Source organism: Sceloporus occidentalis, unplaced genomic scaffold (assembly GCF_023333645.1).
Source record: "Sceloporus occidentalis isolate IW3139 unplaced genomic scaffold, rSceOcc1.0.p SCAF_82, whole genome shotgun sequence".
Lineage (NCBI taxonomy): Eukaryota > Metazoa > Chordata > Lepidosauria > Squamata > Phrynosomatidae > Sceloporus > Sceloporus occidentalis.
This window is the reverse complement of record NW_028317062.1, coordinates 1,536,589-1,680,767: the sequence shown is the minus strand read 5'-3', so window position 1 is coordinate 1,680,767 and position 144,179 is coordinate 1,536,589. Positions and strand designations below refer to the sequence as shown.

The 144,179-nt window shown below is 39.2% G+C and overlaps 2 protein-coding genes and 1 pseudogene across 2 annotated transcripts; 2 read left to right on the top strand and 1 right to left on the bottom strand.

Moving 5' to 3' along the window:
• Positions 1-488: 488 nt before the first annotated feature.
• LOC149285234 (uncharacterized) lies at positions 489-1,769 on the top strand (annotated as a pseudogene).
• A 9,914-nt stretch (positions 1,770-11,683) lies between these two features.
• LOC149285233 (25-hydroxyvitamin D-1 alpha hydroxylase, mitochondrial-like) lies at positions 11,684-17,543 on the top strand. The gene is made up of 9 exons (XM_089495646.1): positions 11,684-11,887; positions 13,809-13,999; positions 14,294-14,490; positions 14,616-14,816; positions 15,535-15,698; positions 15,836-16,002; positions 16,249-16,330; positions 16,638-16,835; positions 17,430-17,543. The coding sequence occupies exons 1-9, from the start codon at positions 11,684-11,686 to the stop codon at positions 17,541-17,543; spliced, it is 1,518 nt and encodes a 505-aa protein (XP_089351772.1).
• A 35,719-nt stretch (positions 17,544-53,262) lies between these two features.
• LOC149285232 (E3 ubiquitin-protein ligase MARCHF9-like) lies at positions 53,263-136,498 on the bottom strand. The gene is made up of 4 exons (XM_089495647.1): positions 136,175-136,498; positions 73,582-73,737; positions 68,672-68,864; positions 53,263-53,591 (listed from the first exon to the last, which is right to left on the bottom strand). Exons 1-4 carry the CDS (start codon positions 136,496-136,498, stop codon positions 53,263-53,265), a joined length of 1,002 nt encoding a protein of 333 aa, XP_089351773.1.
• Between the last annotated feature and the right edge of the window lie 7,681 nt (positions 136,499-144,179).

Sequence of the window (144,179 nt, the reverse complement as noted above, 5' to 3'; positions counted from 1 at the left end):
GGCAGTGTACAAAGAGTAGGCAGAAGTAGGCAAAACCTGAGCAGAATAGGTGTATTCGAGCACTGCTCCCTTTCCTGCTGATTAATGTTACTAACCTGGAGCCTCTGGAGACTCCAGGTACAGTGCCTTAAAAAAAGTATCCCCCCAGGTATTTTTTTCTATTTTGTTGTATTACAACCTGGAATTAAAATAGATTTTTATTTGGATTCCATGTAATGGACATACACAAAATAGTCCAAATTGGTGAAGTAAAATGAAGAAAACAACATCTTAAAAAAATTCAAAAAAATAGTGTGTGTTCACCCCCTTTGCTGTAAAACCCCTAAATTAGATCAGGTGCAACCCATTACCTTCAGAAGTCACATAATTAAAGTCCACCTGTGTGCAATCTAAGTCAAAAGTGATCTGTCACATGATCTCATTATATATACACCTGTTCAGAGTCAGCAAGACCACTGAGCAAGAGGCACCACCAAGCAAGCGGCACCATGAAGAAGAAGAAGAAGGAGCCCACCAAACAGGTCTGGGACAAAGTTGTGGAGAAGTATAGATCAGGGTTGGGTTATAAAAAAAAATATCCTAAACATTGAACATCCCACGGCGCATTATTAAATCCATTATTAAGAAATGGAAAGAATATGGCACCACAACAAACCTGCCAAGAGGGCTGCCCACCAAAACTCACAGACCAGGTAAGGAGGGCTGCAAAGCTCCACATCGGAGATTGGGGTATCTGTCCATAAGACCACTCCACAGAGTGGCCAGAAAAAGCCATTGCGTAAAGAAAAAATAAGCAAACATGTTTGCTCTTTGCCAAAAGGCACGTGGGAGACTCCCCAAACATATGGAAGACGGTACTTTGGTCAGGTGAGACTAAAACTGAGCTTTTTGGCCATCAAAGAAAATGCTACGTCTGGTGCAAAACCATCACCTCATCACCCCGAGAACACCATGATGTGGGGATGTTTTTCATTGGTTTTTCAGATGCACCTGAGGAAGCCGATTGGTGAAACGCGTTGTGCTGAATACGCCCATTGAGGAAGTGGACACAAAAGAATCTTGTGAGAACCAAGCTGTCACTGCTACAGCACGTCACTATTCCAGTCCTCTCCACGGGAGCCTTAAAGTATTTTTATATGTAAGATACTACTTTTTTATTTCTATTAAAGTTACTACTTTTTTTTTAAACTATCTCTCCTCCGGTCTTCTTCTGTTATACCGGTACAAAGAAGAAACTCCATTCCCCAGAAGGGGCTCTATGGGCTTTCCAACAGAGGAACCTATTGAGTCCACTTTAAGTATATTTCCGCACATATTGTGGTGTGCACTTTATTTCTTTGTTTTGTGTATTATCTTTTGTGGTCAGTGTGTTGGTTCTGCAGCACCAAGGTATTATACCTGTTTAAGTTGTGTTACTACACTATCTGGCATTTTTATTTTAAGCGCTGAATATCACTCTCTTTCTTTTCCACTTTTTCATTGGCAGGGACTGGGAGAATGGTTGGATTGAAGGGATGATTGATAGTGCTAAAAATAAAAGGAAATTCTTAAGGACAACCTGTTTTAGTCTCAATTCAATTGAGAATCTGTGGTATGACTTAAAGATTGCTGTACATCAGCAGAACCCACCCAACTTGAAGGAGCTGGAGGAGTTTTGCCTTGAAGAATGGGCAACAATTGTAGTGCCAAGATGTGCCAAGTTTATAGAGATACACACCAAGAGACTTGCAGCTGTAATTGCTGCAAAAGGTGGCTCTACAAAGTATTGACTTTTGGGGGGGGGGTGAATAGTTATGCACGCTCGTGTTTCTTGTTTGTTTCCATCTTCAAAGTAGTAAGCGTGTTGTGTAAATCAAATGATGCAGACCCCCAACAAATCCATTTTATTTCCAGGCTGTAATGCAACAAAATAGGAAAAAGGCAAAGGGGGTGAATACTTTTGCAAGTTTACAGGTATCACAGTAAATGACTTCAACCGGCACTTCCTTGTGGTATCAGCAATGTGCGGATTCTTCACTGAATGTCCTCACCAAAAGGGCTCCTGTCTTACATGTCTGTACATTAATGTCTGCTACCATAATTATAGTTTAAATGTTCTAAATGAGCAGACCCCAAGATTTTTATATTTCGACTTTAATAATACATCCCTTACGAAAAAATTACTGCAGTTTTTCTGAAGTAATACTGCAGTTTTTTGGACATTAAAAAACTGCAATACTGCACTTTTACTGCAGTATTACTGCACATTTACTGCAGTTTTACTGCATTTGTACTTCACTGTACTGCAGTTTTACTGCAGTTATTTTTGTAAGGAAGTACAAAAGCAATAAAGCTGCAGTGCATTGAAGTACAACTGTAGGTTTGCAATATAAAAAATAAGTGCAGTAAATGTGCAGTAAAACTGCAGTACAGTGAAGTACAAATGCAGTAAATGTGCAGTAATACTGCAGTAAAAGTGCAGTATTGCAGTTTTTTCATGTCCAAAAAACTGCAGTATTACTTCAGTATTTTTTCGTAAGGGATATGCCAATAGTTCTGCTGTAATGACGTGCTGAACAACTAAAGGATTTTTGGAAATGCTTAGTCTCATTGCAAAAAATGTATTTGCCCATTGCAGATTTCAACTGATAAGCCCTACATAATTCATACACATCTTTCTTTACAAGTGGGATCAGTTAATGCATCGTGTATATACACACCACTCCCTTCTTCTAATGTGTACTGGAAATCTTATGTAATCCCAGTGTGCTTGTTGTATTGTTTATTCATAGTTATGATTTTCAGTTACTGTACTTGCCCAGTACAATGCAGATATATGCTGAAAACATAGGCTTTCTATTGCACTCTTCATTTGAAATCCTTTGTTTGTAACATTAGATGTAGTGCTATGTAGCCCTGAGTTATAGCTATTATGATTTTATTGTCTGAATGTTGTACTTACAAAGGATCTCGTTTTCTATATAAGCCTCACCTTCTGCTATGTGTGAGAATCTCTAAACCAGCAAATGTATACTTGCTTTGCTCATGAAGGTTAATGTCGTTTCTTTTTTTCAGTTCATGCTTGGACCTGTTGAAACAAAAATAAGAATAAATTTGATGTAGCATTATTTATAAACTACTGGCTTTAATCTGTATGGTGGTGGGCTTTGGTTACTTTTTAGTCCAAAAGCATACTGTATCTGTGCTTGCATGCATAGGTCCGAGATGTCTTTGCGCTGATGAAATCAAATCCCCCACACTTTATTATCAACACAAGTAGTCATATTATTGCAAACCTCCAATATTTAAGGTGTGCTCCACCTTTGATAGGCACGGACATGGTGGACATTTTGAAAGATACTGTAATGAATGAAGGAAACTATCATTTTTTTAAAATTTAAAATAATACTACATTGTTCCCCTAGGTTACAATGTGCTAGAATTTATCATTTGATACCCTTTACAAAGGGCCCAAAACAAACACATGTCCTTTTACACGCCTGCCCATACACACACACATACATATTCATGCCTTCTTTACACAAAAACATCCTAGCATACACTTGCCCTTGCAGACAAACGATTACTTGTCCTTATACAGACACACTTGCTCTAACATACAAATTTCCTTCACACAAATAATTTCAAAACACACACATTCTCCCCTCTCTTTCTTTATCTATATTCCCTTTATTCCTCTCTCTCAGCCCAGAGAACTGCTACTTTTGTTCTTTAGAATCTTTTCGGTTGTTAGGGATCATGGACTGTATTCTGCCACCATGGGCACACAAATTACTATACAATTATGAAACTATTACTATTCACTACTAGTGAATAGATTTCACAATAGTGTAGTGAAAGTGTTTGACTGAAAGGCTAAATAGGTAAAAGGTTAGAAACCACTAGACTGGCAGATCTTATCACTTGTCAGGCTACAAGATCAATGCTTTATCATCCTCAGTGTGATCTTTAGCCTAGTTATTCGGGAATACTCCTGTAAAATTTACAGTGTGAAATCAGGCCTTATAGTAAACATGTACAGTATATTCACAATCAGTGATCAATGAGTAAAAAACAATTATATAAATAATTTTTTTAGTAGCAGGGTTAATGAGATGCTTTTGGTAGAATACCAAGTGTAAAACAATAAAAATGTATCAGAAATAAAAAAATTTTGTATCTAATAACTAAGAAATGTCCCTTTCAACATTTCTTTCCTGATGCTTTTATCATGGGTAAGAAAAGCTTCAATACTGTGAAATAATATGCACAGATAATGTCATGGCCGGGCTCAGTCCCCAAGGATAATATATTGGGAGATCATGAATATGCACGAGGGAACACGCTCTTATAAAGATGATAAGACTCTTAACTTGAGGAACAATTCCTTTCATGTATCTCAGCTTTACAAAATTGACCATTAATTGTCTTCTCCATAAAAAATGTGGGTCTTTTTTTGTCTGATTTATCAAAATGTTTACAAGGAATTTATGAATTTGTTATGGTAATACAGGAGGCACTTCATCAAAAAATACTTTGTATTTAGGAGAGCCCCTAAATGTTGATTACGATGGGAATAGGTTTGGTTGAATATTTCAGTATGCTGTCAGTGCTAAGTTGTTTTATGAGTTGCTTAGTTTTGTCACTTCATCATCAGTAGTGATGCAATGATCTCAGAGATGTCCCACAGGTTCATGGTACCTAACACAAAACTTCCCAAAAACATTTTTGTTTGGTAAAAACAGGGCTTGTTAAAGTGTTGTCTACACGTTGGAACTTAAGCATCTGTCTAGTGTTGCCTAAGGCAGGGTGGCAGCCCAAGTGCAAATTCACTTATTTCCCAGCTGATGATCTGTTCCAATAAATGTAACAAACTGTCATGAAAATGGACAAAGCCAGTTGCTTCCTTGGCATAGCCAGACATTCTGTGGCTGTAACAGAGTGAGGTTTAGGCTGGGCTGGGTGAGTTCACAATGCATTTGGGTATGTGACACCTATATCTGGAAATATGCTGGTGAAGAGGAGGTTGCAAAAGATTAACTTTGGATAAAATCAACTAATGATATGCATGCTGGGTAAAAGCAAAGTTATTTTCATCGTTTATTGATTTATAGATCACTATCATGTTCTGCAGCATTGTATAATAGACAAACAGGACAAGTAGTGGACAGCCTGGACCCCCCTGCTGACTGGTCGTGTGTAACGGAGCTCTGCATGAATGCTGGTACACTGTTACATAAAGAATGCCTGATCGTGCATTCCCTTAAGGTGTCACTGCTGAGAGACTCCTTCTAGACCATGTTGGGCTCTTCGATTTTTCCCTGCTGGCTAATCACTCGGTATTAAGATCAGTAATGCAAGCCTATGGTGCCCTGACTGCTGATCACAGTGCCGACAAGACATGGGAGAAAACTAAAAGAAAAAAAGTGTTATGTTTTAATGAAATATAAACAATACAGTGAGCTCAATGAAGTAATCATGACAACACTCCCTAATGGGATCTCTATACATATTGCACTGAAAACAGTGAAAAACAAAAATAATAATAAAAAATAATTAAATAAATAAAAAATGATTTAAAAAAACAAAAACAAAACTTGATATCTCATTGCCCTAGCACTACATGTAAATTAAAAATAGTACCATATAGTGTACTAAGTAAAAGATGGATGTAGGACCGGGGTTTACCCAGCCGCGGCTATGGAACTCTGGCCCGGCTACCGCGCGGATTATTCCTGGGAATGTTTCCGACGCTGCCATTGGTACCCTGGGATTGACGCCGCTCTTTCGGGATAACCCTGAAATAGTGAATCTTTGTCGGGTGGGCATTGCTGGCCATATAACTGTATGGCGGCACTGGGCTGTCTGGTGGTTGATGGGATTATACCTTTAATCCTATGATGTTTGCTGTATGTATGTGTGTATATATACTATATATATATATATATATATATATATATATATATATATATATATATATATGCAATCTGTGCTGTCTGCAATAAAGAGAGTTCCCCAAGATAGTGCTTGGGGAATATGAAAGGTTAATCCCATGAGCAATTAAGCTTTCAGTGGCATGATTATCATGAAATGCCCTTCTTTTATTTATAATGTCTTTATCCCCAGTTAGTTAGCTAATATTTTCACATCTTCATATTTGTATTAGTTGTCCACAACAAAATAACATGAACGCAGTGCTGAATATCGAGATTAAACGGTTCATTTACAGTAAAAACATGTACACAAACAATGCATCAGGCTCAGTACTGAAAGCAATGGAGAGAGTCTTGCATCAGCACCTGGGTCCATGACTGACCTGCACCAGATCGAATAACTCGCTTGGGTGGGTGTAGCGAACAGGGGTCAAGTTTTAAATTTCATAAATTTGATTGAGCTTCAACAAATGTCGCGCCCTTCTGACCCAATGGTTTTTTGCTGTTTTCGTTGTTGTTACAATATTATTTGTAAGTGGGTTTGTTTCCGGGGAATTTTTTTTTGTTTCTTCCTTTTCTTCTCTTTCCAGTGTTGTCACAGCAGATGTTCTTTGCCTCACCAGCCTGGTCCAAGCAGTTCAGTAAAAGAAGGTCTAATAGACTATGTGATGGTTTAGTGAAGCTGGGTACATATACCTGCCCACGGCACAAGCCGTTAACGTTATGTTGTGGTTATATTGGTGCTGGCAAGTTGTTAACTCTATTAAAACGGTGGCCTCTACTAAGTTGTGTTACTTATTGGGGCAGTTGCGTGGTTATCAAGGAGTTAAAAATTTGTTACGTTACCACACTTGGGGCTATGCCAGTCAAGTAGAAATAAGGCTCCATAATCTGTAAAAAAAAAGAAATTGAGCAAGAAAAGGGATTTTGAAGACATAAAGAGCCATGCAGAATACTTTTAAATAGCTTAGCCCAACCATGTGGTCCATATTGCTATTTCTATAGACATTATTGAGTCTTTTAGGGCTGTAGGACATTGTGATACACTCATACCCTGCAAACACCCTGTGCCCGTAGACAACAGAGACCTCACGGCAGCAAAGTGACAGGGGATTTGTGTCTTAAAGAGGGGCTTTCTCTACTGAACGGGGGTATTAGGGAGATATACAGTTTGCTCCAAATTTGCTGTTTATACAAAGTCCCCAATGTTTGTGGCAGACGACCTTTGTCAAATCTGATTTTGCAAACATCAGCAGACTGAAAGATGGTTTACTATTAATATTTAATGGAATGAGAACATTATACAATACAAGGATTATGCTGAGCTTCTTGGGAGAATATCGTTCTCCTTACATATCACTGGGACTATGTGGCCACTATCCATGGACAAAAAAGTTATCAGGTGCCTCATCTTTAACATGAATAATAAGTATGCATTTATTAAGGAATTCAATATTTACGATCATGATGGGACACCTAAGCAGTGATGTATTTAGGTTTTATTCAGTCTTAGGCCTGATTACGATCGTGTGCTCCTATCCACATTTGCTTATCCCTTCCTCCTCAGACATTATGAAGGACCCCCTGCTTACTCCTTAATATAGAAGCAGTTGTGTATCTATGGGGGGCAAGTGGTGAGGCTCTCCTGGGCACACATGCAGGGGGGCGCGGTAGGCCAACGTGAGTGAGTGTCTTCTTTGCTGACCAGCGTTCATGGTGCAGTGCCCGATCAGCAGGGAGCGCAAATTCTTAATCCTCTCTTACAACATGCATTGCTTACTATTTGCAAGTACTAGAATATTATGTTATGTACCAGAACTCAGTATCCATGGCCAACATGAAGTGTGAGTCGCCACATAGATTTCTGCGCAAACGAAAGGACTTCAGCACGGCAAAATACTGCTTCCCCTAAATGGGTGCTTAATCTGCTTACATGGCAGCACCACTTGTGCACAAACTCTTACTAGTCAAACAGGCCATTGCTGACAATCATTCCTTCCCTACATTAGTCAATTATAATAAAATAATAAGGGAAATGGGGCTAAGAACAGTATTTAAAAATAAAGGAAAAAGAAGATTTACTTGGAACATGGTAAGAAATTGCAATTTTCACGCCGTGATACAAGTAAAAATATATTTAAATAAAATGAAGCAATAAGATCCCAGCGTTCTCAGATACGGGGCTGGCACTATGGGTTTCTAGTGGCCTAAGAGATCTGTGTGTTTGGTGCCCCCATTCTACATGCACTTAAATGCCCCCAACCAGCCTAACACCCTAAGCAGCAGCCTTTGTTGCCTACTGTATATGGTAGGGCTGACCCTGCACAGATACCTTGGTTTGGTCCCGGAAAATGTTTATTCATCAACCAGATCCAAGACTTACAGACCTAAAGCAACATCATTACAATATTATTCATACTACCGGTTATTAGCTTATTTTTATTAAGCGCATATTTTAACAAAATCTTTGTTCTCCATCTATAATCTTAAAGCGCTGACCTTGATTAACCACTTAATACCTCATCTCAGGGATTATAAATGTCAACCTGACTACTGTGTTGGCAGCTGACTTTTTTTATCAAGTGCTTGTATCGTTCTGTTGACAGATACAATTAATAATATGTTTATTTGAGTCAACTATATCTCATAATAGTGTGAAAACAGATATCTTGATGTTCAAGTATACATATCAGCTAATCAAGCTAAAGGATGGAGTCATGTCTAGACTACGTGACCCTGAGAATCTACCCTGACGTAAACCCTGAATGTCTGTCATGTAAATGTTGCCTGCTCATACCTGTTAAATGTTACATTTCTTCATCATCTTCCTGCACGTAGATTTGTCTCCATGGACCTCCATTTTAAACACTTTCATAAACCAACAAGGCGTGTTACCAGAAAATGAGAGGAAAAATTTCTTCTGAAGACACAGGGGTTAAAGGTTCCCATCTTTTACTTACGCTTTTTAATAGGTAATCTGGATTCATTGGAGCATTATTGTGAATTGTGTAGAATATAAGCATACATTGAATGCAATTCTTCACAGAAAAAAACTTGACTTGATGCTAATACACATTGAACACATAATACTAATTAAATCTTATTTATCAATATACAGAAGATATATATTGCGTTAACGTTTAGGGGATCTCCAAGTGCATACATTTGTCTGATCCTTATGTGCAGTGAAATATGATTTGTGAGATCAGTCACCTATATTGTATATAGCAGTCACCTATACTTTGAATCATCTTATAATATGATGTAACAAGTGGGTTTATTTTGTGCTATATCCGTAAACTTTTAAAACTAACAAAGTCTTCCTCTCATATAAAAGCCCGGCAAACAGATAAGATGTAAGAGTTCTGTACAATGATGTCACAGAATCTTACACATAGACAGTCAGCTATATAAGCAAAATGGCTGTTTACAGACACTTCACGGTTTCTGATCTTTTCAAGAACATTACAAATGCACGATGTAAACAAAATGTGACAGGGAATAATATGTAATTTATTATTATTACTGCCAATTTCTTATTGATTTTGGATCTGGTTTAGGAATATGTCATATTCCCGCACAAACAAAAAGTCATTTTGTATATGAACTATCGATTACATTAGCACAGAGCGTTTAAATGGTCAGCTTCTGTAAATGCCATATATAATGTTAAGGAGACATATAAAGATGTTTTATTTGTTCAGACCCATATTTTATTTGTAATTAAACATAGATATCCCACAGCATTATCTGGGATGAGGTGTTTATGCAGCGTCTTTGTGCTCCCTCTACAGGTTTTCTTTGTAGCGCAATTCATTTTCAATTGAGCTTTCTGGTCCAGTCTGTGAGCCCGTTACGTTTTGTGATCACCATACATATTGAACATTGTGCTGTTCCTTGGCAAGTATTCTGCGGGACTGATTCTACTTAAGCCATGCCAAGCCGCTGCTATGGCAGAAGGAGGTGTCTTTGACTGAACAGATCTTCTGTATCCCAAATAGCTGGGGGATGGGGAAAAAGCAACCACATATTCTGCAGAATCCCTCCATGAATTTGCAGTGCGGACCACCTGAAAATTTAAAGGGACCTTTCTGCTATTAAACGCATTAAAATCCATATGATGGCTGGAGTGCCCTTTAAGAGTATTGATTAGACTGGGCTGGGGTAGAGCCTTAAATAAAAAAATGGTTTAAAAAATGGTTTAAATAACAACATAAATGTAATAAAATTTTTACCTTAAATTTGTCTACCTCAACAGTAGCGACATTAACCCCTGCCCAGTTTTAAATTGTATAAAGCTGGATTTAATAAAAAATATTTTTAATCGCAAAAAACATAACTTCAAAACATTAGTTAAAGCGACATAAAGTTCTGGATGTTCTAACACCAATCCCACTCCTGTAAGCCATGCGGCTCAGGTTCAGGTGAATAGGCACTGTACAGGGCTGCTATAAAATGATCGATGCCCTGTGTGATGCAACTTTTTATGTGTGGCTGATGAAAGGGACAGGTTTTTTTCTCAAGAGTCAGTAAATCAAAGCTTCATTTTCAGTGAAATTAGAACAAAGTTTCATTTAGAAACACTGTCTTTTCACTTATCTCTGCTATGTGAATATGCCACGCATATTCAGCCGACGGCCACACTTATGTCATAAATCGGCCACTGGCCTTAAAGTGCCAGGGTAGCCCCATTACCATCAGTCCAGTCTTGCCTATATATATATATATATATATATATATATATATATATAGTGGAAATAATAAAATAATAACATGGCAAGACTATATGTTATTAATACTTTGCCTAAACTCCATATAAAAGAAGTGGTCATGCATTTGTAACCTGGACACAGTTATGTGTTTAAACATCATTCTCTACACTCCTTCCAATTTAATCCAATATTAAGTTTTCCAAAGCCTCCACCATTCAGATAATACAAAGAGCTTCAACGCTGCCATCTAATTATTGACTTGGAACTTTTGGTGTAAATGCTTTAAAATCCTATTATTTTCCATACATTTTTTCAATTGATTTTTATGTGAGGATATAATGGTGAAAACAATCAAGGAGGACATAGAAGAAGGATGGGAAGAAAAAGCACTAACTCTAGCCCTACAATCAGGCAGATAGGAATCCATGTCTGCACATATAAAGTGTCTTTAGAGAAGTACAGAATCTCCATAAAGTTGTTTTTTTGTTCTCTCAGTTGGAAGGTAAAGCTAAGTATTGTCCAGCCAACGTGTATAGTATGAAATAATAGGAAGGCTGGTCATTTGGTCACCCTACTTTATTAGTGGTTAAGCCTAAAAATCAAATACTGGTCATTAACCCCAAATCATTACCGAGCAAATCAATGTTTTAGGGACATATTAACCCAGCAGTGTGTCCCATCCCCCTCCCCTCCCAACACACACACTTTCTCTAATGCCTGTGTCATCAGGTGCCCATGTGCATGGCAGGCTCCTGGCATCAGCCCAAACACACATCCAACGCCTACGGCCACGCCCCCTTTCCTCTCATTGGATAAGCGCTCACTCTCCTGCATTATAGTCACTCCCCTCTCCATTAATAAATGACTACAGGAAAAAAAAGAATAATATTTAGCTTGGAGGATGATGAAACGGGTTGGGGGCGTGGCTTGTTTTACAAATCCATTATTTCTGGCGCTGGGGTCTCACCGTGTGTTTAAGTATAAATAGAGTTGGCACAACCGAAAGATGCCACAGAGAAAGGTGCCCCCTGGTCGTTGCCCGTCTATCCGAAAGGGACAATGGCACAGTCACTCAAATTGGCCGGCAGATCTGCGCCCATCTTGAGAATGTTTCCAGAGTTATGGGCTGAGTGCGTCTTTAACAAGTCAGAGAAAATCATTAAGAGGCACAAGTCATTGGCAGACATACCGGGACCGTCTGCAGTCAGCTTCGCCGCTGATCTGTTCGTAAAGGGAGGACTGTCCCGTCTGCATGAGCTACAGGTAAGGATGTCTAGATACAAAGAATGTTCATATAAATCGGATTGGATCACTGAATGGACTCTATTGAATGAATTCCTTGAATTAATTCCTAAATTCTATCTATCTATCTATCATCTATCTATAATCTGTATATCATCTATCCATATCTGTCTATCGATCATTTATCTATCTATCTATCTATCTATCTATCTATCTCTATTTTTCACTTCATTCTTTCATACTTTCATGTTCTATTTAAGACATTTAATTGTAATGATCACACTTATTTGTACTTTGTACAGTAATGATCTGTTACATACATATACAATATTCTTTTTAGCATTACATTGCTTGTAGATGTTTATGCAATTAAGCACTTATACTACTATAGTTGTAGTCCATAGCAATTGACATGTAAGGATATTTTACTATATTATATGTTTTTATTAATGATCCATACATGTAAAAGGGGTTTGTGGAAACTGACTCAGATTAGTCCAGTAATAATAATGCTTGTCCATGGTTAAACTGGAAAGATTGCAACAGAAGTACAGTAATAACCTGTTGGGTGCTCCTATCCCCTGGCTAGACCACAGATTACAGATCTGAATCATATCTGTTTCCTTTATTACTAATATCCTTTTTAATGACCTAAGTATGTGAAAACCTCTGGGAAACGCACCCCTGACGTGTAGCAATTCTTTTCAGCACCATTACCTGTGGACAAGGTCTTTGCTGGAGTTATCTGCTCCAACAGTGGCAGTGTAATAGAAACAGATCTAACCCTTTGAGCACCAGAACAGCCAAGTTAAATTAGACTTTTCAAAATAGACCCTTTGCATTTTTCATGTTGTCAGATCTATGTATTCTACATTCGGCTAACATGGCATCTTGGTACTGCTTGTACTACAATGTCTAGTTGGCAATGCAGAACCCAGCACAGGTTAGGCTGGCAGATCACCAGTCTTGGCTGAGCTTCATGAGAGTCATATTCCACACAGGTTGAGGAGCCAGAGGTTGTCAATCAAGCAATCAGAAGAGAGACATGTGTTACATACCATGGCCAGTGATCAGTTACTGTACACAGAATGAGCCTCTCTGCCTTCACTCTGCTTTCTGATGCAAGAAATCAGCTGTTGGAAAAAGTCTTTTATGATGATCATTGACGTTGATTTATTTAATTTACTGGGCGCGAGAAACTGAAATAGTGGCGGTTAAAATTGGCTATAATTTACATTGTGGAAAGGTGGTAGTTTTAATTATGCCTGACAGTAATTAAACACAAACCTGTACAATATCCTGTGATTTATATTTTAGGTTATATTTTTAGTTTTATCATTGCATGGTCTGTATTATGGACAGTTTTCTTATTTTTGATCAGTTTTCATCAGAATTTCATTTCTGTGAACTTCATTTTTATTTTTTAAATATTATTTTTATTTTAATAATTATTTATTTTTAAGTCACCTATTATTTTCTGTTTATTGGAGTCCAAAATAATTAATATTCTATAAGGTACAAACCTAATAGCTAAAATAAAAAAAAAATCACCCTTTGCCCTGGTGTACATTTAGACGAGCATCCCTTCCATTATACGGGTGGCAATTATACCTCCGTATAAAAGAAGTGATCATGCATTTGTAACCTGGACACATTTATGTCTGTTTAAACATCATGAATTCTCTACATTCCATCCAATTTAATCCAATATTAAGTATTTAAATGCCTCCAACATTCAGCTAATACAAAGAGCTTCAATGCTGCCATCTAATTATTGGCCTTGGAACTTTTGGTGTAAATGCTTTAATATCCTATTCATTTCCATACATTTTTTTCAATTGACTTTTATGTGAGGATATAATGGTGAAAACAACCAAGAAGGACAAAGAAGAAGGATGGGAAATGCACAGTAACGCTAGAATGGTTTTTTTTGTTCTCTCAGCTGGAAGGTAAAGCCAAGTATGGCCCAGTCTGGAAGGCAAGCTTTGGCCCCATTCTGACAGTTCACGTGGCAGATCCAGCTTTAATCGAGCAAGTCTTAAGACAAGAAGGAAAGCACCCAATCCGGTCAGATCTTTCTTCATGGAAAGACTACAGACAGTGCAGAGGACACTCATATGGACTACTTACAGCGTAAGTATCTTAATAAATGCCATTTATATTCCATAACAACATTCCACTTCCAATGAAGAATGTTTGCAGAACATATTGATTGTTACACATTAGAGGATTTAGAACATATCCCACTGTAGACCATGTAGGTGGGTATCGTGGCAATGCACACAATTGTATACAGAACTGTGTTTTGTCATTTAAAATATTTGTACTTTGAATTGTATGGGAGTATCGCACTTTTTCTGAATGACAAGTAGTGTGACATTTTGTATAGATTACCAGTTGTTTATGGGTTTTTTTTGTCTATTGCAGAGAGGGGGAGGAATGGCAGCATCTTCGCAGCACTTTGGGGAAACACATGTTAAAGCCCAAGGAAGTGGAATCTTACAGTGGTGTATTGAACGATGTTGTTGGTGACCTCATCAAGAAGATTAACTACCATCGTGATCAAAGCCCAAACTGCACTGTCAAGGATATCTCCAATCTGTTCTACATGTTTGGGTTAGAAGGTATATATTCACAAAGAAACTAGTTTATCTTATGTTAAGCAATATGGTCTGTCTATTGGTCTTTAAGTGGAATGTAGCCAGATTTCTTAGTGGTAAGCCACATCTTTTCATATCTCCCTCTGTAGGTATATCTTCTGTTCTGTTTGATTCACGGATTGGTTGTTTAGAGAACACCGTACCCAAGGAAACAGAAAAGTTCATACAGTCCATCAACACCATGTTTGTGATGACCCTATTAACAATGGCCATGCCTAAGTTCCTGCACAGAATCTTCCGTAAACCATGGCAAAAGTTCTGTGAATCCTGGGACTACATGTTTGCATTTGGTGAGGACTTTTTTTATATTAAAAATATTTAAAATTATTAAAAATTACCAAAACGTTTACAAATCTTTGACGAGCTAATAAAAATCATCTAAAGTAAATCAATAAAAAGGTGCATTATTAAAAGAATACTTTGTTATAAAAGTTTTCCTAGGTAATTAAAATACGAATTCTTGCAAGAACATGTGTTTTCTGAATAAATTGTGATCTTCAAAGCCATACATTGCTGCCATTGACATGATGTAAAATAAATTCAGCAGGAACTTCTGCTATATAATGTGTTACTCAGTTAAGCAGCTGTAAGCCCCGTGGTGTTTCCATTTTCACGTACACTATCAGCTAAAACTCCAAGGTCTATTGATGATTTCCTCTTTGTGAAGGACACAGCTTCAGTTTTCATCAGCTTTTTTTGGATCTTGACTCGTCATGCTCTATTGAACTTTATCAGGCAAACAGTAGGGCAAGGTGATGATGAAAGCAAATATTGATAAGACCAAATACAGTATAGGTTTAACTTCATGGGAGCTCAGCACTTCCGATAGTGGCTTTGTGTGGCTTAGAGATATAAGTTGCATGGACATACTATTAATAATTATGTATATTATCTTCCGAGCCGGCTTGCTCATGTGCTGCCAAGAAGCTCATTGATAGTGTTGCATCATTATACACATGCCTATTTGGTACATTGTTATAGTTTTAATGTAATTTTTTTGTCTTACAGCCAAAGGTCATATTGACCAAAGAATGGCCGAAGTTGCAAAGAAACTGGAACAAGGTGAAAAGGTGGAGGGGAAATACCTTACCTATTATTTGGCACAGGAGAAAATTCCCATGAAATGCGTTTATGGCAATGTCACAGAACTACTGTTAGCCGGCGTAGATACAGTAAGACCTATTCTCTTTATATGAATATTACCACCTTAGGTTAAAGACTTGAGTGATCTAAACATACCATTTCTATGAGCTTTAGTTCACTTCTCTTAATTTGATGATTGAACTCCCTTTTTACCTTTTTATTGTAGATTTCAAGCACACTCTCCTGGAGTCTGTATGAACTAGCAAGGCATCCAGATATCCAGACTGCTTTGTACATGGAAATCAAGGATGTGTTACAAGGAGAGCTAATCCCGTCAGCCTCCCACGTTGGCAAGATGCCTTTAATGAAAGCTGTTGTCAAAGAGGTGTTAAGGTAAGAAGTAAATCTAGATTATATAACAGTTTAAATGAAGTTTGTCTATCATAAAGTTGCCTTATATATTGAGTAGGGTACCCTTTCCAGAATCTTGCTATGGTCATGCTTACAGTATACAAAATGAATGTGTTAGGAGATAAATGACATGTTAATTCTCATAAGCCTCTCAACTAATGTACTTTGAATACAAAAGTAATGCAAAATATCAGAGAAAGCTGATTGCTTATTATGCTTCCCTTTCAGGCTCTACCCTGTTATTCCTGGTAATGCCCGTGTTGTAGCAGACAGAGATATTCAAGTGGGAGAATATACTATACCAAAGAAGGTAAGTGAGCATTTATTATTCATTTATTGGCTTTAATGGTATTCTTCATGTCACACGCACATATATACATTATATATGTATTTATATATATATAAATTCAGAAACATAGAATTTGATGGAAAAGAACCAGTCGATCCCCCTAGTCTGCCCATTTATCTTTATTGTTGGTTGCCACAAATAGAAACAGAGACTAACAGGGTTTTTGTTTTATATCAGGGGTTTTATTTTTATTTAGTGCAGTTACTTTACCATACGAGGAAAAAGGTTTGATTGTACAGGCGATTAAGAGCATTTTTAACTTTTGTAGACTCTCATCACCTTGTGTCACTACGCCACATCCAGAGATGAGAAAGTCTTCAAAGATCCTGATGCATTCCACCCAGAACGCTGGCTGAAAAAAAACGAGTCCCATCACCCATACGCATCCCTCCCATTTGGTTTCGGCAAGAGGAGCTGCATTGGAAGACGCATAGCTGAACTGGAGGTTTATCTGGCATTAACAAGGGTGAGTGGCATCACAGATGTCCAATCCGTTTTACTGATTGTTGAGTGGGGGAAATGGGCTCAGCATGTTTCAAAATGAAGGTTATTAGATCACTAGTGATGTCACTTTAGGATGTCTGAGTTTGCAATCAGTCACTTCCTGTGTTAGAATAAGTGCAACACCTAACACTCACTCACATAGACATATCCTGCACATTTTTGAGTGTGTTTTGCATTCATCATAGTTCATCTATAAAACTTTTTTTTTCCTGTTGTCATCCAGCACAGAGTATTCCATTTGCCTATATACACTATGTATGAAACAAAATAAAGGACTATATTATTCAGATTACATTAAAACAATACAATCCATATCATAGAACATATGAAAACCAAAGAATTTAGAGATGAGAATAAAACCATTGGGTCCACAGTGCTATATTTTGCTTATTAGCTATGTATGAAGTCTTTAGTCAGAAGTGATGCCTTTCATTGGGCCAAGAAAGAAGAAGATGTAGAGTCAGATAAGCTTTCAAGGACCTCAGAGATAACTATCTTCATTTTGTATAACATCTGTGGCATATACACTGGTTAATGACCATCATTTCTATTGCAGATTCTCACTCACTTTGAGGTGAAACTCGAACATCCTGGTAGTTTCGTGAAACCTATGACAAGAACGCTCCTAGTACCAGAGAAGGAAATCAACTTGCAGTTTCTGGAACGATAGATTTTGCCATTGTCTTATTTAACTGGCAAAGATGGCGTACATCAGTAATTCCATGACATTAGGAAGAGTCTTTGTCCCATGTGCCTTAAACTATTTCAGAAACCTTTACAGAGAAAGATGTTAACAACATCCATACAATCCTTTGGAACTGTATGTTAACAGGTCCATCACAAGTTATGGAAACCACAACATGATCCATTTTTTGTTTACAAAGAGGGCAAAACTCAGCCAGAAATTACAAACAAAATCTTATCGGTGCTCATAATATTAAATTGATTTTATTTTGTCCTGAAATTAAGAACTTCGGAAGTTCTTCGGTGTTAGGAAATGCAGAACCCTGATATGTGGAATATCTAGTACACCTCTCCCATTTTGTTGTCCATCACAATTGGTGGCTTCAGCTTTCTGTTGGTAGACTGGGACATCAAGATATGATCTTTAGGTAGCAAAAGACAATTGCTATCCCTGATGCTCAGTTTCACATATTAACCAATTTCAAGAAAACAAGTGGCATTAGTATACATTGAAATGCTTCCTCTGGATGAAACGCTACGTATTATATTTTGTTTTTATGGATTTTATCAGAATGTCATTACCACCATCAATTCAGTTAGGGCTGTACATATGAATACATTATTTTCATAATTCATGGCTTTTTATATATGTATATACAATTATTTAAATATTATTTATTTTCTTGTACATACATGGTCATTGCAAGAAATATTGCATATTTTAATGGCAATATGCATGTTTAAATTATGTTTTAATGCATATTTGTTTATTATGTTTTTTTGTAAAGTAAACATTTTATATTTGAATATATTTATTTTATTAATAAATATTTGACTTAAAACTGTATGACCTGTCTTTTATATGTAAGGATATATAAAATTACATTTTATGGTTTAAATCAGTAGTTGGGAGGAAACGGTTCATATATAATGTTAGTGGTATGTTGTGCAGAAAACTAATGCGTATATATCATTTGATACAACAGAATAGCTAATATTTTCTGAAAAAGGGGAAATGGGTTTAGGTGAGTACCAACTGGACCCAAAGCCTCACAACAGGAACAAGTACAAGTATCTTATGTATATCAGCCCTATAATGGACTGATGAACATTCTAGTAGAACATAATGGCAGTTAGATATTTCATTGAATAATTTTGTTTTTTCATGAAAGAACAACTGTACCATAAAGTTTGGCAAAGGCTAATTGGTAGAAGTAGTGCATGGAAAGGGTTTGATGGGGTAAATTGCATTGGCTGGCTTCAAAGATACCCAAAATAGCACATGAGGCAGAATGACCAGATTTCGGGAAAAAATGGTTTTGAAATAGCAAAACACTACTTGTAATTATTGCCCCATAACATGCAGAAAAAGCACACAAAAAAACATTGTGTATTTCTAAACTCAGGACAAAGAGAATCTATTTAGCAGTTTCTTTCATTAGTTTTTGCAGATGAGTAAAAGATTTTTCAAATAAAAGCGAGAAAAAGTCCTTTTTGTAACAAAAAAATCACCATATTTTATCATTTTTGATAGTAAATTTAGTAAATTAGATGATATGATAAAAATAATGGTATCTAAAGAAAGCCCTGCTTGTCCTGAAGAAAACCCCCATTATAATATTTGTTTGGGTGCACAAAATGAAAAAGAAGAAAATTACAGCTAAACAGCAAGACTGAAAAATGTTAAAAGTGCCTTTGTCCCAATGTGTACTACGAAAAAGAAACCGTCTTGTCATTAAGGGGTTAAAGGGCAAATGGGCGGGGAGAGGGGCTTTGACCCGGAGAAGCAATGCTTCACCCGGAGATCTCCGAGTCAAACCCGGAGAGTTCCCAGGTATGGTGGGCAGTCACGCCAGCATTGCGGGACACACGTTTTTTTTAATGGGGAAGCGGGCAGGAAACCATGCTGTAGCGGAGACCCGGAGTTTTCCCTTAGTGACCTGAAAACATGGAGAAGTGACACCTCACTCGCAGCCTCCTGGCAAAACCTGGAGAGTTCCCAGGCATGATGACTGGATACGTGCAGCAGCACATTATGTTTTTTGCAGCAGCATGAGGCCCCGCATAATGTGGGTCTACACTTCACCAATACCAACAATATGAATTGTCCATACTGCTATCCCCAAATTGTTTACAACAGCTGTGAATAACCCACAGGTTCTTTCTACATTTGCCCCGAGGGCAATGGCGATGGCTAAATGGCTAGGTGCCAATAGCCACTTTTCATTGAGACCCTGCACTAGGCTCTAGTGGGGCGATAATGGTTACTGAAGTGGTCCTCATAGTAACACAAAATATTGGAGAAGATTTTACTATAGTAATCTACAGAATGGATCATTATTAAAAATCAGACCCTAATAATTTTAATTGTGCCAAATCCAAGCCTTGTAAAATCCCGATCCATGATGCCACATAACAAAAGAAAAATGTAACAAAAAAACCATACAGACATACATGTCTCGACGGATCCCAGTTACGTAGTAACAGAATCAATATGCCCTAAACTTGTCTTAAAGTGCCTTTAATAAAATCACAATTTGCAGTATTTGCAAATGTATCATCATTTTTCAACACTCCTCAGGCAAGTTGTACAGTATTAAATCATTAAATCATGTCAGAATGTTAATTTATAGCTTGCAATTTGCTTCTTTTTTATCCAAATCACCTAGTGTTCCAGAAAAGAGGCATTTGTAAGTCAAATTGGATTTGAGTTTTGTACCTTACATCTACATGGCATCCATATTTGTTGTTTTGTTTTCTTCTCCTTGGAGCTTTCCTGGTCAGGCTTCCAGGCCTCTTTATCCAAAAGATCATATTTTCTTGACATTCATGTATATTTATTCAACTAAATTTTACCTTTTTCTAATTAAGTATACCCACAAATATTATACATTGTTTTTTTCCATAGCAAGTAGGGCTATCTTTTTGATATTAGATATTGTATATGAGCAGTCATTTAATCTGAGTACAAAAATACAAAATGTTAGAAATGTACAAAATTAAATTTAATCATTTCCACACTAACTAAGGCAGCTGAAACAATTATCACAAAATATGATTAAATATTGTGTGTGCACATCACCCTGGTGTGCTAGCACATTAGTGCCAATAGTGCTCACAGAAACCAAAATGGCCAGGGATGAGTTAGAACACAAATGAAGCTAAGTGCTCTCCGCCCAGCCCCTGATAACATCACTCCCCCCCCTGAACTAGCGTACATCTACATACACACTCTAACACACTTACACTCACACAGTAGTGCACATAAATTCACTTTTTTCAGAGCTGCTTGCGTGCAGCCTTCAATTCAGACAGACCCCTCTGAAGCATCCCCAATTTCACCGACTAATCTATGCACACACTAAGCCCACTCATCAAATCATTATAAAACTAACATTAAAACTCATTTCTGTTGTGTTTTTTTATCCCTATTTAACAGTAAAATCTGTAGCCAACCCTCATTTCCATCTACTTAACTCTTCATATATAAAATAGGAGCGAGCCTACTGTAAGACAGAAAGAGAATCAGACTTAGTGACGAAGCCAATGGTTGTAAATGTGTAAAACCAGAAATTTAGGATTTGACCAGAGATAACTTGTCTTAGATTCAGGATAGCTTGATACCTATCCCATGTATGGTTAAATCACCTTACTGTATTAGTCTCAACCACCCTTTCAGTAAAGTAAAACTTCCTGACATTACATCTAAGCCTCTGACCATCTAGTGATAGAATTTGACCTCTAGCTCTAACATTTCTCCTACTTTGAAAAAACTTCCCTTCACAACTCCTCTTTCCATTTTTTCCCCCGAACTATGTATAATAAGCTCCTTTAGTCTTTCACAATGATTTTTATCCTGCAAAGTATACAGCTCCAGAAAGGGGACCAGAAAGGGGACTGACATGGAAAACAGTTAGTTATAACAGTTGAATGTCCGTATAGAACCAAGTATTTGTCATACAAAGCAGTAGAAACAAAACGAGTTTGCTATGTCATCCTCAATGAAGCAGAGACAATTCACTGAGGCTTCTTATGCTGCTAAAGATAGACACATGAAAACAGTGCATATAGATACACATGTACACAGATATGCAGCCACATAAGGGGCACGGCCAAATGAATGACGTCCCTATCCTAAACACATACACACATCCATGCACATTGACTACCATGCACATGGATCCCAGTTCCTACGTCTACAGGGTATCTCTGCTCCTGTAACTATAGGATGCTGGATGGAGGAATCTTGACACATTAACTCTGACCCTTGCTTTTTTTTTTTACACGTAGGCTCCACTCCTACCGAGTACAACATGTCTTTCCGACTGGTACTGTCACATGACATGACGTGAGAAGTTCCCCCTGACATCACTGTTTGTACTATGTATGTCTTTGCAAAAAACATTGCTGTGGGAGAGAGACGCCATGCGCCCATTGGGCCCTCATTTCAACCAATCTCTTGTAGCCAAGGAGCTGGGGTGAAGGCAATGGAAAACATGAATTTAAAGGTGACACTCAACACATACATTAAAGTGTGTGACGGAAGCCTCCATCACTGGGACCACTGGAGAAGCCTGACTGCCAGCCTCCTCCCTATTGACTATGGGCCCTGGGTTTGTAAAGGCTTCTGTGGCTAACCCCAGCAGTATCATCTCATCACTGGCTGAGGGGATTATCTCCGGCAGACAGCCAGGATCTGCCACCAGGGAGTGACCACCATTCTTTCAGTTTAATGTTGTATAAATCAGTCTCCCCCCTATTGTATTGTTAATCCCGTTACTGCCCCTGTTGTCTCTGGGAGGCAGATTAAGGGGGCAGTTTGTGTCCCAATATCTTGTTTTATGTTAATATGTGTTTTGCTGGATATATCCAGTCCTGTGTGTGAGAAATAAATCAGTCTTCGTTTGGTTTTACCCTACACTGAGTCTCGGCTAGTGACTGGGGAACCGGGGAAAGTGTCTTGTCCCAGGCTAAGGGAGTACAAGACAGTGGAGGTAGTCGGTCGGAATAGCCAGATCCATTACAAAGTGCATAGTAATAACTGATCGTTTAAGTCCATGGATGTTTAAATGCCTTATTTATATTACGCAATTCAGCAGGTGATAAATATAGTATTGTAAGGAAAATTAAACTTATCCATTATATTTTAATAAGAAATAGATTTGGTATAAACAAAACTAATAAATAAATTTAACCACATTGTGTATCACCAATGTTATTTTAAATGGAGGTTTTCACTACCTTACAGTAAGTGAGTTTTGACACTCATTTCCTTTCCTATTGTAGAACTTTTTACTATGCAGCCCACCCCTCCTACCTTTCACAGTCATGAATAAGGAGTGAAGTCAGAACATGATGACGCACTAAAACAAAGTCCACGCCATATACATCCTGAAGAATATGTGTTAGTGGGAACCACACCCTCCCACCTCATTCCTTATACCTTTGTAGTTCTTTTGACCTCAGGCTAGAAGTTATATTAAATTATAGAAAAGGATAGTAAAAATGTAGAATCTGTTGAGGATCAAAAACTCTTTGAGGTTTTAATCAACAGTTTGTGAGTTAAATTATATTACTCATGGGTCATGTAATATAGTTAAATAGTCATTTTATTATGATCTGACTGTCCATTTATTCAAAATGTATAGGGTCTCTCGGAAGTCTCAATGTGCACGTGAACATAAGAACTGGACCACAGAACAATGGAAGAAAGTGGCCTGGTCTAAGAAATTACGTTTTCTTTTATATCCTGTGGATGGCCGGGTGCGTCGCTTACCTGGAGAACACATGGCACCAGGATGTATCCATGGAGGCCCCATCTCTCAACTTAACAGGACTTACAGGATCTGATGTCTAACATCTTGGTGCCAGATACCACAGCACACCTTCAGAGGTCTAGTGGAGTTCATGCCTCCATGGGTCAGAGCTGTTTGGTGGCAAATGGGGGACCTATACAATATAAGGCAGTTGGTCATAATGTTACGACTGATCGGTGTATTTATAAATACATTAAATGTAGAATTTGACTGCACTCCATGAAACCATAAGAAACTAATAATTGGTTTGTATCAATAGTTATTAATTAACCATCCCTTAAATCAAATAAAACTGCAATGAAAGGAGCAGCATTTGTCCCTTCACACTATGCCAGCTGCTGAGCACATAGGCTGTGAATTATTAGTCCAAGGACCAATTGATGTCTAGGTCAGTGTTAACCTCTTAATACACTTATGACAATCCATACCATTATAAGGTCTAAAATGACACCATGAAACTGTATCTGTAAAATAGCTGTGGGTCAGTGTCATGTTTTCAGCTTGGCTGACTCTATGGTTTTTAGTGGACTAGACACATATAAAATAATTCATGATGACACCACCCCACCCAACCAGCTCAAAGCATTATTTTTCCAATATGGCAGGGTTGGTCCTTGTAATTCCTTTGATGACTACAGATCACATACATTCGCCCATTGTCTTGGAATGGTTAAGTAAAAGTTAGTAGATGCACAAATCATTTTGCTTAGCCCCCTAAAAAACCTTGAGGCTCTCCACTTACAAGATGAATATCAGTTGCATGCTAGGATACAGGAAAGACAGGAAAAGTAGATGCTTAAAAAAAAATACAACACACTGACAGCTTTTCTGCTCTGTTGATTAATGTCAAGTTTGTTTTTGGTTAGAGAACCCTTTACAGAATAAAAGATATGTCAAAAGAAAGAGTATAAGTGTATCAGATTGTATCACTGTCATTGTATGTATGAATATTCACACCCTCTCCAAGTTGGGAAATACACCTAAAATACTCTGTGACATCACCTCTTTTTCAGTCCAATTCTTTCTGCCAATCCCTGACACAGTGTTTTTCTGTTAGGCTCTGCTTCTCTACAATTATATTTTTGGTTGCGTGCACAAGACGAAAGATTATTAAGACTATTAAGGTATATTAGTTACATGCCTAGAATTCAGACTTTTGCTGACAGTTTAACTCCCAGAGAACATTTCCAAAAAATGATTGCTAACATTTTGAATGCACACATTTAGTTTATCTCACAATTACAACACAGCATGTGTTGATTCCAAGTCTGAACTGTAATGTGCTTCATAATATGAAACGAAAACTTTGCACAAATCATTGCCACAAAAGAAGCTCATTACGACCAATGTGTTATTATTGGTACTGTCTGGACATATAACTTTGCTGGTATTTGTTTTGATGTCTCTTTACCCCTGTGTTAAATTAATATATTATATAATGCTAAAAAAGAATTACATTTATGTGTGAAATATTGGAATGAAAATCTGTTATATGAGAAGTGAGGCCTCTGTAAATAGCTGTACTTCTGTAGAACTGTGTCTTTGCTTTTACATTAGGGTCCAAATCCTGACATGGGAAGTGTTCAATTATCATTATCAAGAGTGTAGACTTTCTTCAGACTTGTCTTGTGGATTGTACACCAAGTTTTTATGGTCTGAAATGTACATGTAAAGATATGTCCATTAAAGTTGCCCTAGTGGAACAGCCCAATGAATTGCTTGGCAGCAATTGTTTTCTATTGATTACAATGTATATTTTTAAACAATCATGTTCTAGACTCAGGGACTGCAATAAAGGATTTAGTCAGTATGTTGAACTGTTTTCAACCAACCACAACATCAATTGAGGTTCAAATGTATAATTTAATCAAATCCCTTCGATCAAGAAGCACAAATTAAGGGAGTGGGATATATAATCAGTAGATAACTATTTTGTATTTTTATTTTTGGATAAATAATATAAAATGTGAGGAAGGACACAGCACACAGAGTTAACAACACACAGGTATGCGTGCCAAGTATAAAATCATCTTTACTTTGCAACTAAACTGTTGACAGGAAACTATCTCTTCTTAAATATTAACCCTGGAGTTGGTTAAGAAGAGATCAGCACGTTACTTGATCCATTAACCTGCGCTGGCACACTTAGGATTTCGGAGATACTCTTGAGCAGTTCCAACTTACTTCCTGTTATCAGCATTTGGGATTTTTTTCAGCACCTTCTGAAAGTTGTTTTTGTATGAAGCTGATCTATGGAAAGGCTCTATTGATTCTGTGATAAGGGTCTGTTAATGGCAGACAGTATAAAGTACATTTCCATACTATGATTTATTTTTGAATCCCTTACAATGTTCTTACAAATATATGATTTTGAAAACTAGTACTTTAGTTTAAGCCGATGGCACGGTCCCTCTTTTGGCCTAAATCCTGCTGTCCATCTTTCCTCTGCTGATCGTCCTGTATTTGAGCTCAGAAAGTTTGGTTTATCACAGTGTCGTATCCTACTTAATTTAAAATATGGACAGAGGAAAATAAAATGACAGTTCCCAGCTGCTATAAAATGGAACATCAACTCTAAAAGTCACCACATCCTGTAATGTGTACATATATCTTTATAGCGGAACAGTTACTTCTAAATTCACATTTTTTCAAGAATTTATACAGTATAGACATCTATTCCTTTGCTGGGTAGGCTGATGGGCCAGTTCATAGAGGAAGTATGCATGTGTGCGTATGCTGTTATGTGTATTACTGTATGGCATTAGCACGAGTGTTTATGGGGTTAGCATGCCTGTGCATAGGTGTATGGTGTTAGCAGTATGATGAGTTACTGTAAGATGTTAATGTTTGTGAGCATATGATGTAAGCATGTCTGTATGCTTGTTAGTATTTGGGGTATGTATGTGGTGTCAGCTCATGATGTTATTGTGAGTTTGTGTGTCAGCATATGGTGTTGAAGTGTCAGGTATGAATCTAGGGGGGCCTGGGAAGGGGAGAGGAGGAGAACGAGGAAGAATGTGTGTGTATTTAAGTGTATGGTGACAGAGTGAGTGGGTGTTACAGAGAGTTTGCGTGTTAGTATGTATGTGTGTTAGTTATAGGTGGTCCTAGAAGAAATACTGCATCCAGACGCCACTAACCCTAGGCTTTGCTCCTGTTCTCATAAGGTGTGCTTAGGGGAGGATTTTAAGGCGAATTGATGGGTGGGACAGGGGATTGACATAGGGCTGACTGATGGGAGGCTGTCAAGGTCATCTACTAGGATTAGGAAAATCCTAGGTTGTCTACTAGGATTAGGAAAACAGAAGTTTCACCATAAAAACAATAATATATTTTTTAATAAGTTCAGTGGCATGGTATGGTAACCCCATTTTGCCTAGTAGAATTGAGGCATTTGCAGAAGTTCACATAATGCATGCAGTCAATGGGTGGGCTGTAAGTGTCCCCATGATGTTACATGTGTAGGCTTAAACTTGTGGACTTTCATGACATGGCAGCAGTGCTGCATTTAAACATCCTGACCGGATTATTTAAAAATTGTTTATATTATTTATTATTAACAAACACCCACACAATGCTAATCATTAAATACTAAATTCAAGAGAACATGTTTTGTTTTTTTTAAGAAAACTGTAGAACTGTTTAAGACAATGGAAAAAAACACTGGTGAATGTATAATCATAAATTCCCAAACCAATTCATTATGTTTTTACATTTTACTTTGTTATTTTTTAAACAGAACATGTTGTCCATCTTATCAGCAAACAATTTTACTTTTTGTTTTTTATGGGTGGATGGATACTTTGATAAAACATTGACATTATTGTTCTTGGTGAACCTGAAGTATAAATTACAGATACCCCATCACATATAGGAATAAAATAGAATAATAGAAAAATATCACTTCTCATAAGTAAAGTTTAGCCTAAGAGCATGCGAAAATAGGATTTTTATAAAATTTGATTTTATAGATAATTTACAGGAGATGAATTTGGCTTACAGAGCTGGTAAATGTGGTTCAACAACATGTCTTAAAACTAGAAAAAAGTTTAAGGTTTTGGGGTACAAAATACCCTCAGTAATGAAGGCGTTAATACCTATTCTCACAAGGAGGATCCATAAAGGAATAAGGGCCCTTAGAAGCTGCTTAAGCTATCTGTATTGTAGCGCCACCTATGGGCCTAACATATTAATTACAATTATAACCAAGTAGCCAATAAATATTCTTCGGTCAGAGGCAACTCCACTGTATCATACAAACAAAATTTTCTTCAGGTGAAATAAAATTAGTGTATCTTTAAAAGATACAGTTTTTGAAGGTAATTTGGTCTATTAGTTTGCATTTTCCTAGCTAAGTGTTTACAAAAAAATTGGATAATGAGATGAAATGCAGGCCATTAAAAAATTAGAACTGAATCAATTGGCTAGTTAAGCATCAAAACAGAGCTAGACATCAGTGCATATTCAGTGAACATGATTCAAATAACACCTAAGAATATTGGGGATTCTGTCACACTACATGGCCATGTATTGCTTAGCCAACCACTACAACAGCTCCCGGTGCAGGGAAAGTTATCCATTGGCAGGCTGGATCACTGTGAACAACGGTTTCCGGTGCAGGGGACTGCCTTGCACCTAAACTATGGAGCATATCGTTCTCAATGAACACTATGCTCCATTCATGTAGTGAATGCTGCTGATTGGTCAGAGGAGCCTCAGAAAAGTAAAAAAAAAAGTAAAATAAAAGTTAAAAAGTGTGCCAACACATTGCCAGCTGTTCTATAAAATAAACCACAAAACACAAATAATAATCTCTCCAAAAAAAATTTACTTTTGTGGAGATACGCACAATAAAGAAAATAACATTTGAAAATTTCGAGCTTTGAAAAGGTTCTTCCGCGTTTTGTGCCATGTAACTTCTAAAACTCATAAAAAACCCTATGCATGTTGAATTTTATATATTTTTATATTTTATGGTATTTTGGTCAATTGACCTGGTTTGGGGATTATTTTTAAACGTTTTCATTGTTTTAATGTATTATTCATACTAAATTTTTTGACTCTACATCTAAAAATGGTATCAAAAAAAGCTTTATCTGTCCTTGAAAAAAAGATATATAATTTCTGTGGATTCACAAAAATGTAAAAACGGAGAATCATGGTTGAGTAAACATAGTGTAGAAATGCTGAAAAGGCTCAGGTTTTGGGGCACAAAACACCTTCAGTAACACACCTGTGCTGCAGGTGAGACTCTTCAATCCTAAGGTTTGCTCAGAACCTGCAAATATGGGCAAAAATAATTTTTTTTAAAGTAAGGCATCAATCCAGCTGGCCGTCACGCAGAGTAAGACTCTATGGGTCATTGATCTCTTCTATCTTTAACGTATAACCAGTTTCTCCACCAAGTAGTCAGCTGGCAGGTTCTTCATGCAGAAATCCTCTAACAAGTGGCATGGGCTTCTAGTAGTTTTCTATTGCAGATGCTTCACCCTTCACCTCTTAAGTGGCAGAATTAACCTGGCAAGATTCCGTGCAGTGTTTCTCAGACTAGCCCACACTGATAGGATCTACCCAGGCATGAAATGCTATCACAAGATGTTTTGAGCACAAAAATTAGACTCTGCAGTATTTTCCTTTGCGTTCTGTCCTTTGTACAAAGCTTGACACGCCCCCCCCCCCTCCAGGAAACATTAGCATGGTTAGCGCTGGGAAAAAAAGGTGGAAGTGTATAAAATATAATGCCAATTTGCCCAAATCCCACATTTTACATTTTCTAATAAAGAAGCACGGGTAATGTTGTTTAAAACGCAATATATCATACCTCCTCACATATGGACTCTTTTGCTTTTGAGGATGTGGGGACAGGACTTTACCTAGATTTTTTGTGACCTGTTGTGACCTTTATGTGATCTTTAAATTAATTTAAGCTATTATTTAGTAAAAGCACCTGAAAGAAAAAAAACTTTATTTTATTTACACACTTTAATTTGTAAAGCTAATTTTTGCTGTTAGTATATGTTAATTTGCCATTGAGGACTATAGAACACTCTGATACACTCGTACCCACAAGGCTGGATAAACCAGGGGTAAGGGGAGCATTTGGTTCAGGGTCTGAGAATGGTGAGGGTCCCATTGCACATGGACGGTGGTGTCCACATTTATTGCTCAATATCTGTTTATATCACCTTTTTACAGTGCAGTTGGTGCCTGAGTCTTAGTCTTCACAGGGAGTTTTTTTTTAAGTTGGCTACTTTTGTATTGGTGAGCCGGTTGTTTTACCAGGCTATTACTGAATCCATAGGAAAGATAGGAAGCAAAACAAGAACATGGCACCAGAGGTGTTTTACCTCCCCAATGCGTAAATGGGCTACTTGGGGAGATCAGAGACTTGACTGCCCTATAGTCAGCCTAGTCCAGAATGCATTGCTGCATGGTACTGCTGCCTCCCCAGGCTGTACCCAGCAATACATCTGGCATGGTGAAGTCCCAGGTAAGTGACTACTATAGCTACTATAATGCAGCTACCACTTTTTAGGGATGACTGTCAACCGACACAATAACTCCCTTCCTCCCACATATCTCTAGCTCACCTTTCTTAGTCCCTCTCCTCCACACACTATTGTGGCTGGTTCATGGCAAAGAGCACCACTTTTACCTCTTGTGTAATATACCTTAACTACCGTACTTCTAGTTCAGAAGCTCAATCAATAAAAAAAAATCCTAATACTAATAAATACTGCAAAAACTATGTATTTATTATTGTTATTGTTAATGTCAAGCTTGCAGCAAAATCCACATAAACTATAGGAGGTGGCCATCTATGACAGATTATTTTCTTTAGGCATAATAAACTTTATTTTTTATAAAATCTAACTAATAATTCTAACATGGCATGCAATTAATGTGTGTAAAGAAAACATGTTCCTGGAAACAGAAATTTTTTAATGGAAGGCAATTGTTTTATTTGTGCGTGCAATTTATTTTTTTACTTTTATTTAGTGCCTGAGTTATAAATCTATTACAGTTTTATTACTACATTGTTAAGCAATATAATAGATGCTTTGCATGAATTAATATCTTTTTTTTCTCTTTAAGAACTTATAAATGGTTGTTATGTTGTACAGTTGGCTTTTATTTGACATCCATGAGCAACCTCCGGAGCTCTTGGTCTTATAATTTGTTTGATAAATGTTAAGCAAATGCCTTAATCATTAAATTTTTAAGTCAAGCATTAGCATGCAGTCGCTACAATATTAGAATCTTGCAATATTATGTTTAGAATTGTTTCTTTCGTCTACAAACATTGTATACCATGAGATTCTATTTAAGAGAATCTTTAAGAGAGATTTGAGATTTATATAAAAATGTGCACCATCCAATTACAAGATTGTACGCTTACCTTTTGTACTAGTATGTCTTATGTTCATACAGTGGCCATCGGTATATTTATGTCCTGCCCTTGCCTAGCATGGCACAGTTCTCCATATATCAGAGATATCCCCTGTAAACTGCCCATAGGTGACTGATTCCCAAAATAAGCAGGCCTGGTGGTCAGGAGGCCAGTCCAACTGGGACCACCCCACTCGTGGAGACGGGAGCGAAGTGGGGCCATGTAATGTGATGTTATGTGTCCCTGCAGTCAAATGCAAGCAGGGATGGAAAGGCATGATAAATTATAGATGTGATGTATGAGAGAGACGTATGAGAGAGTGAAGTGTGAAAGAGAGGAGTGAGTAGAGAGACGTGAGAGTGAAGTGTAAGAGAAGGAGGATTGAGTTGTGAGAGAATGGTGTGATTATAGTATGTTTAAGTGTGTATTTGTAAGGTGTTAGAGTGAATATATATATATATATGTGTGTTAGTTGAGTGTGTGCTAATGTGTGTATTTGTTACCTGAGAGGCAAGGGGCTGGGGCGCCACTTGACTTTAGCTTCCCCACAGGCCAGAAGGTTCCAGACCTCCCCTGCTGAATACCCTATATAGTGATCACCTGCTACCCAATGTCAAAATAAGCCACTAGCTTCGGTGGAGAGATGCAGTGCTTCCAGCTCTGTGCCTAGGTTTTTTTATTCCACCCCGGTGGGTCAGTCGCTGGATATCCACCTGGCGAGAGGATGTTAAATGCTACTCAAGTCATTATAGATTTTTACTATTCATACTTTGTTTTATCTATTGTTTTCCTAGGCTATTTTAAACTAATACCTTTTTTTTTTTTTGCTATATCTTTTACTTACCTCCCAATTTCCCATTTAGCGTCTCCCACAAAATTTATATAGGGCAGTGTTATAGGGCACTGTGTTATACCTACGCAAATTATATTTTCTATTGGTGCCATGCATACATAAAGCACAATATGTACTGGGAGTAAAATTTAAAACAAGTGAGCAGACATAAATAAATACATAAATTGTACATAAATTAAGCAAATGAAAACAAAATGCTGAAAGGATATTCATTTACAGCACTGTGCAAAAGTTTTAGGCAAGTGTGCAAAAATGATGTAAAGTAACTATGCTTTCAAAAATAGATATGTTTATTATTTATTATTTGTAGCATTCTTACTTTACAGCATTTTTTCACATCTGCCGACAGTACTTTACTCTGGAGACACCACGTACGCTTAAGATTTTTATGTATTCTTGGCATTTAAATACAAATATTAGATGGTGCATGCCACTATTTGTAAGCTGTATTTTTAGAAATTTTATGGAGTTGAAAACTAGACTTGCCCCCAACAAAACAAATAACAACAAAGTAGAAAGCTATGAATTTTGAATTCCTTTTTTTCTCTCTCTTTCTCACATACTTTCTATTGTGCTCTCTCACACACTCTCTTACATTCTCTCTCTTACCGCTTCAGTGCCTCCTCTTCTTGTTCCGCTCCTCTTCATGTTTTTCTCTGCTTTTTGGTCTTCTTGGTCCTCTTTCTGCTTCGTGTTCTTCTCCAGGCACTCCAGTTCTCTTGGCTCTCCGTTGCATTATCCTGGCCTCCTGCAAGTGGTTCCCCAACATAGCAGAGCCTCAACACACAACCACACACTCTCTCGCCCTGTTGCTGAAGTACTCAAAATGCCAGAATAATACAGGGGAGAGCCAGGAGAAGAAGAAAAAGGAGAAGAACAAGAAGAGGCACTGCAGAGAATGAGATGGAGAAGCAGAGACATGGAATCGGTTGTCGGAGAAGGTAGGGAGACAATGGGAAGGAGTGTGAGCAAGAGTAAGAGAGAATGAGAGTGTGAAAGAGCGAATGAGAGTGAGTTAGAACAAATTTTGTGTCCAAACGGAAAGCACAGGAAACTAAATTTGTTGTCAGAAAACGAATGCACCAAAAACGAAACAGAAAATGTGTCTAAATCGTTTTAGGTCCATATGCGCAAGTTTAGTGACTGCTCCTGTATCCACAAGAATGGACGGGAAAATCCTCTTGAAATTGGCATAGATTAAGGATAATGGTCATAGGAAGTTTCAACATTCAGTTATGCACACTACCCAAGACAAGCTGAAAAACACTATCTTCAGCCTGTCTGTGTAATTTATTAGAAGCCTGTCTCCTATGCAGGCGCTTTCATCCAAAAATGAAATGATCATAGTGGCATATAAATATAACAGCTTGAGACAATGTGAGGAAGGACAGCAGTGTAGGATGTGACCTCGTTGGTGTATACAAGATAAATTGTGAAATACATACAGACTATGGTGTGAGTCATTATAACCAGAAACAATAACATTTCCCCTCTCTCATCTTCCGTTTGCTAAATTAGCATAACGTATACCTGTCTTATAAACGACTAAACTCCTTGCATCATAACTAATTGCTGTACAGCATTCTTTCAACATGTTGGAAGTTTTGCTTAAGTGAAGATTCCTATAAATACATGTCTTCACAATACAATGTCTTTAAAAGCATTAGAAGTAACTGAAAAAAATCTTCCTTCCTAGCAAAAATAAAAATCTCGTTGGAAGAAGTATCTACAATTCTCAGTAAAATGAAATTTCCTTACATTACATCTAAACATCTGATCCACATGTTTTAGACTATGATTTCTTCTTCTAAGATTGCACCTATAAAATAATCTTCGCTCCTGCACTTAAATCTCTTTTAAGTATTTAAATATTTCTATCTGCCTTAAACATATTGCAACCATAGCTGAGATCCACAAGTCGATCTTTGAAAATTTGGAAAAACTTTGTGTTACCCTAAGGAGCTACTTTTAATATGTAACAGTGATATGAATATTGGTATTTATTTAGGGCTGGCCATGCTTACTCATTATCTGCTGTAAAATAAATGGACTGTGAATGTACATAATGTATCTATGCTTTAATTACTGGTATGCATTCCAATTAATGACAGGTTTCCTGTTTTATCAATATCTGTGCATGAAATTCTGCTTCTTGGAAGTCTGGTTACTGCTTACGTGCAAGTGTGTGGTTACTAAAATATGATGCTGCACTCTGCTTGCGGAGAATAATTGCAATAAAAGTCTCACAGAATTTATACCTGTAATAATTCATATTTATACAATATTATATCTGTAAAATAGAAAGTGACAGATAGCAATATTATTTCTAGGTGTCCTGGGATTAATCAGATTACTATTATCCCTATAGGAAGAGCCATTCGTGGGAAGTCTTAAAGTCACTCATATTTACATTAGATTTTACATTATTTTAAGTACCAGAATATTTTGTAGCACAATTACAATAATAGAGATTAAAAATTAAGAGCAATGTTAAAACTGATAATTACATTAGTGCACATTAAGACATACTGGTATAGGAGAAAAAAGGGGGGCCTTCTCTTACAGTCTGGCAATCTATTGGACACTTTATATTCTAAAATGATTTAATGTAGGGCTGGTCTTAGTATTGGCAGGAGGGCGCCCACTGCTGGAGGAGAAAGAGAAATGCAACAACACTAGCCTCCCAGTGAAATTGTATGTATGAAAGAACGTGAGTGAGCATGAGTGAGAGTGTGAAAGTTTATGAAACGGTGTGAGAGAGCATGAGTGAGAATGAAAGAAGCAACAAAATTCAAATGAAAATTCAGAGCTCTTTGCTTTGTTTTCATATGTTTCATTGGGATCCCTCCTTGTGTTTACGTAAGAATCCAAATGCAGAAGTCTACAAAGGGAGGAGATCATATGAAAGGGGAGAGAGAGTGTGTGTGTGTAAAAGAAGTGTGTGGCTGCAAGGGCAAGTGTAAGCAAGGATGTTTATATATAAAGGCAAGTGTGAATGTACTTGTGTGTATATGTGTGTATGGGTATGTGTGCATTTTAATTTCATTTCATGTAAACAGAGGATTTGATCACCAGTGTTGGAGATAATTGCACTGAACAGACTTAACTTTTTTAAGTGTTAACTACTCAATTTTAATTACATGAAGATACAACTGTATGCCGAATTTACCGTATTTGCTCGATTATAAGACGACCCCCCAATAAAAGCTATGATTGAGAAAAATATTTTGGTTTTATTTCCTTCTATTTTCTAACCTGCCACCCCAGTTATGCACATTTACCCCAGAAATGCCTTATACCCCCTATATGCCACTGTGCCCCATGATATGCCTTTTAACCCTATATGCCACTGTGCCCCATGATATGCCTTTTGACCCCCTATGTGCCACTCTGCCTCCAGAAATGCCTTATACCCCTATATGCCACTCTGGCATTAAGGGGGTTAAAAGGCATATTATGGGGCAGAGTGGCATATAGGGAGGTTTAAGGCATTTCAGGAGGCAGAGTGGCGTATAGAGTGTTAAAAAGGCATTTCTGGAGGCAGAGTGACATTAAGGGGGTTAAAAGGCATTTCATAGAAGACTCTGCCTCCAGAAATGCCTTATGCCCCCCATTTAACACTCCCCTGCCCCCCAACTTACCGGTGCTTCTGACTCCCCTGTCATGCAGCCGGGGCAGCGTGTAGATGTCTACACGATTCGCGTAGACAACTTACGCTGCAGCCGGAAGGAGGTGTGGCTAGCAGCGGGGGTTGTCTGCGTCCATCGCGCAGACCTTCCCCGACTGTCAGAGAGAACTCTGATCTCTGACAGCCGGGTAAGGTCTGCGCGCTGGACGCAGACAACCCCCGCTGCTAGCCACACCTCTTTCCGGCTGCAGCGTAATCTACACACTGCCCCGGCTGCACACAGGGGACTCAGAAGCACCGGTAAGTGGGGCGGGGGGGGGTTCGGAAGACAGGAGGATCCAGGTCCCCTGCAGCAGCGGGGGATCTGGATCTTAGTCGTCTCATAGTCAGACCTATTTGAGGTCTGATTATAAGATGACCCCGATTATAAGACGAGGGGTATTTTTCAGAGCATTTGCTCTGAAAAAACCTTGTCTTATAATCGAGCAAATACTGTAATTCAAATGTCCAAAAAGCAATTCTATTTCCCATGTATTATTGTTTGTTACGTTGTATTAGTCAATATTCAATATTGTGTGCCTTTACCGCCATCTGCTGGTAAGTGGAATGACGTGAGTTAAAAATTAAAACATTTCAGTGTGCTAGATTATTAAGGTTAGAAATTAATTATTTAACAATTTCTTTAGAAACTATGAGCAAAAAGAGATATAGACACACACACAACAATTTATTTCTTGGAAATCTATTATATAAGGAGTCCCAACTGCTTATCATACACTATACGGCCAAAAGTATGCGGACACCTGACCATCACACCTATATGAGCTTGTTAGACATTCCGTTTCAAAACTATGCGCATTAATATGGAATTGGTCCCCTTTTGTGGCTATAACAACCTTCACTCTTCTGTGTAGGCGTTCCACAACATTTTGCAGTGTATCTGAGGGCATTTGTGACCATTCTAACAAAAGAGATTTTGTGAGGTCAGGCCCTGATGTTGGCTCACAATTGGCATTACAATTCAAGGTCAGGGCTCTGTGCGGGCCACTCAAGTTCCTCCATACCAAACTTGTCAAACCATGTCTTTATGGACCATGTTTTGTGCATTGGGGCCTCAAAGATGAAAGCGTACAACCATCTAAATTGCCTTTGTATGCTGTAGCATTAACATCACCCTTCACTGGAACTAAGGGGCTGAGCCTATGAGTGTGCATGTTCTATGTTGCTATGCTGTTGTTACTCCTATAACCACTTCACAATAACAGCATTTATAATGGACTGGACAGATCTGAGAGGAATCACCAGAGCCATTTTTAAAGTCACTGAGCTCTTCAGTACGGCCTAGTGCTTGATTTTGTACACCTGTTAGCCATAGGTGTTGTTCATGTACTTTTGGTCAAATAGTGTATTGGTCTAGCCTGAAGAAATAATCAGGCCATACAGGGCTGAAATGACAAGACTAAAAATAAAATCGTTTTCTGTCAATAGGTCTGGATTCGCAAAATATAAGACATTAGCTGTGGTTTAACCTATGATTTTCAAGTAGCTGAACCTGGAGATTATTTGTTGGCCTTCTCCTGGCTTGTTCTCAAACATCTTTAAACATTATCCTCACCATTAAGCAAATAAACCTAAGCACACCTATCATTTTCTTCTTTCACCAAATTCACTAAATGCAGTTTCTACGGCAACAAGCATTCAGTGTTCCTGGGAAACAAAAATTACAAATGGGGAAAAATTACTTTATTATAGCATTGTTTCTAGGAAAGATCTGGCCATTTAGCACTATTATGTTAGAGGTTTCTAATTTTAGTTACCGTTAGTTACCATGTTAAATTCAGCAGAATAGGTGGAATTGCACATTTAAGAACATGAAGCCCAACGTGGAATGCACACCAAAAACTCAAAAGATAAGGGAAAACAAAGGAGCAATGTGACATTTTTTGACAAAATTTGATTAACACATTAGAGTATTCTGACCCATGACTAGGAAGGCAGTTCCGGGTGGCAAAGGCATTCTTTCAGGATGGGCAAGAGGTTCCTGCTGAAGTTCGGGTATGAGTGGGCCAGTTGCTGATTACGTGGGGGCAGGTTGGCGTCAGGGAAAGTAGTGAACTGCGGGCCTCAGCTGGAGGTGAAATTGTGATAATTCCTCTGTTGCAGATATGGGCAAAAGTGGGAGATCTGGGAGAGTAAGACCAAAATCGTGAGGACTATTGGGATTTATGTCATTATATCAGTGTCATGAAAAGAAAACATCTTAATAATGTGCAACGTGTTTTTATATAAACACAAAGATGTTATATTCTAAACAGAAGTATCTATTTTCAGATATTTACGGCTTCACTTTGTTATCTTAGTGGAGAAACTATATAATGTTTGTGTAATTACAGCCATATTTTTTTCTTCCTCCAGGAGATAGAAATCTCCGGTGTTTGGGGAAAAAAAAGAGATCTGTATGTAGATGGATGTTTTCACCCACAAACATTTCGAGAATGCGTAATGGACATGTGTGAGTAGGAGTTTGTCAGATGCATGATTTATAGTACAATATGTTATGGAAGCCAAGGTCATGCTTCCCCTTAATTTTTCATATGATTTAAAACCATGGAAATTCATCGCACATATAATTGCGTAGTAGTAGGGCCTGTTGTTTTTAATTTCATGTTCTGATTCAATGAAATCATTGGTTAATCACTGTAAGACAGTGTTAAGACTTGGGTTATTTTCCTGAAAATGACATAATGTTTAGCCAGTATTTGATATAAATAGTTCAATATATTTCACTAGTAGTTTTTAACCAACTGTGAGCCAGTGTTAAAAGTGTTAATCATCTAGGATTGGTTGTGGACCAAGTGGTTCTTTGGACTGAAGGAATAAAAGTGGATGGCAGTAGGAGGACCCAACAACTTCTCCATCATAGCATGCATTCTTTTTTGGTCTCCCTAAGCAGGGACATTTTTAATGTGGGGCAAAAGGGTCAGCTGTCCTGGCTCCAGGTTTACCGTAAGTCCCCCCCCTCCTTAACACCCACTATACAGTTCAATATATTTAACTCTGGCTTCTGATTTTCAGTGTATTTTCTCATGTAAAATATTTTCCCAAGCCCTACGGAATGTTGGTTCATTTCATTGTATTATACATAATGTATTTGGATGTTATTGTATTATATATAATGTATTTTTATGTGATTTTATTATACATAATGTATTTGCCAATATGTCAGAGGTGTTGCTTGTTCTTTGTCAATTTTATTTTTTTATTTTTCAATTTCAGTTTGGCGATGCTAGAAATAGCATGTTTTTCTTTTGCTTGTCTAAATAAAATTAGTTTACCTAAATGTCACTGAAATGAATAATGGCAAAAACATAATGGGAATAATAAACCTATTTGATAACCTGCATCACTATCTGTTTTATTCTGTTAGAGCTTCCTATATTTTATTTTATAGGACATGTCATGTTTAGTACATGTTATAAGACAGTCTAGAGCGAGATGTGATTTATCAGCGGTCACCCATGTTGATTTCACCGATTGTGACTTCATTATCTGTAATGTATGACATTTAAGACATTTAATTTGTTACAAGCACTGTATCTGTATTGATGTGTCAAGATACAAATTGTCTATAGATGACACTTCCTTATTCTAAACTGATTTAACAATATCTAGGTATCACGACTAGTGCTTTTCTCATTGGATTATCACATCTAAGACCCCTGCTTTAATGTAGGTGACTTAATTTAAACTGATTTCAAGTAACAGTTTTCTATGGACTATTATAACCATTTCGTTCTACTACAAAATAATATTTGGGATGGACCAATAAATCATTAATCCCGGGTTGGTTTATTCTGAAAGTTCTGAGAGTATGGAAATATAAACATCAGCAAAAAAAATGTATAGGTTAAGTAATAATTTATACAGAAACAAGCTCCCTGTAATGTGATGTCAAATACCAGCAGAACTCAATGGGGATCATTGAAATGTCTGCCTGTCGAGGTATCAATTAAAGTTCCAGTTCACAATCTGTTCCTGGTTATTGTTTTACAATATTACCCTTGTGCCGATTAAATAAAGTTCAATTAATATAAAAGGAGACTATACTACATTTACTCCAGTGAATTGTATAAAGGATTGTTAATGTTAATGTTACTGTAGAGAAAACCAAAAGTGCAAAAGGTACAAATGTTGTTTTCCCTGCATCCTCTTAACGAAATGGAGTTTAGAATTTATTGACATTCCCTTGAATATTATGTGAAAAATATGGCACAACAGACACTTATTTAATGGAGGCTATTTATAAGGGGGGATTCTGGTGGAAAATGTAAAAGGGGCTACTATCACCATAAGTGAAAAAAACTCCTGGACTCATAGAGACTGTGGGTGACTGTGTGTGTGTGTGCTACTTCTCTGAGTCTCCGGGTCACAGCCTGAAATTTCCCACCCCCATACAAAACTAGAGCATTTGGGGCTAGCCTCGCCCATAATGCCATCAACCTCGCCCATCAATGTCATCAACCCCACCAACCAATGTTATGTTATTGTGACAGGGAACAGGGCATTGTGGTGGATAACATGTACATTTCCCACCAAATACTGCAGTGCAATGTATTCGATAACCCCAGGGAGAATGTTTTGTTACCAGCAAAGTAATGGTAATGTTGTAGTTATGTTTGGGTCCCTGGGGTGGAGCATTTGGAGAGAAGGGAGGGCCAGTGCTCCACTCCACAGTTTACTTGCAGCAGGTGATGCAGCCAGTCCAGGAGTTCTGGTTCAGAGATTTACTCACCTGTTACCGATGAGCAGCAGGGGGCTGCTACAAAAAGGAGCCCTGTAAGTTAGTCAGGTGAAAAAACATACAAGCAGTGAGTGAGACTGCATTTTCTCCTAAACAAATCTGCTGAACGGTTCCTAAACGAAAAAGGTCTGTGCTAAATGTTTTTTTGTTGGTAGCGGGTAAGCCGTCCAACGATAGTTAGTTTTTGTTTGTCAGTAAGTGCTCAGAGAGCAAGGCTTTTCTTTTTGTTTGTTTTATTTATGTTTGTTTACAGACCTTTTAATAAAAAGGACTACAATTCTAAAAATAATTCAGCCTTATGTGGTATTTCAAACCTTAAGACTGTGTGGTTACATGATCCCAGCTCACAGTTATGTTGACATAGATACCTACTAGTGGTATGGCCCAATGAAAAGTAACAAACCATTCATTGCTATGATGATAAAATTGTTTTAAAAGTGTTAATCAGATGTGAACATCACATGTTATACATTTCACAGCGCTAGCCCACCCATAGGTTAAACATGCTTACTAGGAGGTCATAGACACAGACATGTCCTGCTAGGGAATCAAAATGCATAGCATAGTAAAACTGTTTCTTCAATGTTTCCCTCACTTCTCTGCTTTCAATACCTAGGCTGGGATGTATTTTAATGTACATATCTTCTTTTTTAATTATGCTAAAAGAAACACCACCACATTTTCTGTCATTTACATTCAGTAGTGTGTATTGCTCACAAAAAAAACTACCAGGAGGGCATTAAAATATATTAACTAATAACCTAAAATCCTGTATTGAAATTTACTAATTTTGGTGACAATGATTATAATGTACTATTGCTATAGTCATATGGAAAACGTATACATATACAGTAACATTATTATGCCACTAAGTGTTTATGTCAAAAAGCGCACCAAATATAAGTAATGTTGCCTCTTTATGACTTCTTAATGCATCATGTAATTGCAGGTTCTGTGAGAAGCTCATAGGTTAAGTTTTACTTCCAAGAAATGTCTGGATATCTATTCTTAGTGCATCGTGACTAATGCTTTGAAGGGCCCGTGCTATGTGGGGGTTGTTGTGGGTTATAGTCAGGTGGTCACTAAGTATTCGCTGTTGGGTAGAGAATATTCTCAGTGGGATCCTTACAGAGCTATTTCTAGACAAGTCCTTCAAGTATTTTCTAGGCTGAGCGAAATCTAAAAGGTAAACGCTGTATGGACGTAACATAAACACAGAAACAGAAAGCTACCTAAATCCAAACCTTACTTTAATCAAGGTCCGGCAGATTGCTGTAATTGGATTTGAGCCACATGTCTTGCTAGGATTGAGGTGAAAAATAATAAAAGGTCCATTAGCTATAATCAGACCAAACTTGAAGCCTCACTTTACCTTCCTTCAGTGGATCCTTATGGTGTCTGGATCCTCACAGGGACCTTTGCCTACTGATTTAGAATTGTTTTCACTTGCAAGCCTACACCACAAGCTGGGTCAGGATCTGGCTCACTACGTGATGGGATTTGGTGATCCTTTCTCTCATATTTACTGCATTTTTTAAAGCTTAACATAATTGCAGTACAGAATCTTTTTTTTCCCCTTCCTAATGGTATACTTCCATTATTCATGCTCCAAATTAAACATTTATCTTGGTATAGGCAGCATAAAAAGTCTATGTGCATGCGTGTGTACGGAGGATGGAGGGGATCAAGTATAAAATTATTATGGTGTACAGTTTTAAAAAATGGTCTTACCACCAGTAATGATGCAATTCGAAATTCCTCCCAAAGGCACCTAAGTGGGCAACAGGGTCTTTTGATGTTGGCACTAATAACATCTAATGAATTTTGTGATTGGGTATTATTTATTATGTGAGAAATTTACACCTGGGCTTTATTAGCACCATAATATGATATAACTGCACATAATTGACACTATGGCGAGACAAGCCTTCACATCTACAATATAATATAGCTTTCAAGAGGCCCCAGCTATTTGTATTTTGCTATAGAAACCAATGAAAGAGTTCAATCTACAGGTACATTTCTAGGGTTTGCCTTGGTGTTATGAGCGCTTTTCAAACTTTTCACCACAAACACATTTTATATATAACTTGCAAAGTATTTGAAATGTGCCTTATACTTATTACATAAAGTGTCCTACAGTCTAGAATTCTTCAAATCAACCTACAAAGGTCTGTGCCCAGTGGAAATCTAAAATTAAGAAACATTTTCTTCTGTATGAAACAGCATTTGGAAGGCTGAATATTTATTTTGGCACACTTCTGCCCTGGGGTTACTGAGATGTTAATTTGCTTCTAGGAATGTACTGTTATAGTCATAGATCTGACCTTTAATACTTTTCTTATATTAATCTTACTTATGTTATTTGAAACCTTGTGTGCTTTTCTCAGGAGCAGATCTAGGATTTTCTTTTGCTGTCATTTTTTATTAGTTTGCTGTGCATGAACCTTGGGGCTTACTCCAGGGTTCTTGGTGCCCTACAGGAACTATGAACCTAATGCCCCGATACCACCCTTTTGACCTCAGTAAAACCCTTGGCTTGTTTATTGGCAAACTTGACACAATATCACCTGCAGCAACTGACCAATAGCTGTGTTGGCCCTGAGGAAGCTGTATGCTGATTAAAAGCATGGGAGAACTGCATTTCAAAATCACTTTTCCCAATAAACACTGGATTCAAGTTTAGGTATATTAAGTGACACACCTTTAAATTTCAATCCTTTCTGTAATATCTTGAATTATGGATTGCGTTCTGTTTCAACTTTTTGGGGGGGTTTAACTTGAGAATTCAGTTCCCTAAAATATGATAGAATAAATGATATTTAAAAAATGCCAACTGTTGTTTTTTTTACTTTGGGAAATCCTTTCTTGAATATACAGTCATGTACACCCTCCTTTTTAATTCTATGGTTTTACATATCGGGACATAATGACATAATCATCTGTTCCTTAGCAGGTAAAAAATGAGATAAATACAACCTCAGATAAACACCAACATAAGACATATTACACATTATGATTTATTAAAAAAGCCAAAATGGAGAAGCCATGTGTGAAAAACAAAGTACACCCTTACTGCTTCCATCATATTCCATCAGATTAGGTGTGCTAATCATATGGTGTTGATTAATTGATCATTAGCAAGTGTGACCACCTCTATAAAATACAGAGTTTTAGCAGTTTGCTGGTCTGGAGCATTAAGGTGTGTGTCAACACGATGCCAAGGAGAAAAGACATCAGCAATGATCCAATATGGTAATGATTATAAGGCCATTTCCAAACAAGTCCATCATTCTACAGTTAGAAAGGTTATTCAAAAGTGGAAAACATTCAAGACAATTGCCAAGCCACGTGTGTCACACACTGGATAAGCAGGTTAGCGAGGAGCCTCAGTGCTGGGATAGTGTTGTCTGTTTGTACACTGTGATTCATGGTACAAGGTAGACAGAACCAGGCACAATACTGGAAGCCCACTGGCATGGCACACGGCTGTAAGCTCACTGGCAGGGCACACAACTGTAGGCTCACTGGAAGGGCACAAGGCTGGAAGCCCACAGACAGGGCACACGGCTTGGAAGGCCACAGACAGGCACATGGCTTGGAAGGCCACAGCTGGATCGTGAACGTAGACAAGGTCATACACAGGAGATCAGAATGAAGTACACAGTACGTTGACTGCAAGCAGACTAAAATTAACCAAAGCCAAAAAAAGCAAAGGCCTCTTTTGCAGGAAGCTACAGTTCTTTATACTGCAGGGCTGCAGGTAACGAGGCCAGGTGACAACAATAGGAAGAGAGCAGAAACAGAGGCAGGGTGGCCACTAGAGGCTGAACTAGAAACAGCCCAAAAACCTGAATGTATATAACAGGTGCCAGGAAACAATGGCAGGGTTTCACAACATGATTATCCATAATAGAAACATAGAACATAGAAAGTGACGGCAGATAAGAACCAGTAGGCCCATCCAGTCTGCCCAACCTCTGAGTACTTTCCTTTAGTACCTGCCCTTTATCCTATATCTAGCTTGGCCTTATGCCTATCCCATGCTTGCTTAAATGCCTTTACTGAAATTAACATCTACCACTTCTGCTGGAAGGCTATTCCATGCGTCCACTACCCTTTCCGTAAAGTAATATTTTCTGATGTTACCATTAAACCCTTGCCCCTCTAGCTTATGGCTATGTCCTCTTGTTGTGGTAGTATTTCTCCTTTTAAATAAACTCTCTTCCTTTATCTTGTTGATTCCCTTTAAGTATTTAAATGTTTCTATCATATCCTCCCTGTCCCGTCTTTCTTCCAGGCTATATAGGTTAAGATCCTTTAACCTGTCCTGGTAGGGTTTATCTTGTAATCCATAAACCATTTTAGTAGCCCTTCTCTACACTTTCTCCAACATTTCTATATCCTTCTGGAGATACGGTCTCCAATACTGTACACAATACTCCAAGTGAGGTCTCACCAGTGATCTGTACAAGGGCATGAGCTCTTCCCTCTTTCTACTGCTAATACCTCTCGCTATACAACCAAGCATTCTGCTAGCATTACCTGCTGCTCTACTGCATTGTCTGCCTACCTTTAAATCCTCAGAAATAATTACCCCTAAATCCCTTTCCTCACACGTTGAGGTTAGGACACTATCAAATATTCTATACTCTGCCCTTGGGTTTTTATGCCCCAGGTGCATTACGTCTTCAGCAAATAAACATACCTTTCCATCAAGACCATCTGCAATATCACTAATAAAGATATTAAAGAGAATGGGTCCAAGTACAGATCCCTGAGGAATCCCACTGGTAACAAGACCTTGCTCTGAATATACGCCATTGACTACAACCCTCTGTTGTCTGTCACTCAGCCACTCCCTAATCCATTCAACAAAATTGGGATCTAAACCCAGAGATTGCAGTTTATTTATAAGTCTTCTATGTGGGACAGTGTCAAAGGCCTTACTGAAATCCAGATACGCAATGTCTACTGCACCACCTTGATCAATTACTTTAGTCACCCAATCAAAAAAATCAATAAGATTTGTTTGGCATGATCTTCCTGAGGAAAACCCATGTTGTTTTTGATCTTGAAACCCATGTGACTTCAGATGTTCAACAATCCTTTCCTTTAACATTGTTTCCATTAATTTCCCCACTCCAGATGTAGATCTATCTATAAATACCTGAAATGTTTCATATGTGTTAATAGACTTGTAGCAGGTGATAAGTAAAAACTTATCAGTAAATTGGGTTAACTCGACTGACAAGATTGAACGTCAGTTGCATATCCATGCATGCAAACACTTGCAAAACAGCTTGCAAATTCACTGATCTGTGTTTGTGAGGGCTTGTATCAGCATCTTTAAATTTTGCGTGTTACAGGTGAGCTCATTCAAGGGTATGCAAGCGAACTTGCATGTCCTTAACTGTAGCTTGCAAAACTAAAATATATTTAAAAACACACAAATACATAAAAAAAACAAAATGGGGTCTTCATATTCATCCTTATGTGGGGGGTAATTAAATAAACTTGGAGGCATTTGCTCTTTCAATTGGAGTTTAAAAATATATTTAAAAAACTTTAATGGAGGTACAAAGCCCCAGCATTCCTGCTTACCATAAACCAATCCTGTTCTTAGTGGGATGAGGGGGGTTAACATAAAAAACCCTTAAAAAAATTAAATGAAAAAAATTAATTAAAAATGTAATTAAAAAAATAAAAAAATAGTCCCAATCCTCAGTATTCAGCCTATGGAAAGGGGTCACCCCCCAAAAAATCTTCGCCATATTGGCCTTCTAAAATGGCTGCTTGCTGCACAGGCGCATTATTTATATATATATATATATATATATATATATATACTATATATACATACAATGCGTACCAGTGGCTTCCAGTATTTGAATTCTGTATTTAATTCCTATTGAATTCCTATTGGATATTTTGGGGGGAATTTTATTTGTATTTTTTGCAAACTTGGAAGTGTGGCACTTCTAGTTTAGTGAATAGATTCAGAGTGTAGCGTTTTAACAAATCTCCCATTATGCAAAGCAAAATCAGGCCTTGCAGAAGAGGCATTTGCCCTTGCATAGTGATATCAGGGAGGTGAAACTCTCCTACAAACTTCCTATTTGGGGATCTGATTTTGCAAAGCTGTCTTTCATAGGCTTTTCATTAAAGGCACTGATTTTTTCCCCTCTAAAATACACAGCTATGTTTGTTTGTAAAAGTACAAAAATCTCAGTAATATACTTATACAAAGCTAGTTTAAGTAGTTTAAGTTAAATAATGTGGCTGCTCCTCAAAAACTTTTACTCCTTAAATGTTAAATTCTTAATGAATGGTCAATTTATTTCTTCGTTTAAAGTCTATATGCAGATAAGTTTAACTCTGCCAGCCAGTGGAGACAGAACAGAAGCTGTGGATTATGCAGAAACAGCCCCAGCTTTTTTTGCGTCTGATAATGCCCAAATGTCTTCCCTTCTTCTTGCATACCTATTTGTCCATCAATTGTAGAAGGCAGGCCTTACTGTACTGCATTGCGTACTATATAAAAAAAAGTGTTTTAAAAATACTGCTAAATATTTGCTAAAAAAACCCAAAAACCAAGACAAACATTTTCCATTGAAACTGTAGTGGATGTCAAGGCTAAAAATCAATATGACATTTTATGTATTACTGATGCTGTTAGGGCTGTTTTATTTCTTCTCGCTTACAAAGTTGGGAGTAATAATTACAAACCAAAAGACGAACAGATAGAATACTGATAAAAACACAGAATGTGGGTGCAAATGTGCGGTTGAATGAAAAAAATGTATACTTCCTGTAAATGTTGTTTTCTCAAATGTTGTTTTCTCTTAATCAATGTGCAACTTATTTAGGGTAGCTTCCCCTGTAGGTAGGACATATGCCATCAAATTCATTCCATTGATTAGCCCACAATCTCTAAAGGGACCTGCTTTCTGCCTCAGGCAATAATGTCATAAAGCAAAAAAGAGGAGGCACAAGAATAATGCCATGATATATGTATAGCAAAGAAATGAAAATATGGGGAAGAAATTCCCAGCTGCTGCATTAATTAAGGGGAATATAAAATTCCAGTAATTTACAGTTTTTCTTTCCATAGCATTAATGCCGCAGCCTACTATGGGATGTACCAAAACAAACAAAGCAAATGGAAGGGAAAATTGTCATTGAATTGCAGTGCACCTTCTGACCAAAGGCTGTATTTTTAGGGTTCAGTGTGGGTTGGAAAATGTATGTCAAATAAATAACTTTAACAAAAGCTAATTGGAGTCAGGAGTTAGCAAAGCTGGAGTCCAATCAATGAAATGGGATTGGAGTAGGGTGACCACACGTCCTGGATTGCCCGGGACAGTCCCGCAATGGGACTTTAAGTCCCGGGCCATGGGCAGCCTCAGTCCGGGACAATGCATTATAAATCATATTTCAATCATAGTCTTTACTTCAAAGAGATAAGTACATATTATGTAGATAACAATGCATGTCTAATGCATATATGTATATATATATATATATATATATATATATATATATATATATATATATATACATATACACCTGTGTGTCTAATCTCATATTGTGTCCTTGTGTCCCTGAATGGCAGAAATAAAATGTTGTCAGCCTACATTGGAGATGTGCTTTAGAGGTACTTTGACATAAAAAAAACCACTCAAACATTTTGAGTTTGCTATTCGTAAGAATGATCTGCTGATGTGAACCATGGCTCGTGAAAAAAATAATAATCTCAGAAGACCTAAAATCAAGAATTGCTGATTTGCATTAAACTGGAAAGGGTTACAAAGTGATATCAAAAAGTTTACATATTCATCAGCCCACAGTTAAACAAACTCTTAAAAAATGGAGATGATTTAGTACTATGGCTACCTAGAAGTGTGCTCAGTGAGGTGAAAAAGAACCCTAGTGTAACAGTTGAAGGTTTGAAGGAATCATTGGAACTGGTTGACATATCTGTTCATGCATCTACCGTATGCAAAGCTTTGGCAGGACACCACTGCTGGGCGCTTGAACTTTGACAATGAGCACCTCCGCAGTTCTGCCAAAGTTGGTTCGGCCAGTTATTAAAGGCGCAGGGTTCACTTTGATTAACCAGCACCGTGAATGTTTAATGGGTGTGTTTCAAAAGACATGAAATAGTATAATTGTTTGTGCGTTTGGTTAAGCACATTGTGTATGACTATAGTTTTGACTTATATATCACATTTTATAAACAATGAATGCAGAAAACCAGGTAATTTCAAAGGGTTCATTTACTTTTTCTTGCCATTGTATAATAGTATGCCTGGATGGTATGCCTTGTTTAGAGAGCTGAATCCATACAATATTTGAATTATTTGTTATCACCATCAGGTCCACCTGAGGGCAACCAAATTCCTGAAACAACAGGTTGAAAACTTACTGAGTCGATACGCATTCTTGTTCTATCCTTTCCGTTGCTCCTGTTCAGCTGAGATGCTGTGTAGATGGGTTTCTGCCCATCCGATAATCTGGCAACAAAACCATATGATTTTGTTCTACCTTGTTTGTTGATATAGACCACTGTATCAGCGTTGTCTGACACGATCAATAGCTAATGACCCTAAACCTGCCCTTTTCACCACCACCACCACCACTTTTTCCAACCTAATTGGAAATCTGACCATTGACCATGAATTAACTACGCACCCATAATCCTGTAGTCCTGTGTACAGTAGACAGTACATTGCCAATTGACTTTTGGCAATTGATTTTTGAAAGAAACTAACACTAACCAATTGTCCACATATGGTATTAGTCTGATGCCTCATTCTCTCAGGTGTACTACAAGGGTGACCACAATCTTTGCAAACACTGTCAGGGCCATTGTTAGACCAAAAGGGAAAGCCCAAAATTGAAAATGAATGAGATGATCTGCTGGTGACAGGGCAAATCTTAAATACTTTCTGTGCCTTTGATGAATATGGACATGAAGACATACATCTCTCAAATACTACCTTGGTCTAATCACATCAATGGTAGAAAATATCAAATCTATTTTGAAATGTGACACTGTTAGGAAAGAATTTAGTCTTGTGAGATCCAACGCTGGTCAGAAATCGCCATTTAATTTGAAATTCTTCTCCCAGTCTCATTTTTCTTCTGTTGATTATTTGCAACAAAACGTTTGATGGTTCTGTGATCCCACCCCAATATCTCCGAATTCAAGAGTGGTGCTTCCCTCTGAAATACTTTTTATAATTTTTGAGCTTTCAGAGTCAGCTAAATGTCTTTTTCTGCCCATTTTTTTGGATGACACACCTTCCATGCCTTCAACCCGGGAGCTCTTCTAACACACGTTGAGAGACCCAGGGCGTTTAATTTTAGAGCATCTTGAGCTGCATCTGTTTCATAGCACTATTGGCTTTTTGATCCATGGGATTTTTAAGTCACAAACAATCTTCAAATGGTATTGTGGTCCTTCTGGAACAACTTACCACAACCAGATCCACTTCACGAGGACAACCCAGTCCTTTATTCCATACAAGTTTTAGTAGGAACACTATTTTAACACAGTTAGAAACATAGCTTGTTTCTGAAGAAGATACTTCATTCAATCTTACATAATCAAGATCCTCTGGCTATAGTCTCACCTCTGATTTCCTGTAGTGTCTGCTTTACAATTGATTAGAATTGGAATGCCAAGTTCTTAATTTAATCATACTCTTCCTTGGCTACCTGATGTACATGGTAAAACTTGGTCTTACACTGTAGATGCAGGGGATTTTGAATCTTCTTTGCCTCATGATCAACAAAAATTTCTTCCCTTTCTTTCTTCTTTCCTAGGCACTTCCAACTGAACTACAATTCATGACTCAGTGGGCAATAATCCTTGGATCAGCAACCTTAATATAACTACACTGTGTATTTTTGAGGATTCATTTTATTATTGCAATGCTCTCCATCAGTCCAAAATGTTAAGGAACCTTATACCTGAATATTTAAGAAAGCAAAAGAAAGGTTTTGCCTTTCTTAGGAGAAAATTTATGTGTGCACAATTATTGGGCAACTATTAGTGTGCAGAATTATTATGCAACTAAATGAAAAACGATAATTTTTCCATCTTACGTGTTTATTTTCATCTATTAAAGTCATAATACTAAACAAACAACTCAAAATGTACAAATAAACTAGTTTTAAAATGTGTGACATTTCCAAAAACAATTCAGTGACCAATATAGCCACCCTTCTTTTCAATAAGTCATACGCCTTCTATTCATGGAGTCTCTCAGTTTCTAGATCTGTTGACGATCAACTTTTTGTGCAGCAGAAACCATAGCCTCCCAGACACTGTTCAGAGAGGTGTACTGTTTTACTTCAGCGTGAATCTGACCTTTAAGAAGGGCCCACAAGTTCTCAATAGGGTTTAGGTCAGGTGAGGAAGGAGGCCATGTCATTATTTTTTTATCTTTAAGGCCTTTACTGGCTAGCCATGCAGTTGAGTACTTCGATGCATGTGATGGAGCATTGGGCTGTATAAAAATCACGGTCTTCTTGAAATACTTTTTCCTGCTTGAAGAAAGGTTCTTCTAGGTTTAAGAGTAGAGGTTGAGTCCCTCTTTGACACGAAAAGGTCCAACTAGCTCATCTTTGATAATACCAGCCCATACCAGTACCCCCTCTTCTACCTTGCTGGGTCAAAGTGGAGCTCTGTGCCTGTTACTGATCTCATCAGTCCATAAAACATTTGAAAAACCTGTCTTCAGATATTTCTTGGCCCAGTCTTGACCTTTCAACCCATGTGTCTTATTCAGTGGTGGTCGGGTTTCACCTTTCTGTACCGTGGCCATGTCTCTGAGCACTGAACACCTTGTACTTCTAGACACTCTAGGTAGGTTGCAGATCTGGAATATGACAGCACTGGAGGTTAATGGGTTTCTTGTAGCTTCATGTTTGATTCTTCTCAAATCTCTGGCAGTTAATTTTTCTCTTTTAATTCTCAACAAAACGTTTGATGGTTCTGTGATCCCACCCCAATATCTCCAATTTCAAGAGTGGTGCCTCCCTCTGAAATACTTTTTATAATTTTTGAGCTTTCAGAGTCAGCTAAATGTCTTTTTCTGCCCATTTTGCCTGAGAAAACAAAGCTGCCTAATAATTATGCACACCTTGACATAGGGTGCCCATCTCCTTAGGCGACACGCTCCGTCATTACACAAATACACATCACCTACATTTTATATAGCTTGGAGCTGGAAAATATGCATAAAAATGATGATAAGGTCAAAATACTAATTTGCCTATAATTGTGCACACACAGTGTATGAGTAAGTGGATGGGAATCCAAGCAACGAAGTGCCAAAAGAAAATCTATTGCTTGCCCATCTATTGATTCTTTATTTATTCCTTCATTTGCTAGATCTTGTGTTAAATGGTAAATTCTTAACAGACAAAAAGCAGAAGGGTTTCTCAGTTTCTATGTTTTGATTTTATGAATTTAGTTATCTTCTGTCTTCAAAACATCTTCGCAGATCCGCCTCAACATCACATAATCATCACAAGTGGGTATGTTTTGTAGATAAGCAGCAATGACATAAAACATTTCATGTTCCTAACGAAAACCCGATTTCACCTGCAAAGACTTCTGAATCAGAAATACATTACTCAGGATTAATTCATTCAGATTTCTTCAAATTCCATCTCACTAATTCAGTAAAAAGCAGCTCTTTTTTGCAAGAGAGACAACTGGCCCTTAACAACGCAATGAATTTACAAGATAAAATTCCAGCTCAAACTGCAATTTAGTGTGTACACACTAAACATAACTACTGTCCGTCTGCTCTTGAAGTATTGGTACTACCCCTCCGAAACACACTTTATATATTTATATTTAGATGGCCTTTGTCTTTTTTTCTTTACCAGATTAGCTGAGATTTTTAAAAGTGTCCAACTGAAAAAGGGGCAATGGATTTAGTGGCTATTAACCAGTTGTATGAATAAGGTGAGATCAGCTAATCGTAGGTGAAATACATCAGGGGTGACGTATAATGGAGTCAGAAGCTAAAACAGTAAAATCTGACAGAATTAGCAGGTTAATGACAAGTGCATCTACCCGCTAACACTGTCAGGTTTTCTTGAGCAATTGGAAAACAATTTGGAAAAACAATTTGCACCATCTGAATCAATGGATCTTCTGTCTTACATTATTATTAGTATATAACACTGAAATGTTATTTTGATTTTTACACTCCTTTGAGTTTTGTTGGTGTATTGAAGTTCTGGGATTAGAACACTAAAAAACCCTATTATTAGGCGTGTACCCAAAGTCAGAACATTTCATACCAAATACTTACATATATATTTATATGTATATGGGCACACCTAGGTTATAATTACAAGATACATTTGATATCTGTACTTTTACATCCCAAGATGTGAGTAAGAAAAGAAGAAATAAAGAAATGTAGTTGGAGACAATTTGCATATAAATATTTTTTTCTTTATCCTCCCGCAGGGAGAAGAGAGGAAAAAAATGTACATTTACTCATGCAAAAAATGTAAAACCAGGGAAAGTACAAGCGTCTTATTGCAAAGATCCCATTTTGCCGTAAAAATTTTTTATTGCACCTATTCATCACTTAGAAACATCTGAACCATTTTATAGTCTTTTTCCTTTGTATAGTTTAACCTTTTTTTTACTTAATGCAATTCTTACAATATTTTTTTAAAAACTTTGAAAGGTACGTTTGAATTTCTCTCTTGTGATTTATTGTGTTGTTGTTTTGTCATTTAATAAACTGAGGTAAAAATGTTAAGACTTGGTTGTTTTTTTTGTTTTTAAACGCTGGCTTGTGCTTTCGATGTGCTCAAAAGGAAATGGATCAAGTGGGATTTCTTTGAAACAATAAAATTTTTCATAAGGGGACCCTATACCCTCATCTCTGCTTGAGGTTGGGTTATTCTGTAATCGATAAGACGCACAGCAAAAGTATTGTGTGACCAAAAAGATGGCCCAATTTCTACAAAATAAAAATCAGGGCATATATTAACAAGGTTGGCCAGAATGCATTGAAAGGCCTACTCATAATGGAATAGGGGCATGGAACTTTTTGTGTTCCCCAAGAAAGCAAAGCTCTATCTTCTCCCTTTTTTATACCATTTAATGGTGATGTCATTAGGAGCTAGTTTAATACAGCGGTGCCTGCATTCCTGCTGAAAATCAGGATTTTTCCTCATACGGTTGTCACTCTCATCACCACCTCTCTGTTGGAGTTTGAGCTATTTCGATGTTCATTAGGCCGCAGGTGGCTGAGGATGTGTAGGATAGTATAGCCACAGTGATGGTTTAAAATAGTCCTAACCCGCTGGCTCCGCCCGGGTCCTCTGTCATTGTGAGAGGAATGGTTCGTCCGTGAATTCCTTCCCCCAAGCTTAGTAGTCCCACTTAAAGGTTCCCCAAGGTCCTTAGTTTTATCATAGTTTAGAACTTTCCACTGTTGATTCACAGCTTGCCATCTCTTGAATATCCGATAAACCGATGAGCCCTCGTGGATAATCAGACCTGATCAAATGAAAGAACAGAAATATATTAGACTATGACCAAAGAGCACAAATAGAGACATGTCTGCCATTATTTCTAAACACTTTCTTTCTCGTTCATGACTTCTACTTAATGACCTTTCACTCAAATTTACTTAAACTTTACTCTAACTTCCAGGACTTAATACCATGTACACCCTAGCCCTCCTTCTACTATAGACAGACTTCACAAGCAAATTTTGTTCATTATGAATTCTCAGTGTCCTACTTAAACACTGCTCACATTCGTGCTTACCGATGTTACCTTAAACTACCTTTAAATATGCAAAACTCTAATTGAAGTTTGTTGATCAGATTTGTTGACCAGAGTTAACCCCCACATGAGCTACAGATATCTGCCTTTTATCCAGAGGACCTGTATGCAGTTGCGGAGGACCAGACGTCTGCCTTAACATTTGAAATGACTGAAAAACAAAAAATAAGGTACAGCACAGCTGCAGTCTTTAATTATTAAAAGGTTTTCTGTGACGTTAAAACCGGCAATATTTTAATACAATAGTTCCTTTACCACACTTACTGCAAGTATTATATAGGAACAAGAAACCTTTATTTCCAAGCAAAAAGTAAAACTTATTTTATAGAATAAGAAAAAAAAGAATTGTGATTGTGAGTAAATATTCAACTCAACTTACACATACCTTAATTTTTTTATTTAACGATTAAAATGTAATATTATGTTTTACATCTTGATGTTTTCAATAGTGAATGCACTAAAGAAATATATGGAAATAAAAAGCATATCAGAAGCCACCAAACAAAATCAAACCTTTTATGGACTATTTCAACTATTACTCTTCCTATGATATTTAATAGATTTGTTTATTAGTTTTCCACCCAAAGAAATCACTATTTGTCCACCATAGGCTTCTACAGAAAGTTGCATGAGGAAGCAACTTCTATACCCCACAAGGCCATGTAACGTGCTCTGTATCGCTGTATTACACTACATCTGATTGTTGATGAAAGCACCCTCAAGCTACCACAAGGATAAGGTAGCAAAGACTACAGCAGGACACAATGGAATTAATATATGAAGACCATTTCTGGGGGAGAATTTGGAACATTCTGTTGTTTGACATGGTGATTTCACCACTTTCACCATTTGCTTCAGAGCTCTTCTGTATTCTTGAAACACCAATGGGACAGTTTACGGGGGCAGTTGAACAATCTAGCTTAACAATTTTAGGCTACTTGTTAATTTAGTTGGGGTTTTATTTGCAGCTCCACATCTAGCCACCAGAGGGTCTCCAGTATCAAGGACTTTTGGCAACAGCCCAACAGGATGCTTTTTGTGCTGTTTTTCTGGGCAGTGATTTTAGTATAAATGTGCTTTGGACAGGACCGAACAGAGCACGTTGAGTGTGTTTTCTATCAAATGTGGCGCTTTATTACTGGGCCACACAGCTAAAATTGCCACAAATACAGCAAAAAAACTTGATGTATTAAAATAACACACAAATTATGAAGTATAAAATTTACCAAACATATGTGTATAAGACTAATAATTGTACTATGTTAAAGTATATGTTAAAGTACTCTTTCTGAAAAACAGCTGTATTACGTGTCTTCCCCTTTAATTTGCATGAGGAAAGTTTAGCTGGATTCCCCAAACATGCCTGACTGCAGAAATATCCTCCACACTCTACAAACCTACAATCAGTATCTTTCCTGCAGTTTTACTGGAAGTGAAATCACTATGCAAACATCCCAATGGCCATCTAATTAAAATTTCATGCAGTAATCAGCTACCCAGAAAATTGCTTTACTGCCATAAATTACAACTTCATTTAGGTACCAGAATCACTTGCATAATGTTTCTGACCCATCTCTTTGATATTACCTCAACAAGGGGACGTGCCGAGAACTAGACTAGTGAGGAGCACATACGGATAATGTGTTGCCTGGTAAATATCCATGCTACGTCTACCAAACGCATTTAACATTATTTTGCTTAAATGCACATATGATTTTTAATGAATGGACTGCAAGAAAGTTAGTTTTTTTTTTCTTCTTGGGTGTATTTTACTTGCAATTGCACATATAGCCAACAGGATGTCTAGTTTACCATGGGCTTTGAGCAGGGTTTACACAGTGACTTATTCCTTCAATTAACTTTATGTCTGGTCCCTACTGGTGCTGAATATGGATAATTCACATTAAGCCCATTTTCTGCAATATTTTAGGGCTGCTATCGGTCGCCTAGCTGGGCCTGACCTCCATCCTGACAGCTCTTTCCTGTGAGCATGCCGGAAACTGCCCAACCCCAGGTACAGAGATGTCCAACTAACAAGGGCTCCAAACACAGCATTTTGTCAGGATAACACTTACGATACATATTCATTAAAACAACAGACTGTTGAACATGCTTTCATTTATGTAATTGTAAAAATGTAGCACTATGGGCATCAGTGAACAAGTTTTAACCTCCAACTCTCAATATTAAAATCTTTAAAATGTAAATTTTTATTTAGACAAACAGCATATTGAACATATTTATCTTAAATTACATGTTTAGTATATATTATGGGATATAAACCTTCTGGAGATAAATGTAACTTACAAAATTAACTTGTATCTTACATATCGTCTCCACCCAAAATACTCGTATTTGGTGAACTTGGTTGTTTATTTTTTTTCTTTCTAAAAATGCCTTAGGTATATCTTACTTTGTAATAAATATGGTAACAGCGTCAACTAAGCCACTTTTTAATCTTAACTTGTCACATTCGCCAATATGACCATCATTAAATAGGTCTGTCACAGCTGCCTCTGACTTGCCCATTTGGATTTTTCGATCAAGGTAATTGAGAGGTATTTGGTTTGAAGACTATTTTATATAGCTGGGTTGTGTAGAAATTACTTCCATGACCTCAACTCTCTTTCTAATGCTTTCAACTTCCAATAAAAGGAGGGTAAATGTAAAGTGGAGACATAATTCTTCCAAAACATAACTACGGCTGACGTGTCAGGAGGACCAGATCTTCTTTTGGGATTTAAGCCCTCTATCCTTTAAATTCCCGGGCTCCTTCTTTTCTAGGAGCTTGAAATGTTTGTTGGATACCAGTGTATTACGATTATCTACAGCCTCAAAAGTCACAATAATGTTTAAGTAAACGGCATGATATGTTTATAAAAGAATTTGCACAAAATACATTCTTCATTCAATTAAATAAATAAATAGGTCAATCATTCGCACTAAAGTCATGGTAAAAACCACCACTTAACCACGCCTTTAACCACACCCCTTAAATAAATGTCTCTGGCTATTTAAGATGTTGGGAGGTAGGTTTTAAGCATGATGAGCATTAACGTGAATGGTACGGGAAAGTGACAGATCACATCAGAAAGCACCTGGCATCTATACCTCACTGCGGAGGTCTCTGGATTACACTAAAGTAACTTATATTTGTTCTTATTGATGATATTTTCTGTTACGTCTCTGGTTTATCATGATATTAGGAAAACAAAGGCTTCTGTGATGATTTTAGCCTCGCTTGCACCTGCAATGAAAACGTCTGAGCCAATTAATTAGTCTGGCTCTATAAATTGATCTTGATTCCTGCGCTGGGTAAAGAGAGGCAGAAGCCAGCTAATTAGAGCTCTATATAAATGCTTATTTACGGAAGAAAACATTTATCTGTCCAAGGGGTTAATAATGTTACTGACGCATGCTGAAATACTAAGATTTGATGAAGGCCACTGCGTAATCTTAGCCCTGTTACAATCAATTGTATGCCCCACATTAGACTGTGTGAATCAAGTGGTACAAATGCAAAATAAATTCGTTTTAACGTAATCCCTAATATTTTTTGTACTTGACAACAATCAGTTATAGAGCACACTGTCGTGATCGGATGGCCTTACTGTACAGGGACAATGGCGAGTAAGTAAGTAGTTGGGGGGCGCTGTCATAAACATCATTCGTATTTAACTAAACTGGCACACCTCTTTCCCACTGTAAAAAAATAGTTAAATGATAGACTAAATGACTATCTATGATTCATACACAGGTCTCGATTTACATCGCGTGCACAAATACTAGGAAGTTCACTTCAGAATAATGTTCTTGAAAGACATTGTGGGAATGGTATAGGTGGAATAGAAAATAGAACTCATCAGAAACAAGAGGGGTTCTCATTTACTGATTGGCTGCCTGGTCCTACAAATGCGATAACAGTGATATTTATTATTTATTATTCATTTATTTATAAGGTGCCTGTACTAACAATAGGCAGAGACATCCAGGTTAATTTGTAACTCACTTAGAACTCAGTTAATAATTCTGCTATTGCTAGTTTGGAAGGCAATCCTGGAATAAAAATCCAGCAACAGATGTACAGTGTAAATCTGATTAAACCTCTTCTGGGAACCCACTGGTCTTTATGTCTACCAGCAGTGGCATTTCCAGTCGCACTGCTGTGCCTCTGCTCAATGGGCTGCTTACAAGGCAGATCTCTGATCTCCCCAACTGACCCATTAACAGAATGTAGGACTGTGCTGAGTGGGCACAACCGCCATAGGATAAATAGCAAGGCACTGCGTGTCTCTAGGACACAGAGCACTGGGTATGACTTCATATCACGGCGGCCACTGAGGGGCCTAAGGCTAAGCCCAGGGTAAATTACCAATACGCTACCAAGGTTTTAAGATGTTCTCTAGTTGGGTGATCAAGCAAAGATGAGTACTATTGAGCAGTATTATTAGGTGGGTTTGCAGTTCATAATTACAGGTATTCTGTCTTTTTAAATGTAACATTTCAAAGGGCTTGCTGGTTAAATTATAAATAGTAAAAATCTTAAAAAGCTTTTCCATGATTAGGAAACACATTTGAAGAGGCTATATTATCTACTTTCACATAAACCACACTTAGGTTTAACTTTTACTGTCCGTATACTGTAATGCGGGTTTATTTTGTTATTTGTGCCATAAAAATGCCTGTAACTTTGCATTTCATAATCTGGATTCACAACGGCCTGAGATCTATATAGTCTATGTATGTAGCGCACAAAGCGGGCAAAATACTTTGTAATAATCACACATGCTTTTGCAATATTTAATAGCTACTTATTATCACTTACAATATATATATATATATATATACACACTCACACCCCTACAGATATAGCCTTGCTTAGTACATTGTAGGGTTTCCTCCTGAAGCTTTTTCTTTTAGCCATATTTTTGTTCAGTTTATATATTGCTTTTCAAGGGCAGACAGGGCTCTTTTGATACTCTTTGTATGTATAAGTCTATCATTTTGTATCAACAATATGTCAAAAACCAGAAACAAATAATAGAAAAGCTAAATGTTTGCAATTTTACTTTGGATTTCTTCCACAAGCCACTAATGGAAAAAAACTGATTTATGTTAAGAAGCATCACCTGAATAGAATAATATAACTGAATAAAATAATATGCCGCAAGCAGGTATTTTTTTTTTATAAGAGAGCAAAATGCTTCTTTACATACTGCATTATTTTTTATTATTTTTTTTTGCAAAGTGTTTGAGCACCTATGTTTTCATTTTCATATTAATTATAAATCTATTTTTTGGACTTTTGAAACTTTTTGACTGGAAATTAGTGTGCTCACATTGGCCATGTTTTCCAGGACATATATAATGTTTCCATATTGCCGACCAGCCCAGATAAAATGATGCCCTGCAAGATAGGGGATGTATAAATTAATAATTGGTTCCCTTTCATAAGTATTGCAGGGCTGTATTTTATCTGAGCTGGTCGGCAATGGTCACAATGACATCACTTAGCTCACTTTTTTTGATTATTATTTATATTATTATTTTAATGATTTTTTTATTATTATTATTTTTCTTCGTTTTCTGTTCCAGCATGGGAGGAGGGTAAGAAACATGGTTTCTCACTCTCCTCCCCGCGATCCCCCTGCACCGATCACACTGCGATCGCAGCGTCTGTGCCTCATCGGAGGACAGGATATCCCTTGTAGCAGTGACGCAACCCGGAAGGGAATGCCCGATCACGCGATCGGCATTTAAAAAAGTAACATCTTTCCGGCTTTCATGCCGGAAGCTGTTACAGGAGATCGAACAGCAGAAAGCCGGCGATGCCAGCTTCTGCTGTCAGGGGGGAGTCCAGACTGATCTCCCGTGCAGCGGCAGGGATGTGTCCCTGCCGCTGCAAGAAGGACTGGACATACCAGTACATTCATAGGGGATTCTTGGGATGAGTTTTTTGGACGTACCGGTACGTCCATAGGGGGACTGAAGGGGTTAGGGGGCATAAAGAATGTATTCTGGCAGGCTGTTTAGGGAAGTGCTGCCAGCTTCAGTAGAAACAGGCATGAGAGGTGGGAATGAGACAGACGTCTCATTTTCTTACTCCTGTAAAATAGGAAAGTGTGCACTGATTTGCATGCAGTAAAATGCAATGAAGTTGTGTTTACCACTAGAATGTTTAAACGCTTGTCACTGAAAATACCAGGATAGTGAGCAATGGAGTTGTTAACCTAATAAAGCGAAAACATTAGTTTTTTTAATTGCTAAAAACAATTTCCATTACCCAGTATTATGGGCCTGCTAACATTTATTATAAGAATTCTGCCATCGTTTAAAGTGTGCATATCGTTTAAAATGTTTAAACCTGTCTCCCAAATCCACTGAGAACTACAACTGTCATACTTCATTAAGCAATAATAACCGCTAGACACTGTCTATAGCATGCTGCTGAAGATAAATATTGTTCGGTTCTTGTGTTCTTTTGAACACAACAAGCAGAACGACTCTGGATTTCATGCTTTTTACACCCAAACTGTTGCCGAGATCATGCAGCCTGGCACACGCACAATAGCTTCCCTTGTTCGCACCATGATCTTATCATATATCAACTGGTAGATTATGATAAAGGCCAGGAATCTGTTGAGCTATCGCTGTTGATTCCCTGGTAGACTGTAGTTCACTAGGTATGATATGTTACTTAATGGATACTCATTTGCAGTAAGAGTTTTTATATAATTTGATCAATAGCCTCAAACAAATGGGAGAGGAATTGTGCTTTTTGCATCTCAGTACAAAAGGTTTTTTTAAGAATATACAGAAGGGAAACATTTTTCATGGAACCAAAGGTTCAGCTACTAGAGGTCATACTCTGAGGCTACAGGATATGAGCCTCAGTAGAAATGTGAGTCAGAATGGAAAAAAATGACTCCTTCCAGCGATTGCAGGCCATAACGGATCAAGAATATTAAAACATATATATCTAAAGTAGCTATAAGCCTGTAATAAATATAAAATATAGCTAAAGGATAAAAAGAGGAAGTTTTTAGTAGACAACAAAATTGCACAAGTGACATATAAGTTGTGACATTCTCTATACCACATTTCCCTCTTCTCTATGACTCCTATCACAGATGGTAGAAACACATTTCTTGTGGAAGGAACGACAATGTGAATTGTGTGGACCCTTGTTACTCTATACGGGCATAACCTGCTTTAAGTACCTTCACTTTAAGCACAATTGCGAGTAAGTACATACTTACAGTGCAACCATTCCTCTATTTATGTACATTGTGAGAATGGACACATAAAAATATGATGCCATTACATCAGTTTGTCTTTTGAGTGTTTTGAGGTGGAAATGACCTGATGATCGCAGTGCTGTACATGCATTTATAAGTGAAAAAGGGTTGTGCTTCACTTTAAGTACATTTTCAGTTTACATTCATGCTCTGAACCCATTGTGTACAATAATGTGGGGTATGCTTGTAAATGTATTTTCTACTGTGAACATATCGTAGTTTCCATTTTTCACAGGACAGTCCAGGGATCTGGGAGATTGCCCCAGTACTTTCAGTGCCTCAGGACTCGTCTCTGGAAATTTGGGTTTGAGGGTGTCGGCAGGGCCGTGCTAAGGCAGGTGTGAGAGGTGCACTGCACCCAGCAACCACGAGGGACGGTGTTAGTACCAGGCACTGCGCTTCATGCAGGCAATTGATGCCGAGTGCCAAGATATGAGGAAAGAGACAGTGAGAAAGGGAAGTGAAAGAAGACAAATGGGGCGAAAGGAGCGAGATAAGAGTGTGTTTGTATATTAGGGAATGTGTGTCTAAGGGTAAGTAAGTGTGTGGCTGCAAGGGAAAGTGTGAGTCAGTATGTTTGTGTGTCAGGGCAAGCCTGAATGTGTACGTATATGGTACGTATATGGGCAGTATATGTATGTGTGTGTATTTTGGCAGTCTATCCATACTATTACTGTTTTGGGCCTAGAATGATTCACTTTAGCACACATTTAACCCAGGAGCACTATTTAGTATTGTTTTAAATAGAAAAACAAATGACAGTGTCCTTTAAGCTGTATCTACCGCATGTATCTACCGCATCCCTTGGGTGTATGGTGGTGTTGGTGATTTAATCTGCATCCTAATAACTGGGTAGAGTTAAATTATGTGGGTTGGGCTGAGGGGTTGATAGCCCCTCTATAACCCTTGTCGAACCAGAGCTGGAGCTGACAGTCAAGCGGCTGGGAGCAGGGGAAAGAGGCATATGCAGGATTCCGCACACGCACAAATTAAACTATTTCTGTTGGGTTTATTTATATTTATTGGTCGTTTTGGTTTTCATTATGTATACGTTACATATATTATTTATGTTTGGAAGGCCCGTTTCTTCTTGTTGAAAATGAGGACTCAATGGCTTTGTTTACCATCACTGGATGGCTTCTAAAGTAACAAACGTCTATTATTTATTAGTTGCATCCTTTGCAGTGCCAAGGGGGCAGACACAGAGTTTCATCGGCCATCCTTCTGGATCTCAAAGAGTGCAATAGATGGACTTCACCTCATACATACCACCTAGGGGAATTTTGATTGCATTTTCTACTACTGTTTATGCCTTCCATCACATAGGGCAGGAGACAGGTGAGATGCATGAGTGGTCACCATTCCAAAGGTGTGCTCTATGCCCTCAAGGGTATATATATATATATATATATATATATATATATATATATATATATATTAGGGCTGAAACAACGAATCGATAAAATCGATAATAATCGATAACGGAAATCGAGTGATCGATTCGTTGTTGGAGCACTCGGCTCCTTTTACTTACCTCCGCGAGCGTTTCCCGCTTCTGCTACACGCTCTGCAGTCTCCGCCTTCTTTTAGTTACGGATGTGACGCGTTCCGGAGGTAAGTATTCTTCATGTCTGTGCGACTCGCTCTGTGCGAGTAGCTCCATTCGCACAGAGCGATTCGCGGGGGTGGGGGTGGGGTTTCAGGGGATGCAGGGCAGAGTGGGGGTGGGGGGGCAGGCCAGGGTAGGAGACTGAGTGCAGGGCAGAGTGGGGGTGGGGATGCAGGGCAGGGTGTGAGTGTGGGGGCAGGGCAGGAGACTGGGTGCAGGGCAGAGTGGGGGTGGGGATGCAGGGTGTGAGTGTGGGTGCAGGGCAGAGTGGGAGACTGGGTGCAGGGCAGAGTGGGGGTGGGGATGCAGGGCAGGGTGTGAGTGTGGGTGCAGGGCAGAGTGGGTGCAGGGCAGAGTGGGTGCAGGGTGTGAGTGTGGGGGCAGGGCAGAATGTGGGGGCAGGGCTGGGTGCAGGGCAGAGTTGGAGACTGGGTGCAGGGGCACAGTGCAAAGTGCTGGGTGCAAAGTGCCAGGGCTGGGTGCAAAGTGCTGGGTGCAAAGTGCCAGGGCTGGGGCAAAGTGCTGGGTGCAAAGTGCCAGGGCTGGGGCAAAGTGCTGAGTGCTGGGTGCAAAGTGCCAGGGCTGGGTGCAAAGTGCTGGGTGCAAAGTGCCAGGGCTGGGTGCAAAGTGCCAGGGCTGGGTGCAAAGTGCTGGGTGCAAAGTGCTGGGTGCAAAGTGCTGGGTGCAAAGTGCTGAGTGCTGAGTGCTGGGTGCAAAGTGCTGGGTGCAAAGTGCTGGGTGCAAAGTGCCAGGGCTGGGGCAAAGTTTCTTGAACAGTAATAGTCCACCTATTTTCAGAATGTTTGGGGTTATTTTGTTTCATAAATATTGTGTTTGGGTTCTTGTACTTTGAAAATATTGTTTTTTATTACATCATAACAAAATAAGAATGTTAATGTAAATTTTAAGTTGTTTTTTAACATCCAGTTCATTAAATTATTTTAAATAAACGAAAAATTTGCATATAGTTTTTTTATCCGATTAATCGATTAATCGAAAAAATAATCGGCCAACTAATCGATTATTAAAATAATCGTTAGTTGCAGCCCTAATATATATATATATATATATATACAATCTCTAAATCAGCACACTCACATCAAATAGGTTATAAACTCTCATGACTGTAGTTAAAGCTACTTAAAAACACCTTTCTAAGATGACAAAATTGGAGTTTTAGTCACATTATATGGCCATATTATGCTAAGCCCACCACTACGCCAAAGTACTCCAATGTAGGTGGGTCCTAACGCTAAATACTGTTGCTTATATGGAGCTATATATAGCCCCTCTATAACCCTTGTCGAACCAGAGCTGAAGCTGACAGTCAAGCGGCTGGGACCAGGGGAAAGAGGCATATGCAGGATTCCGCACACGCACAAAGCCCACCACTACGCCACCTACATTGGAGTACTTTGGCGTAGTGGTGGGCTTAGCATAATATGGCCATATAATGTGACTAAAACTCCAATTTTGTCATCTTAGAAAGGTGTTTTTAAGTAGCTTTAACTACAGTCATGAGAGTTTATAACCTATTTGATGTGAGTGCGCTGATTTAGAGATTGTGTATGACTTTGGTCTTCAGCAGCACCCCCTTATAACTAATGCTAGTTCAGGTGAGTGCTTCCTTTTTGTATTTGTTTGTATATATATATATATATATATATATATATATATATATAATGCTCCTATTTAACGTGTACAGATCATCACAATATATGTGTTAATATTGTGCAGCATAATCTTTTAGACTAAAACATTACACACTGCGCATTCAACAAAGAAGGGAAACAAAACACAAATAGAGCCATCTATATTATGCAATAGACATTAGTATTGTAAAAAGAAATAAAAGAAGAAAAAAAGGCCTGGAAATTCACTAACATTTGCCATCAGAAGAGCCCTCTAGGGGTTGGGTCTGGTAAATCACATTTCAGCCTCTATACTATTGGGCCACTTGTCCAGGCTTGGCCCCTGGGTTCTATGTTCTGAGCCCCCGTATATATTTCAATATTAAAAATTACCAGTATGGCACACATTTATTAGTATGTAGTGTGGCTACAGTTATGGCATGGGACAGGTTTTTTTTAATCTCTTTTATCTCTGTTTTTCATTATTAGTAATGGGAAAATTATGTAGCTTTAAAAATGCAGAAAACGTGCTATGTAAAAAATTATAATTATTAGATAATTGACAGTTAAATGTTTGGGAAATGTCCCTATATAGTAATATTAAATCTGTGTTGCCAAACATGGACACAAATGTAAGCAAATAATATTAAAAATGGAAACCAAAATCAACAATTAGGGGTACAAGGGGAATTGCGTAACTTAGTATAAAATCTCAAATCTTTATAAATGTATGAGCTACACTGACATCATAAAGGCAGATCCAGGCAATTTAAATAAGGACATAATTATAGCCACATCTAAATTCCTTATCATTTTTAATACAATATAGTAACCTGACATACTAATGACAAAGTGTTCAATTCACATTCAGGAATGATGTCCGACATGCTTTGTTATACATAAAAGGCCCTTACAATATGGTGGAAAACTGTACAAAAAGCCTATCTTGTAACGAAAAAAATAAATATAATTCACACCATTTTCTTCACATTTAATAATCACTAAAAGTTAAACACACAAAAAGCAAACCAAGTAAATTGGGTGTTTATTTCTATTTTATTACATACTGGAAGTCTGTGAAAAAATGTTCTATTTATTCTGTTAAAAGAATTTGGTGTGACTATTAATATATTAGAAAATTATGTATGACTTTCAGTTATGTGGTTTGTAGCTTATTTCCCACAATAGCTTTTTTAATTATTACAGTAACAAAGGTTCTCTGCAGATAAGGCCACCATTCTTTACAGAAGGGTCGGTGATCAGATTTAGATGTCTCTGACTCGTAATCTGTTCATACTTTCCATTTGTTACAAAGGGCAGTATCTTATATTACTCTCTGTGTTTAAGTTTTTATTTTGAACCCTACTTTAACACAGTAATTAGTGTTTAAGTAGATTTAAAGGTTCTGAGAGCCATGTTATTTTCAGATAGTTCTGAATCATTAAACTGATAAATGTGTGATGATCAAGCATGATGTCACACATCACTAGGGGGATGTAAAGCTTGGATGCTGATGGCAACAGAAAACTACTTAACAATGGAGACAAGAACATTATGGTATCTGCAGGCTGCCAGGTCAGGCGAGGCTAGTTCAGAATATTCCACTGCTTTCGTGGATAATTTCATCAGTAGCTGCGTCATGGTTGACTTGCAGGCAACAAATTAGCAAGCCCTTTATCCAAACATTTGCTTTAAAGTCACTGGATCAGTAGCCAATCAATTAATGAAAACCCCTGTTAACATATAGGAGGCTATTTATAATGGTGTCACGGGTGTGAAAATGGGGATACAATGCATAAAATTATAACTGTGACATTTTTGGTGCGTTTATGCTATTGCCATATGGTATTCATAATGTAAGTTCAAATACTAGTACAGCCTCTCTGCCACAAAGCCCAGGGCAAATTTCGCTATTGGGTAGCCGATATACACCATGGAGGACTGTGCTTGGTGTCCATAGAACACTGTACCTGGCATGCCCTTAAGAGGTGAATGGCAGTAATGACAGTGGCCCTAGGAGGGCAGCAGGGGGCACAATAGATGTGTTACTTAATCCAGTGTTAATACTAAAACATGATCGGCTAATATATAAACACCTCGCATCTTGTATGCAATAAGCTCAGTTGTCTTTTTTTAAGCCCAGTGAAAAAATTGCAGAAGAGGTACCATAGTATTCTTTCTGTGTTCTTTGAGGTGGACAGATCCAATGGAATTGTTAAATGGATGCTTTATGTGTGCGTTCTTGCATCCTCAGCTGACCTGTGGGGATCTACACTTCTGAAGATCCCTCCAAAGTTCATCAACTAAGTGACCAACTAAGACTTCATACTATACAAAGAAACTTGTTGGTCAGGTATATGGTAGATCAAACATATTCTATTTGATTTACACAGTACATTGGAAGTGTTTTAAGAGTGATTATATAAGTGCAGTTTATATAAATGGCTTTAAGTTATGCCTTTCTGAAGGAGGAGTGCATATTAACCATCAAGGTAAACCTGTACAATGTGTACAGTACTCCATAGTGTATAGTAAACTATACAATGTGCATATGTATGTAACACGTATGTTAGTACAGAGGCACAAGTGAAGTATATTCACTTAGACAAAAACAGTTTTGCAATTGCTCACAGTGTATTAAATATTAGCCCCCCAATAATCCCCCATCTTTAACATATCCTTTAGGCTAGGTTTCCACTTGGGTTTTTGTCCTGCGTTATTTTCTTGATGAAAAACGCCAAGAAAAACTGCCACTGCATTTTGGCGTTTTTTCTGGAGTTTTTTCTGGCGTTTTAGCCTTTCTGTGGAAATTGCTTTTTTGACCTTAGGCAGTTTTTCCAGCCTTTACATGTTGGAATTTTTACCCAGCTAAAAGGGATTAGGATAAATGGCAAGTATCTGCCCCCTCCTGATCTCATTTCCTTGGTAGAGTTCTACTTAAACGTTCTACTTAAACGCCCCTTTTGTCACTTTTCTGTGGTTTGTAAGGCATGCTTTATTCCGAATGTCTGCTCCTCTAGGAAGATTGGCCCCAAATGATGGTGCAAATTGTTCGCTGTTGCTTTTGGCAGGCAGGATCCAGTTGGGTATGTTTGTTTGTAATGGCATGTTTGTTCCAAATGGTGTAAAATTCAATATGAACTTTGTTTTGTGTGAAACTGTTTGTTTCAAGCCTATTTCTCGTAGGACACACAGATACTGGGTCCATCCTCTGCATTGTAACTGTGGAAAAAAACGCCATAAAAAAAGCCATAAAAAAGGCCAAGGCAAAACCCACATGGCTTTTTCATGGCGTTTTTTCTCTTCTATTGTAGAAAAACGCCAAGATTTCCTTGCAAAAAACGCCAGAGTGTCAACATGCTGCGATTTTGAAAAACTGCCACAGAGCCCAAAAAAGCAGAAAAATGCCAAAGAGGACTGAAAAAACGCCAAACAAAAAAACGCCAAGTGGATATGGCATCGTGCGATTTCCTATTGAAGAACAGCTAACATCTGGTTGCAGCTTTTTTTTCACAAAAAAAACGCTGTGTGGCTGAATTGGCGTTATTATGGGCGTTTTTAGCAAAAAAACCCAAGTGGAAACCTAGCCTTAGACCTGAATGTTTCTAATTGCAGTGATGTAGAAAATGATTCTAATTTGTCATTGGAAGTATATAAATGTTGCCATGGGAAAACATAGTTATGGCTTTGCATTGTTTTAATAATAAAAATAGGAGTAGCTTACTTTTACGGGAATAATCATGTTAACCTGGACAAGATCACAGCTGCTATTTGTATCAACAGTTTTGTCTCTTACCTACCACCATCTTAAGTGAAGTAAAACTCCCATACATTTCATCTAAAGAACAAACTGCCGGCTTTGGCATAGATATCTCTAGGATGGAGATAACACAAAACATGAAAGATACTACAAAAACTAAATAACAGTAAAAAAAACCAACTTAAAACCGTGCTTTTGTAATTGTAATTTATGATATAATTTGTGATGTAATCTTGTCAGCATGGCAATGAGCATATGACTTGTGATATGTCTGATGTTATCATTAGAGCACATGATGGCATCTAGTTATGTTCATATAAGGTTTTCGTGGGTCAATGCTGTGTTTAGTTAAACGACTCTCTTTTAGGAAATTTAAAAATCACTTACAAGTAGAGCTTTTGCTCGGAATAGCAAACAACAAACATATCTACCAGGAGTTGAGTTCTTTATTGTACAATGAGCTTCCTGAGTGTTTTGCAAATGCTGCTTACCTATACAGACGATGTCCATGAATCCATACATCCCGTAGCAGATTTGAAAAAGCAAGTCTTGCCGCTGCCACTTGGCCGAGGGGCTGAGTGAAGACCAAATTAACCAGGATATGCTGGCGATGAGGAAAAGGGAGCCCAGTATTATGGCTGCAATCTGGACTTTCTCGATCACAGTCAAAGAAATGGCCTGCCACTGTAACGGAAAACACACAAATATACATCATTTATCTGGGCTATAGCCACTCCGCTGGCCATGGCCAACTCACAAGACTTTAATACAGAGAACGAAACAGCATGAATCATACCCATCCTGTAAAGGATAAAGAACACGAATTAAAAAAAATGGCCTTCTGAGGTGGGTTCTGCTGGTACAATTACTTTAACAATTATCATTATCAAAGTTGCTTTCAGCTGGAGCGCTGTAATTATTTTGTTGATAAAACTTCAACAGGCAATTTCTGTCAAGAGAGATAAAAACATTCTTAAACCTGAATAGATTACCGTATTTGCTCGATTATACCCCTCGTCTTCTAATCAGACCTCAAATAGAGGTCTGATTATGAGACTAAGATCCAGATCCCCCGCACCACTGCAGGGGACCTGGATCCTCCTGTGCAGGGAACTCTGATCTCTGACAGCCGGGGAAGGTATGCGCGACGGACGCAGACAAACCCCCGCTGCCAACTCCACCTCCTTCCGGCTGCAGCGGAAGGAGACGTCAACCCGCTGCCCCGGCAATACAGCAGGAAATTGGAAGCACCGGTAAGTGTGTGTGTGCGTGTGTGTGTTAAATAGGGGCATAGGCACTCCGGCACTTAGGGGGTTAATAGGCATATTATGGGGCAGAGTGGCATATAGGGAGGTATAAGGCATTTCAGGAGGCAGAGTGGCGTTAAGGGGGCATTTAATAGTGCACTCTGCCTCCTGAAATGCCTTATGCCTCCCTATATGCCACTCTGCCCCATAATATGCCTTTTAACCCCCTAAATGCCAGAGTGGCATATAGGGGTATAAGGCATTTCTGGAGGCAGAGTGCTCTATACAATGCCTTTTAACTCCCTTAATGCCACTCTGCCTCCTGGAATGCCTTATACCTCCCTATATGCCACTCTGCCCCATAATATGCATTTTAACCCCCTAAATGCCGGAATGGGATATAGGGTTATAAGGCATTTCTGGAGGCAGAGTGGCACATAAGGGGTCAAAATGCATACCATGGGGCACAGTGGCATATAGAGGGTTAAAAGGCATATCATGGGCCACAGTGCCATATTGGTGTGGCAGGCCTGGGGGCAGATGTGCGTGACTGGGGGACAGGTTGGAAAATACAAGGAAATAAAAACAAAAACAAAAAATATTTTTCTCAATCATAGCTTTTATTTAAAAAAATAGTTTACATGAATTAACATTTACTGGTAAAACTTTTTTCCTTTAGGGTCGTCTTATAGTCAGGCTTTTTCTTTTTTTCCTAAGTTAATATTCAGATTTTGGGGGGTCGTCTTATAATCGAGCAAATACGGTACTGTTCCTATCACACAATCATAAGATTTTTACACACTGGCTCTTGGACAGCACTATTCATGAATAGGTTGTGACCATTGTAAAGATAAGGGCTATTTGGTTTATTCATATTTCCATAAACACATTGCCATTAAAGCATTAGGGTTCTATCCATACCTTATATCAGCTTAGTGTAGCCTTTACATGATATCCATGCTGTTTATGTTTGAATGGTGTTTGTGCTCCAAGGTACTTTTTTACTATTTGGTTAAACTGTCTTTTTAATACCCTTGCTAGATGGTGCCTATAAATGCTATCACTATATGAGGTATAATCCCAATGCTGTATTATAGCAGCTGACTTCTCCATATAACCATGAGTAGTAACATATATTTGGAAATGATATTTAAGCCAGATCACATAGATCTGTTACCTTTTATGTTTTTGTCTTCTTAAATTCGTATTTTATCTTTCTGGATCAGTCTAAATACTACATGTAGTTTGCAGGCTTGAAAGAACAGAATCTCATATTCACTCTTGCCTTATAGGTATTAAAGGGCCAGGTGCAGTCATACCTGTTTGTCTAAACAATTTGCATTATAGTCCCTTTCAGCGAAGCTTGTTGATGTACCCGGCAGCCTCCTGTACAGGAACAGTAGATGAGACTGGTCAATGAGTGTGTTCTTTTATTGTATGAGTGTGCTACAAGGGCTATTCACCTTGTGGCTTGGTTCATGACTGTCCAAGGTGTCGTTGTCTACATGGATAAACTGCCAATGGCTGGGCCATAGGGTTAGACTGTGACCCCCTAGTTGTTTAAAACCATAGCTGCATGCCCAGGCTACTCAATGGGGGGACTTTATCTGGACTACGCAGAGGGCATAAGGTTTAAGGTCATAACATCTTTATTACATTTCAGTTAAAAAAGTTCCTAAAGTATGTTAATATGTAACAAATCAGAATATCAAGAGTTCAAAGGGAAATTAAATCCCTCATGTAATCATGAAGGCACAAAATATGAAATTGTCTGGAGAGTGAAGGAACAATTCGAAAATACATAACGTATTCTTGGAATTCGTTTTTAATCTAAATAATGTTTTTCTTCTTTTATACTTATCCTTGTAATTTTTTTTACTTCCAATTACAACTTATTTCTGAAACCATGAAGGAAGAAATGGCTCTTGGCATATTACCAAATCTCCTCACATCTGGTCTTAAAATGCTTTAACACCTTTATCACTGGGAAGATTGAAAACGCAGTTAAGCAGCTGTGCTATTGTTGGTAGCTTTGTATTACCAGTCCCCCAGGCGCAAAAAGAGTAAATTCTACATATCAAAATGTTAAAAATTAAAACATGACTTTATTGTTAAAAGCACAATTATTTGCTTCAAAGTTGTAGCTGAAAAGGATGTTTTAGTTTTTTTCTGATGTTTCTTTTATGTTTTAGTTTTTTTAAATGGACTTTCTGAGCCTTTAGCTTTTTAATGGAACAGACATTCATAGACGGTGAGTCAGCAGCTGATTACATGGCAAGCACTTTGACTACAGAATGTACACCGTGAAAATGCTTCAGATATTGTCAGCTGAATCAGAATGTTAGAACATTTAAACTGAGATAATGTTGGTTCTGATTCAAGGAATGATGCACTAATTATGTGCTGCTTTAAGCCACCTTTAGGTTACTTTTACTGCTATGGCAAAGCTCAAATTACTGAAGAAAGGTAATATTTTATATATCAAGTCAAGGATGGCTTTAAACTACTAAATGTTTTACAGACCAATGATAAACTTTAGGATACGCCTTTTACTGGAGTGATGCAAATTAACAGTATCGGTCAATGGCCAGATGTCTTATTTGTGTTATCACATCTTCCCACTTGTGTATCCAAGATATCACCCATGCTGTATCTATCCTCTGGAATTCCCTACCTTGTTCTGTCAGCCTCTACCTTATTTATTCCAACTTTAAGAGCACAATAAAGCCCACCTGTTTGTTGAACCATACAAGCTGTCCTCCTTATACCCACAACCTGTTTTTCTGGAAGAAACCATCCCTTCCTACTATTCCCAGGACCTCCATGCCACTGACCCATACACATGATCCTTGCTACAATGAAATTGTACACCCAAGCAGTTCGTCATGTTCTGTCTCATTCCCTCTCAACCTCCTAACAGATTGTAAGGCCCTATCTCTAGATGGATTTATATTAGGTTGGGGTCCATAAAATGTGTGCACCTTGATAGCACCAGGTTGCATACCGTATGTTAGACATTAGGCTTCTGCCAACTGTCTTAGTAGCAAAGAAAAAACTTCAATAAGTTAATAACACTCTTTATTTGTTTCATGTGAATTTTCAGTAATAGTTAATTGCAAAAAGCTTTTTTAAACACTTTCCATTGAAATTTACACTTTCAAAGACTGAGTCACCAATTGTATCACAGCTTTCACTATTTAGTAAAAGTATTGCAAATACATTACCCTGTCTCTGTATCACACTATAGTAACGCTAGATTTTTGTATGTTGTACAATCAACCTTAATTTGAATCTTTGTTTATTTCTCTCAGTCTTATCCCTTTAAGGGAGAGTTAATTTTAAATGGTGAAGTTGCTGAATAGGCATCATTATCATTTATTTAATAGAGATGTGCCTATAATTTGGTGACAAAATACATCTAGACAGAGGGCTCTGTCCCACACACAATATAACATAGAATTTGACAACAGATAAGAACCATTTGGCCCAACTAGCATGTCCATTGTTCCTGATGTAGAGACTTAGACCTTATTCAAGATTGTAATCGGTTTGTCTTAATCTGTCGATTCTCGTCTTGTCATACCCCTTGAATAAATGTGTTGTATTAAGCGCTGCGTAAATTGTTGGCGCTATATAAATAAAAGAGACTAATAATAATAATAATAATAATAATAATCAGTCCTTGGTCTCAGTTGGGTTCAGGATAGCTTTACACCTATCCCATCATTGTATTAGCCTTTCCAACATCTGCGGGAGGCTGTTCCAATTTAACATTTAGCACTATGTGTCATAGTCTTCTGGCTAATCGACTGTGGAAGTTATATCAGTGGATTTTCAAACCTCAATAGCAGACTATGCTTGAACATTCAGATACATTCCAGTTAAACCCAAGCATTGTGACAGCAGTGGTAAGAGGGAATGATTTATTAATTAACAGTAGTTCATCAGTTTTCCATGATGGAGGGACCCTTATATTGCCTACAGTTTGTGATCACTTGCACCATGTGCAGTTTTCTGGTCTGTTAAGTGCAATTAAATGTGCCCCAATAGGGCATTGGCCACTCTGTAGCTACATTTGCTGAAAAGGAAAGGCTGTCAATCAAATCAAAAACAAATCAGCTTTTCACCACTGCCAACCAGTACCAGCGACTTACCTGGAGGGGGTTTTTAGTGCTGATTGCTAGGACATGGTATTTGAAATAACACAGCTCGCAGCTCCAGGACCCCCGCTCGCTTATCCATCGTATTAGGCAGGGTTGGTGTGTGCATCTCACTGAACCATCACAGCGGCATGGGCTCAACAGCTCCCCCTACGGGAAGAAGGCGTGAATAAAAGAAGATGAAAAACTCTTCAATGTTGCAGAGACACAAAAAAATGAGCAGTGAAAGATGTACCCATTAATTCCTCTACTATCACTACCACTCCTATGATGGGAAGTAATCAAAGGACAGAATACCCTTACATATCGCAGCTTCCTATCTGTTTTTCCTTCAGCAATGACAGTGAGATAACAAGCTGCTAACAAGGAGCTGCAGTAATTGATTAGCTGCCTCTCAGTAGCAAATACAGATCATACACAAATATATCTCAGGTACAAATATAGCCCGCGGGCTTGTGTCTGGGTTATTGCAAAAATATCTATTCACTGAGATGTCCTTATTTACCTGGCAAAGAGGGCTGCTATGAAATGCAGAGCAAAAACGCACCCAGTATACCATAGAACATGTGATATATTCGGGTCCCGAGAGTTGACTAATAGGCGGCTGGATGAGCCACTGCCAGTCTGTCTAGCAGACATGCACCATGTTTCAACAGTGAGCTAGAAGCTACAGGGGACCTTTGAGAGGAGGAGGGTGAGAAGAGAGCTGAACACTTTCTGACGAGGATGGAAACAAAGAGGCAGACATGAAGAGACCAAAAGATAAAGATAGAAGCAAAAAGCATGTTGAAGGATGAGCACGTTGACGAAATAAAGGCAATAAAAGGGTAGCAGAACATAGGAGGCAGGGAGACTAATACAAGTACAAATACTCACAGTGATTTGAATGCAATAAAATGTATCCCATTAAAACGTGTTATATCGGCTGGAGTGTCCCTTTAAAAGCCTTCCTTTAACTAATTAATGCACAGAGAAAGCCTGTTATTCCTAACTTGATTTGAACACATCTGAGCACTGATACCTCTTTTCTTGAATCAAACTACCATCTTGCAACTCAATATCCAGTTCCATTCAGTCCCTGCCTTATGCAATTTTTCAATCATTTGAAAATTGTAGGCTCTGGACACCTAGCCATCTATTAGCACCAATATATACATAGTTCTTACACCACTTTGTATCACAACTGAATACTATATCTCCTAAAATGGTAAACAATTTTGTTCATCCAACTGAATACAAAAACATTTTTTTCAAGACTTAAAGGTCTTGGAGTTCTGTAGCACATGCTTGGTAATAGTGACGCTGCTTAGAATATTTTAAAAAAAATCTGATACAAAGGAGGTGTTTTGCAGTATAGAAAAACCTCTCCTTATTTGCACTGCCATAATCATATTGTTACAAAATTCCAACGTGAAAGGACCAGTCCAGCCATCATACACACTTTAATGCAGGGCTCGACAAACCCTTTTGCAGGGCTGCCATCATGAATCCAGTGCCATGATGCGTCCAGTGGGGTCACATAATGCATGCTATGTCACCTCGTTGGGTGCCTCACGTCACTCGCTTCAAGGAGCACCAACATAGTGTGCTTGAATTGTGATGGCAGAAGATAGCAGCGTGGCAGTGTAATATGTATAGTGCTGGAATCACTGTGTGTGTATACTGTAGTATCAGAGTCAGTGTGTTTGTGTGCTTATTTATAGTGCTGGATGTCACGGAGCTGGCTAGTCCGACCGACTATCTCCGCTGTCTTGTGCTCCCTTAGCCTGGGACAACACTTTCCCCGGTTCCCCAGTCACTAGCCGAGACTCAGTGTAGGGTAAAACCAAACGAAGACTGATTTATTTCTCACACACAGGACTGGATATATCCAGCAAAACACACATTAACATAAAAGAAGATATTGGGACACAAACCGCCCCCTTAATCTGCCTCCCAGAGACAACAGGGGCAGTAACGAGATTAACAATACAATATTGGGGAGACTGATTTATACAACATTAAACTGAAAGAATGGTGGTCACTCCCTAGTGGCAGATCCTGGCTGTCTGCTGGAGATAATCCCCTCAGCCAGTGATGAGATGATACTGCTGGGGGTAGCTACAGAAGCCTTTACAAGCCCAGGGCCCATAGTCAATAGGGAGGAGGCTGGCAGTCAGGCTTCTCCAGTGGTCCCAGTGATGGAGGCTTCCGTCACACTGGAGTCAGTCTATGAGTATGTGTACTCGAGTGGTGTTAGCATGTGTGTACATGAGCGCAGAATGTTAGCGTGTGTGTGTGCGTTTGTGAGAATAAGATGTTAGTGTGTGTGTCTATTACTGTATGGTGTTAGAGTGTGTAAATGCATGTTAGTGTATGGCACAGCTTGACAAACCATGTACACCAGGTTGTGTAACATATAAAACTAAAAACATGATTGGAGAGGAAACAAAAAAGCTACCTTTTTGAATGGCTCCTAGATCCAAACCATCCAAATGCATATGATAGCTGAGATGTCCCTTTATGCTTTTGCCCTTTGCCACACCCCGCTTTGTTTTGCAGGAGATGCTTCTGGCTCAACACATCCCCTGGCATGTGATATACTTACTGCCAGTGAGATTCAGTTCTCGCTCACAGGTCAGTCATTCCTAGGGGCAGATAGCAGCTGCCCAGTGGCGGAACTACGGGGGTCGTGACTGCGACGGGGCCCTGGAGTTCTGCCAGTCAGGGGGGCCCAAGGGGTGCCGAGCGGCTGCTGAAAACGACCGCTCGGCAACTCTTGGGCCCCCCTGACTGACAGAAATCCAGGATGCCGCTGCTCCCGCCGTCGCCGCCGCCGCCTGCCTCAGCGCTGCCCAGAGTGCAGAGTGTTGGGAGCGTGAGGCGTTTGTCTCGGGTGCCGGCGCTTCACATCATATGCCGGCGCTCAGAAGTGAAGCGCCGGCACCCGAGACAAACGCCTCACGCTCCCAACACAGGAGTTGACGGTAAGTGACCTACAAAGGGGGGGTAGGTAGATTGTGAGAAGGGGGGTAGGGAGGGAGAGGGTAGATTGTGAGAAGGTGGGTTAGGGAGGGAGAGGGGAGATTGTGAGAAGGTGGGTTAGGGAGGGAGAGGGGAGATTGTGAGAAGGTGGGTTAGGGAGGGAGAGGGGAGATTGTAAGAAGGGGGGTAGGGAGGGAGAGGGGAGATTGTGAGAAGGGGGTAGGGAGGGAGAGGGTAGATTGTGAGAAGGGGGGTAGGGAAGGAGAGGGTAGATTGTGAGAAGATGGGAGGGAGGGAGAGGGGAGATTGTGAGAAGGTGGGGTAGGGAGGGAGAGGGGAGATTCTGAGAAGGTGGGGTAGGGAGGGAGAGGGCAGATTGTGAGAAGGTGGGGTAGGGAGGGAGGGAGAGGGGAGATTGTGAGAAGGTGGGTTAGGGAGGGAGAGGGGAGATTGTGAGAAGGTGGGTTAGGGAGGGAGAGGGGAGATAGTGAGAAAGGGATAGATGGGTTGGGGGTGGGGGGGCCCTTAACAGATTCTCGCACCGGGGCCCTGAGGTTTCTAGTTACGCCCCTGCAGCTGCCCCTTGAGCAATTTAGGGTTTCAATGCATTATTTATTTGATCTATACTTTCAATGCTGTGTTTGCTTGTGATTTTTCACTTGATCTATACCTGCAAGCCTGGATTTCTGTGTTATTTAGTTGCTCTGTACCTGCAATGCTATGTTTCATGTGTTATTTATTAATAACTGCAAATTCAGGCTTTCTATATATCTATACCAGCAATGCTGTGTTTCCATGTGTTTGTTTGATATATATATATATATACCTGAACTATACGAGGGAGGAAGTGCGGCACAGTTAAGGAGGGGACAAAAGAACTCTTGTGGTGACTGGGGAGGGGACACTACAGGGGTGGCACACACAGGGTGCCTGAACACCTAAAGCATCGGTTTCAGGTCACTTGCCGGGAACTGCAACATTCATTTGCTAGGCAGTCTAAATAGTTATGCCCCCCTCCCCTTTCTTGCGTGTGTGGCATGAGGATGTCTCATGCGGAGTCATGCTAGGGTCACTAGGAGGGAAGACTGCACTGTGGGTCTCCTCCTAATCTGTAGAGTCAGAGCGACAAGTATTTTGGTTTTTTTGCAGGATTTTTTGCCTGGAGGGTGTGATTGCATCCCAGGGAGTGGGGGGTCAAGCAAATGTTTGACCAGGGTCCAATCAATGGTAAAGGTGGCCTATGCTAGCTCAGTGAGTTTTACACAGAGGTTGCTTACAAGACCCCTGTGCGCATGCGTTGAAAGCACCCCCTTTTCGGTACATGGAGCTGTAGCTTCTTTCTAAGCTATTATAATTTTTTTGTTAAATGAATACATACATAAGCACCTACAATGTACTTTCATACGCATTCATTTTTCAGGGGGCTCCCTGGGACACTGGCGTGTCGCTTGAAGTCAAATTCTTGACCTGTAATTCACTCGAAGAAGGTGTAGTAGTTTTTTATATCTGCTTTTATAGGAGACAAAGAAGACAAGAATAAAGCGCACCTGGGCTATATTCTCGCTGACACTGTGGAGGATCTTGGAGTACTACTCCAGATGTTCCGGTAAGTGGATAAAAAAGGGCTAAAGAAAAAAACTATGACGCGTTTAAATCAGATTTTCCTTTTCTGCAGTAATTTCGTTTTCCAACAGGTATTCATGATATATTTCTGAATATAGGTGGCATGTCTTGTTACTGTCTTGTAGGGCTGAAACAACTAATCGATAATAATCGATAATGAAAATCGTTGTCAACGATTTTCATTATCGATTAGTCGAATCGATTTTTATCGATTATAAAAAGAGGTTTTTTTCAGAACAAATGCTCTGAAAAACTCCTCTCCTTATATAATCCGACCTCAAACAGAGATCGGATTATAACACTAGAATCCAGATCCCCCACAACGCTGCAGGGGACCTGGATTCCCCTCACTGTCGGCCGGTCTCTCACTTCCGTCTCTCTCCCCTCTCCCATACACCCCTCTGACTCCTCCCCCCTCCCATACATCACTCTGCCTCTCTCCCGACTCCCTGGTGCTTTGTGAACCTCCGTTGCTGACAGGCACTTTCACTGCAGCTTCATAGAATCCTCAGCGTAAGTGAAGGGCAGTAACGGAGGCTCTCTGTGCGCATCGCGCAGACCCCCACCGGCTGACAGAGAATCATCCTCTCTGTCAGCGGGTGGGGGTCTGAATGGCACAGACAGTCTCCGTTACTGCCCTTCACTTACGCTGAGGCTTCTATGAAGCTGCAGTGAAAGTGCCTGTCAGCAACGGAGTCGGGAGAGAGGCAGAGCGGTGTATGGGAGGGGGGAGGAGTCAGAGGGGTGTATGGGAGCCACCCTCCCATACTCCACTCTGGCTCCTCCCCCTCCCATACGTCACTCTGCCTCTCTACCCGGCTCCCTGGTGTCTTCTGAACAGGAGGCAGAGTGGCGTATGGGAGGGGGGATAAGGCAGAGTGGAGTATGGGAGGGGGGAGGAGGCAAAGTGGTGTATGGGAGGGGGGAGGAGGCAAAGTGGTGTATGGGAGGGGGAGGAGCCAATGTGGTGTATGGGAGGGGGAGGAGCCAAAGTGGTGTATGGGAGGGGGGAGGAGGCAGAGTTGTGTATGGGAGGGGGGAGGAGGCAGAGTGGAGTATGGGATGGGGAGGAGCCAGAGTGGTGTATGGGAGGGGGAGGAGCCAGAGTGGTGTATGGGTGAGTTATAGTGGTGTATGGGGGGTATTATGAATTTCAGGGAATATAGGGGGTATAAGGCATATCGATATTAGGCATATCAGGGGGGGCATAAAACATATCTGGGGGTAAAAGGCATATCAGGGGGCTCAGTTGCATATCACTGGCATATAAGGAGTATAAGGCATATCAGGGGGCACAGTGGAATCTGGCATATAAGAGGTATAAGGCATATATGGGGGCAGAGTGGCAAGCCGGGGGTCAGATGTGCATAACCGGGGGCAGTTTGGTAAATAAAAAAAAATTTCAACAAGGCTTTCTTCTCATAGTTTTTATTAAATATGAAAAATAGTTAACATATGAATTAATATTTACTAATAACTTTGCATTAAAACCTAGTTTGAGAAACACAGTGTTTGGGTTCTTGCTTTTATTATTATGTCAGTAAAATAAGAAGGTGAATAGAGAGAGAGAGAGAGGCCATTGCAATAAAGAGATGAAAGTGTAAATTGTACGTTTTTTTATTGCATTTTTTTTTATCCGATTAATCGAAAAAATAATCGGCCAACTAATCGATTATTAAAATAATCGTTAGTTGCAGCCCTACTGTCTTGTTCCAGTATTGGCTGTGCTGCACTCAAAGGGTGAACGCTCAGCTATTTTTTCCCTGTTGCACTTAATACATGTAAATGTGATGTATTCCCAAATAACATAAGCGCCTCTACTTATCTGATTGCTAATTAGCGCATATGCTAACTAAATTAGATAAGCACTTATTCTATTACATTCTACCCATTAGTAGCAAAGTAGAAACATTTACCAAATTCTCAGTGTAGCCTTAATACATTGCAAAATGGTAACAGTAATTCTGATTATGTCTACAGTTCAATGCCCAGTGGCTAGTACTTTGCAAATAGTGTTTTGCAATTTTTGCTGAATATTAAAAGTAGACACATATAAAAAACATTTTAAAAGTTCCTCTTTGTAGGAATTTGCCAGGAAATGTTTTGCTTAATTGTTGTTGTATTAATAATATATACATGGGAGAGAGAAGTAGCGGGTGGCAGATCAGAACCGGCAAGGTAGACAAAAGAACAATTATCCCCTGGGCTGGTCTGATCTAAAGCATTTGGGCCCCTACCTATCTAGAGTAGCCGCCAAGGAACAATTTAATTAAAGGCAAATAAAGGGAGTTATATAAATGGGGCTAAATATATAGCCAACTGCCTAGGTAAATATTTCAACTCAGTTTTTAAAGAGGAAGGTGGACGGAAGGGATCTAGGGAGTTAGAAAGGAAAAACAGAGAAACGTGTAAAGCATGTGTGTTTACAGAGGAAGAAGTTCTACTTGAACTCTCCAAAAAACAAAGCTTGTGTATTGTGTTTTTTTCCTATTTGCATAAGCATTTTTTGCTTGTCTTCTTGCGGGGGCATTGGTTGAGTATGAAGGCTCTGATTGCGTTGCACCTGTGCATCTTGGAAGCATTACATTGATTTTTTTAATTTCTTACATTTTGGTATTACATTTCAAAGATACTGGCATATATTGTATTTGTATTGTAAATACAGTTGCAAACAAAATTATTCAACCCCCACTGCAAATCAGGTTTATTGTCAAAATGTACAGTCTTTCAGTTGTTTGCAATGAACAAATCAAACAAATTGAAATAGCTCAACACAATCAATTCTTCAAGTGGTTTCCCCAAATTCAACTGAAAATGCAACTTATAATGGCTTCTCCAGTCTGAAAATTATTCAACCCCTCCATGGCAAACATCTTTAGTACTTAGTAGAGGACCCTTTCGCTTTTATGACCTGCTGCAAACGAGATGCATAGCAAGACACCTGAGGTATCTCAGCCCATCCTTCATGAGCAATGGCCTCCAGTTCAGTAATATTCTTGGGTTTGCGTGGTTCTTCAAATCCCACCAGAGATTTTCTATGGGGTTCAGGTCAGGTGACTGTGATGCCCAGTGAAGGATCTTCCAGGAATTCTGCTGGAATCAGTGTCCTGTTGGAGGATCCAATGATGCTCAAGCTTTCTTACTGACGGCATGACGTTTTCTCCTAGGATTTCCTGATACTTCAATTAATCCATCTTGCCTTCAAGCAGCCCCGGAGCATCACTGAGCCACCACAATGCTGAACTGTAGGCAGAGTGTTCTTTTCAGTGTATGCTTCATTCTTCTTCCTCCAGACATGCTGCTGTTCCATCAGGTCGAAAAGTTCCAGTTTTGTTTCATTGCTCCACAGAACAGAATCCCAAAACTTCTGTGGCTTATTTATATGATTTTGAGCACACTTTTCTTGTGCTTTTGGGTCAGTATTGGTGTACGTCTTGGAGTTCTTACGTTGAAACCTTTTGTGTTTAGTATGCTCCTTACTGTGCTCACTGAAAACTCCGTGCCTGTTGCCCTAAGTCTTGCTGCAGGTCTTTTGCAGGGTTTTTTTCAACCTGCCTTCTCAGAAACCTGGGTGCAGCCATTGATATCTTAGTTTTTCTGCCCTTCCCAGGTACTGTAACCATTGTTCTTTTAACTTTCAACTTGCGAGCTATGCTTCCAACTTTGTCTTAAGGAACATTCAATGCTTTGATTATCTTTTTGTATAATGCTCCTTGTTTGTGAAAGGTGCCGATCTCTTTTCTTAATTTTTTTTGACTGTTCTTTTGACTTATGCCATATTTCTAACATGCAGTCCAACACGACACTCAACACACCCCTAGGCAGTTCAGGTATTTTATGTGTTTCAGCTCAATCATACCTGGTGCAACTAATGAAGCCCTTGATTAGTTGCATCAGGTTTGCATGAGACAACATCTGTTTTGCATATTTGTGAAGCTGTGAGGGATTCTACTCAGAGGGTTAAATAATTTTGAGACTGGAGAAGTCAGTATAAGTTGCATTTTTAGTTGAATTTGTGGAAACTAGATGAAGCATTTGCTTTTGCTTGATTTGTTCATTGGAAATAGCTGAACGTCTGAGATTTTGACAATAAACCTGAGTGTGTATAGTGTTAGAGTGTGTGTATTAGTGTACGGTGTGTATGGTGTTAGCATGTGTGTACAAGTGTGTAGAATGTTTCCACGTGTGTGTTACAGTAAGCTGCTAGTGTTTGTAAACATAAGATGTTAGTGTGTGTTTGTTACTCTATGGTGTTAAAGTGTGTAAGTGCATGTTAGTGTATTACCAGGTCCAATGGCGACTATAATTCACTTCCTGACGCCCCAGGAAACTGCCTCCCTTCTTGCCTACAGGGGGTGCTGAGGTTGGTGCCACAGGCGTAAAGTATCCTGATGCCCGTGTTATGTGACCCCATAATGGTTGTATATGTGTACTAATCTATAAGATGATTACATATTTATAAGCACTGACATATTCAACCGCACAGCCTATCAGAGAGTTTAAACAAGTCCAGGAACATGCCCAATAAATAGTATTTATTAGCATTAATATGTCTTAATATGAGACCTTAAAATAGTGCAGGTGTAAGAGACATGAGCACATACATTAATATCTAGTGACATATTACATTTCATCACAGCGCCCAAGGAGCTGACTACAGTGAAAAGGCAACTATGCTGTGTATGATCACTGTGTGACTGGCAATCCAGCTGAGATGGCATCATAAACATCAGCACAACAACACAACTCTGTGCTGCTTAAAAGCCACTAAACACATATAAATTAACTTAATCTGCTAAATTCATAGTGCCAGATTATCACCAGATTTAAAACATTTCTGTGGATTAAATGGTACAGCCACAGATGCTGTGAGTGAGAAGTATTAACTATGCATGATAATTGCCTATATTTGTCTTTGGATATTGTAAACCAGCTATGGTCTGTTGATTTGTCATCCATAATGATCTCGCCATGAATTGCTGGAAGCAATAACAGATTACAATACTGCAGATGGCTGGCAAGCAGAAGGCCTACGGTGGCCTCAGAGGAAAATCCAGCTTCCTATTCCTCTTCCCTGCAGTCAGGCTGCTCTGTACTCCTCCGATGCGTCACTGCAGACAGCAAAGGTGTTCTGTGTGTGTAGAAGTCTGCAAACACTGCTAGCATGTCAATGCTATGTATAGAGTGATACAATGTTTAGTAATATATTTGAATGCCACAATTCACAGGTGTGCCACTGTGTTCCAATGCCAGCAGGCCCGGACTGGCCATCGGGCACACCGAGCATTTGCCCGATGGGCCGGGGCAGGGCCGGATTGATTTAGGGGCTAATGGAGCTGCAGCTCCAGGCCCCTACCTTAAAATAGGCCCAGTCAGGACCGGACTGACTGGGCCTATGCGGCCGTCCTTAACGCAGGGCAAAAGGGGCACCTGCCCCTTAAGCCCACAGCAACTGTGACCGGGCCCGCTACTTACCTGGCAGACGCGCGAGCAGCATCTCTTCTACTGCCAGGGGGACGCAGGAAACCAACGGAGCCATGTGACGAACATCACGTACGTCACATGACCCTGCTGCGCGTCTGCTTCACCTGTACAGATCCGCGGAAGTCTGCGAGCGGCGCGTACATCATCAGTTCAGGTAAGGGGGTGAGGGAGGCTGTATGGAGTATGTGAGATTGAATGAAAGATTGAATTAATGAGTATCAGTGAAGGAGTGAGTGAATGAATGTTTGTCAATGAGTATATGTAAATGAGTAACTGAATGAGGGAATTAATGAGTACCAATGTATGAATGAATATCTGTGAATTAGTGAATAAATATTTGTGAACAAGTGAATGAATATGTGTGTGTGATAGCATGGATGTGTAAGGGGGGGCAAAGATGCAACAGGCAGGCTGTTTTGGTGGCAAAGATGCCACAGGAAGGCTGTTTTGGTGGCAAAGTCGCCACAGGCAAGCTGTTATGGGGGCAAAGATGCCACAGGCAGGCTGAGTGAAACCGTCCGTGGAAACCCTCCGGATGCGGGCGTCAGTGTGGCAAAGCCTGTCCTGGTGTTTGTGAATGGGTGTCAGTGTGGCAGAGCCTGTCCTGTTGTGTGTGTGTGTTTGGGTGTCGGTGTGGCAGAGCCTGTCCTGGTGTGTGTGTGTGTGCTTGGGTGTCGGTGTGGCAGAGCCTGTCCTGGTGTGTGTGTGTGGCAGAGCCTGTCCTGGTGTGTGTGTGTGGGTGTTGGTGTGACAGAGCCTGTCCTGGTGTGTGTGTGTTTGGGTGTCGGTGTGCTTGTCCAGAGCCTGTCCTGGTGTGTGTGTCTGGGTGTCAGTGTGGCAGAGCCTGTCCTGGTGTGTGTACGAACACAGAAAAGAACCCCAGCACTCCAATCAGCTTCCAATCCTTAGGTTACTTTATTCAAAGAAAGCAAAACAAAAAGCAACGTTTCGGCCAAACGGGGCCTTTGTCAAGCTCAAAAGGCCCTGTTTGGCCGAAACATTGCTATTTTTGTTATGCTTTCTGTTTTTGTTTTGTCCTTTTTCCTGCTAGCTCCCAGCTTCCTGGGAGTTGAGTGCTGAACCATTTCTTTTTTTTTTACTGTCCTGGTGTGTGTGTTTTTGGATGTCGGTGTGGCAGAGCCTGTCCTGGTGTGTGTGTGTGTGTGTGTGTGTGTGTGTGTTTGGGTGTCGGTGTGGCAGAGCCTGTCCTGGTGTGTGTGTCTGGGTGTCGGTGTGGAAAAGCCTGTCATGGTGTGTGTGTTTGGTTATCTGTTTCCTTAATTTACAGTAGGAATTATTTAATTTATACTTATCCAGAGATAAAATGCCCTCCTGAATTTGTAGTGACTTCAGGGGACAAAACATTCAAGGCCCTGAAATAATTTAGTGGAAAAGATAAGGTATTGTGTTATTTACTCTATAATATTTATTTCAAGGATTAGTCGCACTAAATTGTGGCTTCAGGCTTCCCATGTTGAATGACCAAGTATTATGTATATGTATGTACATATATGTTTTTTCATAAAAATGGGCTGCTCAGTCTGAAATGCCCGGGCCTATTTTTTGTCCCAGTCCGGGCCTGAATGCCAGTGTCAGAATAGAATGTAAGCTTCAGTTTATACGTGTAAAAGTGTCTTTGTTTATTACAATGGCAGAACATGTATATGCTATAGTCTTTGTACCTGTCAGACTAACAATGCCCCTTGAAATGAAGACATTGTGCAGTGTGTGGCACCACAATAGACAAATTAGTCAATAAGCCCAAAACACAATTAATATGAACAGACCATTCGTGTGGATTTTATGTCATCTCTACTATTCCAACATTCAGTATGTAGAATGCGTGCACAACATGAATGTATGCTTTATTTCAGCATAGCAGCTCTGCACTAGACACGTGCATGTGCGCTTCTTTGTTGCCACACAATGCATAGCAACAAGGCAGCTGTATGTTAACAGAGAGGGCCCAGCGCGCCTCCCTGCAGCCTGGATGTTGTTTCAAGCCCGTCCTGGCCTTGGTGAGGAAGATGCAATGAAGGACTTTCTCCCTCGCTCTATATGATGAGTGTGTTGTGTATTTTAGTTATACGTGGAGCTGAAGGGCCCTATATCATGCACAATGATGTTGCGACATGCCTGCAATTTTAACAATATTCAATAATCACATTTATATTGTTTTAAAATAATCCAATATCTTTAAGTTTTATGTTACAGTAATAAGGTTTTCTGCTGTATGTAGTGTTTTGCGTTTATGGCTAAGGCACATGTTAAATGCATACTGAAGTACGAAGGGCCCTCTTTACCTAATCTCTCAGTCTGTCTATTCTAGTCTTGTCATACCCCTTGAATATATGTATTGTAAGAAGCGCTGAGTAAATTGTTGGTGCTATATAAATAAAAGATAATAACTTTAATGCATACAAATCAGTACAAACATTATGTTTTGTCATTTAACTCCTCTGTCTGCTGTATGCTTCTTGCACAACAAAACTCCTATTCTGGTCTTAGACAGCTGAGCTCCCTTTAAAATCAATGTGGGTAACAGCAGCCAATCACATGTGTAGTATCTGAACGCTGATGTTTTGTTAGTACACATGTGATTGGTTGGTGCCTCATGAACTTCAATGAGAATGCTACTGAGACATTTACATACTAATGCTTCCTGGTTTCAGTAGTGGCTGTCGGGACTTAAATGAAACTAATTCTCAGTTTCTTACTCCTAAAATGAAAGTATGCATGCTCCAATTTGCATGCAGTAAAATGCATCGGAGTCCACTCAAAATGGGCTCCAACATGCATTGAAAAATAAAATATCACCGCCCCCGCACCACAATAAAGCACCCCAATTAACCAAAACACAATTTTGACTGGTAACTGCACCAGCACCACAGTAAAGCACCCCTATAAGTTAAAATACAATTTTGACCATTAATTTAAACAAAGTGTCTAACCATGTATTAAATGTAAAAATATACCAGTAAAAATTTAGGAAAATGCAATATCCCTTTTAGAGCCAATCATGAATGTCTTCCAAGCAGGGCGCTCTTTACCTAGTGTATCAGTTTGTCTCAGTCTATCTATTCTATCTCATCATACCCCTTGAATATATGTATTGTTAGAAGTTCTGCATATATTGTTGGCGCTGCGCTATATAAATAAAAGATAATAATATTATTAATAATAATAAATTGCAGTAAAATACGATGTATCAAACACACAGATCATGATCTGGACTGGTCATTCCAGCTGCAGACTGATAACTGCCCCAGTGCCACAATAAAGCATTCCTTGTCATACAATCATCGTTCCGACGTATTATTTCAATTATTCACAGCATATGTAAAGCGCTGGCTAAATCCTGAACAAATGCTACGCTTGTCACACGACAAATACCCACTAATTGACATGCAATGCAAAAGCTCTCATACAGTATCCCAGTTACTGCAGCAGACCTCACGCATGTCAGCTGCTTCCACTGACACAAAGTAACCCAGCTGTCACACACCAGCCTCCCTACTCCCCTCCCTCTCAAACCCACTCCACTCCTCTCCCTCCCAAACCAGCTCCACTCCTCTCCCTCCCAAACCCACTCCACTCCACTCCTCTCCCTCCCAAACCCACTCTTACATTATACCCATGGCAACAGCTCTTTGCCCTGCTATGCAAGCCTATGAGAAATGCGCAAGGAGGAGCCATACTTTCCACACAGCTCAGCCACTACGCTTCCCCTGTGACTACGGTGGCCAAGTAACAAGCTATACAAGATCTTAACGAACACCATGCAACAGCACAACCGGTGTTTCTCGTCAAAAGGCATAAAATATTTACACTAATTACTCTTTTTGCTTGTCACCGCGCACATTAAGCCGACATGCAGTTAGGGCTAATAAAGGCACTATGTAAATATCTGCTTAATGGACCATAGTGCCTGGAAGCTTTTTCATATACTGAGTCATTCTGAAAGCCATCCTATTAATATAAAATAACTTATTCTTGTTTATTAGTGTTTTCATTTATACAGAGCGCATAAAAGGCAAATTATTAAAAAATGCTAACAATATTTATTATTAATTAATTTGTACCAAATGGAGGATGTGAAATAAAAGTTCTGTAATTAAAAAAAAAAAAAGGTGGAAAAAAGGTTAGATGTTCACACAGTCTTTTGAAGGCCAGTATTTAGGGACATTAATAGGTGGGTACCAGCAGAGGTGTTGCTATACTATAAACAGAATTAGCAGTTGATCTGGATCTTGGAGGAGTTTTTTTTTAAAGATCGTGTGTTACTTTCTATATGTATTATTCTTTCATTGTGCACAGCATACTGACCCTATCAAAGGTTTTTCCTGGGGACCTGTATAACCAGAGCCATGTCTGGCAAAATGTGTCAGATGTTTCAAAGAACCTGTAATAATCTGACGGTACCCCAAACATGTCTTAAGAGGATGTGGCCCGGACCGTAAACTCTGCTGTCGTTCCTCAAGCAGGGAGGAGGACAAGTTTAGCTCCGTTGAGACCCAATGGTTTAGCAGTATTCAGTCAGAAATATATGTTCGTTTTTAGCACAAGCCAACCATCCAGGACAAACACAAATCCACTATATAGAACAAACATCAAGTTTCATATAATAAAAGAAAAAAAATAATGTGACTGGTGGACAACAGCAGAAAACAACCCATGTACAAGTGATTTATTTATAAAAGAGAATGTTAAAGTGCTTCACTTTGATGCAGACCATTAACTACGAGTATTACTTGCCATTCTAAAGTATTTGGACAGCAAGATGAAGTGATGTAAATAATTTGGAACGCAATTTATTGCAGAACAGGTCATTTCTCAGTTACCTAACTCCTGCAAGTGACATATTTACCCAGTCAGAGGTGTTTAAGGGATACAATACTCCATTACACCTCGAAGCTGCTATATACACGGTGAAAAACGTTCTTATGGTATCCTTAAGCCAGGTAGACACAAATCCAGTCCTCGAGGACCTCAAACTGGCCAGGACTTTGGTGTATCCTTGCCATGAATTTTAAATTGAGATGCCTATACCAAGCATTAAATATCCCAAAATTGTAGGCTGTTGTACAGCCCAATAAGCAAAACAATGTTAAATTGTCACTGAGACCTTGGAAGGGAATCAAGGAAAAACTCTGGCTAAAAACCTCCTAATCTTCTGATGTGCTTCAGTAGTCTTACAACAAACATTAGAGGTTTTCAAGTCTTTTGAAGGTGTGAATACATGTAATGTACCCCCTCTTCTTACAGAGCTTATTGAACTTTCAGTGTGTCTCCTAACGCACTGCTCTAGACATAGTCTGTACAATTTTATTCACCTGACTTCTGCAGCCTCAATTATTCACAAGGAATAGAATACATAGAAGTCCTATCTCTTCAGTGATCACATTCAGACACATATTGGGTTACGTATGTCTTTTCTGACCAGTCCGCTCACATTGATGTATAAAGTGTGCCCAACATCTGTGTTTACCTACTGTTTACCTACATTGTCTGGACCACATAATTATGACTAGATAACATTTAGTTCAGGACCATGGACAGCAGATATTAAATAAGAACAGATCGGGCAGAACATAAGGAAAATCCCTGCACTAGAACCACACTAAGTGTAAAATCCAATCTTTTGTTTTATCTTTGAAGCTGACCTGGAAAATTGAAAACAGCAGTTTGTAAGACACGCTAATACTACATTCACCCTTCAGTTTGCTATAGCCTGTGTTTAGAGTATACCAGTATGCATCTCAACTGCTGTCTTTGACAGTCTGGGCTTACCAGACTAGAGTTAGTGGTGCCTGGGTACAGTATTTCTTCATCCCCCCATAACTAAAACATGCACATAAAATAATACATAAACATGTTTTAACATTCGTTCACCATACCCACACAAACATACACTTACGCATACATACATACACTTTAACACCATACACAAAAATCCATACACGCTGTAACAAAGTGTATGGGAGAGTTGTGGAGGAGAGGTAGTTAGGACCCACAATCCTCCGTAGCCTCTACCCTCTCCCCTGCTCTTAATCTGCTGGTGCAATTGCTTAACATCCCAGGCTCCACCTGGGGTTGTTACCCGGTATGAAATCCGACCTGCTGGGAGCAGCACAGCTAAGAGAATGCTAAAGGTTGGTGAAACCTGTGTTTATTTTGTTAGTTTTGTTAGTTTACTACCTTGGGATTAGAAAGGGACATCATTTAAGTCTAGTAAGTGCTCAAACTGAGCTAGCACCACCTGTTAACCCCTCCACGCCACTGTCCTTACTATGATGCCATATCCCAGCACTCCACCTTAAAAGGAGCAGAAGGAACAAAACAACAGCACTCCACAATGTTAATGGGGTGGCAGGGGAGATCACCTCCCTTTTAACCAGCCCATTGAGTAATGGTGTTGCAGGCAACCTGAGACACCCCGTAATGCAACAAAGAGGCTGTAAGCCTAGTCCAGAATATGTCACTGCACCCAGACACATCTCTCCCATCATCACTGTAGCTTGCCACCTCCTTTTTACCTTGGATACCTTGGTTACTTGGCGCCTGGGTGTATAAGCATGCCCTGGGGATTAGTCTATATTACTTTGAGTTTTGTAGTTTATTTTATAAATGGTACAAAAAAAATTAAAGCTATTGTTGTTGCATGTTGAAATTCATTTCTATTTTTTTCTTTTTAACAAGAAATTTGCTAATGCAAATTTATAGTGCATTTACAGCTAAGAATCACACAAACACTTTTATGGCTAATAGGCCTCCCTCTTTTAAAACTTGAATCCCATGTGCTAGAAGTCATTATATTTCTTTGCAGTCTGTAAAAATTGCAAAGTGTAAGCAACATGGCATAGATCTCTAAAAAGGTATATATATATATATATATATATATATATATATATAAAGGTTATATGTATATATATATATATATATATATATATATATATATATATATATATATACACACACACATATATATATATAGTGAAATCATTTATTTACACCTCCCACCTATTTTTTCTATACTCAGCCTTTCATCAGTAAATGCTGTTTAGTGTTATCTCTTGCTCAGATGACACTAATACTCTTTTTGGTAATAAATATGTTTCAGTCAAGCTAGACATTCTTAATATGTCCTCCGATATTATGTTAACTAATACAATTATGATTCAAAACAAGCATCTTGGAATTCAATTTATACTTGCTAGTTTAGGGAAAGGAAGTAATATTTGAAAATGAACAACTATACAAAATATTACATCACGTGATAATAACAGGCTTAGTTTGACCAAATGGGTACTATATATTTCCAGGCCCCGCTTCTCCTTCTATATCAGTATTAGCGTGTGTGAATCTTATTGTCAGCTTGTATATTGTCTATTTTAATGTTATTGTTCATTTTCATTGTTCCCATGATAATAGCGCTAGGAAATCTGCTGGCGCTCTACAAATAAAGGTAATGTAACCGACTTCTTTGCCATTTAGACTAATACCATGAAACTCCTACACTCTATTGGTCTGTCCAAAAAAAGTACATCTAATCTGTAACAATATTCTGTTCGGCTATATATTTTAAATACGCTGAGCTGGATTCTATTATCGTTGGTAAATGGAACATAGCCTTGTACTGTATCTCTCTGTTTTTGTTATAGCGTATGAGACGTCTAAAGATAAAACCAGTATCAATTTATCATAAACATTACAATACAGGGAAACGCTGGCCACAAGGATCAGGGAATAGTAGCTGTGTTATATTATCTAACTCCTTTTAATATGTATACTGAATATTTTGTGGTGTATATTTTCATTCTCAATATGACTCGCAGGCACAAACAGCAAAATATCAGCATGTCATATTTTTTTTAAGGACAAACTCATTGTGTTTCAACAAAGGCAGTTTTGCATATAATTCCAAAGCTCATCTCCAAACACTTTATAGTGCTAGTATAAAGCACTGTAAGACACCATTAGCACCGTGGATGCTTTTAAGCAATATTAAAGGGGCGGTTATGCCCATGTTTTATTTTTTTCATGTAAAAAGCAAACTGTTTTTGGTAAAGCATACTGAATTGCAGTACTTAGTGGCATCCCATCTTCTGTGTGCTTGTGCACATGGATTTGTAGTGTGTGTTATTGTGGGCAATGTATGGTGGCATGGAGATTAACCCCTTAATGACAAAGCCCTCAAAATGCATTGTTTTCAATGGGACCGCGCATTGTCCTTAAGGGGTTAAGATAAGCAAATGTTTCTCAGGTACATTTCCTAGCCAAGTGGCATGCACTTTTCAAAATACTAGATGCACTTCCAACAATTCCATTATAAAAAGCCCTTGATTATTATTTAAATGACTGGCACACTTCTATTTAAACACAATAGTAATGTAAATGTAATTTTTTATGTATGTACCTAAAAAACCCTAAAATGAACTGCCTCCATGCATTATTCTACTTGCATACTTTCCAGTATATGAAACATGAATTATAGTGTGATTACAATGTAGTTCATGGTTTAAACGGAACCTTATCAGTAAACAGTGGTTTAATAAAAGGATGTCATAAAGCAATGTCAGTGATGGTTCCAACTCATGCCATTCCAACCACAGGGCTGGATATATACTGCCGCAGTGTCAACATATACTGAAACTAGGTAATTATGTACTCCTACAAGCAGGGTTTCCAATCAATACAACTTTTAAAGATAATAAACCTGGCACTTACAATTGCTATAAAACCAGACAACATGACCAGCAGACGTTTAAAAAGTACAATATACTAAAATATGCTTCATGATACATTAATTTTATGTTATAACACATAGTTTGGGTATTTTCCTTTGCTGTTACTTTTGTAATACCCTTTAAGGAGCAATCTATCAAGCTCTGCAGAACCTGTCAGTACTGCATAAACACTGATAAGAAATTACTGTAAAACCAGTTGGACTGGTTAGCAACACGCTTAGGACATTTAGGATCTGATATAGCATTTAAAAAGGCAACCATTGTAGTTGATACTATTAAACTCTGTTACTGGTGACGCCATTAACATATGGTAAGTTTCGGAAAAAAATCTAAGCAATAACTCCATAGCACTGAAACAATTTTCCTGGAAATCTTGTTTATCTCTTGGGCACTACTGAAGAGTGGTAGAAGTATCAGTTCCACTCCGTGCCTGCTACATATTATAGATCCCTCTGCAAGGAGGCCAGTAGTTAAGTTGTCTACCTGCTTATGTACATGTTTCCTCTTCAAAACCTCTCAAGTTTAATAATATTGTCAAGTGGTTATCTTACTATTTATCAACCCAGTACCTAACCAAGGCTTACCTGGAAAACCCTCTGTAAAATCCGAAAAGAACAAGCAAAATGAAACGGCTGGCGGCTTATCTTCACAACTAGCTCACAACATACAACATATTTCCAAATATTTCGTAGTACTGGCCATCGCCCCATTAACTGTATGCAGTGCCAAACAGTATTAGGTATGTTGCAAAGCAAGGAGTTAAGGGAGACCTGCAGAATCATTGCACCTACCGTTTGGTACGTCCATTACATTTACAAGACGTTGATAAATTACCCTATTAATCTTAAACTGTATAGAAACAGCACTACCCAGATAAGACTGGAATTATCACACAAACCACATTGACATATTATTCAGATCTTACTCACATCTTGGTCAGTTCCTGTGGACTCATTCTATATATATTTTTTGTCATTCACACTGTGGTGGGGAGGACTTTGCCTTATTGTCAGCGAAAGCAATGGAGTGTGACATTGGCTCTGTATTAAGACGTTCTAGAAATTGGTAAGGAGGGTAAACTGCTTACATGCAACTATTCAAAGCATAGCAAAAACAGAAAAATGATTTAAAGAAACAGTAAAGTCTCACACCAATCCTTACAGCACAAAGGGTTCCAAAGGCTGTCAGATTTCCAAACAGCTGAGAAAGTCTAACTATACCTTTAAACATAACTGTCAGTTACCTTCATGATTAAGTCAAGGAAATTACAATAGTGATTACATGGAAGCAATGAACAAGCTGTGAACGTGAAAATCAGTTATGTAAAGGAAGTCTCATGGAAAAATAAATTGTTTTCTTTGAGCATTAAATATAGTGCTGTATATAGCAATGTGTCAACATTGAAAAAACCTTGGTTTGATTTCCTATTGTTCCAAAAAACTGATTTACACCCCTAAAGGCTGCCATTATTGTCAGGCATTTGATGACTTTCCCTACTCAAACACCACAATAAGCTAATTCTTTATGGCAATGCTAATGAAGTCCTGCTCATCTAATTAAATCTTCTACAGACTTTCATTAGTCAGTGTGCCACAGTCTGGGTGATTAAGACTGAGCTATTTCATTGTTAACCACATGGCAGTACTGTAAAGAGTCAGAGTGTTTGTCTAAGATAATGCAGCTAGGACACATTACCGTATTTGCTCGATTATAAGACGACCCTGATTATAAGACGACCCCCCAAAATCTAAATATTAATTTAGGAAAAAAACAAAAAGCCTGAATATAAGACTACCCTATAGGAAAAAAAGTTTTACTAGTAAATATTAATTAATGTAAACAATTTCTTCATATCTAATAAAAGCTATGATTGAGAAAAATATATATATTTTTTATTTCCTTTTATTTGCCAACCTGCCCCCCCAGTTATGCACATCTGCCCCCAGGGTTGCCACTCTGCCCCCAGAAATGCCTTATACCCCCTATTTGCCACTCTGCCCCATGATGTGCCTTTTAACCCTCTATATGCCAGAGTGGCATATAGGGGGTTAAAAGGCATATCATGGGGCAGAGTGGCATATAGGGGGTTAAAAGGCATTTCTGGAGGTATATATATATAACTGCTAACAACAATCACACTCCTATCAAGTCAAGGCAGCCAATACATGCTGGAACCTGGGGATGATAAGAGTGTGAGTACAGCCGCCCTATGCCATGCTACCACCTCCACCCACCTTACACATCCATGCTATCACATACACACACTCATTCACAAACATTTAAATACTCATTCATTCCATTAATCACACATACTTCACACATTAATCACAAAAACTCTCCCCCACCCCCTTACCTGAACTGCAGATCTCTCACTCGAAGACTTCTGCAGGGGCCGGCTGTGCGAGCAACTTCTCTGGCCCCGCCCCCAGAGGAAGGAGGGGGGAGGCAGAGTTATGTGACACTCTTCTAGCTTCCTGTTCTCCTGCTGCTAATAGAAGAGACGCTGCTTGCGGACCAAAGTACCGGTAAGCAGCCTGGCAACCTAATCGAGGTCTGATTAGAAGACGACCTCGATTATAATCGAGCAAATACGGTATATTATGTAAAAACTAGCCCTGTTAAAACAGAAAACACCTTTTTTTTATATCTTGAAAACCATTTTAATATGATATTAGTAGCAAAATAATTTGGTGGAAGTTACCCTGTAATACATCTAAACATAAAGTATGTATTATCTATCTATTTATCTTTCTATCTTAACACATTCATGTTCAAAGGTTTGGGGTCACCTAGAAATGTCCTTGTTTTTGAAAGAGAAGCAAATTTTGTTCATTAAAATAACATGAAACACAGAAATACAGGGTAGACGTTAATGGTGTAAATGACTATTGTAGCTGGAAACTGTTGATTTTAATGGAATATCTTCATAGCCATACAGAGGCCCTTTATCAGCAAACATCACTCCTGAGTTCCAATGGCAAGTTGTGTTTGTTAAGAGGCTAATGGATCTTTGGAAAACCATTTTGCAATTATGTTACAGCTAGGAATGTCCTTGTTTTCCATGAAAGAGCCAAGCGGCCCCAAAGTTTTGAATAGTAGTGTGCATGTATACATAATGTTTTCGACCATCAGTCACAAGTCACATATACACAATATGACCAAAATCAAGCACATAGGCAGCCATCTCCAAAGACAAACATGGGCAGTAGAATGTTTTTTTTACTGAATAAATCAGTGACTTTATACAGGGCACTGTCATAGGTTGCCACTTGTGCCATAATTAATGCCTCTTAGATCTGCCCCTATCCACTGTGCTATTATTGTGAAGTGAAAGCATCTAGGAATAACAAGAGCTCAGCCACGAAGAGGTAGACCACTTACAGAGTGGAGCTGATGAGTGCTGAAACACTTAAACATTGCCTGTCCTCTGTAGCATCACTCACTGCAGATTTCCAAACCGCCTCTGGAAGCCACGCTTCATGAAATGGATTTTACACAAGCCAAAGATCGCTATGCAGTGCCAAGCGTTGGCAGAGTAGTATAAAGTACATCACCACTGGACTCTGGAGCAGTGGAAACGTGGAGTGGTGAATCAAGCTTCACTATCTGGAATCTGGGCTCGGTGCATACCAGGAGAACGCTACCTACCAGAATGCAAAGAGCCGACTGTTAAGTTTGATGGAGGACGTATAATGGTCTTGGGCTGTTTTTCAGGGTTTGAGCCCCTTAGTTCCAATGAACAGTAATGTTAATGCTACAGCATAATACAAGAACATTTTATACAACTGTATGCTTCCAACTTTGTGGTGCCTTTGTGGAGTCCAACGCTAGTATTTTCCCAGAAGCCTGCTGGTGCCAATGGGGCAACTAACAAATACCTGTAAAGCCCAATTCATATCAGTGCCAGTCTTGCATGAAAAACTTTCAACCTTGTCTCTTAATAAAGGACAATTAAGTCAGTGAAAGGAAATATTTTAGTGAATAAATACTATATAATTTGAAGGCTTGCTGAATTTGTAATACAAGCAGAGAGGCCCTGAACGGCTACAATCCATTGTCACAATCCTGGGCTGCCTATTCATAGTCTAATTTACTGTCAACCTGCATTTCTGTTATGTAAATCCTGCCATTAAAACTGAACGTCTCTGCAGTTGGCGGCATTACAAGAAAACCTACCGTCAACCTGTTGTATAATCATATTCATGAAGCCTAAAGCACTTTACTGTATTTAACGTTTCTCAAACACACTAGCCATGTTGCAGAATAAAACACGTACTGGTTTAATTCTTGGGATTTTTAGTTGAACGAGCGCCAGATTCTTCAGTTTCATGAATCCACCATAATTTACCAGAATGTTCTCTTACTATGCAGCAAAACCAAAGAAGAGGTGGTTGTAACATCATAAAATAACATACTGTTCTGATTGGTTTTTCCTGTGGTTTTCTAGGATAGCTATGTAGGAGCCGTATTGCAAAACAGTCACCTTTTATACATTTTATGCAATTTAATTAACTACATAGTTACATAAACCCCAGATCTGAATACTTAAGTCTTATACGAGTGATAAATTCTGGGTGCAAAAATCCATCTCACCATTTCTGTATTCAATGGCTAATGCACATACTGTACTAATAAAACAGTCATCTGCTGATTCACTAGAGGTTGGGCAAGCCAACCATGGTGCGGAATGACCTATGGCCAAGCTAGACCGCAGGCCCAGCTCCACAAAAGCTGCAGAAGAACCAAGCTAAAGTTGCCCACTAAGGGAGAAAGGTGTCTTATGAAGATCATCTCTGGTATACATTGTCCCCTTAAATTGAGCCAGGAGTTGGACTTGAGTATTTGCTGGCTTGTAGCAGACTGGTAATTCCTCTGCCTCACTACCCTTAGTAATGACACTTTTAATCCTTTCTCCACTTGTCTCTTGTAGATGACAAGAACATTTTACCTAAAGGCCATAACTATGCTTTGTGTGTGTGTGTGTGGGGGGGTGAACTGCCCCTGCATAATGGATAGTTAATATGGTGAGATAATCAGACATAACCAGTCATTGTGTAGGGCCAACACTTCCTTTCTCACAAGACAATCTTGCTGGACTCATCCTCATTCATAATTGCAGCTGTGAAATAATGAAGGCCATTACATACTTCAGTAATGTCTGGGAAAACAACAGGCTATATATATATATATTATATATATTTGGTCTGATTTTTGCCACCTTAAATTAAATGTACAGCGGTTGGCTGGTTGTATAAACTCATTATTATATAGTACTAAAGACCTAAAAGCTAAATTCAGTCAGTTTACAGATATTTTATTTATGTGAAACAACATGTTAAAAATGAAATAACTCCATTGCATTGAAAAAACACTTTTCATGTTACAAGTATTTCTCTTTTTTATGAGGATTTAGATCTAAAAAAATACTAGCGCATTTTTAATGAACAAAAGGTGTGTAAAAATATGCCGCTTTCATGAGGAAATCCAGGCCAGAATAAATGGTAGCCCTCATCAAACACAGTCAAGTGTTTGATATTGGTCAGTACATCTGGACCTAAGAAGAAAGACAGTACTAAAAATATGATTATAAATGTGAAGGTCAAAACTGCCACACTATTTATGTTTTAATGAAAGGATCACATATGCAGAGTAAAAGGTTGAAATCTAGGACCTAATCATATTTGAAGAGCTTACAGTATCTCAAATGATGTCAAAAGTAAAATCCAGGACTATTTTTTACGTTTTTGTGCATTTCGCCTCATGCAAAATGCTGCATACATACACTATATGGACAAAAGTTTGTCCACAGGGACTTTGATTCTAAATACATAGACATTAATATGAAGCTGGCCCCCCTTTGCAGCATAACAGCTTCTACTTTTCCAGAAAGGCTTTCCACAAGATCTTGGAGTGTTTCTGTGGGAATTTTTGTGCATTCATCCAGTAGAACATTTGTGAGGTCAGGCACTGATGTTGGATGAGAAGATCTGGCTCGCAATCTCCGTTCCAGTTCATCCCAAAGTTTGTTTGATTGGGTTGAGGTCAGGGCTCTGTGCAAGACAGTCAAGTTCTTCCACACAAAACTCAACCAACTATGTCTTTATAGATCTTGCTTTGTGCTGGAATAGAAAAGGGCCTTCCCCAAACTGTTCCCACACAGTTCTTAGCATAGTATTGTCCAAAACGTCTTGATATGCTGAAGGGGACATACCAAGACATTTGGGACAATGCTATGACCCCTATGCTATGCCGCCCCCCCCTTATCTACCCTTCCTCTCCCTAGTCCCTGCCGCCCCCCCCTTTTATCTACCCTTCCTCTCCCTCCCTATTATCTACCCTTACCCCCCTTTGTACTTACCTTTCAGCAGTCCTGCGGCGAGTCTCCCTGTTGGGTCTCGGTGCCGGCTTGTAATGCTGAGCGCCAGAAATGAGGTAATCTTCCGGCACTCAGCATTACAAGCCGCCACCGAGACCCAACAGGGAGACTCGCCGCAGAGGAGAGAGAGAGGGGCGCCGAGTGGGTACTGACAGCTTGGTAAGCGAAAACCACTCGGCGCCCCTTTCTCTCTCTTTTCGGGCTTGGGGCGGCAAAGTGTCGCCCCTTCAAAAGTGCCGCCTGGAGCGGTTGCCCCACTCGGCTCCATTGTCGGGCCGGCCCTGCCTCACACCATGCACAAAGACTTTACCATGATAGCTGCCCTGAGTCTTTCTTTTTAAGTATCACCTATGTTTGTTTTGGATACGCTTTTCAGGATTTATTAACATGTACAATGCTCTTTGCCTCGACGCATAATGATTTCTCCAGCTGACTATTCTTTATATGTCGGTGGAAATGTATCACTTTTCTGCTGATGACTAATTAGTACCAAGACGCAATAGAGGATAACACAATCTATTTATTGTTTCTATTTGAGTATTTGGTTTCCACTCTGTGCCATGCATGTTTTTAACACACTTCACATGTGAGTCATTATAAATGTGCTTTTGCTAATTTATTATGGAATTCTGTGTGAATCGTTTTCCCACATTTCCAGTAGAAGTTCAGTCAGGCTACGGGAGTGTAAATACGTGTCTAATTAGCAAAATGCAAAAATTTATTATTCATGATAGAAAGATTTATTCAGTCCCATGAGTCTACAGAAACGGGAACTCTCCCTCTTTTCTGTCCTGGTTTTAATGGTCAATGTATAATTTGGTGACTAGATCTTCATAACAAATAAATAAATGCCTGGGGAGTCTCCAGGAGAGTTGCGTACATTGGAATTCTCCAGGTATAATTCTGAGACTCCAGACAAAGCCCTGCTTCTCTGGGTCTCTGGGCAGAGGAGTGTTGTTTGGTCTAACCCACTCCCTGCACACTTTCACACACTTCCCTCCATTTCACACTCCTACTAAAGGCCATGTGCCTGCTCAAGGGTAAGAGTTCCAGGTAGCCTACCCTGGGAATTCCTCAGGTATACTCATTGTTCTTGGGAATGGGGAATTAGGCTAGCATTTTGATCAAAGTGGCCCTTTGACAGTTATTTAAATATATTTATGGTGTCCCTGTTGGCATGACAGTAGGTATCTGGGGTGTTGCTAGGCACATGCAAGGACAGGATTTTTTAATTATAGCCTTGCCTTAGATAGAAGCTGGAGATCCAAAGGTGCTCTGCACCTTCTCTTTGATGTGACGATTCCCGACACTGACTGGCTGCTTGAAGCAGCCAATTAGTAGGAGGAAGAGGCTCCTTTTGAAATCAATAGGAGTGATTTCTTATACGGGGTCTTATTGGATCCTGTCCCACAAAGTTTTGCGAGCCAGCTCAGGCGTGGACTGGTGGTAAGAATATCACGTGCAAGGAGATGTCTTTGGCCCAACAAATCTTCCGCAATGGGAAATGGCTCATCAGCACTGGGGAAGGGAAAAAGCTGGCTACTAGGTCCAAAAACATCTAAATTTAGTGTCTCCTGAGCTAGACAAAATATTAATCAAGTGAATTACCATGAAAACATGTCTACTTCTTTAAAAACATTTTCAATAAATATATTTTTAAACTTCAAACTAAAAACCGAATCCTTATAAAACCTGTAATGAAGCAGTGGTAGCCGGGGCAAACTGGCTTTGGAGCAGGGGTGGCCAAGCCCTCCCAGGCCATTCCAGAAGGAAAAACCTTCCAGGAAGGGAGCGAGTGAGAGAAAAAGTAAGTGAGGGAGGCAGGCAGGGAGAGAGTGAGATACATAGTAAGTGAGTTAGAGAGGGAGTTAGTATGTATACATGCATAGTTGTTCCCATGAATGTTCATGTGTTAGCATGAGTGTGCATGTGTGTGTTAGAGGGAGTGTGAGCATGACTGTGTATGTGTAAGTGTGCATTAGCATAAGTGTGTTAGTATGAGAATATATGTGAAAGTGTGTGTTAGCATGTATGTGTGTTACAATTAGTGTGTAAATGTGTGTTTGAGTGTACATATGTTTTTAGCATGAGTGTGAACATGTTAGTGTTAGAATGTGGAAAATGTCTGCTAGTTTGTATGTTACTGAGGGGGTGAGCAAGGGGCCACTTGGTTTTGCCTGTCCCCTGGGCCAAAAAGTGACCCCCCCTGAGTGTAGCAGTCAGCTATGGGCAATGTACTCTACAAGGTGAGCAATTATGCAATGAAACAATTGAGAGAAACTCAATATTTGCAAACTATATTTGTTTATGAAAACTATGTATTAGTTGCAGAAAGTAGTTGTTTTTAGAGATATTTTTTTAAATGCATGCCATCCAGGTGTCCTTAACTAGAAAGGACAGCCTGTTTTTTTTTACTGAAATCTACCTCTCCCTTTTTCCTCTCCTGGTGTCCATCTTTTCTACAAGCTCAGTCTATCTAGTGTTCAATAGTAAACTAAACTGAAAATGTTTTTGTATATAAAACTATATGAGGAACATGCAGTATGCTTTTTTAGAAACATCGAGAGGGCCACAACAGCGTGTAAATAGTCACAATAAAGCACTGCCTCCCTCTTATCCATCTTTGGCAATTTAAATATTCAGGAGCTATATAAATGTATTTACTCCCAGGGAAGCCGAGATTTGTCACAAAGGATGTGACATATCTAATAAATTTCTAGTCCTGAAGATCTAACATATTCTGCAATGCTGAACAAATTTAAATATGGGGTAGTTAACATACACATAACAAATACACCTTTACACAAACAGATACAACAGGTACTGAGAACCCTGCCCATGAGCTTGCCATCTAGCATTATGGTACTTGCAAAGTTCTTGCCAAGATTAGCGAGCTTCTGAGGGCCCTGCATGTAAGCTTACAATCTAAAAGGAATTTTATCAGTAATTAAGACAAAAGGGGGGTAAAATCGATAAAATGAGCCACTTCACTTAAAGTCATGCAGATTTTGAACATGAACTGAAGATACCTGCTCCCACAAGGGTAGATGGCAAGCTCAAGTAAGATCACCTTTATGAAAGTACTTAGAAAAGCCCACCACACAGTATGCACATAAGGACATTTAACGTTTTCCATGCTGGGCTGCTCATCTTATAGGGAACATCGCTTTAGGCATAAGAGAACTGAATTTTCTATGTGCCCGAGGCACTTTTTGCTATGGTATTTTGGAACTAACATTGAAGCATTTGATCCTAGCAGCCTAGGGTCATTTTCCTAGAGGACTAAACATTCACAATGTCTGTGATCTTGTATCTGAATTATTTTAAGTTTTATTTTTCTCATAAAATGCAAAACCAACGTACTGTGGTATTGGCACTCCTGGGGCTCTATTTATGATAATGGTTGCGCACCAGAGCCTATTATTTCTTAAATGCCCATACTATATCTGAATTCTTTTTAAGTTCATATACATCATTTTTAAAAAGCCAGATTAAATTATGAAAATACCAGTTAGCTTTTACCAAAGGTAAGGAATAACATAACGAAGAGGGAAAAAACATACTAGTGCTGTAAGCAATACTAACTGCAGATAATATGGATTATCATTAACTCTTGCTTAATTGTTAGTTTAATTAATTTGTAATTGCCTTTGTACAGAGGATCTGCATCTGTTAAGTGAAGGATATGTAGGTCCAGCAAGTTATGTTTTTTTTCAGTGGAAATACTATTTTTGTCCTTGGATTCCCTTTGTTGTTTATTAGGTCCCTTTGTCCATTTCTGGCCCCCTTTTCTTTTCTGTTTTCCCTCCTAACATCTTTCACTATTGTCCACTTGTGATGCAGTCTTCTACAAAGGCAATTATTGCACCCCCTTCCTTTCACATTTCTCTTCCCCCCTCTCTTACCCATCCCCAACCTCCCCCATCAGCCTCTTTAATGTGTCTTCCTTTCCAAAAGTAATTCCATGCCAACTAAAGATGACCCGGGCTTCAGCAGCAATAGACACTCTCTAATGCACTCTGATGTAAATTTGTAGTTTTTCCCAAAACAACGAGCCCATGAAGATCATTAGGCATACCTGAGATGTTTGTAGAGCTGGCTGCTCTTGCTCCTTGTAGTAGGCACATACATGTTTAGGCTGTGATAAAAGGGGAAGGCTAGTTGTGTATAGAGGAGAGTCTAGCCCCAGTTAGAAGGTGATGTGGGTGAAGAGCAGTTGGAACTTGAGCAGCAAGTGGCAATGAACAATACTGCTCCCCTGTCTAGAAATTGAGGGGGCACTCTACAGGATCTGCCATTTGGAAATGGTCACAGGAACACCTACTAGGTTGCCTTTTGCCTCTCATGCCTGCCATTGAATGAACCAGCATCAGGGAAGTCTGTTTGTTTATGTGATTAGTCTTTTAAGACACAACCATGAAACTGTAACACTGGTTTCTCTAGCTCCTTTCTCACTACTCTCTGAAGACTATGGCTATGATTTCCTGCCTCCAGGACTGACAATGGTGACACGTTTCTGTCCTCTCCAATAGCATATATTTTTCTATGAGTATTTTCTGAACATCTACAGACAAAGGTATTTGTAATTACCAGTATCTTTGGAGGTGATTGTGATGTGTTTATCTAAACAGACTAAACAAGTCTAATTCATTGAGCAGGTCTGAGGAAAAAGAATGCAAACTTTACATTTTCGTCACATACAATAATGTCTATACCTCAGTATGAAGAAAGGTGCCCCCACCCCTTGGTATGCAGAATGGTATTATTGAGTAGACCAGAACTAGCCAATTACCACAGAATGATAAGATCCTCATAATATCTCTTCCTTTGCACTGTGCATTCTTCTAAATGTAGGTCTTGGGAGCAGCTGGAGACCCTTAGTCACACCACCACTTGTTGCTGCTACATGTTATGTTCAAAACCATCTGTACGAACACAGAGAATGGTTCAACATGTACATACTCAATACAATATTGTATTGGAATCCCTTTGTAATAACATTTTCCCTTTTCTGTTTAATTACAGTTTTGTTAAAATCATGCATGACACGTAGATAATGAATAACTTACAGATGTAAAGGAATAATATCTGGTATTCACCCATGATCTTTGGTTAGAGGCATATTTCAACACCAGTTGAGCGACTGCCTTGTAATTAGATTATTTTTTTTTACTCTTAGTTCATCTTTTTGAAATGCACGGTAAATTAGCATAATGATAACATCCATACTTAATCAAAGAGACTGCTGCATGTTGAGGACTTGAGAATGGTGGCATTTTATTTTACAGCCATATGGTCGGTGGGTGTGTAGCACGATTCCCTTAACGCAACTGCAGATATAGCCTTTGAATCATATCTTAATTAAAAAAATTATAGTGTTTTATAGCTGTATCAAACCGTTATACCTCTGTTATCTCAAATTCTGCAATGAGCATCTATATCAAGGGAACTGAAATGACATAAAGAGAGCTGATTTCTTACAATATACAAAAAACAGCCAAGAAATGAAAGGAAAAACTGAGTATGGAAGTCTGAAGGGGTCAGAACATATGGAAGCAACTTAAGTTTTGCCGCCTCAACTTAATCCTTCCTTTTAATTACATCACATTTTACAATTAGAGCCCCAGCAGATTTCATAGCTAATTACAAGACAGTGAAAGTGAACAATAACATATAAAATTAACAATAATATAAGGCCACCAAGGAGAGTCCTCGCAATGTTCTCCACACTTCAATCATGGGGCCTTGAAGGGCTATAGCAAGATATATTGGTACAGAAACTAGCCTGTGACTAGCTTAGCGCACCGACATTTTTTCTTTTCCCTGTTTGCACATATTTGAGGTTGTTGGCTCCTCATCAGTCTGGTTGCAGCTTGCTGTCCAGGGGTTAATGGGGAGGAGGTTTAATTGCACCTCCCCCAACACATTAATAAGGTTTTGGTAGCAGTATAAACTGCTTTGTGTGTCCACTATGTAGGAGGTGAGAGTAGGTTCTCACCCTATTGAGAGTGTGCCTTGACGTGGCGGGTGAGCTTAATTATGCTTTGGCCAATTCATATAACCAAAACCTCTCATTTATATTATGTTTATATATTTGTTGCCAACTTTATTAGGGTAAGAAGCGCAGACAGTTTTTGTTTTTTGTATACAGAAATAAAACATACTGGTACAGAAAGAGGGTCCCAGCTTACAATCTATTTTAAGCATTGCATATGAAAAGGTGTTTAAAGTAGAAAAGTGGTCTTCAAGGCTCACCAATGGTCTAGCTTATATTTGTATTGGAACACAATACTGCGATCACTAACCCCTAACTGCAGTGTGCCTTGAAAATTGGGTTAATGATTACAACATATTTTAAACTGTGTGTGTTATGTACAAGAAAGACATCCATCTCACTCAAATAGTACCAAGTAATGTCATAGAACCACAATAAAAGGAGTAAGGAGAACATGGTATAGAAATGGATGACATTTAACCCCTTAACGACAATCCACGTACATGTACGGGGTTGCCGTACAACGAGATAACGACAATGCCCGTACATGTATGGGCTGCCGTTAAATAGCTGCATCGCCGAGATCCGGGGAGGAAAGCCCTCCCCGGATGAAAAATGGCCGCCGCCGCACCGATCATCAAAGATCGCAGCGGTGCCCAGCTAAAGCAGCTTAGGAAGCGATCGGAATCGCTTCCTAAGCATAAATGGTGTTGCTGACATGCCTCGATATCGAGGCATGTCAGCAACACTACCCCCCTACCCCGATAGCCTTGTGATTGCTCCGTGGAGCAACCACAAGTGCCATCCTGTAAATGACGTTGCCGTCATTCACAGGATGGCATTAACAATAGAAAATTAGTTTACAGAGGGTCTATCCAGACCCTCTTGAGAACTCTCGAGCTCCTCCTGCAGGTTGAATGTAGGTACTGCATCCAACCGTGCAAGGTCAATGGAGCCCAGCTCACTAATGAGAGTAAAAAAAAAAAAAAAATTGTTCAAAAATGTGTAAAAAAAAATTTAAAAAATATGGTAACATGTAAAAAGCCCCACTGTCACCAAAAAAAAAATAAAAAATTAATAAGCAAGTCCTAAAATTCTTTATCTTTACAAAAATTCCAGCATGGAAAGAGTTAAAATATTGGCATTACAAATGCCCATAGGGTGTCTCGTATTAAAAAATGGATGAGTGGATGGGGTAAATTGAATTGGCCGAGTTCAAAGATGTCCCAAATATGGGGCATGGGGGCAGTAGGATCAGATGTCTAAATGGCATAAAAATACACACCTCACAAAGGCGGCCTTTTACCTCCCAAATAACCCAACAAACCCATGCATGTATGGGGTATCACTGCGCTCAGGAGATGTTACTGAACACATATTGGGGTGTTGTTTTACACGGACATATACCAGGAGCGATGAATTTATACCTGAAGTACAACATGTGTGAAAAAAATGTACTACCATAAAGTTTCACAAAGGCTGGTGGTAAAATTAGTGCATGGAAAGGGTTAAAATACCAGCATTTGAAATACCTCGGGGTGTCTAGTTTTTAAAAATATATGATCTGATGGGGTAAATTGCATTGGCCGGCTTCAAAGATACCCGAAATGGCACATGGGGGGAAGAATTACCAGATTTGGAAAAAAAGGTTTTGAAATGGCAAAACGCTACCTGTACTTATTGCCCCATAACGTGCAGAAAAAAGCAAAAAAACATAAAAACATAGGGTATTTCTAAACTTAGGACAAATAGTAGAATATATTTAGCAGGTTTTTTATTAGTTTTTGCAGATGAGTAAAAGTTTTTTGTTTAAAAAGTGAGAAAAAGTAATTTTTTTACAAAAAATCCCCATATTTTATCATTATTTTTATAGTAAATTAGATGATATGATAAAATGAATGATATCTAAAGAAAGCCCTGTTTGTCCTGAAAAAAACAATATATAATATGTGTGGGAGCACGAAATGAGAAAGAAGAAAATCACAGCTAAACAGCAACACTGAATAACGTTAAAAGAGCCATTGTCCCGCAATATACTACGAGTAATAACCCATTTTGTCCTTAAGGGGTTAAACATTATTTATTAAAGCAGATGTCGACAAATTTAGTTTGCATCTTGTAGTCAGCTTTATATTCTTCCTCAATCATGTTTTTATTTACATGTATTACCCCTGGTCTGCAGTTCAAAGTTCACCTTTCTTCAATGCTGCACCACATTGTACACTACCGTGGTTAACCCCTTCAAGACATGGGGTATTTTGCACCATAAAGACTCATGCTTGTATGTTTAACCATTATTCCTCTTTGTGTTTTGGTGTACCTGCCAACGATTAGGCTTCATATTAAACCATATTCATAATAGTAAATATTATTTATTGGGTATTTACCTCGACTTCTTTAAACTCTAGCATATGCTGTGCAGGCAAATATATTAGGGCTTATAAATATGTAATCATCTTATAGATCAGTAAACACATACATTCACTGCTCCCCCTCCCTCCACCTCTCCCTCTTACCTCATGGAGACCTGTCTGCACTGCCTGCTGCTGCCTCTCTCTCGGCCATTTCCCCATCAGCCACCTCAGCCCCCACATCTTCAGCCTCACCTACCTGCTTCAGCCACCTATCTGCCCCTGACCACCCAACTGTCCTCTTCAATTGCTTCAGCCCCCTAAATGCCGCTTTAGTTACCTCAGCCCCTAAGTGTCCTCTTCACCCACCACAGCTGCCCACTTTCACCCAACATCTGCCCTCTGACTCCCCATGTTCCTTGACCCCAAATTGCCCCTTCAGTCTCTGGCAGCACCCTCACCTGCCCTCTTCAGCCCGCCATCTCCAACCTCAACCCCTCAAATGCAGTGACCTAACTTAAGAGTCATTAACCCACGCAGTGCCAGAGAGCTGCTTTGGCAATGCAGGGGTATTTGTTTTGTTTGTAGTTTTAATCTGACCCAAGCTGCCTCAGTTCCTTTACTTGCTCTCATCTCCCCAACTGCCCCCCTCAGTGACCTGGCTGTAGATTAATTACCCTTCAGCCCCAGAGATTACTGACCCATTACTTTGGTCACAAAATCAGAAGAACTCTGTCACTGAATTCAGACACATAAAGCAGAAATTGGATTTCTTTTTTCCCCACAAAACTATGCATTCTGTTTTTTGGGTTCCCTCTGGTCATGTGACATTTTGTACTGGCGTAGGGTCACATGACGTCATACGCCAGCAGCAAAACAACAAGATAGGGGAGAGCAGGAAAGGGTCTCATGTAGCTGAAGTGTGGTGAGGGGGCAGATGACGTTGGAAGTGGCTAGTAGGGGGGATGAGGGGCTGAGGCAGCATGTTAATCTAAACTGTGCTATAACCAGTGATGGTTGTTTTATATTAGTGAATATGTAGCCTTGTCTACCATCCGGTATAGCATAATACACATAGTTCTTCATCTTGAATGTGAAACTGCATCATTTCTTTAAATAGCAGCCTGATATATGATCTCACAGGCCCACAAGGGATAAAAGTGAGAGTAAACCAAGTTGCTGACTACTTCTCTTTTCTCTTTTTATTGCAGGCTGAGTGAAAATGCCTTGGTTTAAACCTATTAAATTGAATACTATAATATGCAACCTTCAAAGCAATGATGAACACAGTTAAAAGCTCTCAAATGTCTTATGCTAATGTATCATTCTTTGGCAAAGCACATTTTACATTTATGTTGATTAATTTTATGATGATCACTGTCAGTGACATTTTTTAGACTAGGATGACTAAGCCTCGTGTGGCAGCGCCTGTCTCACCTTACCAGCAGAAGATTGCACAGCCCGCACCTCCATGGGCCAGCGGGAGAGATTTTTCCGGTAAACAGTCCAATTACACTTTAGATGTCTGCAAAGTACCTCTTGCCCTACACTCCATAACCTTACGAGGCAGCGCAGGGACATAAAGCTATGTCCTGGTACTATCTAGAGATGACAGCTGACCCCGCAAGGTAGCTCCTAGGGGCTGCTTAAACACATGACTGATCACCGTGTTTGGCTGATTCTCTGGTGATCACTGTATTCTGAAGCTTTAGATGATTAGGTGGCCATTATTTCCCACTGTATAAGTAGATCCAATCCCCATTAAAGGGTTCCAAGAATAAATGTTTGGGCTCTTTGTTTGATGTGGAACTCAATATGTTTAATGTTCCGTAAAACCATGTTTTATAGGAATCTGCAGAGATATATCATGCCCTGTGAATTAGCCATAGAACTATCACAACTGTTCTATTAAGCATTCGCACATATATATATATATATATATATATAGAGAGAGAGAGAAAGCAGACTTAGAAATTAAAACCACCCACAACTTAATGTTTGGAGTTTCATGAAGTAGCTTTAGAAGCTGTAGGGCAGATTAACAATGTCAATCCTGTAGTAAACCCAAAAGAACGTCTTTTTAAATAGATACACATCCTAAATGGCCAATAAGTGACACCAGGTGTGGATGGAGGTGCAACTAGGGGAGCTACTAATAATATCGAGATACTTTACGTGGCTTTATGACCTGCCAACTATTTATGTAACTGGGTAAGGCATTTAGCAGAAGAATATTGTGTTTTACTTACACAACACATTTTGTTGTTTATATTCTATCCACTTTATTGCGGCATTTAGGGGTTGCAGAACACTGTGAGCTCCTAGAAAGGTTTGACATCAGTGGGAGGAAAGAAGTACAGAAGAATTTAGGTACAGGAGGGACTGTCCTTAAATATGGAGTAATGGAGTAATGTATAGGTCAAGTGTGCGACTTTCTGAATGGTGCTAATTAAAGAGTAATTTGTATTAGCACTTAAAAAATGCCACATATAAAATATATCGTAAATCTGCTCTTTACTGATATAGATAGATCTGCTATGCGATCACCTACTATGAATAGAAATGGCCAGTTGGGGCATGTAACTGATCTAAGGATTCTGTATAAACATATATGTTCTAAGTAAAACGTATTAGCATTCAATGTCATCAGAGGAAATCTCATGTCAGATTTCCAAAAGACGCCCCACATGTGCATGCGCAGAAAGAGTGCATTCCCTGCTAGTTACTGGCTGCTTAAAGCTTTTAAGGTAAGCGCTTTTTTTATTTTTTACAAGTAAACAATGTACATGAAAGCACTTGCCTTACAATGTGCCTTAATGTGCACTCATCATTGGTGTGTCTGTAAATGGGTTACATCCCTTTTTTTACGCACAGGAGGAGTGGGGAGTGCATTGGAGAAACTGGTAATCCACAAGACTGGCTGGATTGGTATTAATCAATAAACTTTTACATTACCTATATATATATATATATATATATATATATATATATAATTACACATTTCTCTTTATTTCATATTTCTATAGTGTGCTTGTTGTTTGGAACAATGGCAATGCATGGCATGCAATTTTGATGATAGTAGGTGGTAATTTTAAGTGCGTGGGAGCACCAGGGGGGCTTGGAATTGCACCTACAGTGTGTTAGAAACAGGGAATCCTAGAGCAGATAAGAAATATTAGGCCCATCTAGTCTGCCATTTTTTTCTGTAAAATCCTCAAACCTCATTTGGTACCAGGTCTTGTCCTATGTTTAACCCCTTAAGGACCGGGCTCATTTTTCGTTTTGTACCCTGTGGGACCGAGGCTGTTTTAATACTTTTGTGGTGCTTGTGTTCAGCTGTAATTTTCTCCTCACCCATTTAGTGTACCCACATAAGTTATATATTGTTTTTTTCAGGACAAGATGGGCTTTCTTCAGATACCATTATTTTGATCGTATCATCTTATTTACTATAAAAAAATAAAAAAAACATGGTGAAAAATTGAAAAAAAACAAATTTTATGACTTTTATTTGAAAAATCTTTTACTCACCTAAAAAAGCAAGTAAAAAAACTAGCTAAAGATTCTACTACTTGTCCTGAGTTTAGAAATACCCAATGTTTTTATGTTTTTTTGCTGTTTTTTGTAAGTTATAGGGCAATAAGTACAAGCAGCGTTTTATGATTTCCAAATCTTTTTTAACAAATCTGGTCAGTCTGCCTCCATCTCCTCTTTGGAACATCTTTGAAGCCGGTTAACTCAATTTAACCCATTCAAACCATATATTTTTGAAAACTAGACACCCCAGGGTATTCCAAATGCTGTTATTTTAACCCTTTCCATGCACCAATTATACAACTACACTTTGTCAAACTTTGTAATAGTAATTTTTTTTTATTTTTTTTCACACAAATTGTACTTTAGTTATAGATATACAGGTCCTGGTATATGCCACTGTCAAACAACACCCCAATGTGTGTTCAGGAACATCTCCTGAGTGCAGTGATACCCGACATGCATGGATTTGTCGTGTTGTTTGAGATTTAAAATGCCACATTTGGGAAGTGCGCTTTTTTTGTCCATTTTGGAAAGTCTGTACCTATGCCCTATCTTTGAGCTCAGCCACTCCAATTTACCCCATCAGCCGTTTTTTTTTATATTAGACACCCCTTGGGTATTTGAAGTGCTTTTATTTTAACTCTTTGTTGAGATTTTTGAGAAATTTTAGCACTTGCTCAAAATAATAAACTTTATTTTTTTATTTTATTTTTTTAATACTTTTTTTTTTTATATTTTTTTTTACACATTTTGCTGGTACTGGATGGTTCATCTAGTGACATCACTGCATAATTATTTTTAAATGTTAGCACTTAATTTTTTTCATATTTTTTTTTTCCATATTTTTTTTTTTTTTATATTTTACTAATCACATTGTGATTAGAAAGCTGGGCTCCATTGACTTGCATGGTTGAATGCAGTACCTGTATTCAACCTGCAAGTGGAGCCAGAGTTCTCTAGACCATCTAGCGAACTTTAAAAACTTGTTTGTTTCTTTTACAGGACGGCCGCCATCTTGCTGATGGCGAAGAACACCGGCAGCTGCTGCTGTGACCGCTCTCCGGAGCGGTCACAGCCCACCCAGAGGTAAGTGTTTGGTGTCGCTGGATGCCTCCTGATCGAGGCATTCCAGCGACACCATTTAAGTTTAGGAGGCGATCAACGATCGATCAATCGTTGATCGCCTCCTAAACGCTTTTAAAACGGGCGTCCGCCGTCATAAAATGTATGGCGGCTGTTGACGCCTCGGGGAGGGGCCAGACATGGCCCCCGATGCCGATCTCGGCCTTGCTGAATGCCTCGACATTTCCTCACTGTAAATAACCACTAGCGCTTCTGTTGGAAATTCGTTTCCCTCATCCACCAACCTTTCAGTGACATTACCTTTTATTTTGTATTGCAGTTGTGTTGGGGCATGAATGACGTCTGGCTTTTAGCATGATAGTGTTACTTATTTTGAGACATGGATTTTATGGCTCTGAAAATACCAACAGAAAAGCAACAATTTATTGCAGGTTATCAGAGGAATTGCAACAGAATGGCAAATGGTCTTCGCATTGCTTTCTAGGACTATAAATCTAGCAGAAGAAGTGGAATTTTATTGCATTTGGAATTGGAGCACGTTTGCAATACACTAGCAAACACAGCCTTTGAAGTCATCTTTAACAATTTTATTTGTCAGAGCTGGTAACGGAATCAACCCAATGAGCAAAAAACCCAGAAAATGTACAATTTCAGAGATACTTGAAGACTAGACTTGAGAGAGTGAAACATTCTGAATTCCCGTAGATCAGCGTAATTTAGTACGCTTCGATGCTAAAGTTGGTATATTGTATTTATTCCATAGTATAGTAAAACAATATTGTAAAAATGTACAATTCTTACACATTATGCAGATATCAGGCTGCAAAAAGATACAAAATCATTACTGAAAATCAAGTATAAGGTATCTGATTTTACCAAACATATTATAATCATTACACTTCTTTTCTGGCAATAAGTAGCCTTTTAGATCTCATTTATATCAGCTTCAGTGTAATAGTTCTTCAAATAAGGGATCATCTTTAATTCATATTGTGGCACCTCAGTCCCGTTATCATCTTCAAGCTGTCCATACACTATCAGCCATGTGTCTTATCTCCATTCATTCTGGGATATAGGACAATGTAACTGTAAAATGTAGCCGGGTGTCAATTAATATTAGCACATGAGATGTCTCCTTGCTTACTTTATAGTTCACATGCCAAACTAATGCGTTCAGTGAGAGAGACAGGCGAGAAGAACAATGGCATGTAAGGGATTACGAAGAAAAAATGCTGAAATATCAATGATAAAGAGAAAGGAATCAGAACAGAACTTTGAGCTAATAAAGAGAATCTTGTCAGGAACTCAAAAACTTTTTTCGAGAAAAGACAGGGAAATGAGGCCAGTGTCAAGTCTTAACAATGCCACACAAGAAAATAAAAATCGGATCAACGATGCAACTTTCTGGCATGTGAATCAGAGAAGTAGGTTGCTCATAGTCCTTTGAAAGGAGAAAGACAATGACGTCTGTGTCTTAAGTTCTTTTATGAGACAGAAATAGGTCAGTATCACAGTCTCTCTTTTGGACGAGTTAGAGCACAATGCGAGTGGAATAGGTTTGTGCCAAAAGAGAACCACTTGATCTAAGCTTGACAATATATTCTATAGAAGGTGTTATATCTCTCCACAAAATGTCTATTTTTCTAGGAGCAAAATGGCATTAATCCTTAACACAATGTGATCCACCTATAAAATATCTCTCTCATTTTATGGAAGACAAACAGTCCTTCAGGATTCTGACAAAATGTATCGAAAACCACCGTACGTATATCAGAACGATTGCAGAGAACACGTCAACTTGACTCCCGCACCTGATGAAATGGCTTGTTCCCTGAAATGCTGACCTTTCAGTAAAGGTCTAACATTTTCTCTTAATGTCCTTAATGTATGTTTTTGATTGCCTCAATACAATTGAAATCTGATGGGCTTTGCTGATAAACAAAGATTAAAGTGAGTGTCACGTTTCAGTAGTCAACGATTGGCAACGGCAGCGATGTACTCCTTCAATGCAAGGCATTGCGATAATAAAGACCTAGTTCTAGTTCCATAAGTATACAGAATCAGCAAAGACAGTAATGCTATAACACAAACATTGGCTTTGTTTATAGACACAAAGCCTTTTACTTTTTTTGTTGATGTTTACTAGATTAAATATGAAGATTGTAGTTTTCTGGTGACATTTAAGCGAATTAATTAGGTCAATGGTCCCAATTCAGGTCCACAAAGACCAAGGTCACCCTTTTATTAGCACAGGTGCTATGGAGGACCATGTTTGTACCTCTAAATTATATATCAATCTCAGTTGCTTTGCACATGTTTGGTTTGGGATATATAGATGATATAGAAATTCTAACAATTTTTTCTTTTATGGTGAAAGGAGCTAATCTATTTAGGCAAAATATTAATTGCATTCTCTAGTTTGTTAGTCTAATAAACCCTACCAGGTCTTGCCTTTTTCTGAAGGTCAGATCACACAAACAGACACAACATTCTCAGTTTCTATGGCAACAACCAATATGTGCCTGCTTTTGTTTCACATGACAGTTAAGTGTTCCTGGCAAAAATATAAATGAGGCGAAATCTGATTTGTGTCAGTTGTGAGGGCATTCAACAGTACGCAGACTTAAGTTTTAAAACAGTACTTAGTTATAAAAGTGTCAAACGTTTCTTACAGATCATCTATATCTTATATCAGGGCTTGACAAATTTGTTGTGAATCTAGGCGCCAGCTAAAAAAGTTAGGAGCCAGGATTTTTTTTTAAACTAGCAGTTGGTTAGGAGTGATCTGATCATCAGCCCACTTACTAAACTCACAGCATTTGACCTGGAAGCACCCTGGACTTTCAGGTCAGTGCTGTTTGTTGGGTTTTTTTTATTTTATTTTATTATTTTTTAATAATGTTTAAATGTTAACCCCTGCAATGCCACGAATGTGTTATACACAATTGTGGAATTGAAGGGGTTAGCACTGCACTGTCGCTCTCATGGAGCGATCAGGCAGCAGGGGGATGTTGTGTCAGGTCCCCACACTCATGTGGAGACCGAAGAACCCTCTCCCCCTGTCTCTGAAGCTGCCTCTGGCAGCTGGGACACAATCTATAGACCAGCCATTGCAGGGGGGGGGTCTCTCTGATGACTGCTGTAGGCTTCCATGTCTACAGGAGTCATCAAAGGGCTTGTGGGGGGGCTCGTTTTTGCTGTTGCTGGCCTGCCTGGGCTTCCACCAGGCAGACCACCAGCAGCAGAGCCCTGTACAAAACGGGAATTAACCCCTAAAATGCCGCGATCGCGGCATTGAAGGGGTAAACGCTGCCCTGTCTCTCTCATGGAGTGATCAGGCAGCAGGGGGATGTTGTGTCAGGTCCCCACACTTGTGTGGGGACCCAATCAACACTGAACCCCCTTTCCTGAAGCTGCCTGTGGCAGCTGAAAACGCTATTGCAGGTTTTCCTGCAATCGCGGTTTCAGCCTACAGCCTACTCCGTGGGAGTGATCTCAGGCTCGGGGGCGGGCTCTGAGTGGCTGTGCTGTCTGCCCACACTCCTGGGCAGACAGCAGCAGCAGCGCCCCGTGTGGCTGTAAGAGGCTGACAAACTCCTAGGCGATTTGTCGAGCCCTGGGATTTGTCGAGCCCTGTCTTATATCATCGCTTTCTCACAGAAAAAACATCTAAAACAGGTGATTCCAATCTAAACTAAGCTGAAAAGATTAAGAATAGCACTGGTTCATATTGGTATTGATCGACATAGGTGTATAGACCAACAGAACCACAAGTAACCACAGGCCAGTGTTCTAAATAGACACAACAAGAAGCCAATTTTACCAATCTATACTTAAATCATCCCCAAAATCTACCGTATACACTGCACGTATCACAAATTATTGAAGATGTATTATTGTTACCAGCATTCCACAAATCTGTTTCCATGAAAATTTTATGTGAGCCAACAACAACAGAATTTCTTGCTTTCATCACGCCTTTTCACTAAAGTGAGACTTTCACTAGTTGCCAGAATTGTCCTCTTAGCTGTCATGATGGTTATTACACTCTTTTATCTGTATTGATTAAAAGGACAGGGAACACAAGTGACTTCATTGCGTACACTGATCTACAGCCCTATCTCCAGAGAACCCTGAATTTCTATGGACTCAAACAAGAATCCATGGAGCAAATTTACAGCTTTTGTGACTCCCATTCCATAATTGTATCAGGTCTATTTTAAAAATAACAAAAAGACAGTTAATGAGGAGATAATATATAATTATACATTAATATATATATTATTAGGTTCAATATATTGATGTCTTAATTCTTAAGGCAGTCTTACATTCCTTTTGGTTTTACTAGTTAAAGTTTCCCTTTAAGATAAGCTTTTTGGAAAGAGTAAAGAAAGATGAAAAGATCAAGGATACTGTACCTTTAGCTGTCACTTAGCCACAGCTCATTAATGTCAAACAGCTTCCAAAAAGCACACCATATTATTCAATAATGTGGGTTAATGCGGATCCTGCAAATCATACTTTCTCTACTACATATATTTATATCGTTTCATACATCAATTTTTTAGATTTTTTTAGATCTATTACTTTTTTGGCAATTTTGCCTAAAAGTCATTTTTCATCCTTGAAAAGGCAGAGGATGGTAATAAGTCGATGAAAAAGAGAGCTGAGAGATAGATGTATAGGTAAAGCTTATATTCCATTTTTATTATTTCACTTCTCTATTTTGTTTACTCTGTTTGTTCAGGCAAACTTTACCAATGTGATGTCAGACGTATCGAAACTTAAAACGATTTGTTGCAATTAAACATAAATGCCTGAGGGCCCTGAATGACACAGCTAATGGACTATGCAATATGTTTATTAATGGAGCTCTTCTTAAACTGGGTCTGTCAGCTGAAAGAAAATTACATTAATCAATACAAGAAAAAAAATGTGCTAAAAAAAAATTAAACCTGTTCAGCAGTTTCAATGATATTTTTATGATATAAGTTCCTACTGTATATCTAACCTTCCTCAGCACTAATTATAAGACAAGTCATACAGCATGTTCTGAAGCCTTGGCTTCTAGATTTTTAGCTCTGGCTCCAAACGTTTTATTTTTCAGTATTCCCCCGTTGCCCCACAACCTAACATTGTGTGCAGGGTCAGGGGTATTATGGGACCCGGCTGCTGAAGACTGGGGTGAGGGAACACAGTAAGGGTAGGCATGCCTATGGTCCATTCTTTATTAAGCATGCGCACTGAGGAAATTATTAAGTCATACATCCTACATACAACAGGGGGAGACTTTTCATCAGCTGGTCAGCAAAGTGTAAAACATATATGTATCCTTGGGGGGGCTAATGTAGTCCCCATTAGGGCTGCAACAACTAATCGATCTTAAGACTAAGATCCAGATCCCCCCGCAGCCCTGCAGGAGACCTGGATCCTCCTCTCTGACAGCGGACAACCTCCACTCCTGCCAGCTCTTCCGAGGGGCTTCTATTTTGGAGCACCGGAAGGTCTTGTCATGCCAGCTCTCCACCAAAGAAGTCCCCAGCGGAAGTGCCGGCAGCAGCGGAGGTTGTCTACACGCATCACACCGGCTGCCAGAGAGACTAGAAACCAGGGAGTCTGGAGCACGGGGGGCAAGTCTGGGGGGGGGGGCAGAGTGGCATATATAGGGGATATAAGGCATATCAGGTGGCACAGTGGCATATAGGGGGTATAAGGCATATCTGGGGGGAGTGGCATATCAAGGGGTATAAGGCATATCAGGGGCACAGCAGCATATAGGGGGCATAAGGCATATTTGGGAGGGTGGAGTGGCATATCTGGGGTCAGATGTGCATAACTTGGGGCAGGTTGGAAAATAAAAGGAAATAAAAAAGAGAAATGCATTTTTCTCAATCATGGTTTTTATTAAACATGAAAAAAATCATTTACATGTGAATTAATATTTACTAGTAAAACTTTTTAGGTATTAAAAACTAGTTTGAGAAATATTATGTTTGGGTTCTTGTACCTTTAAAATTTAGCTTTTTTATGTCAGTAAATAGGAAAGTGTTTAGAGAAATGCCATTGTGAGATATAATGACACATGTTAATGTAAATTTTAAGGTTTTTTTTTCTGCTGTTTGTTTTTAACACCCAGTTTGTTCATTAAATTATTTTAAATAAACCAAAAATTTGCATATAGTTTTTTCTTTATCCGACTAATTGAAAAAATAAATCGGCCAACTAATCGATTATGAAAATAATCGTTAGTTGCAGCCATAGTCGCCATAGAGGATCATGAATGTACACATGGCTTGCCCATTCATTTAACCAAATAAGGTATCTGTACTGGCGCAACAACCTCCGAGCTGGATGACACTTCGCTATTCCTGGCCTCCATTTTGAATTGTTCTTCTTAACAAAATCTTTAGGGAGGATGCTAACCTTGTAGTACCTTGAATAAATCAACAAATATGTATACATTCTTCACAGAGGCTTGACTGTACAATTGCACAGAGTATTCATGTTCAAAAACTATTGTGTCAGGTCTCAATACAGAGCCGCAATGTTCTATAAGGTACATCTGGTGATGTAATATTGGTATATTCCACTACCTCCCTGTAGATTACAGCAGTGTGCTATACCTGTACATCTGAAAACTACCTTGTGCCTACTATGGCACTGGTGGTCAATCTATAGCTACAGATGTGTCTGTGTTCCCTATTTACAAAAAAGCCAGCTGGTATTTCTGTTTTTTACTCAATTAAAACAGATGTTTTCTAGTACAGAAAACAAATCAAGCAAAAAAAAAAAAAGAGGACCTTGTGTGTAGGTTCAGGGAATATCAAGCACTTGGATTAATTGCATAAACATTGTAACATGTTTTGGTTTGTGAATTACACAGAATTTACAATGCCAAATTAAATTTCTCTTCCCTATGGCTTTTAAAAAGTTGTACACTTAGAAGAAAAAGGAGTTCTAAACAAGCCCTTCTAATGTAAAATATATTTCTTTATTATACAAAAACATAACAACACATACAGCACTCAAATACTGGACAAGAAAGTCTCCTAGAAGCAAATCCGAGCATGTGAAGGTACTAAAATTGCATATATAAAGTGGCCTGTATGCATTATGGGAGTAATATAAATAAGAATAAGGTGTTGTCACATCAATTACTCACTATGGAGTGCACCTATATCCAATACAACATATTGTTACCTTACAAATCACATATATACATGGATAATCCGATCGTAACTATTAAATATTACCATAAAGTGCTACAGTGCTTACCCATTTAGTAAATATGACCTCCACTTCCATTTAAAAAATGTATCATTTATTTAATAAGAAAAGACACGGATACTAAAACACAGTCCTAATCTAAAACTCCCTGTAAATACAAAGAATAATGATATATATAAATACAGCATCTCACAAAAGTAAGTGCACCCCTCACATTTTTTGTAAATATTTTATTATATATTTTCATGTGATAACACTGCAGAAATGACACTCCCCAATTCATTGAGGGAACCATGAATGCCAACATGTACTGTGATATACTGAAGCGGAGCATGATCCCCCTCCCTTCGGAGACTGGGCTGCAGGGCAGTATTCTAACATGATAACGACCCCAAACACACCTCCAAGACGACCACTGCCATGCTAAAGAAGCCGAGGGTAAAGGTGATGGACTGGCCAAGCATGTCTCCAGACCTAAACCCTATGGAGCATCTGTGGGGCATCCTGAAACGGAAGGTGGGGGAGCACAACGTCTCTAACATCCACCAGCTCCGTGATGTCGTCATGGAGGAGTGGAAGAGGACTCCAGTGGCAACCTGTGAAGCTCTGGTGAACTCCATGCCCAAGAGGGTTAAGGCAGTGCTGGAAAATAATGGTGGCCACACACTTAGGGGTGTACTCACTTTTGTTGCCAAGGTTTAGACATTAATGGCTGTGTGTTGAGTTATTTTGAGGGCACAGAAAAGTTATACAGGCTGTACACTCACTACTTTACATTGTAGCAGAGTGTCATATGAAAAGATATAATCAAATATTTACAAAAATGTGAGGGGTGTACTCCCTATTGTGAGATACTGTATATATACTTTTTTTATTTTTTTAAATGACATCTATTTGTAAAAGGCCTTTTAATCCACATAAAGGATTATTTACTATGAGTCAACAACTTGAAACTGGCTAGAATTGCCCATATTTACATAAAAATCAGAGTTTAGTTCCGGGGCGGATTACCTATGGTTTTTTAAATAAGTTTACTGACAAATTCTCTTTAATGGGGAATGACACTGTACTCACCTATGTCCACTATGCAAACATTGTGGCTGATCTTTTGAATTTATGGTTGATCTGGCTAGATAATTCTTTTGCACGTAAACTATATAATAAAAAATATATCTACTTTGCTTGATTTGCCTGCCTGCTTCTAAATGTATTCTCTGACCTCGGAAATCATGTTGGACATGAGTTCATATAAAAAAAAATCGAAAAAAGTAAACACTCATTCTGAATTCAGGTGATATGTATTATTAACCCTTTATTGTGACCACAAAAATTATATTTTGTATTTTTTTTAGTATATGTCTCTTCTGTCTGGTCTGGCAGAGAAAATGCCGGATTTAACCAAAAATCACAAAAGAGCCACCAATGTGATTGTTTGGTCTGATGTGATATTGATGTCTTTACTCACGTTCCATCTATGGATTGTATTGATTTGTAATGCTGATTGTAGTCGTATTGCACATTACTACTGTTATTTCAAGTAACACTTTCCTGATTAATAAAGAAATGTAAAAAAAAAAAAATAAAAAAAAAAAAGCTTACAAAGGTTGTGAACATTGGAGAAAAAATAACATTTACGTGGCTTGAGTGTGGAAACTCTTCGTATAAGTAGGATTCTCATCTATCCTTAACATTTCGAGGCAAGTGGTGTGAGTGGCCGCACACTTTGTGAGTATAAAAACACGTCTGTCGCCATTAAGCCCCTAGCCTTTATGTGTCAGGATCACTTCGTCATCCCCCCCTTTGGCCCTGGCTGGGACAGTAGCCTTAATTTCACTCAGACAATTCAAAACAGCCCACCAAAAATGTATGTTTCTGAAGCAAAGACAACCCAGCTTACTTGACAAGTGTCATTCTACCACTTTTCATGCAGACGTTTGTGTTCAACAACCTTTCCAGAGTAAACTCATACTCATCATACAAACATTTGAAAGAGATTAAGAAGCTAAAATGCTTCCTTGTGCACAGGTGTGTTATATGTATTGTTTTATACTTTTTGCTTTAAAGCAGTGACCTGTGTTGTTTCCTGTTTTACAATTGATTGCCAGGCACCCGACTTCACGTTTCATGATATAGTAATCAATGCAACAGTGTGACTTACAATAAAGAGGTTAACAGGAATCCAAATCTGTTCCTGCCATTGACTCAACTTTTCACATATGGAGAATGATTCATTAGCTGATATGTGAAGCACGTTGTTGGGGAAAAAAGGCAGAAAGGGAAGAAAACAAGGGCTGTTTGTTAACTATCCAGACTAGGGCTGAAACAACGAATCGATAAAATCGATAATAATCGATAACGGAAATCGTTGTCAACGATTTCCGTTATCGATTAATCGAGTGATCGATTCGTTGTTGGAGCACTCGGCTCCTTTTACTTACCTCCGCGAGCGTTCCCCGCTTCCGCTACACGCGCCTTCTTTTAGTTGCGGTTCGCTCTGTGCGAGTGGCTCCGTTCGCACAGAGCGGTTCGCTCTGTGCGAGTGGCTCCGTTCGCACAGAGCGGTTCGCTCTGTGCGAGTGGCTCCATTCGCACAGAGCGATTCGCGGGGGTGGGGGTGGGGTTTCAGGGGATGCAGGGCAGAGTGGGGGTGGGGGGGGCAGGCCAGGGTAGGAGACTGAGTGCAGGGCAGGGTGGGGGTGGGGATGCAGGGCAGGGTGTGAGTGTGGGGGCAGGGCAGGAGACTGGGTGCAGGGCAGAGTGTGAGTGTGGGTGCAGAGCAGAGTGGGTGCAGGGTGTGAGTGTGGGTGCAGAGCAGAGTGGGTGCAGGGTGTGAGTGTGGGGGCAGGGCAGAATGTGGGGGCAGGGCTGGGTGCAGGGCAGAGTTGGAGACTGGGTGCAGGGGCACAGTGCAAAGTGCCAGGGCTGGGTGCAAAGTGCCAGGGCTGGGTGCTGGGTGCAAAGTGCTGGGTGCAAAGTGCCAGGGCTGGGTGCAAAGTGCCAGGGCTGGGTGCAAAGTGCCGGGTGCAAAGTGCCAGGGCTGGGTGCAAAGTGCCAGGGCTGGGTGCAAAGTGCCAGGGCTGGGTGCAAAGTGCCAGGGGTGGGGCAAAGTGCCAGGGGTGGGGCAAAGTGCCGGGTGCAAAGTGCCGGGTGCAAAGTTTCTTGAACAGTAATAGTCCACCTCTTTTCAGAATGTTTGGGGTTATTTTGTTTCATAAATATTGTGTTTGGGTTTTTGTACTTTGAAAATATTGTTTTTTTATTACATCATAACAAAATAAGAATGTTAATGTAAATTTTAAGTTGTTTTTTAACATCCAGTTCATTAAATTATTTTAAATAAACAAAAAATTTGCATATAGTTTTTTTTTATCCGATTAATCGATTAATCGAAAAAATAATCGGCCAACTAATCGATTATTAAAATAATCGTTAGTTGCAGCCCTAATCCAGACTATTAATGTATTTAAGCATACATTTTTTTGCATTAGTAAATATCGCTACAATATAATTATATGTATATCAAGCTTTCTCTGCAATGGTAAACTATTACATATCCTATGCTAATTAATGTAATTTTTTTTTTAAATGTATACGCTGTGTATGAATTTTTGTCATTCAACAATTTTCAAGACATATGAACCAATGTGGCATGGGATTTATCACACTTTTTATTACCTTAATTTATAGATGAACTTCACAAAAACATAACCCTTCCAGCGTGGACAAAATGATGGCCATATGGAATATCTTTAAAAGTAAAAAGAAAGTCAGCTGCTGGTTATAGAGGTATTTGGGTACCCCTTACATCAAAGTTCCCTTTCAACCGTGAAATAATGGAATATGTTTATTTGAGACCTGGAGCTAAAGAATTTGGCTGTTATATATATATGTAATTCTTGGATACGGCTACTACTGCCAGTGTTAAAACGACCTGGGCTACACCCCGGGTTGGGGTCGGTGGTATTGTAAGACAGGGCTTGACAAATTTGTTGTGAATCTAGGCGCCAGCTAAAAAAGTTAGGAGCCAGGATTTTTTTTTAAACAGTTGGTCAGGAGTGATCTGATCATCAGCCCGCTTACTAAACTCACAGCATTTGACCTGGAAGCACCCTGGACTTTCAGGTCAGTGCTGTTTTTTGTTGGTTTTTTTTTTATTATTTTTTTTGATATATATATATATATATTATTTTTTTTAACGCTTTCAATGCTGATGTTCCATTGGAGCACAGCATTCACTGATATTTAATGTTAACCCCTGCAATGCCACAAATGTGTTATACACAATTGTGGAATTGAAGGGGTTAATGCTGCACTATCGCTCTCATGGAGCGATCATGCAGCAGGGGGGGTGTTGGGGCTGGTCTCCACACTTATGTGGAGAACAAAGAACCCTCTCCCCCTGTCCCTGAAGCTGCCTCTGGGAAGCAATTGCTGGTCATTGAAGGGGGGAGTCTCTGATGACTGCTGTAGGCTTCCATGCCTACAGGAGTCATCAAAGGGCTTGTGGGGGGGGCACAGCAGCAGAGCCCCGTACAAAATGGGAATTAATCATGGAGCGATCAGGCAGCAGGGGGATGTTGTGTCAGGTCCCCACACAACACTCAACCCCCTTTCCTGAAGCTGCCTGTGGCAGCTGAAAACGCTATTGCAGGTTTTCCTGCAATCGCGGTTTCAGCCTACAGGATCACTCCGTGGGAGTGATCTCAGGCTCGGGGGTGGGCTCTGAGTGGCTGTGCTGTCTGCCCAGACTCCTGGGCAGACAGCAGCAGCAGCGCCCCTTCGTGGTGACGCAGGGGCATTTTTTTGTGGATGTAAGAGGCTGACAAACTCCTAGGCGCCAGGACAAAATTCTGAGTCGCCATGGCGACCTGGCGCCTGGGATTTGTCGAGCCCTGCTGTAAGAGTAGTCTAAAGGAGGTCTGCGGTCTTCGCCAGAGTTTAAAAGCAAACCAGTAGTAAGAACGAAATAGTCTAATGAAAAACCAAAGAAGTAACCAAGTAACCATGGTATATTATTATTATTATTTGCTTAATCCTGGTTGAATTAAAACGGTTGTATGATGACTTAAAAAGCAGAGTTATCTGATCTTCAATTCTAGAACCTGAATTAATGAATTAGGGATTAGAAATTCAAGATACATAGGAGTCCATGAACCAATGCATTAAATGGGATGAAAGCAGAACCAGTAGAGACATTTGACAGAGCCCTGATCTACTTTGCAGTTACAGAAACCAGTTCAGACAGCCATGTAATGGCAGCGTAGTTTACCAATCTTATATTCTGATGGGAATAAACACAAGTGAACTTGCCGACCTTGATTTCCATCTAGGGAATTGATTGAATAAACCCACTTTTTTTGTCCTTTATTATAATAGTGGTATAAATGTCTCTTGGGCAACATCAAACTACGATGGAATAATTTCCATTTTCTCTGCTACGGAATAAATAGTATTGATAAGTGTTCTAAATGTAGAATGTTAAAAAGAGAATGAAAAGTAAGCACAGTGCAAATTCCATGTACAACAAACATATGCAGAAAACACAAATGATTTTTCCAAAGTAAATGAATATTTGTTTCTTGAATTATCAACACATTGGATATTTTTATATAGTAGAAACTCAGTTGTGGCTTTTTCTAAAACTCAGCCAACACAATTCTGATTGTGTTAACGCTCCAAAATACAGAAAGTAGCAGTCAATATTGGTTTGGCCGGGCAAAACATATACTTGTCTGAATTATTTTGTGAGTGGTTTCTAAATAGTGGCTCTGCCTGCTACTTAGAAATGCGCTTGCTCCATGCTATCAGATTTTACATTGTAATCAGACCTTGCGACCTGGCATATTGCAAAGTGTGCCAAGTTCTCAAACGACTCCAAACAATATAGTGTTACAAGACTATGTGTACTTGCAAATGGTATTTCTATACAGTGGAAACACTTGGCTGTCCTATGACCACGAGCACAAATAAGGATGCAGGTTATGTGAGATACGTGTAAATCCATCTAAGTTTATATAAGTATTGCCAAGCAATTGTGACCTTATGGATCAGTGGCCTAAGGGACCATCCACATCAATGTGCTACAGCTACCGCATCCTCATACAGATTCTGCTATGATGGGAAGGTGTTCCTTTTTACAGTCACAAATGATACAACCCAAGATGAACAGTACAGCCATAAAATATAAATGTTTTATATTGTTGTTCTCTTCAGTTAAATTCAAGGGAATCCGATTAATTTTGTGTATATCAGGATAGTAGCACCCATCCTTTTATGTGACAGCCTTTCAAAGCCCTTTACGAAGTTAAGTATGTACCAAGTGTGGTTTAGTTTCAAAAGCATATATCTGTATAACCACCAAAAAAACAAAGGTTTGATAACCTTATAACCTGCAGAATGTGTTTGTTATTCATAAGCATAACAAGGCAGCAGGGATTACACTTATTTCATGTATTTATTATTTTTCCACTGTCCAAGGTACTGAACATAGAGAATTAAGGATTTCCATTCCACACTTTTACTCCCAGCAAGCCACAATATAGGAAATTTATTGAAAACGGATCAATTGCACTGCGACTACTGACGTGCTTGGTGTGGTCCTGACTCGAGTACAAAACAACTCCATAAGCACACAATAGCCCCATCCACCTTCATCATCTTCACCAACACCATAAGATGTATTTCCAGAAAGCAAGGGAATGGTTGCACCTGATTTTGGGTTTAAGCACTTGCAAAAATGAAATAGAACTTTTCTAGCAGGTGAGACAATCACAATAGTCCACTTATTTTAGTGGAAATGCCTGAGCATTTTTGGAACTGGGCATCAACAATTATTCACTGTGCCCAGGGCCTGCAGCATACAGAAAATATCCCATATGCTATTTTTGGGGGGATTCTTTAAAGTCTCCTTCCCCCTTAGGAAGGAAAGGATAGCTTTCAGGATTTTTGGGATTCCATCAAATGCTTCAACTACTTGATATCACTACACATTCCAAATGGCCAACCCCACCAAGATTCTTCTGCAGGAACGGTATAAATGCTCTTTTATAATGCCTGGCAGTAACATTCAACAATCGTACAGACTCTGTTGTTAGTGACTATACCCCTAGATCAGAAGTTGAGAATCCCTGGACTTTATTCTTTAAACGGAAATAACAAAAATATTGAGTAGAATGGATTGTTACCCTGAGCAGGTAAAGCATGCATTGTTATCAAACTTAGCCTGTGATATGGAGATACCTGGGCTCTTTTGTTATGTGGCTAACATTTAATAGTATTGCAAAGGTGTGACGTTACACTGCAGTAAATCACAAAGCACCCTTAAACTCTGTATTTAAGAACAGAAAGGACAGAACAGATGTTGTGACGTCTCAAAATTCACTCCAAATGGACAAAGACAATACCAGTCATGGATAGCTTTTTGCCCAAAGCCAATTTCGCAAAAAAAGCAAACTTGACATTTCAATTTAGTCAGTCTGGTATAGAAATTGTTAAAATCAGTAACAAAAAAAAAAAAAAAGATCAAGGAAACAGGAAAATTAATTGCACGGTTTGTTTGTTAAATTCAATACTCAACGCTTCAGCTCAGTCTGCTTGTATCAGCACTACTAATATTTGCCCCAAGCATCATCCTGCTGTTTTCTAAAGACATAATTCCCTATATCTATGACTTTGAGGTTGGCTGCGCGTGAGACCCGATATGTAAGAGTTTGGGCTGCTTAAGGGCTTGTGGAAGGAGTATTTGGTGTTTCCGACAAACCAAAATTAAATAGCAAGTTAGATCAGGAAGTCTGCACCCGAAGGGCCACAATATTAAACCTGTAAGGTCTGATTGAATCTAGAACAGGTAAATCTGGTTTGCAGTTTGGTCAGGGGCACCAACACGTTCAGTCTATATATATATATATATATATATATATATATGCAGCAAGGTGCCTGGAGTGGAAAGGGTGGTTCTAATCAAATGCAGATAAATCAAGGAAAAACTTTATATATCTATCTATCCATCTATCTATTAGCAAGAACTAATTTTGGCGTGTATAATTAAAGCGGGCATTTGACCAAAACGCCCCTGTAAATATCAATTAAGGTTACCATTGATTACTATTGGGTCAGTCTCATCCAATCTCTTTGTTTGTAACATGAAATATGGCTGGGCATGAAAGCTATTTTTAAACTCATCTACAGTGAACTAAATATGTTGCCAGAAACCTAATTTACCTCACACAAAATAATAAAATTCTAATGAATTGAGATTGACAACCTCTTTAATATCATAGGAGCTTGCCAGCTATTATTGATATAGAACTTTCTGGCTCCCCTGGAACTAAAAAAATCAAATTGGTCTAAACGTAAATTAAACCATTACATCGTAATCGCTATTTTTCTTGTTAATTAATATATTATTTTTTGTCCTTATTGTTGCACACTTCTTTGTCCTAGAGATTTTCTCTCACAATCTCATTCAGCCCACTCATGAAAAGGCAATTGTATCATCTTATTAAGAGTCCTATTTATGATTAAGGTGATAAAATGTTTATTTTTCCATAAATTATCTGGAGTCCATACCAATAAATACTCATGTAGAAGCCAGTTGGATTAGTCATGTAAGATCATAGGCATGACTTAGAAGCTTGGCCTCACCAACTTGTGGTACTAGCCTCCAATGCATACTTGGAGAGAACATTATAGGTTGAAAAAATATATGGGAATACAATACATTTCAAACAAGATATATAACATTCACTTTTAGACCAAACTGATATGAAGAATATAGTCTGGGCTGTTAGTCCTCTGATGCTATACCTCAAAGTGATCAGGGAACCATCCTGAAGACTCTGCGTTATAATCCCAATATGCATCTAAACACTAAATACCTGTCAGGACCCGGGCGAGAAGGTCTGGTAGGAGTCCATGTGCAGGGGATACGGGGGACTCTGTCTGTACTCCTTTATGCATGGTGACAGAGAGATAGGAACAGACAGAGTAGCAGAACTGGAAAGGACGGGAGCTGAGGCAGAGAGACGGGAGCAGAGGAAGGTGCAGGCTCGGGAGCTGAGGCAGAGAGACGGGAGCCGAGGCAGGCACAGGCTCGGGTGCAGGTGCAGGCACAGGCTCGGGTGCCGGTGCAGGCACAGGCTCGGGTGCCGGTGCAGGCACAGGCTCGGGTGCCGGTGCAGGCACAGGCTCGGGTGCCGGTGCAGGCACAGGCTCGGGTGCCGGTGCAGGCACAGGCTCGGGTGCCGGTGCAGGCACAGGCTCGGGTGCCGGTGCAGGCACAGGCTCGGGTGCGGGCCCACTGGCAGGTAAGCCCACAGGCGGGTTCAGGCACAGGTACAGGCTCGGGTGCGGGCCCACTGGCAGGTAAGCCCACAGGCGGGTTCAGGCACAGGTACAGGCTCGGGTGCGGGCCCACTGGCAGGTAAGCCCACAGGCAGGTTCAGGCACAGGTACAGGCTCGGGTGCGGGCCCACTGGCAGGTAAGCCCACAGGCAGGTTTAGGTACTGGTCCAGGTACAGGTGAGGCCCACTGGCAGGGCGGCCGGGAACGGAGGCCCACTGGCAGGGCGGCCGGGAACGGAGGCCCACTGGCAGGGCGGCCGGGCACGGGCACAGGAGCAAGCTCAGGTACAGGTAGCGGCTCAGAGCAAAGGCAGTCCTTTAACATCAATGCCAAGGCCCTGACTGATGGGCAGGGCAGGTCTTATAAAGGCAGGCTTCACTCAGTTCATGAGGCGCAGCGGTACCTGATAATCAGGTTCAGCTCACTCCAGAGGGAGGAGGGTGGCCACTAGTGGTAGCAGATGTATTAGCTTGATGTATGATTCAGCCATGGTTCAGGGAGCAGAGAGTGGACCCTGACAATACCTAATAACACTTATTAACTACATTGTCTCGTCAGACGTTTGGGATACCTCCTTGGGAAAAAAAACATTCCCTTCTAATTATAGGAAACAATTTGGAGCAAATACCTATGAATAACATAAAGAAAAACAAAGTTGTGGTGCAGCTCAGTGAGAAATACCTGCAGGTTCCTCAAATTATCACACAAAAATCAACTTTCATAAACGGATTCTCCATTAAAAAAAAAAATTAACACAACTATAAGATCGAGGTCCCAGAATGAACAAAAAACTAACTATGAGCCATCTGGAAATTTGTAGGAAACTTCTATACCGATGCAATGTTCCGGTCCAATTGGCTGAAATGTTCCCTCAGGGTTGTGGGTGTATATTATCCATGTTGCATGTTCGGTGGAGTTGCATCAAACCATCAGATTTGGGGGCAAATGTTTGTATCATTATTAATGTTCTAGACATCGGTCACCCAAAGGCTGTGTAGACCGCACTGCTTGGAATGTTCCCTTCTGAAGCACCAAAGGGGTCCAGGAAAATAACTGTGCATATATTTAGCAAAGAATTGGAAACAAACCTCCTTCCGTTGAGATGATGATAGATTTATATTTTATATATTTCTAAGAGATATGAAGTCATGTAAATATGACTATCTGTCCTGAACAATATGAGAAAATGTGGTCGGGGTAGATTTATTTGTGTAATAATTTACTGCTGCGGGCAGTAAGGGAGAGGAAGCACTGGATTTTCGACTTTCAATGCACCTAATATCTAACGTGTATTTACAACGTAGTCAAATATGAAAAAAAATATAATAACTACATGCCAAAAGATTGACCTGCACAGGTCTTTATCATGACATGTTTAATTAAAAGAGCCTTCTTTCCAAGTTAAATGCATATTGAATTCCATTTTGCTGGAATTATTGTCAGTACAATTCCTGGTTCAAGTAAACGCAGTTGGGAGAGGACCCAGATGAGACAGAAGTCTTATTTTCTAACCCCAATAACCAAAGACTGCAAGGAGCAAACCACATGAAGTAAAAGGGAGTTCCATGTGAAATGAACTCGGACATGCATTAACAAAAATAATACAATTTTGGGGACTAGACTGTTGCTAATTATATAAAAAATCTGTAATGTACTGTTTTACACTGTGAAAGGGATACTCTAGTCATCAGCTATCATATTTAATGAATATGATAGCTGTATGGCCACTTTCAAGTTTGCATATACATTTGTCCCTTTCCACGCACCCCAATTAAAGCCCTGCAGGAGATGTGTTTGGCCACACTTCCCTGCCACTAACTGACTGCTTTAAACAGCCAATCACGGGCAAGACATGTCAGGCTATGGAGAGGGAGGGCAGCTGTTGCAGCAGAACCGCAATTTCTAGGTCAGATACAGGCTTTATTTTTATTTCATGTTTCATATTGGAAGAATGTGTATTAAGGTACTCACAGAGTATCTTAATATGCATTCTCCTATAGCGAGAGTGTCAGCGGTCTCTTTAACCGCTGCAAAATAATGCATGGCAAAGCAGCGTTGTGATGCTTTTGCAGCTAAATTACATGGAGCAGTATTGCTGTAAGCAGTCAAAAACCACATTATTTGCAAGACAATATAAGTCCTCCATTATATAAATCAACATAAATTAAGCTTTGAGGGCATGGTGTAAGTGAGAAGTCAACAGGACTACCTATATCGAACAACTGACTGTGTAGATATCTTCATAGCTGATAAATTAATAGCTGGGAAATTAAGGACACCAGGGGTAAAATAGGGAAAGCAGAGAAAAATACAACATGCTTCTCTTTGGTAGCTTTATGAGTCATCCGTAGATGGAAGTACATAAGGTTTTTTTTTTAATGGAAATAACAGATACCTACACTCATGCAGTTGGCAGAAACATTGGGACATTTGTCACCATATGTTTTTAGAACTGTGTTATGTTTTAATTACAATTTGTACAGTGGATTTATTTTAACAGTTTGTTTACTAGCTGATTGAATAGTGGGATGGTAGAAAACCCTGAGCCTAGGAGGGATTCCTTACATATTTGAAGAAACTGGAGAGATTCGACACTCATTTCACGGTTATTGTTAAACATTGGAATTTATTTATTGGGATGGTTTCGAGGAAGATGTGCCTGACATCCTTAAGAGGCAGAGTTCTGGATTATGACATCATCACCCCACACATAGCGACGTGTAATTGTGTTCTTTGCCTCTCTCAAGCACAATCTAGCTTTAATAAACTAGATTTCAATATTTTTATTTAACTTGATTCTCTTATTCTCAGAGACGGACAGATGTACCACCAAATAATGATCTGTATAAGAAATATTTTTAAATGTTAATTCTAGTGTACCTTTGCACCATTTTTATTTGTTCTTCGGGCCAGTTAAAGTTTATTTAGGTTTGTTAAAATTAGCAGCAAGGCAGGCATATTTCGGAGCAAACTTTATCAAATTACTTTGGAGCCAGGAAAGCAGTGTGTGGATATAGTTCTCTATAAACAACTCAAAAATCCTGGCACCAGCATTACTGCTTTTCAGGAGGCATAGCTCTCTTGCTTCTGGGATTTGTCAAGCCTTGATTTAGACATAGTCCTCAAAAACAAATAAAAAAAGATATACGATTAGTATTAAATGGGAAACATACTGGAATTGAGCGCTGAAAACCATCTATCACTGTTATTTTTATTTAATGTCGTGTTTTTAAGATATTATATTTATCAGCTCTTATATACAAGATTCCCCAACTCAAGGCATATACATGAAAATGTATTCTTAATTTACCATCATCCATTAATGGAATTCAGACCAAATAGGAAGTTGTAACATGCTCTCTGTGTACATTGCTTTTTTATCCCATATTGATATTCTAACAATGTTTTAGACATGCTCTAGAACAGATTTCTTACAGCCTTGGAGATCCTCTATAAATGTATTCTTCTCATTAATATGCAAGGATTGGACAGACGTTTAAAACTTGCGACCCTAAATACGACGAAATATATTACAACAGAAAAATAAAAGCACCTTTTTAATAAAAAAAAAATAAAAAAATGTATTTCATTAAAAAATCTTGTATAGCTTTTAGCCCCTTAACATTTAAATTTTTAATTGTATTTTCTTAAACTTTGGCTGGGTATCGGTGTGTTTATAATGTATAGATATCAACTTCAGAAGAGAGGTTCTGCTAAAATTTATTAATAAGACTTAATTATGAAAGGTAGAAGAAAGAATCTGATATGACCAGTATTGATTCAATGTATACATACATTTGAGCTTTAAAAACCCAATGTGAATTATAGTTGTTAACTTGGCTATTTCCTAGCAAATTAGAGTACAGAACTTTGGAGATATATCTTATTTATCTTTTAGATAAGGTAAATTCTAGCAAGCTTAACTCATGTCTCTGTTAAAACATGGAATCGTATATTCCCTCTATTGGTCGGTGATATACAGTATATTGTAAATGAAAGATAATATCAATAAAGAGCAGTGCCTGTAATTTACAGAATCAAGCCTTTAATTCAACCTCCGTTGAAGTGTGAGGTAATGATTCCATAAACATGCATGCATTAGACCTCCCTCTAAAAGCATGATTCATGTTTCCTGTCACTTGCCAGCAAGCTTCATTGTCAGCCAACGTTACCAAAATTAGAAAGAAAAAAAAAAAACGCTCCATTGCTATCTACATTTTTTGGTAGATGTTTTTTGCACAATTGTTAAAATATTATCATTCACAACTTCTTGGAAACTGGATTGTGCTCAGTGGGAAACTGGAAGTCAGATCCGCTAATCTTCCAGTAACTGGTAAATAAACATAAATACAGTTTACTTGAATGATAAACAGTCACAAGATTCCATGGGAAAAAAACAATTCTTTAGTGTCAAAACACTAAGTGATAAAGTGCCATTATTAGTCTGGTGTATGTTATTGTTAAGCTGTAGGTGGTTCCAAGCATGTATCCCACATTAGCGTCTGAATTCACCTCTTCAAATGTGTAATTTGTAACTAATTTGTAAACCTGCTCACACAACGTTATACTCTAGAAATAAAATATTGTGTCTGTATTGTATTTCCTACATGTAGAAAATGGATGAAGTTTAAGAATATTTTATGTGTAAAACACAAGTTAAAGACCTTGCAAAGCCTCCAGATTTCATACTTGGCATGGCCTCCATGTTTGATACCAAGATCTAGCCTTCACATGAGATGGTTAGCATAGCCTCCAGGTGAGACAGCTAGCATGGCCTGGAAGTGAGATAACTAGCATGATCTTCAGATTATATAGCTAGTATACCCGTCAGGTTAGATGCCTATTGTGGCTTCCAAGTTTGATACCTATCATAGCCTCAAGTATCATCTCCGAATAGGATAACTAGCATGGTGTCCAGGTGAGATAACATAGCCTCCATGCCACACATCTAGTATGGTGTTCAGGTTATATATCTAGCATGGCCTCTAGATTAGATATCTAGCATGGCCTCTAGGTTAGATACCTAGCATGGCCTCTAGGTTAGATATCTAGCATGGCCTCTAGGTTATATATCTAGCATGGTCTCTAGCTTAGATACCTAGCATGGCCTCTAGGTTAGATACCTAGCATGGCCTCTAGGTTATATACCTAGCATGGTCTCTAGCTTAGATACCTAGCATGGTCTCTAGCTTAGATACCTAGCATGGCCTCTAGGTTAGATACCTAGCATGGCCTCTAGGTTAGATACCTAGCATGGCCTCTAGGTTATATACCTAGCATGGTCTCTAGCTTAGATACCTAGCATGGCCTCTAGGTTAGATGTCTAGCATAGCCTCTAGGTCAGATACCTAGCATGGCCTCTACGTCAGCTACCTAGCATGGCCTCTAGGTCAGATACCTAGCATGGCCCCTAGGTCAGATACCAGCATGGCCTCTAGGTCAGATACCTAGCATGGCCTTCAGGTCAGATACCTAGCATGGCCTTCAGGTCAGATACCTAGCATGGCCTTCAGGTCAGATACATAGCATGACCTTCAGGTTAGATTGTTATGGACTACTTAATAATAATGTTAACAACCTCATGTTAAATGTTATATAGCATTAATTTCCAGACCCATAACAAGCTGGTCTATAAGATGTTGCAATTATTTTTTTTAATCCTTAACTGTTTATAAAGTATTATATCTGGTATTGAACCAAACAAAAATGAACTCCCCTAACCCTGATAAAAGCTTTTAGCTATTAGTACATTAAAATGCTAGGAATCCTCGATGATATATATCACTTTCTAGCATTCTTGAATATTGTAATTAGAAGTTAAGCTTCATCAGGGTCAGAGCACTCAATTTTTATCTTTTTTGGAGCTACTTCTTTGTCTTTTGTTTTGTGTCTCTGGTGAAGACAACAAAATCACAATATATAGACAGTTTTCATATTCTATATTTAGTGCTTTCCTGAATTATACATTGTGTTCCTGGTTAAAGGAGCCATCTGGTCACACTAAAATACATTTAATACATTGATATACTGTTTCGAAAAACAAACATTTGACCTTCAATTAATTTTCATTTCAATATACTTACACACGGTTTTGTAAATTGATTAGTCAACATCCACAAAAAGGTCTTATACCGTTTAAACAAGAATTGTAATGATTCTCAAGTTATGAGACCCGGATTCCAGAAGTACTATCTCATAGACAAAACACAATTATTTTGCACAGTAACCTGCAGGAGATATGAAATATTGTATAAAGGAATCAAGCAAGTTATGGCATTCTTCACAGTAGGGGTTCCATTGCCAGCACATAAGGGCAACAAAGGGAACAGGTTTTCAGAACAAGTCCTTCACTAATGTACAATGTTAGTCAATCAATTACATTGGGACTGGAGAAATCCAAACATTATGGACACCTCTCCATGCGAGAAATCACTAGATCGTTAAGGAGACAAAGCTGAGAGGTCCCTTTAAGTGGTGCCCCGTTGTATTCTGTTGAATACCCCATATGTGTTTGCCCTAGTCCTCGTCTCCAGTTATTTTCAATGCAGGAGATGTGTTTGGCTAAACCTCTCCTTACCACCAAGCAGCTCTAGTGCTGGCCCAACAAAATCTGCAGGTGGCGGTCTTTTCAGACCACCATGCACACGCGTGGAAAGTGATTTCACTGGACTACAGTGGTAGGAAGGCAGCTGCACCTCTGTAGCTGCAGCTTCAATCTTAAGTAATTCACGCACAATATATATATATATATATTTACAGGTTTTTTTTTAAATGCATTCTCTTAAAGCATTTCAATAGTCATTCTTCTTTACTGGTGCTGTTAGGGACATTAAACTGTCCCTTTAAACCCCAAGTAAGCAATACAACTTAATACACTGAGGCACTACAACTTGATCGAGCATTAAATATTCCTAAATCAATAGCATTTATCGCTGAAGCAGATCAGCTGCCTACAATTACCAACATTAGGGATGAATTTTATTAACTGTGATAAATGTAGCACCAGCAGTTCACACCTAAAGAAAATTCTATGAGAATCCTAGAAGACATTTGAAAAATGTATACCCTACTAAATATGTCACAGATTTCAAAAATCTAGCTCCCTGTGTCCAAAATTATGTTTGAATTATTTGTTATTGTGCAAAACTACATAGTACGTTAGATTTTAAAATTAATGGGAAATAACGGCAACATCCGAGTCCTAAAGGAAGAAGCAATCTAAAAATTCCACATATCCCTCAAAATACTAGTTTTACTGGTATCTCTAACATGGATTATTAGCGAGATGACTATGACTGCACAACCCAAGTCCAAACAAACAAAAAACAAACAACTTCAGGTTACTTTAAATCAGACGCCAACATCATATCCATATAATTCTACTAACGCTGATATAGGATCCCATGATTTATGACCGCTTTAAAAAACATTTCTAAAATCACTTAATATTGAAACATTGATTGTTTTTCCCCCCATGATATAATTTTGTCAGCTGATCCAAACGCTCTAGAACAATCAGTAGTTTTTAGCTGATACAATGATTATACTACTTCACAGATGAAAATAATAAAAACATGACATTCCTGTTGTCAGATGACACACATTGTGACACATGAAATTATAGCCAAAATCCTTTATATCTCAACCCTGGTATAGCCTTGACATGCCAGAATGGATTCTATATCTGAAGAACACAATCCATGCTATCTTCTAGATACATGGCAAATATCCTAAGGCTCTAGGCTTACCTAACATGATCTCCCCCAGACCCTTTTACCTCAAGTGACTTCCTTGCGTGAGCCATTTAACGAAACATAAAACTGACCATAACGGGATAAAGCCATGTTGTGGTCTCACCTGTTCAGGACCCTGGAAGCAGATCCTGCACTGAGGGGTCCTCATGCCACTGTCAATGCTGCTTCCAAGGGACACGGCGTCCAGCGCAGCCCCAAGACGACTATCCTTCTCTTCTAGCCCAAGGTTGCGGGGTCTGGGCTCAGCCCCATAATATTCCTCCTCATCATCTCTTGAGGAACAGTCTGCAAAGGGAGGCCATCCGCAGCCCCCCACTCCTAAACCCCGCATGGCCTGGCCCGGCTCCGGCTCACTTCGACCGGAACGGGTCAACACCAGAACTTTCAGTTCATTGAAGAACATGCGTAGCCTATACTTAAACATCATTCACCAGCCGGAGGTCCGGGGGTCTGGATGGATCCAGTGCAAAGCCAGGCAGATCCCAGCAGCAGAGGCATGGACTCAGGCCCCAGGTGACCCAGTGAGGTTAAGCGTCTTGTCACCTTTGAGTAGCCCTGTATGCCAAAATGAGGGCTGCACTGCATGGAGTTAGCTGAGTGCAATTCTTCTCATCTAAAGGTTCTGATAATTGAACAGTAAGGCGCACCCAAAAAACCTTCCAAACCAGGAGGAAAATGCTCTGCAGACAAGACAGACACTATAAGAGGATCAAGTGACAAGGACTTAAATTGGGCTCAAGATAACCTCACATGCATTTATAAGTGCAGAATCAATAAACCTGCAACATTAAGGCCAAGAAGCAATTCAAACCCCATAAAGTGTGTGCTGTGATTTTCTGCCTCTAATCCAGAAGGGATGCATATGGACACCAAGGGTTAAATACACATGATCACAAGAATGCAATTAACATGGATGCAGGAAGAGGAAGAGACCTGGCTGCCTGGGATAATGATATCTCACTGCCAATCCTATCAGGGAAAGAGTGCAGCTTCATAAGCTCCCAGGTGAAGAATAAAGAACAAAAAAAAAAGCAATTCTGAAAAATCAGCAGACATCACTCCTCCTCTCCCTTAAAAAAAAAATTAAAATAAGGCAAAAAAAGGCAAAAAAGTAAAAATGCAGTTGCTTATAATCCAATGTAATAAAAAAGGCAAAAATATGGATAAGGAGATGGTTTTCTTCCAGCTGTCGTTTTCTCTGTCTTCCCTCCCCCTTGCTTCCCCTCTCTTTCCTTCGGATGAAACACACAAGGCTCCTTCTTTTGTCTCAGCTTTCAGCATCCCCAACCTGCTCTGTCTTCCCATCCATCCACTCCAGACCTATCCAATGGACCTGCACTGCCACCAGATCAGACAAGGCTCCTGCTGGGCAGCCACCTGACTGCAACACAAATACATCTCATAATTATAAATATAATATAATTATATATATCTATATATATACACACACACACATATAACATATATATATATATAATATACATAGCAGATGTCACAGCAGTGCTGGAACAATGAAAGATGATCATGCAACAAAATCAACTGACATTTAACATTCCACTTATATTTGCCATAACTGAATGGAATGCATGCAATGTTCTATCTGCATGCATTAGAGGTTTAAGAGATTGGAATACAATAAGATGTCTTACCATTCGCCGCTTGCATGCTCCAGGGATGCATTCTTAACACGCACTAGCCGTAAAAATATATACATACATGTAGGTCTGTGGGTCTTTATTTATTATTATTGCATTCAGCACAGGCAGAAATGGATGGCTATGAAGTGAGGGCTGGATAAATATGGCTTCTTCTTCCGGTATGGCATGTTAAATAAAACATTATTCTTTTTATTGTAGAGAGAGAGTGTGTTTGCGAGCTGGGATGGGAGCTCAGCCTGTGCTGCGCATCTGCAGCTGGGTGAGGATCTGGAGGGACCTGACGTGCTCTATTCACGTGGGAGTGGGGCGGGAGATGTGAAAGTGACCAGCAAAGGGAGGAGTGGGGCAACAACAAAAAAAAGCTAAGTGCCCACCTAGGGTAGGTAAGCCCCAAGAAAGGGGCTTTAGCATTAGGGCAATTGCAGGCAACTGTGGAATTCCACTCCCATCATCCTCAGCCGGCCTCATTTCTAGGAAATGTGTGGTATTTTCATAACCTGAGGATGGTTGGGTTTTTTTAACATATAATGTAAATGGACTCTGATGCATATGATGAAATGGTAATTATTATTATTATTATTATCTTCTTACAATACATATATTCTAGGGATGACACGACTCGAATTGACAGACTGAGACAAACTGATATATTAGGGTTAAATATTAAAAAATGAATTGGGAATTACACAAAATTTCCTAAAATATTTGTAAATGTAAACTTGAGGAGATTTGCTAAATTTTAGCAAAGGGGTATACTGCACTATTAAGAGAAATGGATCTTTTGTGGATTATTTTTAATTAAGTAATAAATTAATAAAATAATATTTAGGGGCAGTTCAAGGTAATGGCACTTGCAATTATACAAATAGACTAGAGTTTATTTTGAAATACATGTTTTGTCTCCTTGTACAGAGAATAAAAGCAATCAGGTTCAACTGAACTCGGGGATTACGGGGGGAACTCCGGTTGGCAATGGGCTTCAGAACAGATATCTGGGCTAATATGTGTAGATCCTGTAACTTTGTTTGAGTACATTTTTAAGCGTAAGAATTGCTTTAAAAGCATAGGAAAACAACATTTCTGATACCTATTGTTTTATTTATGGTGTTTCACTTTTATTAGGATAAAATTACAATTTTACAGGATGCTGTTTATCAGCATGTGACAGGTATTTCACCAGAAACGCTGCTCCTTCACTACTAGTGACTAATCTCCATCTCCAGCTGCACCGCCGTTCTTCTACACATGCATGATGCCGTGCGTTCCATCCTATTATTAGGAAGATAAATAGAGTGGCCATATTGGTAATTTTTTGTTCCCAGTAACATACACACTGGCACACATTGACACATTTTCTCTCACACACTCACGCTAACACACACTATAACAGATGTACACAAGCATAATTACACTTACAGTTGACTCAGGCATCATCTACCTGGGTTGCCCTCAAGCTAAATATCACCATAACCCCAGTAAAGACACTGCACAGAGTTGAAGTTCGAAGAGGCCACAGCGTTTATTTCCAAAACACACTGTAACAGACAAAAAACATCTTAAGTTATCATGAACCAAAACACACTTCTTTGTACCAACACAACACACAAGAACATGTACTATTAAACCTTCAGCAGGATCCTGCTAGAATTGGCCTAGGCGTCCCATAACAGTGTATAACGATGTTAGGTAAACCACTGGCCGAAGTCCTCCTAGCACGGTTGCGCCATGAGGAGACTGTGCACTATAGCCCCTCGGCTACTGTTCTTAGCATAGCGCTACCCCCTGCTCTAGGCCCAAATTCTCACGGAACCTAGACAGTGGTATCACCTAGAAAAACCGTGAGGGAGGGGAAACAAACAAGGTAAAATAAATTGGAAGGATGGCATACAATGTGGGGACCCTCCTTAAGTAACCTTCTTTATTACCACTACCACCAAAGTAACTGACTAACCAACTCCAATCCTGTCATAGAGGGCAGGCCATCCCCTTAACCCCTTATGCTTACTGATACAGGTGCCCCCATAATCTGGGCCTAGTTATGGTACCCTAACACACACATACTAATTCTAATACTCCCTCTAACATATTCATGTTAACACACGTACTTACACATAAACATTCATACTAATACACACACAAATACACAACAGTCACTCCAACATACATCTATACATACAAACTCCTCTCCACTCTTACTTCCTCTCTCACTCACTCTCATACCATCTCATTCTCTTACTCAATCCCTTACCATGGTGTTGTGAGTGGGAGTACAGTGTGGAGAGGGGTTGCAGTAGTAGGCATCCAGTGCAAAAACAAGGATAAGTGCATGCCATGCCTGAATGATTAATATATAGGCCTGGTCCAATGGTACAGATGCCAAGGCAAATTCAGATGGCAATGAGGCATGGTAAACCAAAGGGAAGGACAGGGATACCGGCAATCATAAAAAATAGAAACTAAACATACATGCTAGTTCTAATGTAAATGTTTAGTTGATCCTATGGACATAAGATGGAAGCTTGTCACCGATTCATTGTACTTCACAATTACAGTTGCAATCGAAATTATTCAACTCCCAATGCAAATCAGGTTTATTGTCAAAATGTACAGACTTTCAGCTGTTTGCAATGAACAAATCAAACAAAAGCAATTGAAATAGCTAAACAGAATGAATGTTTCCCCAATGCTTCCCCAAATTCAACTGAAAATGCAACCTATAATGACTTCTCCAGTCTCAAAATTATTCAACCCCTTTACTGGCAAGCATCTTTAGTAACTAGTTGATCACCCTTCTGCTTTCATGACCTGCTGCAAACGAGATGCATACAAGACAGCAGATTCTGGCAGCATTCCTAAGGAATCTTAGCCTATTCTTCATGGGCAATGGCCTCCAGCTCAGTAAAATTCTTAGGTTTGTAAGCTGCACCCTCCTTCTTCAAATCCCACCAGAGATTTACTATGGGGTTCAAGTCAGGTGACTGTGATGGCCACTGTGGAATATTCTAGGACTTCTTCTGCAACCAAGCCCTGGTGGAATTTGATGTGTGTTTGTGATCATTGTCCTGTTGGAAGGTTTAATGATGCCCAAGCTTCAGCTTCTTCACAGACGGCATGACGTTTTCTCCTACTCCATACTTCAGTGAATCCATCTTGCCTCCCACACGCTGCAGATTTCCAGTGCCAAGAGATGCAAAGTAGCCCCAGAGCATCACTGAGCCACCACCATGCCTAACTGGCAGAGTGTTCTTTTCAGTATATGCTTCATTCTTCTTTCTCCAGACATACCGCTGATCCATCGGGCTGAAAAGTTGCAGTTCTGTTTCATCTCTCTACAGAACAAAATCCAATACTTCTGTGGCTTATTTATATGATTTGAGCGTATCGGAGCTGACTTTTCTTGTGCTTTTGGGTCAGTACTCTTGCATGGAAACCTTCTGTGGCCTATTGCCACCAAGTTTTGCTGCAAGTCTTTTGCAGTCACTCGAGGGTTTTTCTCAGCCTGCCTTCTCAGAAATCCGGTTGCAGCCATCAAATTTTTTGTGCCCCGTCCAGGTAATGTAATCAATGTTCCTTTAATGTTGAACTATGCTTTCAACGTGTGTTTCTAGGAACATTCAGTGATTTGCTATCTTTTTGTATCCTGTTCCTTGCCTGTGATGCTGTTTGTTCTGTTCCTTGTTTGTTGTCATGGTGATGTTAACTTTTTGAACCATTCTTTGACTTATTTCTAACATGCAGTCCAATGCAAAACTCAACAAACCCATAGGAAGTCCAGGTATTTCATGTGTTTCAGCTCAAGCACACCTGGTGCAACTAATGAAGCCCTTGATTAGTCGCATCAGGTGTTCATAAGATAACATCTGTTTTGCATATTTGTGCTGTTGTGAGAGATTCTATTTAGGGGGTTGAATGATTTTTAGACTGGAGAAGTCATTATAAGTTGCATTTTCAGCTGAATTTGGGGAAACCAGTTGAAGTATTTGTTCTGTTGAGCTATTTTAGTTGCTTTTGTTTGATTTGTTCATTGCAAACAGTTGAAAGTCTGTAAATTTTAACAATAAACTTGATTTGCAATGGGGGTTAAATACTTTTGATTGCAACTGTAGGCAAGTCCTAACACTAGTTACTAAAACAGGGGAAACAGAGCCAAGGTGCTTACCTGTAGCAAGTAGTAACCAAACAGGTACAGGATGGTGCAGGTTAAAAACAAGAAACTGACAAACATAAACTAAGGCACAGACATACAAAGATTTGGATGCAGAGTTTTGTGGCTGGACCCTGACACCCGATTTACCTTGCCCAGGGCCTTATTCTAGCAGCCCAGACACACTGTGCAAGCAGCCTTGCTTTTACCATGAACATTGCATATGTTACCTTCACGAGTGGGCTAGTCCAAGCAATTGCCCCCCCCCCCGTAAATGTTTTCCCCTCTTTATTCCTTTTGTGAGTTTATTCATCCAGCAAACCACAGGGCAGCCTTATAGGTGTTGGTCAGCAAGATGTGAAAACTAAATGTGTCCAGTGGAAAGGACCAATACAGCAACCCATAAATAATCACAATGTCCAAGACATCATGCCATGTCAAACTATGAGCATATCTGGGAACTTTTAGGCTCCGGCTCCCCGGAGTCCCCCTTTACAAGATGCGTCCAGGACTTCTGGCTGATGTCAATGTGTGGTCCCTCTGACATCATGCCAGTGGGCATTCCTGCTGACGTCACAGGACACACCTCATTTAAGAGGGAAATTGACAGGGAGTGGGCGTGTCAGGACCTGGAGTAGCAGCGCTTCTCTCTGAGTCTCCAGACGAAACCCAGAGAGTTCCCAGGTATGTCAAATATGTTTCCAGAAGGAGGGAAGCATTAAGGAGCTGCATGGGGCATTGTGCTGGGCAGCTCAAGCGCCTCCACCATTTTGCTGTGCCTGAGGCAGCTAACCACCTTGCCCTGTGGAAATAATGGTCCTGGATGGAACTCTCCCAGTGGTAAACCTTGTGCTTCCAGTGCAACTCTGTCCCAAAACAGTTCAACCATTCTTACCTTCTGCCACATGTCTGACTAAGTATCTGAGCAGCATTTCTTGAGAAACATTGCTCTGTGAATAAACTGGGTTAACAATGATAGGGTTAGTCACTTTAGGTTTGTGCATTTGCAATCTCTCCGGGTGAACTGCAACATGATGGTTGGGTTCAGCACTGATATGACAGCGTTCAGTCACAAATAAGAAAAACATATACATTGATTCCAATGTATATGTACGAATGAATATCTAAAAAGGAAAACAGAAAGGGAAGCACACCATAAAAAGCATATAAATACAGATTCTGGGATGCTGCTGAATTGGCCAATATGTACACACATCAAAAAAGAAATCAGTGCACAACTAGCAAATACAATCGGAAGCATAAATATTGGGGATTTCATCATACTATATGGTCATATATTGCTTGGCTCGCCAGTGTTTGCTTTGTTCTAGAAAAAAATTAAATATTTTGCCATTTGCCATGTTATAGACGACACATCTATAAGTTTTCACATTTTGGTAAAAAATAATTCAACACATATATATATATATTATATATACACCGATCAGCCATAACATTATAACCACTGACAGGTGAAGGGAATAACACTAATAATCTTGTTATTATGGCACCTGTCGGTGGGATATATTAGGCAGCAAGTGAACATTTCCTCCTTAAAGTTGATGTGTTGGAAGCAGGAAAAATAGGCAAGCATAAGGATCTGAATGACTTTGACAGGAGTCAAATTGTGATTGCTAGACAACTGGATCAGAGCATCTCCAAAACTGCAGCTCTTGTGTGGTTTTCCCAGTGGTCTGCATTGGTCAGTACCTATCAAAAGTGGTCCAAGGAAGGAAAATCGATAAACCGGCGATAGGGTCATGGGCGGCCTAGGTTCATTGATGCACATGGGGGTGAAGGCTCATCTGTGTGGTCAAATCTAACAGACGAGCTACTGTAGCTCAAATTACTGAAAAAGTTAATGCAGGTTCTGATTGAAAGGTGTGAGAACACACAGCGCATCACAATTTGTTGCATATGAGGCTGCGTAGCCGCAGACCAGTCAGGGTGCCCATGCTGACCCCTGTCCGCTGCCAAAAGCGCCTACAATGGGCACCTGAGCATAAGAATTGGACCAAGGAGCAATGGAAGAAAGTGGCCTGGTCTGATGAATCACACTTTCTATTACACATGGCACCAGGATGCACTTTGGGAAGAAGGCAAGCTGGCGGAGGCAGTGTGATGCTTAGGGCAATGTTCTGCCATAAAACCTTTGGTCCCGCCATTCATGTAGATGTTACTTTGACACGTATCACCTACCTAAACATTGTTGCATACCATGTGCACCCTTTCTTGGGTACGGTATTACCTGAAAGCAAAAATGGTTCAGGAATGGTTTGACTTAGCCTCAAAATTCCCCAGATCTT

Bases quoted from the DNA above. Each gene is read 5' to 3' on its own strand.
- LOC149285232 (XM_089495647.1), bottom strand. From the start codon at position 136,498: ATGATGTTTAAGTATAGGCTACGCATGTTCTTCAATGAACTGAAAGTT. The intron at 73,738-136,174 runs GTGAGACCACAA...TTCTTCCCGTAG, and splicing joins GCTTCCAGGGTCCTGAACAG to GGGGAGCTGTTGAGCCCATG. The intron at 53,592-68,671 runs GTAAGCAGCATT...TCATTTGATCAG, and splicing joins CATGGACATCGTCTGTATAG to GTCTGATTATCCACGAGGGC.
- LOC149285233 (XM_089495646.1), top strand. From the start codon at position 11,684: ATGGCACAGTCACTCAAATTGGCCGGCAGATCTGCGCCCATCTTGAGA. The intron at 14,000-14,293 runs GTAAGTATCTTA...TGTCTATTGCAG, and splicing joins TCATATGGACTACTTACAGC to AGAGGGGGAGGAATGGCAGC. The intron at 14,817-15,534 runs GTGAGGACTTTT...TTTGTCTTACAG, and splicing joins GGACTACATGTTTGCATTTG to CCAAAGGTCATATTGACCAA.